This window comes from Alosa alosa, chromosome 7 (genome assembly GCF_017589495.1).
Source record: "Alosa alosa isolate M-15738 ecotype Scorff River chromosome 7, AALO_Geno_1.1, whole genome shotgun sequence".
Classification (NCBI taxonomy): Eukaryota; Metazoa; Chordata; class Actinopteri; order Clupeiformes; family Clupeidae; genus Alosa; species Alosa alosa.
Genome location: NC_063195.1, coordinates 35,014,755 through 35,153,632, shown reverse-complemented (window position 1 = coordinate 35,153,632; position 138,878 = coordinate 35,014,755). Strand labels below are relative to the sequence as shown.

General features: G+C 42.0%; 15 protein-coding genes across 28 annotated transcripts in view; 10 read left to right on the top strand and 5 right to left on the bottom strand.

Annotated features, from left to right (window-relative positions):
* The first annotated feature begins 10,717 nt into the window (after positions 1-10,717).
* On the top strand, positions 10,718-14,577 carry LOC125298441 (LITAF domain-containing protein-like). The gene is made up of 5 exons (XM_048249179.1): positions 10,718-10,947; positions 12,354-12,454; positions 12,630-12,683; positions 13,110-13,254; positions 13,356-14,577. Exons 2-5 carry the CDS (start codon positions 12,364-12,366, stop codon positions 13,459-13,461), a joined length of 396 nt encoding a protein of 131 aa, XP_048105136.1. The 5' UTR covers positions 10,718-10,947; positions 12,354-12,363; the 3' UTR covers positions 13,462-14,577.
* Positions 14,578-29,371: 14,794 nt separating this feature from the next.
* Positions 29,372-36,487, top strand: LOC125298442 (LITAF domain-containing protein-like). 2 transcript variants are annotated; one of them, XM_048249180.1, is made up of 5 exons: positions 29,372-29,478; positions 30,417-30,523; positions 31,055-31,105; positions 35,895-36,033; positions 36,184-36,487. In XM_048249180.1, exons 2-5 carry the CDS (start codon positions 30,433-30,435, stop codon positions 36,287-36,289), a joined length of 387 nt encoding a protein of 128 aa, XP_048105137.1. In that variant the 5' UTR covers positions 29,372-29,478; positions 30,417-30,432; the 3' UTR covers positions 36,290-36,487. The 2 variants fall into 2 exon arrangements, with proteins under 2 accessions (XP_048105137.1, XP_048105138.1); XM_048249181.1 differs by having other exon boundaries at positions 29,411-29,478; positions 30,423-30,523.
* A 4,998-nt stretch (positions 36,488-41,485) lies between these two features.
* Positions 41,486-46,460, top strand: gpr139 (G protein-coupled receptor 139). The gene is made up of 2 exons (XM_048248517.1): positions 41,486-41,944; positions 43,107-46,460. Exons 1-2 carry the CDS (start codon positions 41,800-41,802, stop codon positions 44,132-44,134), a joined length of 1,173 nt encoding a protein of 390 aa, XP_048104474.1. The 5' UTR covers positions 41,486-41,799; the 3' UTR covers positions 44,135-46,460.
* A 972-nt stretch (positions 46,461-47,432) lies between these two features.
* Positions 47,433-51,772, top strand: gprc5bb (G protein-coupled receptor, class C, group 5, member Bb). Of its 2 annotated transcripts, none has more exons than XM_048248477.1 (4): positions 47,433-47,717; positions 49,292-50,365; positions 50,469-50,581; positions 51,292-51,772. In XM_048248477.1, exons 2-4 carry the CDS (start codon positions 49,294-49,296, stop codon positions 51,334-51,336), a joined length of 1,230 nt encoding a protein of 409 aa, XP_048104434.1. In that variant the 5' UTR covers positions 47,433-47,717; positions 49,292-49,293; the 3' UTR covers positions 51,337-51,772. The 2 variants fall into 2 exon arrangements, with proteins under 2 accessions (XP_048104434.1, XP_048104433.1); XM_048248476.1 differs by having other exon boundaries at positions 47,433-48,353.
* Positions 51,773-53,542: 1,770 nt separating this feature from the next.
* On the top strand, positions 53,543-59,319 carry knop1 (lysine-rich nucleolar protein 1). Its single transcript, XM_048248353.1, has 5 exons — positions 53,543-53,738; positions 54,216-55,641; positions 56,281-56,343; positions 56,954-57,007; positions 58,653-59,319. Exons 2-5 carry the CDS (start codon positions 54,319-54,321, stop codon positions 58,956-58,958), a joined length of 1,746 nt encoding a protein of 581 aa, XP_048104310.1. The 5' UTR covers positions 53,543-53,738; positions 54,216-54,318; the 3' UTR covers positions 58,959-59,319.
* A 90-nt stretch (positions 59,320-59,409) lies between these two features.
* On the bottom strand, positions 59,410-62,272 carry exosc1 (exosome component 1). Its single transcript, XM_048248354.1, has 8 exons — positions 62,176-62,272; positions 61,413-61,528; positions 61,133-61,207; positions 60,907-60,995; positions 60,731-60,764; positions 60,565-60,615; positions 60,284-60,368; positions 59,410-59,969 (listed from the first exon to the last, which is right to left on the bottom strand). Exons 1-8 carry the CDS (start codon positions 62,201-62,203, stop codon positions 59,863-59,865), a joined length of 585 nt encoding a protein of 194 aa, XP_048104311.1. The 5' UTR covers positions 62,204-62,272; the 3' UTR covers positions 59,410-59,862.
* Positions 62,273-63,007: 735 nt separating this feature from the next.
* On the bottom strand, positions 63,008-65,238 carry pgam1b (phosphoglycerate mutase 1b). Its single transcript, XM_048248352.1, has 4 exons — positions 64,867-65,238; positions 64,214-64,488; positions 63,835-64,015; positions 63,008-63,589 (listed from the first exon to the last, which is right to left on the bottom strand). The coding sequence occupies exons 1-4, from the start codon at positions 65,003-65,005 to the stop codon at positions 63,420-63,422; spliced, it is 765 nt and encodes a 254-aa protein (XP_048104309.1). The 5' UTR covers positions 65,006-65,238; the 3' UTR covers positions 63,008-63,419.
* Positions 65,239-65,544: 306 nt separating this feature from the next.
* cdc25d (cell division cycle 25 homolog d) lies at positions 65,545-71,860 on the bottom strand. Of its 3 annotated transcripts, none has more exons than XM_048248554.1 (11): positions 70,394-71,860; positions 69,731-69,825; positions 68,281-68,332; positions 68,166-68,196; positions 67,887-68,036; positions 67,669-67,770; positions 67,455-67,514; positions 66,656-66,754; positions 66,169-66,374; positions 65,912-66,029; positions 65,545-65,782 (listed from the first exon to the last, which is right to left on the bottom strand). In XM_048248554.1, exons 1-11 carry the CDS (start codon positions 70,546-70,548, stop codon positions 65,672-65,674), a joined length of 1,179 nt encoding a protein of 392 aa, XP_048104511.1. In that variant the 5' UTR covers positions 70,549-71,860; the 3' UTR covers positions 65,545-65,671. The 3 variants fall into 3 exon arrangements, with proteins under 3 accessions (XP_048104511.1, XP_048104512.1, XP_048104513.1); XM_048248555.1 differs by having other exon boundaries at positions 67,887-68,033; XM_048248556.1 differs by having other exon boundaries at positions 68,281-68,317.
* Positions 71,861-71,982: 122 nt separating this feature from the next.
* Positions 71,983-78,693, top strand: pi4k2a (phosphatidylinositol 4-kinase type 2 alpha). The gene is made up of 9 exons (XM_048248462.1): positions 71,983-72,458; positions 73,798-73,998; positions 74,720-74,851; positions 76,534-76,687; positions 76,773-76,834; positions 76,971-77,070; positions 77,221-77,354; positions 77,445-77,504; positions 77,600-78,693. The coding sequence occupies exons 1-9, from the start codon at positions 72,120-72,122 to the stop codon at positions 77,759-77,761; spliced, it is 1,344 nt and encodes a 447-aa protein (XP_048104419.1). The 5' UTR covers positions 71,983-72,119; the 3' UTR covers positions 77,762-78,693.
* A 479-nt stretch (positions 78,694-79,172) lies between these two features.
* Positions 79,173-81,376, bottom strand: avpi1 (arginine vasopressin induced 1). 2 transcript variants are annotated; one of them, XM_048248463.1, is made up of 3 exons: positions 81,211-81,376; positions 79,896-80,274; positions 79,173-79,663 (listed from the first exon to the last, which is right to left on the bottom strand). In XM_048248463.1, the coding sequence occupies exons 1-3, from the start codon at positions 81,218-81,220 to the stop codon at positions 79,462-79,464; spliced, it is 591 nt and encodes a 196-aa protein (XP_048104420.1). In that variant the 5' UTR covers positions 81,221-81,376; the 3' UTR covers positions 79,173-79,461. The 2 variants fall into 2 exon arrangements, with proteins under 2 accessions (XP_048104420.1, XP_048104421.1); XM_048248464.1 differs by having other exon boundaries at positions 79,896-80,346; positions 81,211-81,373.
* Positions 81,377-83,744: 2,368 nt separating this feature from the next.
* On the top strand, positions 83,745-96,223 carry zfyve27 (zinc finger, FYVE domain containing 27). 6 transcript variants are annotated; one of them, XM_048248536.1, is made up of 14 exons: positions 83,745-83,957; positions 85,162-85,415; positions 85,565-85,635; positions 85,779-85,965; positions 86,112-86,207; positions 90,440-90,552; positions 90,640-90,764; positions 92,535-92,606; positions 92,762-92,815; positions 93,428-93,448; positions 94,372-94,513; positions 94,657-94,703; positions 94,805-94,886; positions 95,009-96,223. In XM_048248536.1, exons 2-14 carry the CDS (start codon positions 85,186-85,188, stop codon positions 95,077-95,079), a joined length of 1,311 nt encoding a protein of 436 aa, XP_048104493.1. In that variant the 5' UTR covers positions 83,745-83,957; positions 85,162-85,185; the 3' UTR covers positions 95,080-96,223. The 6 variants fall into 6 exon arrangements, with proteins under 6 accessions (XP_048104493.1, XP_048104494.1, XP_048104495.1 ...); XM_048248538.1 differs by having other exon boundaries at positions 83,747-83,957; positions 92,792-92,815; XM_048248537.1 differs by lacking the exon at positions 93,428-93,448 and having other exon boundaries at positions 83,746-83,957.
* Positions 96,224-96,493: 270 nt separating this feature from the next.
* Positions 96,494-102,949, top strand: golga7ba (golgin A7 family, member Ba). Of its 3 annotated transcripts, none has more exons than XM_048247143.1 (6): positions 96,494-96,622; positions 98,516-98,641; positions 99,306-99,458; positions 99,626-99,727; positions 100,515-100,612; positions 102,078-102,949. In XM_048247143.1, exons 1-5 carry the CDS (start codon positions 96,611-96,613, stop codon positions 100,596-100,598), a joined length of 477 nt encoding a protein of 158 aa, XP_048103100.1. In that variant the 5' UTR covers positions 96,494-96,610; the 3' UTR covers positions 100,599-100,612; positions 102,078-102,949. The 3 variants fall into 3 exon arrangements, with proteins under 3 accessions (XP_048103100.1, XP_048103101.1, XP_048103099.1); XM_048247144.1 differs by lacking the exon at positions 96,494-96,622 and adding an exon at positions 96,853-96,994; XM_048247142.1 differs by lacking the exon at positions 96,494-96,622 and adding an exon at positions 97,358-97,527.
* Positions 102,950-104,164: 1,215 nt separating this feature from the next.
* Positions 104,165-108,976, top strand: LOC125297890 (B-cell receptor CD22-like). The gene is made up of 11 exons (XM_048248442.1): positions 104,165-104,251; positions 104,399-104,456; positions 104,795-104,851; positions 104,981-105,319; positions 105,547-105,804; positions 105,892-106,164; positions 106,528-106,797; positions 107,215-107,454; positions 107,607-107,685; positions 107,772-107,826; positions 107,918-108,976. Exons 1-11 carry the CDS (start codon positions 104,225-104,227, stop codon positions 108,170-108,172), a joined length of 1,911 nt encoding a protein of 636 aa, XP_048104399.1. The 5' UTR covers positions 104,165-104,224; the 3' UTR covers positions 108,173-108,976.
* Positions 108,977-132,131: 23,155 nt separating this feature from the next.
* On the top strand, positions 132,132-137,077 carry LOC125298002 (sialoadhesin-like). 2 transcript variants are annotated; one of them, XM_048248617.1, is made up of 9 exons: positions 132,132-132,199; positions 132,301-132,376; positions 134,076-134,456; positions 134,536-134,781; positions 134,932-135,267; positions 135,377-135,631; positions 135,918-136,020; positions 136,109-136,163; positions 136,263-137,077. In XM_048248617.1, the coding sequence occupies exons 1-9, from the start codon at positions 132,134-132,136 to the stop codon at positions 136,452-136,454; spliced, it is 1,710 nt and encodes a 569-aa protein (XP_048104574.1). In that variant the 5' UTR covers positions 132,132-132,133; the 3' UTR covers positions 136,455-137,077. The 2 variants fall into 2 exon arrangements, with proteins under 2 accessions (XP_048104574.1, XP_048104576.1); XM_048248619.1 differs by lacking the exons at positions 132,132-132,199; positions 132,301-132,376; positions 134,076-134,456; positions 134,536-134,781 and having other exon boundaries at positions 134,902-135,267.
* Positions 137,078-137,474: 397 nt separating this feature from the next.
* mis12 (MIS12 kinetochore complex component) overlaps positions 137,475-138,878 on the bottom strand; it is a 2,198-nt gene continuing 794 nt past the window's right edge. The window contains exon 2 of the mRNA XM_048248543.1: positions 137,475-138,586. Coding sequence (XP_048104500.1) covers positions 137,964-138,586 — 623 coding nt within the window. The 3' untranslated portion in view covers positions 137,475-137,963. The remainder of the gene's footprint in view (positions 138,587-138,878) is intronic.

Sequence of the window (138,878 nt, the reverse complement as noted above, 5' to 3'; positions counted from 1 at the left end):
TTTAAGTCAGAAAGCTGAGTAGGGTGATTTCGGCATTAGGCTACTGCACACAGTCGCTTGTTGTTTTCACCAGAGGGAGAGGGCATGGACTAATTGCCCTGGGTCTACAGGTGAATCCAGTCTCACACTTGTATTGGAATGAAGCTAGGCTTGAGGCCTGAGGACAAGAATGCACAATAGCCTATAGGCTATGTCTCTAGGCTACAGTAGCCTAATTACAGTTACAGACAATAACAGATTAAATTATAGCAGGCATACACATTGTGTGGATTGCATTGTCGTTTTCTTTCAATGAAACCTTAAGACCTCTCAAAACTTTTCTCACAACACGTAGGCCTAGGTTATTTTATTTTAAACTAAATCCAATCCAATCTTTACTGATTAGGCTACTTCTTTCCTGGGCAACAGAATATGGGACAAATAGTAAAGTGCAAAGGTTCAAATATATCTGTGTCTTTCAAATGTACATAAATGAGAAGGTCTACCAAAATGTTGATTGCCTTTGCTGCTGAAAAGAGATACAAAACAGACCAACATTAGCTGTATTTTCTAGACTGAGCTATGTTTTTTGGGTGATTCAGTTTTTACACTTGACCAGTTCATGTTCGACCTCTTTTAGAGTATTTAGACCATGTTTATCTAAGCTGGAAAAAATCCAACCGATGACAACCTATATGTGTGATGTAGGTGAAACACAAATACACAGTAAAGCCAGAGAGAGTTGAAGTTAGTAATCAAGGATCTTTGGTAAAGCTGTTTATCTCTCTCAGGACTGGCCATAGTGTTCTGCCCTAAACCAGTTTTACTTTGCACACACTGAAACAGCATCTGTGACCAGCCACACACACAGGTGAGTAGACGTTAAAATATCTGGGGTGACTTCATAGCAGGATGATACTGACTGACGTCTTTTTGACAATTCTGAGTAAAAGAGGGAAAGGCTATAAGTGTGTGAGAAAAAAAATCTACCTTACGTGTTTTATACATTGTAGTGCCATTATTTGCCAATATTGCAACCTCATTACTGTTTTGGAATAACAAGCAACCTCATGCCTTTATTATTCATTCATAGCTGCCTGTCAGATTATGGAACTTAAACTTAACTATCCAATAGACCTCTACGGAATAAGTCCCGCCTCCGAAACATCCGGATCCACCCAACTTCCGGTTGTCGAATGTCTATGGGAAATAACATGGCGTTTCGAAAAATCGTACCTGTCAAACTCTGTAGGTGGCAAAGTAGAAAAAGCTGGTGGGCCGATTGGCCTACATACTTCTGCCATCTGGTTTCCACTGGATGTTTTGATTGTCGGTGCCGTTAAAAGCACACTATGCAGGTTTTTTAGCTTAATATACCTTAATTTAACAGCTTCAGAGTCATTGGAATGGTTATATGACTTTTTTCGGGTGGCCGTCTCGCTTCCCCCTAGCGCCTGTGAGCGGAAAAACCACCCTTGCAACTGTGGGCTGGCGGGCCGACGGCCTCAGTGTCAGGAAGTATAATGAGTGTAACGAATTGCTTTACTGCATTCAAATACACATACACACCAGGCACCGGCTAGAAAAAGGTAGCGATGGAGTTTCTCAGACATTCGTCATGACAGAGCCAGCGAAAAAGAAGCAAAAACCAAGAAAACGGTAAGGAAATTGCCAATACTGCACACTTTACCTTTATAGTAGTAAACGATTATTAATGCTAACCGGGAGCTAATTCCGATGTACGCGGACGGAGGAGGGCGTTAGATCTTGCTCACAACCCAGTCACAACCTAACATGATGGTCATTTTCACGTGTGATTCACGCGTGATTTCAGTGGTCTATAAAAGTAAATCGTTTGCAAGGTTCAGCCTCTTTTCAACACGACTTAACTTGGGTTTGACTGTGCTGAGAGTTTGTTGGCTGTTATTGAGATATTTGAAAAAGAAATAAATCGCCGACAAAGACACTAAAGACATGACGAGACGAGATTTTTTTTTTTTACGAAAAACAGATAATGATAAGCAGACTAGGAATCAGAGGCAGAATCCTATACACAATAGTTTTATTTTGCATGACCTTGATCAGAACAGTAACATTTTCAGAATGTATTAACAACCTATCAAACATGACGATTTCATGCAGGGTTAGTCATGGGCGGATTATGAACTTTCGGGCCCCTGGGCCCAGATGTATTAAGGGCCCCCCACTTATTGTCGTATATGTGGGAGGGGGGGTTGGGTTTTTTTTTATTTGTTTGATGTGATTTACTCTATTCTGGTGCATTTTGGGGATGGCCAATACTAAATTCAATCAGATTCATAGCCTACATCCTGATTTGTTGATATTGAGGCAATGATTCCATGCAAAGGCTTGGGCTTCAGGGCCCCCTGACCCCTTGGGCCCCTGGGCCCGGTGGCCCGTGCAGTAATCCATCCTTGGGGTTAGTGCCACCTCCGTAGACAGGCTCTGGTGCCACGAACTCCATTTCGGTGAAGACAAACTATGAAACATTGCCATTGCTACGCAACCTTGACTCAGGGAGTCGCGGCGTCCTCATAGGTGTCCGTGCGTTAGCTTAGTGCTTCTTACTGATATATTTCTACTTTAACGGCACCGACAATCAAAAAATCCAGTGGAAACTAGATGGTGTGTAGGCCAATCGGCCCACCATTTTTTTCTACTTCGCCACCTACAGATGTTTGACAGGTATGACATTTCGAAACGCCATGTTATTTCCCATAGACATTCGACGCCCGGAAGTTGGGTGGATCCAGATGTTTCGGAAGCGGGACTTATTCCGGAGGCCACCCACAAACCCTACTGCCCAGCCAGGTGAGCTGCTTCTCAAGGTCTCAAGGAATTATGGCCAGCGTGTCTCCTATAGGTGTCCTATGCGTTGTTAACATGAAATGAACATGGACATGGAATGAACCAGCCAGCTGAAGTGAGTCTAAAAAGTGTCAACAACCCAGTAATCTTAACTATTGATTTACTCATACATGTCAAACATATCCAGTCCAGAAAACTGCATCTGTACAGTATGACTGATATTAGCCCTTTAGTGCAAAGTCCCAATACATTTTGTCCTTAACTTAAATGATTGTCAGTTATGTCTCGTATTATGATAGGGCAAAGTACACCTCACTCTGGACAAAAGGTCTTGAATGATTCACATTGTTATTGCTATTTATCATCAAACTAGAGTGGCACTCAGTAGTTAGTGCATACCTCTGCCTCGGTTGTGGAGGTATTAATGAATACACAAGACCAAGTGGAACCTGCATTGTGTTTTGACTGCGGGGTACAGACCTGTTTTGCTAACAAGGATGCTAAAACCCCTGGATGCTTGCATTTGTTACTAGTCTCTTAACTCATTGAGTGCCAAAAACATAATATTACTTCCCGGAAAGTTTACAGGCAACACTTCATATTTCATGAAGGACGTTATATCTCCATTTCTAGAAAAAAAAACAGCGATTTTTATGAAAACTAGCCACTGTTTAGCTTGGGATTTCTCAGGAACAGAGGTGTGTAGAAATACACGGTTTGCACCCACTGAGAGCTTAAAGTCTCACCTTTTAAACAAGCCATTGTATGTGTTCATAGCTACAGTATAACACAGAATATGCTGTGGCTGTACAAAAATCATCAACAATGGTCTAGATTGCTGGCACTCTAGGACAAAGCTTCCGAAAACAGCTTGGCATTCAATGAGTTAAAGAGGAACTCTGGCTGTTTTCAACATACCTTGAACAATAGGGCCCTGTTGTTCAAGGTCAGTATTGTCAGTAGGGGTGGGGGCTGCTACAAAGCAATGGGGCATAATTTAGACTGTTTGTGCCTCTTAGCAGACTCAAAATGTCATCACAAGTGCTATTCAACATGAACAGGATCCTTACGAGACACCCCTCCATAATTGTGAAGAAAATAAGTATGAATCTAGTGTCACATAAATATGTTTCCACCCATGCATAAAATGGACACAGGCACCCCAACATGGGATGAGGTTGTCAACATAGTAAAGCCTGAATGTTTGTAAATGTAAAAGTCTGCTGAATGTTGAAGGGAAAATCTTCTTCAGCGTTGTGGCCCAAAGACTGTCTGTATTCCTGCTGAAAAATTAGTTTGTTGTCACCTCAATACAAAAGGCTGGAGTTGGTGGTTTCTCTGGATGTCTCGAACATGCAAGCATCATCTGGCACCAACTACAGTCCTCCAAGAGGGAAAAGAAGGATCTGCATGTGCTGTTCCTGGACTTAGCCAATGCCTTTGGATCAGTGCCTCATAGGACTCTGTGGACTGCCTTTGCCTTCTTTCAAGTCCCTGACAACATCACAAACCTCGTCCAGGCCTACTTCCGCGACATCCAATTCTGTGTGACAATGCATGAGAGCACTACAGCCTGGCAGCAGCTGGAACTCGGAATAATGGCAGGATGCACGATATCTCCTCTGGCATTCACCTTGGCTATGGAGTTGATCATTAGGGCTTCAGCATGGGTCGTTGGAGGGGAGCGTGTGGATGGAGGCCTACGTCTGCCCCCAATCAGGGCATACATGGACGACATGACCACCATAACATCTACGAAACCATGCAAAAGACGGCTGTTGGAAAAGCTTCAAAGTAACATATCCTGGGCAGGAATGAAGATCAAACCCTGCAAGTCAAGGAGCATCTCAGTCGTCAAAGGCCAAATCACCAATGACACTTTCACCTAGCCTAGAAATCTAGACGCGCCCCTAGTGGCAGCAAATTACATTTGCTGTCAGGGCTAGTCTAGCAACTCTCCGTTGGCTTGTGAGCTCCAGAAATCGAAACTTAATCAGGCCAATAAAATCGTGTATAGAGTCGTTAGGTGGGCTTAACATAATGATTGATGGCAGAGTTCCAACGGTTTGGCTTGAATTCCCTGCTACTTGAAAACAAATAAGATGGATGTTGCTGCTGGCGAACAGTGTGACACGAGTTAAGCTTTTATTAAGTTGGCAAACGTTTGAACTAGCCAACTAGCTCCGCTGGTGGGAAACGCATGGGACTCATAGCGCTGCCGCTGTCCTATTGCGTGCAGAGGGAATTTGAAAGACAACTGATTATCCCGCCCCTCGGACTGAGCACTGCGAACGGTGAGTGCCCAGACCCTACATTTTAATGTGGGTCTGGCTCGTCAGGCTAACTTTCACCATCAATGATGAGCCAATCCCAACAATCCTACAGAAACCAATTAAAAGTCTCGGACGCTGGTACAATGCCACTCTCAATGACACAGAGCAAATAGAACAGCTCAGACAGGACACCATCAGCGGCCTGAAACAACACTGGCCTCCCAGGGAAACTAAAGCTGTGGTGCTTTCAATTTGGATTGTTGCCCCGCCTCATGTGGCCGATCACCATCTATGAGGTCACCTCATGCTCAAGTAAGGAGGTGGCTTGGGCTGCCAAGATGCATGAGCAGTGTAGGGCTGTATGTTGATGGCCCACTCTCCTTGCCAATCTCAAGCTTGACTGAAGAGTACAAGTGTGCAAAGTCGCGACTGGAGATGACCCTGTCTGAGTCTCGGGACCCTTTGGTACGCTGTGCTGCCCCAGCCTTGAGAACTGGCAAGAAGTGAACACCAAAAGCAGCTGTAGCAGATGCAAGGGCTGCTCTCAGACATTGAGACATAGTTGGCCATGTGCAACAGGGTTGGGGGGGGTTTGGTCTTGGAGTGATGGCTCCTACCTGGGGGAAAGCTTCTCCAGTAGAGCGCCGGTGCATGGTGGTGGAGGAGATTCGAAGGCAAGAAGAAGCAGCCAGGTGTGCCAGAGCAGTCAGTCAGCCGCAGCAGGGACGGTGGATGAAATGGAATGGAATTGCCAAGAAGAAAATCTCTTGGAGCGAGTTATGGAACATGGAGTCTAACAGGCTGAGCTTCATCATAAAAGCCACTTATGACATTCTGCCTACGCCAGCAAACCTACACCTGTGGCTTGGTGAGGACCCGGCATGTTCCTTGTGCTCAGCCCCAGCAGGCCTCAAGCACATTCTTGCGTGCTGCAAGACCTCCCTTTCTCAAGGCCGATACACCTGGCGCCACAATCAAGTGCTGCGTTCTCTGGCCTCAGCCATAGAAGAGAAAAGAACTGCCACAAATGCTGCTCCACTTAATGCGCATCCAGAAGTCCAAACCTCAACAGCCTTCATCCGGGAGGGTGAAAGACAACCAACCAGAGCCCCCACACACACACACACACACACACACACAATTTCAAGCCTCATTGGTTTTGAATTCAGACCTGGTTTTGTGGTCCAACTCCTGTCGCCATGTTTACATTATCGAGCTCACAGTGCCCTGTGAAGAAAGCCATTGATGAGGCCTATGAAAGGAAAAGGTTGCGGTACTCTGACCTTGCAACCCAGGCAGAAGAGCGGGGATGGACAGTGCTGGTACGTCCAGTGGAGGTGGGCTGTAGGCGGTTTGTGGCTAACTCCACCATAAGGCTCCTGAAAGAGGTGGGCGTCAGAGGGCAAGCTCAGAGGAGAACCATCAAAGAGCTTGCCACCACAGCTGAGAGAAGTACTGGCTGTGGCTTCGAAGAAAGGAAATGGCATGGGGGACAAAGTGACCACTCAGCTCCTATGCGACACACACCCAGGTCTGATCAGCCTGTGGTGGGCCTGCCACAGAGGAGGGTGTCTTGTGTTAAATGGCCAAAACACCCAAAGATACTGGGGTACACAACTGACGATGTGTCGCGTAGAGTAACATCACTGAGTGGTCCAAACAGGGTCTCAACTGGAAACAGAACTACTGGGATTGAAACATCGAGTCCTTTTGCGTAACCCCAGTCCAAACACTGGACTTCAGTTGTTTATTAAAGGAGCATTTCACTGCAGGGAAGATAAATGTGTATTTAAATTGGGTCATTTATGTAGTAGAAATGTGGAGTCATCATTGAAGTCAGTGCCTTCTTAACCGAGAAAAAATGTTTTTGGCTCATGTGGATGAAACCCAACAATTCCCAGAATTCCCTGCCTTTCACTGCTCTTCACTGCCCTACCAAACCACTCCCCCAGGAGTAACCTACAAGGCTACGAGTACACAGAGGGATCCGTTAATGTAACATTTTGGCATTAATAAGGATTCTAAAATTAAAATGATCATTGTTTTATGTTAAAATCGCTATTTTGCGAACGTTACCAGCACATCATTAGAATACTTGTTTGCAAGGAAATCCTGCATTTTACATATTCCCATTATATGTCAGATGCCACGCGAATTGACAGCATAGGCTAGCACATCCGACATTTAACTCATGTCCAGCAGCAGGGAAATGTGCTACTAAGTAGTTAATATACAGTATGACTGAATTCAGGCAGGTATTAACATCATTGTGTGGATTTCATTGTCTTTTTCTTTCAATGTCTTTCAATTTCTTTTTCTTTCTCAAAACTTTTCTCCAAACATGTAGACTATTTTGTTTTAAACTAAATCATCACTACACATCTCTTGAGGATTATCTGCAAAAAAAATCATCACTACACATCTCTTGAGGATTATCTGCAAAAAAAACATAAAGGTCACAGGCCAGGTCTATGAGCAAGCAGATTGCACTTGCTGAGGACTTCTTTCCGTAGGCAAACAGCATATTGAACAAACAGTAGAGTGCAAAGGTTTCAAATTTACATAGATGAGGTCGGCCAAAATGTTGATTCCACTTCTGTCTCCACTTCAACTGTACTTACTAGCACTAAAGTTTCCAGATATACTCTTATATGCTGGAGGATTTTATAGAGAAGTTTGTTCATATATGATTTGTGACCTATGGAAAGTAAAGAATAGTTATGAAATATATATAACATGGCTTTTCAGGAATTACACCATTAATAACATTTCACTCAAATATGTCCTCAAAATTAAAAACAAAAAGAAGAATTTTGAACCTGTCTTTATCCAATATTAGGATTTCTGTACTTGATATTTATGGTTATGGATTTGGCAGATAATAACAATAACAATAGCATGGTAAGACTACATTATGGAGAATATCAACAACAATGTCAAATTAATTAACAGCCTAATGAAAATAAACAATACTAGGCCTATACAAACCATAACACATAAGAAGTAATTAATGAACTAAGTCCATGTTGAACAGATATGTCTTTAGACCCCTCTTAAAAGACCCAAAACTACCACAGGAAAGAAGAGCACTGGGCAACTCATTATATATGCCACCAGAAGCGTATCATAGACATAAACAGGGTGATAACACACATAAAGCTACTACCAGTCCAATACCATTCTATCACTTATAGATAGATAGATAGATACTTTATTGATCCCCAGGGGAAATTCAAGGTCTCAGTAGCATACAGACAACACACACGCATTCACTAACAGCAGAAAAAGTAATTAAAAGTATATAATATTAAAACACAACTAAGCAATAAGGACAGTAGAAGATAAAGAAGATACTAAATATACTAAAATACAAATTATACTAACTAACACTTAATCTAAATACATTCTAAAAACAGTATCCACATAGGGGTGATTAATCAAACAAGAGGCGCTTGCAATGACTGAGGCAGGGACTGAGTCACGGTGATAGTGCAATAGTGATAGTGGTCCTAGTGATCCTAGTGCAAATGAGTAAGTCCAACAGTGCAACAGTGCAAGAATAAGTCTATATATCTATATATATATACATATATATATATATATAACTATTTTAAGAAAATGTATAAGTTCGGCTGTGGCGTGGAGGGAGGTTTTATGCATGTGTGCTAATGTGCTAATATAGCACGCAAACAGTGAGGCAGAAAGACGGTGGTAAAAGTGGCTAGTGGACAGACAGTATCCAAACATGGAGGGGGTGAAGAGGCAGACAGACTATGCAGAGAAGTCTATCTCTCCTCTACCCTTAAGTGAAGCATTGACAAGTTCAATGGACCTGGGGACAAATGACTTCTGTCTGTTGTACAAGGCAGTGAGCGAAGTCTCCAGCTGATCAGGCTCTTCTGCTTAACAATAGTGCTGTGGAGTGGGTGACACTCATTGTCAAAGATGTTGATCAGTTTGTTCAGGGTCCTTTTGTCAGATATTGAAGTGATGCACTCCAGTTCAGCTCCCACTACAGAGCCAGGTTTTCTTACCAGCCTGTCAATTCGCCCCGCATCCTTCTTCTTTGTGCTTCCTCCCCAGCATACCACTGCATAGAAGAGGACGCTGGCAACAACAGACTGGTAGAACATCCTGAGGAGCTTGCTGCACACATTGAAGGACCGCAGCCTCCTCAGGAAGTACAGCCTGCTCTGCCCTTTCTTGTAGAGTGCATCAGTGTTGGGTGACCAGTCTATTTATTGTCCAGGTGAAGACCCAGATACTTGTAGGTGCTTACCACCTCCACATTGACCCCATCAATGGGGACTGTTAGCAGAGTGGGCTTAGACCTGCAGAAATCCACCACCATCTCCTTTTTCTTTGAAGTGTTGAGTTGAAGATGATTGAGTTTGCACCATTGCACAAAGTCCTCCACCAGGCTCCTGTACTCCTCCTCCTGCCCGTTCCTGATACACCCCACAATTGCAGTATCGTCAGAAAACTTCTGCATGTGGCATGACTCGGTGTTGTAGCAGAAGTCAGATGTGTACAGGGTGAACAGGACTGGAGAGAGCACAGTTCCCTGTGGCGCTCCGGTGCTGCTGATCACAGTGTCAGAGAGACAGTTCTTCAGTCTGACGAACTGTGGTCGCTCGGTCAGGTAATCTGTAATCCAGGTTATCAGGTGAGCGTCCACACCCATTTGCAAGAGCTTGTCTCCCAGTCTAAGGGGTTGGATGGTGTTAAAAGCACTTGAGAAATCAAAGAACATGATTCTCACAGAACTTTTCCCCTTGTCTAGGTAAGAATGTGTCCTGTGTAGAAGATAAGTGATGGCATCGTCCACGCCCACTTTCTCCTGGTATGCAAACTGTAACGGGTCTAGTGCATGGCGTACCTGGGGTCTGAGCATACCTAAGACCAGTCGCTCCATTGTTTTCATCACATGTGATGTAAGAGCGACAGGTCTGTAGTCATTAAGCTCACTAGGGTGTGGCTTCTTAGGGACAGGGGTGAGACATGATGTCTTCCACAGTGTTGGAACTTGTCCAAGGCGTAGGCTCAAATTGAAGATGTGCTTCAGTGGCTCCCCCAGTTCAGCAGCACAGGCCTTGAGTAGCCTTGCGCAGTTTTTTTAGTTGGGCTCTCACTTGATCTGTTGTGATGATGGGGGGTGTAAGGGGAGGGGAGGGAGAGAGGTGCATCTGGGATCTGTGTGTCTGATGGCTGTTGACTGAGGTCGTTGTCACCTCATTGTTCGTGATTGTCATGAGGGGTGCAATATCCAGTGATGGTGGGGGTATGATAGCCTGTGGTGATGGAGGTGAGTGTTGCACTGGTATTGAGGGGGTATGGGGGTGGGGGCTGGAGGATGACCACCTCCTTGATGTCCCTATCAAGGCTGCCAGAGTCGTGGATGCCTCAACAGGCACAGGCAAGGAGGCATCAGGCGGGGACAGGGCTTGAGAGACTGGGAGGTGGGGGTAGGGCAGGCACGCAAAAAAGAGCCGTGTCTGAGTCAGCTGGGGGTAGTGGACAGACCACCGCCATTGGAGCTGGAGCAGGTCAGTCAAACCTGTTGTAGAAGTGGTTCAACTGGTTCACCCTGTCCAGGTCCCCCTCCACAGAGCTGCTGTTCTTCTTCAGGCCAGTGATAATTGTATAACTTTAGGGTGGAATACCTTTCCAAAAACCACTATGAGACTTATTGACTATGTACATTTTTTACATTGAGACTATGGCTCAAGGACTATGTGTGTAATGCTGTTCATTCAGAGAGCTACACCCATCTGCAGGAGTGGCCGTAGCGTTAGGTCAGCCCTTAAACAGTCTTACTTTGCCACACACTGAAGCAGCATCTGTGACCGGCCACACACACATACAGGTGAGTAGACGTTAAAATATCTGGGGTGATTTACTCTAACAATGATCTTGTTGTAAGCAAGGCTAACTCGAGACAGCTTGCAAAGCTGGACAGAGACATTGAGAGGCTAGATAGGCTAAGCAACCAAGACACTTTATGAACTGTGGGAATAAAACAATTGTGCAGTCATTATGACTGTGTTGAAATGGGTAAAAACGATCATACTTTGCCTTATGTGCAACTATCATGAAAATCATTTTAAATGGAAATGTAGACATAGGCCTACTGTATTTAGGAAGTCAAACACCAGTAGGACTGTGTCTTTTTAAACAAAGTTATTGTACATGCAACTTTCAAATAGGACAAAATGTACATCACAGCAGTTCTAGCATATTGGGGTTTTCTTTGCCATAATTGGAAAATTAGAAAATAATAAGTACAGTAGGTAAATACTTAAAATGGCTTGTATATGTTTGAAAATAGTAACTGGCTGACGCAATGGAAACTAAGCCTTTCACAGTTGCCTTTATCTCAAAGCCACTCTTTATATAATGTCCTCCTGACAGCTGGGCAAATGATTAACTAACTTCTCTTGCTAATTAGCCAAAGTAGCATGGAGACGTAGTCATAACTGTCTAAATGAGTTGAGCAGTGTTGTGATAGTGTTGATAGTGTTGTTACTGTGTTGGTTGAGTGTGGACATGAAGCACCCTGTCCTGCTCTCCCACATTCCTATGTGTTTCTATGTGAACCTTGGACTCATATATCTCCCTATGCTACATAGAACACAGGGCTCATATATCTCCCTATGCTACATAGAACACATAACTCATATATCTCCCTATGCTACATAGAACACATAACTCATATATCTCCCTATGCTACATAGAACACAGGCTCACGTCAGAACGTGCCATGTGGTTACAGGATGCACTCAGAGAGATAGATAAGTATAAGTATAGTATAGTATATATACTCTTTTGATCTTGTGAGGGAAATTTGGTCTCTTCATTTATCCTAATCCATGAATTAGTGAAACACACTCAGCACACTCAGTGAAACACACTCAACACACAGTGAGGTGAAGCACACACTGATCCCGATGCAGTGAGCTGCCTGCTACAGCGGTGCTCGGGGAGCAGTGAGGGATTAGGTGCCATGCTCAAGGGCATTTCAGCCGTGGACTACTGGTCGGGGATCGAACCGACAACCCTCCGGTTACAAGCCCGAATAGCCAGTAGGCCACGGCTGCCCCACAAGAAGATAGACAGAACTAAAGTTCTTAAATACACTCCTGGACCAAGTACAGAAAGAGTCATAGTAAGTGCCTTCTCCTAAATGTGTTCAATGTGTGAATGTGAGTGTGTATGACTTCATTATAGTTTTGGAATAACAACTAACCTCACACCTTTATTTTTCATTTATAGCTGTCAGATTATGGAAAAGGGTCCACTTCCTCCTCCGTATCCGGGACCACCCACAAATCCTGACTATGGGGCTGTATATCCCCCATATCCTGCCCAGCCAGGTGAGCTGCTTCTCAAGGTCTCAAGCAATTATGGCCAGTGTGTCTCCATGAAGCCTCATTATGTTGTGGGATAGCCTGTATAGGCTTCCTATGTGTTATAAACATAATTTGTTGGTAGGTGGGACTATCCTCCATGAGCTTGCATACTGAGGATCTCATTACCTCTCTGCTACAGGTCCAGCCCAACCTCCACCAGCTCAATATGTAATGAACCAGCCAGCACAAGTGGGTGAGTCTCAAGAGTGTCATTATCCTGTTCAACCAGTTCCTAACAACCATGTAAATCTTACAGGTACAGTCAGGGATTTTACGCGATTTCAAGCCCATTCATTTTTTGTCACATTCAGTTAGCTGCCCATTCTGTGAGTATACACTGTAAAAAAAGAAAAAAGTAGGCAGCCCATGCTCTGAAAACTGTGATAATTCAGATGGGGTCCAGCATTTAAATAAAACTGACCAGGAGGCACTGTCCCACCATCCATCACTCCATTCATGTGTGACAAGTGTGAAAAGCTCTAGGAAAGTTCAACTTTAAATGCAAACAGAACTTTTTGAACTTGTACAACTCTTTTATACTAACTCTGTATATTTATGCTTTCTCTTTTGTACTAACTCTGTTAGTATGCATGTGTGTTTTGTGTATTTGTATGAGCAGTGACAGTGGTGGTAGCAGCACCAAATTTGACTGATGTCCCTGGTCAGATGCAGTGTCCTCATTGTAAGTCCGACATTGTGACTGAAACCAGACACACTACTGGCCTTTTGACCTGGCTCATATGTGGTGGCCTCTTCCTGTTCTTGTAAGTGCTCACTTGGGCTTTTTGGAAATCCATTTGAAATTGCAAGTTGGAATAAATATTTTGCTGTATATGCAGTATATAATTGAATATTTCTCTTGTAGTTTCTGGCCATGTGCTTTCATTCCATTCTGTGTGGACTCCTGTAAGGATGTGGAGCACATTTGCCCACAATGCCACCAGAAAGTGTACCACTACAAACGCTTGTGAAAGCCCTGCTTCCCCAACAGATCATTGCAAATGAATCAAACAAGGTTGGAAACAAAACATTCTAATCCACGGAAAATGGAGGACACACATCTAATTCTCTCTGTCCATCTGATATTCTTCAACATCTTCAACAGTGACAATTCTAGAAAAAACTGATGAGGTGGCCGGGTTGTTGTCGGGCTGTTGTTGTTTTTATGATGTATTTACTGTATATCCACTGTTTGGTGAACCTTTATGTTGTATTTATGTGTATTTATGAATGTGTTCTCTCTGCTGGCTGCATAACAAATTTGAAGACTCAAAGAGGGGTGGCACATAAATTTAATATGCGAAAAGTAAAACAATACATATTAAACTCTTAGATTCAATACTATATAAATGAATTATGCATTATTGACAACAAACTGTTTATTTTATATAAAGAAGAATTGAAAATAAACAATTTGACATGTGAACCAGCAAATAACTTGGATTTTTGTAAACGTGAAGCACATAACTTGGTAGATGCAATGCAACAAGAAAGAAAGTAGCCAGTAGTATAGCCAACTAGAAAGTTGTCCACCCTACAGGCTAGATGTGCAATGCATGAATAGAAAACTTTACAATGGAAGAAATTGTAATTAAAATTTTGTTGTACCTGTGACAATGACAATAAAGACCTATTCTAAATGTACACGTCAACATGTGCCCATTAATATAGCCTAAATCATCTGGCCAACATCAAATCATATAAAATGCTTGTTTTGGCTAAGAAAGCAAATTTTCTTGAAGATGTTTCGTGCTGACAAGCCCATTATCTGATCCCTGCTAAGGTGGCTGAATGGATTTTTGGGGTGGCCTGTGCCACCCTGTGCTCTGTGCATCTGGCTCTGGCCCTGTAATTCTTGACTGAATGGGGGTTCTCAACTGTTGTAGAAAGAAATGGCTGATCTTTAATGCAATATCTGCATTGCCCATTATCCAATATTCCAAAGACACATTCTGTTTACTAATCTGATGTCATTTTACAGTAAAAGGTTAACTGAAAAAAACATCTGAGAACCCTTTTACAATTATGTAAGTACATAATGTAATCTGAAAACTGCTGTCCTGATTAAAAAGAAACAATGCAACTGATCTCTGCTGGTATTCTATCTATAATGGAGTGGAATGGAAATTTCTAAGTGACCCCAAACGTTTGACCGGTAGTGTAGCCTATTCTATATCTGCATCTGTATCAATTATGGGGTGCTGTATATTTTTGCATTCAACATAAAAAAACAATGAAAAGTGAAGTGCATGGTTGAAAAAATATTGTTTCTTGTCTATGACAGGAATTTAAAGCTGTGATAAATCTGGTGTGATTACCTATCAAAGGCCAGGGTTGCCTTAACCTGCAGTGCTTCATATAGACCAGAAGAGGGTGTGCACAGCCACGATACTCAACATTGCCAAACTGTCTTCTGAAAGAGCACAAGTTGCTGTAACATTCATTCTCAGAGCAAAGGTAGATTCTGGTTAAGTAGAGAGTGACTGACAAGATAGAAGAACAAAGAAAGACTTGGAGCGACTGATTGAGGATTCTGAATTATCACACCTCTTAAACTCTCGCAGGACGAAGAAGTCTACACTCTCAAAAATGATGTGTTAAATAATTACACATTTTTTGTGTTATTACAATTTTAACACAATTTGTGTTATTTTGTGTTGTTACTGTGTTATATTACTGGAATATACTGCCCAACACAAAATGTGTTAAATTATTGGCCAATCCCTGGTGTCCTGGATGAGCCGTTACCCTGAGAGGTTCTTTTCTCAGCACTTCAATTTATCTTGGCACACTGGAAGAAGGTGCAAGTGGCACACAGAGTGGATGTAAATGTCTGAATAAAAGGTAAGGTAGACCCATGTCTTAGACGTATTTGTTATGTTTATTTTAAAGACGGTTGCAACTTGCAATATTGTAAAGGTTAAATGATAATAAAGTCCAGCATCTATTTTTAGCCAAGTAGCTCTAGCAGCTAGGTTATTGATTAGCAATCGTTATGCTAGTCCATGTTAAGTCAATCCTGACCTTACATTAACACACTCTGAAAAACACTGGCATACATGTAGAAACTAAAATATTCTAACGTTACGTCATCTCGTATTACTATGTGGGTAAATCCGCATTTTGGGTAGCTGCTAAAGTTTTAGCTTTGGACAGCTAACGTTAGCAAGGTTTGTGGGAACTGGTATGACCTTGTAATGCTAACAAGGTAGCTGCTATGAAATGCTAACGTTAGGGCTCAGGATGACAAAACTACAAACTTCTATCTACTTTACACATTACGATAAGTTACAACACTATCTAACTTACTATAACTACTATAAATCACGATAACCACCGTTATGGATTTAATTCACTTTTACTTGCATAGATAATGGTGACCATTTTATTCTGAACAATCGGTGGTTAACGTTAACTTTACAAGCCATAATAGACATCAAGACACAAGGTCAGGTAACGTGAGTGTAGTCGTTTTTGGCCTATGCAGTTATATCTCTTCTGCTCCACGACATAACATTAGAACATGTTCACGATTAGTCTAGCAAGTTAACGATGATGAATGAACTTAATGCATTTAGAAGCTACAACGCTGCCAAGGGAAAACACATTTGCATTCCGAACGCGACACTAACGTTAACGTGAACACGGTTTGATTAAACGATATTGCAGTTAGACCCAGTGTTGAACTAGCTTCTACGTCTATGCACAACGTTATGATTATCTTTTAAAGTTTATGAAGTGTGTAGTTTTCTTTATTGTGGTGCAGGTTAAGCAATAATGTGACGCATTAATGAAACGGTAATCAATGCTGGCATTTTGATAATAACCTAAAGTAACAATTCGTTTCTGACCAGTTCGCTAACGTTAGTCACCCAGATTGTGTGTTCTTATTTTGGAAATGCTGAATGATTTAAAAATGAAACAGTATGGAAGTTGAAATAAGTTATGTGTTCACAATATGGTGTGAAATCAAATTTATAATAATCTATTTTGTTGCAGCTACAAGGTTGTGGATTGCTGCTAGACATCCAACGTTGGAGGTTCCACGCTTTGTGGACATGCCATATATGGTGAGTGCATATTGTTTTGGGACAATGAAAATAATGAAAGTTGGATGAATTGTCTTTAATCCCTCTGATATCATTCTAATTATTCAAATGACCTATTTGTAATAAAAATAGTAAAATAAAGATGAAAATAATGAAAGTTGGATGAACTGTCTTTAATCCCTCTGATATCATTCTAATTATTCAAATGACTGTATTTTGTCCATTTATGTACTTTGATACAGAATTTGGAAAGATGTTTCCTGGAAAAGCTGTTGTTCATCCGAAAATGGGAGGGAATGTCCACAAGTGAACCTGCAGCTGCCTTGCCACCAGTTCCTGAGGATGATGGTAGGAGGAATTATCTCTATTAAGCTTTTGTGCTACAGTGAATGAATGCAATTGATTTTAACAAGAAAGTAAGAGTTTACTAAATTTGTTTGTTTTTATAGTTTCATGTTACAGAGCTCTTCATAAGCTTGTCCATCTGCTGCCCCCCACTGCATCAGGCAGGGGCAGAGGGAACACCAAATGCAGTGTGAAGTCAGCTTTGGGCTACCTTTTGGATATAAAACCGGTAGGCCCCTCCTATAGTAAATGTTTCTTTTGTGTGCTTACAGTACGGAACGCCTATATTGTATGTTTTATGGTGCAATGTTATATCTGGTATAATGTAAAATGAGTATTGTCAATTTGTAAATTGCTTGAAACCCTGCATATGTCTAATGACTTGTTTATGTTCTTGTTCTTTCTTTAAAATAACAGACTGGAACCAGCATTTCCAGTGTGCTGAACAATCATCCTGATAGATCAGTAGAACGTCGCCAGCCCCACTTGGTGTGCATTAGAGATCCCTCCGCCTCCGCCCAATACATCATTGTTCCAGAAAACGACTTGCCATTTCTCTTAAGGAAAACGGTTTGAGAAGTTATGCACATTTTACCAGAAAGTGAAAATCAAAATGTTTTTCTTAAGGATACTTGTTACAAAGTTTTTCCATAACCATTTCCATGCAATTGCTGTCCAGAGAACAGAGGACTTTAAACTAATTAGTTTAAGAGATTTAATTGATTTTAGACCAATACATTTGATATTTTTTAACAATGATATTTTTGTAAACCCTCGCTATGAACTTGTGTAATGTTTATGTGTACAATATTTGTAATAAATAATACATAATTTCACATTAGGCTGTCAGGAATTCATCTTTATTGCACACACTATTTGGTTTAAATATTTCATTATTGTTTTATTTATAAAAAAAAAATCATAATTGTCTTATCTGCTAAGATCCATAAATATACTAAAAATATGAATAAAACGACAACATGCACTTCATTATGCTGTGATTGAATTGACATTGTTGTTTATTATTGCTATTATCCTTCTAATAGTCTGACCAACATCTTAATTTGTTCCCTGTTAAATTTAAGTATTATATTGTCTTGTATTTGTATGTGGCTTTGGACAAAAGCATAACCATAACCAAATGAAAGTAACAATAACCAAATTGACACAAATTGTGTCAACTATAACACACAGGTGTGTTAAAATATAAACACAGTAACTGTGTTAACCATAACCAAATTGTGTCAACTGTAACACACAGGTGTGTTAAAATATCAACACAGTAACTGTGTTACATGGGTTTAACACAAAAAATAACACAAAATGTGTTGTCCTTACCTAAACACATTGATGTGTTAAAAATGTGTTGTTTCCAACACATCCTTTTTGAGAGTGTAAAATGCAGACGTTTTGCTCAACACACGTCTAACTGTTGGTCTTACATGTCAATGACAGTTACATTTTGGTAGGAATGAAGTTAGTAGTTCATTTGTATTCAATGCATTTAATATTTTCACAGTTTTATGGCACTATGGCACAGACATAGCAAAAATGAAGGCTGGAACTCCTCATTTTGAGAACTATGTTTGCCTTTTGTTTTCAGTGTGTAATGATTGATTAAAATCACACAGTGATTTGGTTACAAGGTGTGTTGTTTGAAGGCAACATTTGCACAAAATGCACTATACTGGTTCCTTGCTGAAATTGGCCTCATTTCATTGCTTGTGTCATTACATGCAAATGTGTTGAATTAGCTGTCAGAACTAGATGTCAAAGTCTAGCATATATAAATATATGTGACCTAAAAGACAGGAACGTCAGGATGCCTAGAAATGTACTGTGGTGTACAGCTCTGACTAAGGGGTGTTTTACTGTACATTGGTCATTTGTCATTTGCACAATGCTGTAAAAGCCTTTGCTTTCTTTATATTATCACAATGTCTGTCAGCAGGAAAAAAATTGAAACATTTCCACTGTCTTGCAATCAACCCCCTCCACACACAATAATGTGTGACTTAGTTTTGACATTGAAAATGCTGCCTTGCACATTGTTGATTAGAAAATACTTCCAGAGTAAACTGTCATATCAATTTGACCATCTTGACATAAACAATGGTGTCAGGACTTGTCATTTTGATTGCACTGACACTGACATTGTAATAAATATTTGCTTTTGAGGCATAAACAAAGAATTTTGAGCAAGATACGTGTTTTTGCAGGTAATCTACTATGCGTGCAGTTTCCTCTAATTGCTTGGAGAAATGCACTAACTGTTGTGCAAATTGATAATTCGAGAAATTACTAAAGCGACTGAGAAATACTGTAACATAGGCACCTAAGTTCCAATCCAAGTGGTAGCCGAAACTATGTCTACATTAAATCTATGGCGACAATCTGGCCATAGCCTGCAGTTACAGTAAATCATGATGCAATGATTGTTATTCTGGACTTTGGACGTGCATAACACACAGGGAGAACAGTGCAATGATTGTACAACCCCAAATCAGAAAAAGTTGGGACATTGTGTTAAATGCGAATACAAACACAAATGTAATAATATACAAATCTACAACTCATATTTAGTTGCAAAAAGGACACAGACATCTTGCCTGGCTCCACCTGTCTACATACTTCCGCTCAATTACATTTCCCTACAGTACTCCATTTGGCATAGCTTGATCCGCCCTCGTTTACTTTGGCGTCCTGGAAGCCGAACCAACCAGCCGAACCAACCACCCTACGTCCCCGCCCCCAAAGCAGACCGCTTGGAATACATCAACGTAGGGAGCGAAAAGGGCTTGTATACTTATAAAAACTTTGAGCAAATGTGAATAAAAGGCACAAAATAAGGTTTGTGTGAGTTATCTGTGTGTCCGTTGGATTTAAGGGACCATTCCATTTCTATTTTTAGCTCTTTCTAGTTTACTAACAGGAGTGTCACAAACAAAGTCACAGTCGAGCTGCCTGCCTGTGGGGTTGGCAAGTTTAACTTTACATGTTATAACGTCAGCTGAACTAATTTTCAGTGTCCCACCGGCGGGACGGTTACCCCCTCCTCCACCTCCCCCCAACATTCTAAATCAATTGTATGCACCATATTGCTATGGCATAGTAACGTTATACACCATTTCAAAGCTTTGGCTCTTGGGAATCCAAAAATGACAACTTTTTTCATCTACAATCTGTATAGTGCTTTACATTCTCAGATTAACTGTATTATGTCTCAATTAAATTTGATCCAAAATGCCCCCCTACCCCTTCTCCGCTTTTGGTGCTACCCTGACTTCTATTCAATTCAATTCAATTCAATTCAATTCAAAGCACTTAATTTGTCCCCAAGGGGCAATTTAAAAGGGCGCATTACAGTAGTTTATTCAGTGATTCAAGGAACAAGTGACACAATCAACCATGTGACCAGCACGCATACTGTACGATCAAGCAACACACATATTTCACCGGCACACTGGACAGTCAATACACACCACATGCCATCATTCATCACAAGTAATAGTTGTAAAAAATGTTAAAAGTTCTTCAAGTGCTTCCTTAGTGCTACAATTAAAAAAAAGTGCGTATAGAGGCTATTACAATCATGTCCGTCAGTTCTCATTAATAAGCTGGACAGCCCTTGGGATGAAGGTTGCCTTCCTTCTCTGTGTCTGGCAAAGCGGACAGCGGAGTCTGCGTCCTGAGGGAAGCCACTCAAACTCAGGAAATAAGATGTGAGAAGGGTCCTAAATAATACTGCGTGCTACCTTAACAGTCTGGCTGCAGTGTAGCTGCAGCACCATAAGTAGATGGTAGAATATTTCAGTAGAATTGCATACTGAAATATTCACAAGAATCCATAGAAATTGAATCGTCATGTTGTATTATCCAATATTAGTTGTACAGACTTTTTTGTAATTATTTCATAATTACAGACTTTTTTGTAATTATTTCATATTTTGTCTAGTCAGTCTATATCAGAACACCTGACATACAATCTAAATAGTCCACAAGAAACCTCAAAGTGTTAACCCTCATTTGAGACCAGGATTATGCTTCTACACAAAGGGATTCATGTGCAGTAAGCATTTGAGTGTCAGTATCAGTGGTGGAATGTAACGAAGTACAAATACTTCGTTACTGTAAGTACATTTTCCACGTATTTGTACTTTACTTAAGTAGAATTTATAGTGCATACTTTTGACTTTTACTTCGTTACATTTTACAGCAATTATCTGTACTTTTACTCCGCTACATTTCTACAACACCATCGTTCCTTTTTAAGATGCATTTTATGATCAGTTTTTTTTCTCTCTGACAAACACGTTTGTTTTACCAGGGGGCAAAGATTCTGGAGCTACGTGCCCAGCTTCTAATTCTTTGAAACATAAGCTTCTAGTCTAGACCAGGCATAAAGCGTGAGCTTGTAGCCATCTGCATTCGGTAGGCTATATTCACCAGACCCATGGCTACACTGTACATGCAACTGTGTTTCTATGCCTTTCTCTGTCATCTGCAGCGTTAGGGCCTCCTCTCCGATGAGATTGCTATCCGCCGATCAGCGAAGTTACAGGCTATGCCCATGCTTCTGTCACACATCTGATCATTTGCGGCACAAATGAATGGTAGACTATTATAGAACAGCTGGCCGAAAAAAACGTAGCATTTTCCAGATTAGGAAATATTTCTTAATTGTGTGTGATCAAATAAAGAGGCATAGCCTACAATTGGGGGTAGAAATGTGAGCGCTCATTCAATGTCTATGTGGGTCTGCGCAAGTGAAACTGAACCTAATCATAAAGACACCTTCCTCAGCAACTTTTCTGTTCAATCGGCAGAATTGGCATTACGATCCACCCGACGTTTCCCTTGTCTAGCCTACCCCGTTAAACTTCAGGCTCTCGTGTTTTGCTGAATGATATTTTACTCAGCAGATCACCCTAGTAGATGACCAAAATTACAGTCTCTAGAATTGTAGGTCAGAATGTAAACTGGGCCACAGATGGTAAGCACAATTGCATTAGCTTAAAACTATCTAGTCGAGTATAACCTAAAACTAGCTTAATTAAAATGTCACAGCCCATACTAATTTTTCTTTTAGAATATAGATATTAAGAGAATACATCATTATGCAAATACTTTTACTTTTAATACTTAAGGTACATTTAAAAGCAGGTACTTTTTACTTTTACTTAAGTAGGGTTGTCATTGTGGTAGGCCTACTTTTACTAAAGTAAATATTTCTCTGTGTATTTGTACTTTTACTTAAGTACTGAGATTCAGTACTTCCTCCACCACTGGTCAGTATGCATTTTGGATAACAAAAAGTCCTATGGGGAGTATCCATAGGCATTTTACAAAACGCATGAGCATACCTTGGCAAATAATGGTCTATAAAGCACTCATATTTTCATTCTATATTGATCTACTTTTGCACACAGCTTCACAAGACCTGGTGCTAGGGCTCAGTTGTGTTTCTAAGGGATATCAAGTGACCTAGAGGTTCAGAGATGCTTGTAATCCGGCAGAAAGAAAAAACTATATTCTAGCCTCTGTAACTCTGTGTGAGTACATCACACAGTTATTTTGACTGTTTTCTACGAAAACTACAGGTTCTCAGCTTTCTATAGAGGTCCAACATTTGATGGTAGCCCCCAAAAGAGGTGGGAACAATGCCCTTGTAAATAGGCACAGTGCAATTTCAGGCAAAAACTTTAATTTATTGAGATCAATGTTAAGTCATACCTTAATTCTGTCACTTGAAATACAAACGTATTCCCTAAGATGACATATTTGGCTATTTTCTACCAGAGAGGGTTAAAGGGGAATTTAACTCTAGACATTCTAGCCTGTTATCGCAGAGCAATCAAGGATCTTTGGCTATAAGGAAGTTCCACAGTTAACGTTTTATGTGTCCTCTACACTGGGGTATTGGAAATGAATTATGTTGGTAATGTAGCCTAGTTTGGGGATTAGTCAGTAACATATAGCCTACATATTTCTTCATAACCGTTGAGTTAGTAAAAGGTCTGAATGTCCTGTGAATTAATAACTAGATGAAACGTGTGACTGTTAGCTGTCTTTCCAATTGGAATCCATGATAAAATGTAAGCTTGCTTGCTAAGGGCGTGATGCAGAGAGACTTCTCTGTATGACGAAACGCCGGTTGTTAGTGATTGGTTCAAAGCGGTTCAAAGGAACTCCAATGATGTTCAGGGCCGCGTTTGGGCATTGGGCAAAGGGGCTGCTGCCCCGGGCCCAAGCCACTAGGGGGCCCCGGCGCGGGACATTTAAAAAAGAAAACAAGTGTCTTGTCGTCACCTGTCTTTGCCCGTATCAATGCATGCTATCACAGACAACACTGGCTTCGCATGAGACAATTAGGAAATATGAAAGCGGATCTCGAAAAAAGAGAGAGCTTCAGCCAGACGTTCTCAGTAAGGCGCGCCAAAACCATGGCCGTACGCACTGTGCGTATCAGCCAGGCTACTCAACAACGAGAGACAATTTCCCCTGTGTGCGTGTATTCACACCAAATTGGCCTAGGCTACCATAACTTCTCAACTCTGCACAGTAGCCTATTCCATTAACTGCATGCCAGTAGGCTATTTACAATTTTCTGTAAAGTAAAGTTTGTAACGTTATCAAAATCAACTTAATGCAGAACTATGCACACGCGCACCTTTTGTTTGAGCAGGAGAGATACACAGGCATGCTACAGAAGTTGTAGGCTAGCTTGTTGTTTTCTATTACTATCTATGCTGGTTATCAGCACACAATGGTATAAGCTAATTCATTAACTCGAAACTCATCATGGATATAACACGTTTTTTAAACAACGAAAACCGAAAGGACGGAGACAGCAAAGCGAGAGGAGTTATTTCAAATGGGCAAGCCGCAAGCACAAGGTAGGCAAGATTATTGCTTGCCAAAACGTTAGGCTAGCATTACCACTGTTTAAAGCCATACGTGAACGTAGCTCGCTAGAACAAAACTAGGTAACTTTAGCCTTTATAGGGCTATACAAAGTTGTCCAAATAAACAGGTCGTTGTTATAAAGATATTGCATGTGGATGTTATTAGCCCACTACAGTATGTAGGCTACTTTTTAACTGACCAATGCAGGAACCTAACCGGGACAAATATGATCAAAGCGTTGAAAGTTAGGTGGGTGTGTGCGTACCATCGCATTCATTCCTGCAGGTGTCCACTTTTTAAAAAACGAGGATCAAAATAGGGATAAGTCCACGTCTAGGCATACTACCCCTGTCCCCGACAACGTTACCGTTATCGGCTGCGACACCGTCCTTGTTCGTATTTGATGTGGTTGGGCTGTGTGTGTGCGCTAGACTGCGTGTTTCAATGTATTTGACGTCGTGGCTGGCTGGGGCTGCGTGTTACAGTGTATTACAGACAGCGTATTACAATGCATCATGATGTGGCTGTGTGCGTGCGCGCCAAACTCTAGGCTACAACAGGCGCGCGGGAACATATTTTTGACCAGGGGTGCTGAATAACAAAATAATGGATGTCCGACGATTTCTCCCCTAGCATGATATGATTCGAGTTTCGACAGCTAAATACGCCATTTCAGCGCCGTGTATGAGTAGACCTAAGAGCGAAAACAGCCACATTCCACTACAACTATGCGCAGCACTTGCCACTCCGACTAATCAATAACAACTGCGCGCACACACACCAGACCTAGAAGAGCACTTGACTTTACATCATTGAACTATTTCAGTATATTGCTTTTCTGATTGTCAAAGCCACACCAGAAATGTTTGGCTTGAAAATATAATTAGGCTGCAATAACCTACAATGGCAAAGAATTTCTGAGTAGCTTATCTTATGGCGTCTCCACTCCACAGCAAAAGTGTCTTAACCCCCAATTACAGCGGTTTCTATCTGAGCGACTCCAATAGTGAAATGATTTCAGTGTCATATTTCGGTGGCACTAGCTAGCTAAGCTGTCGTGGAACTCGAGATGACATGTCTACTGATAGGCAACAGGTCTCACCAACACGAAATTCGTGGATTTGGTGGATTTCGTGGATTTGGGCTAGATCAGCCACATTGCCTGACACTAACAGAAACTGAGCCGTAGGCCTACGTGAGGTCGTGGGCTTGCCAAAGACTAATTGCAAAAGATGCATCCTACCTCATCTGTTGTCGTTTGGTATTCGAAATTGGGCTTTTCACAATCCAACGATATATCCATCCAAAGTGCAAACTAGTTGGTGATGGTATATGGAAACTGGCAGTATGCATGCTACACGGAGTTCTAACAGGGCTGTGCATGGCCTAATAAGCAGGCAAGATATAACCCACGATCGCCATGGTTTCGTTATCAATTCGTGTTTGTGGTAATAATGACGGCAACAATAAAACCATCTTGATCTTCATCATTGTTGACAGATCAGCAGCCTGCTCTGGATGGTCATATGCATAGTTAGCCTATCTAGTTTGCATTTACATTTTAAACACTGAATCTACTGTCTTTACTGCCGGGAGAGAAAAAAATCCTGTATTCTTTTCTGTAGCCTAGGCCTAATATTCTTTTCTCGAAGTCAGCTAGCCTGGTTGCAACATCTCTCCTCAGCGAGTCACGTATCTTTCACTTCTATAGCTAGACTATAACGTTTAATCTATGGATAGCTATATTCAAAGCTATCCATAACCTTTTTTGCTATTTGCCTATTTGATACACAACACATCTAATGAAAAACTGCGAATTTGTAGGCCTATATTGACAAAAAGCAAGGGGTGCTGCAGCACCCTCAGCACCCACTTTCCCGCGCCCTTGGGCTACAATGTTTCATGAGTTCAGAGTTCGGGAGTTGCACATTTTAGTCTGACCTTGGTACCACTGGCAATTGTCAAGCCTAAGTTGAAGTAATTGATGGTAATATTTCATGGTTGATTTTTTTTGTGTGCATTGCCCCATGTTTGTAGGCTACTTGTTTTTTGTATGTTGGTACAATTGTATGTTGGTTATACGGTTCCACAACATAAAGGCAAATTTCATTTTTACATTATTGCCTCTCTCTCTCTCTCTCTCTCTCTCTCTTATGTATATTGATAATAATAATAGTAATATATATTGAAAAAAAAAAAAAATGGGGGGGGGGGCTCGGGAGGCCTCTGCCCCGGGCCCCAGATGACCTTAACCTGGCCCTGGGATGGGATTTGGCAGACGCCTTTGTACAAAGCGACACACACAAAAACAATATATTTAAAATTGAACAGGGAACAGATTAGAATGTTGGTCAAACTATACTAAGGAGAATAGCATTAACAATAATGTCAATTCAATCAATAGCCTAATAAAATAAGCAATGAAAATGAGGAAAAAAAGCAATAAGAAACAATAATGTCCATTCAATCAATAATATAAAAACAATAACATGGTAAGACTACATTAAGGAGAATATCAATAATAAACAATAATGTCAAATTAATCAACAGACTAATGGAAATAAAACAATATTATACAAACCATAACACAAGAAGCGTTTAAAGAACTAAGTGCATGTTGAACATCAACCTGTGCCCTCCCATCCGGAAATAAACGTTTGCCAATGGATCTAGGTCAGACTCTCGAAGAGAGTATGTTTTGGCTTGTAACCGTTGATTTGTTTGGAATTGGTGTCTGGTTATACTGAGGGAGGTCCTAAGGCCAACACATGCCAACTTGTGACGTCAATGTAATTGATCTGGCCGCCATATTAGATTTCATCAAAAACAGTAAAAAGTTTTCACAGGTCACAAATTTTGTCTGATCTTCACCAAAATTGGCACAAACCATGTTCAGACAACAGGCCTTTTCACACAGAGATCACGCTAAATTTGCGGGAAGAGGGGACGTCTTTTTGCCGTCTTTTTGTGTCTGAAAGCGAGGTGAAAATTTGCAGGCCTGCTGATCTGTTCATATGATGCGCCATTTTGGGGAGCCAGGAGGCAGGATCAGCTATAGTAAATTAAATTGTGACGTGCAACAGGGGGCGTGTAGGGTGATAGTCGTAGGCCTTATGTGCGTGGGCCTTTAGATACAGCAGGTGTGTGATTTCAAAAACCATGGAGGGAGAACCGACTGCACTTTGGTTAGCTTGCATTTGCTTTGCTGTTGCTGTTAGAATGTTAAATTCTTGCGACAGATGTCTTCAGACAATAAAACGTAGGCCTAATTTGGAAGGGAAATTGAAGAGAAGAGTTGCCCCTTGCCTTGGCCGTACAATGTACTGCATACAATTTATTCATGAAATCGTTCAATATTACAACAATAAAAATAGCTTGTGTACTGTCTGAAACATACTTCACGCACAAATGATAGCCTAGGGCAAAGAGAATGGACATCTCAACATAAGGATACATTAGATGATGATTAGTGTAAACTTTGTCACACGACGTGATAAGCAGTTCTGGCACTTAAAAACGCAACGTTCCATTCAGTCATAAATCATTCAAGCGTAGGCCTAGTGCTCGTCATGAAAAGAAAACAGCAGCTTAATATTTTTCAGGTGTTTAACAGTAGGCCAAGGCACACTGTTAGCAGTTATGCCGAAGGCAGTGAGATTATTAGGCATTGCATCCTGTCACTCAACATCGCAGTTCGGGTTGATAAGATTCAGTTAATGCGAGTATGGATCGTCTCAAAGTTTGGGACAACCAAACAGTGTAGGCAAAGCAAATCCTAATTGTTAGGTTACCATAACTACTTTTCTCTAGGCCTGGGCCTATCGGAAATCGCGACATAAGCACATTGGTTTCTTTTTTCTCTTCTTTCTTGTTCGCGTGTTGGGTAGTGAAGCGATAATGCATTTCCTACATCATGTGAGCCAGAGCCGATATGAGCAGAGCTGCTGCTCTGTAAAGGTATTTCTGTCCCACCCAAATTTGCTGAACTACTTGCTAAGTAGCCTATTCATCACAGACATCACATGTATCACACGAAAGAGCTTTTTCTCAGCCTTTAAACGATGTTAGTGGTTAGTTGTTGTGGTAAACGTTCGCGAGAAAAGTAACTTTAATTTAATCATATTTTTTTATGCTCGCCTCCCCTACCCATTCATCTTGGTGGAATACTTCGCGAACTTTCCCTCAACACATGACAAACCATATATCAGAATAAACAGCAGACCTTACCGAACATAAAGGTGTAAAGCATTCCCCTGCACAGTTAGCCATTACAGAGTAATCCGGTTTTAAATTTGCAGCAATGTCTTTATGCATGTCTCCAACTTTGCGGTTCCTAATGTGTTTCAATTGTTCAATAAGTCTACATGATTTTATAACAGGCCAAATACAAAATAAATGTTACAAATATCGCCTAGATAAGCATTACAATCAGAGGATATACATATAGGGCAGAGAGACGCTCATGAGTTCATGCTTTGTTTTATCGCTGGATTTTAAGATAGCCTATATTATGGCAACTGATTGCATTCCAAGCTACAGTCAACTCTAGCAGGCACTGAATGACTGGAGACTTTGTGAATTTATAAATTGACATAATGTGCTGTCTCTGCGATTGCTGCTTTTGATCAGTTAGATTTATTTGCAATCTCCTGTGGTGGGCTGGACAGCATTGAAATGCCCGCCCAGATTCCCCTTTCCGCCTTGACCCATTCACACTGGTGCCAGAACGAAAAAACTCAGCAAAATGTCTAGGGGGCTTGGTAGTAAATTTGGCGAGACACTTTGTCCCGCCGTTCCGCCTCGGTCTATGTGAAAGGGACAGTCGTTCCGCGATTCTGGTACATAAAATCGCGGCGATTTTGCCAGTGTGAAAGGGCCTCATGTCTGTCAAAATTGGTGACGAAGCTGCCAAACAGGAAGTGAGCTCATATCTTAGCAAACCTTCCAGGTATCAAAAGCATTGGTACATGGACTAAGGACCTAATCAGCAGGAGGCTCAAACAATTTAGTGACCTGCAGGGCGCTGCACTTAGCAAAAATGCATTTTGGCCTGAAACTGTTGATGTGTTTGGAATTAAAACTTAGTGGTGTCTGTTAATACTGTGGGAGGTCTTAAGGCCGACAAAGGCCAACTTGTGATGTCAATGTAATCGATCTGGCTGCCATCTTGGATTTTGCTGGAAACACAAAAACATTTTCTGGAGACATTGACAAAATCGTTTGCCCATCGCAGCCAATCAAAAACAGTGTCGAAGCTGCCAAACAGCAAGTCACCTTATATCTCAATCAATCTTGGGTGGTTTGACATGAAACTTGCTGTGACTGCTTATAGCTATATGTCTGTTGTAACATCATTGAGTTGCCATGGCAACTCCAGCTTTCCTGCCTGGCCCCCTCATTGCTGCTTGCAGCTATATTTCTAGAATATATTTCCCCTGTTTCTGTTTTTGGGTGATTAAGTTTTTACACTTTGGACTATTTACAGTATTTAGCCCATATTTGTCTAAGCTGGACGAAATCCACACAAATGATGACAGCCTATATCCTATGTGTGGTATCACTTCAGTTTACTCAGAAAGGCACACCCATGTATCTCAGGAGTGGCCGTAGCATTAGGTCAGCCAACCACCTGTGAACCAGTTTTTTGCCACACACTCGAGCAGCATTTGTGACCGGCCACACATACAGGTGAGTAGCAGGTGTGGAAAATCTGGGGTGACTCTTCATAGCACGATGATGAGAACTGGCGTCTTTTTTAAAATTCTGAAAAAGAGGGAAAAGCAGTGTATGAGAAAAACATTCTACAATGTGTTTTCTACATTGTAGGCCAATTTAACACTAGAAGCGCCATCATTTCATACTGCTAGAACTTCCGTGAGTGGTCATTATGACCCTAGATTTTAAATCTATTATTCAACCATGATGGTTATTCATTTGACACATTAATGCATTTGTTGTGTATTTACTTTGCCTTATATGCAACTATCACATGCAAATCATTTTAAATGGAAATGTACTGTTGACGTATTTAGGGAAAGTCAAACACCAGTAGGACTGTATCTTTTTAAACAAATTAATTGTACATGCAACTTTTAAATAGGTCAAAGTGTACATCACAGCAGTTCTAGTATTGAAGGAGTTTTCTTAGTACAGTAGGTAAATAATTAAGATGGCTTGTATATGGTCGCAAGTAACTGGCCGATGCAATGGAAACTAAGCCTTTCACAACTGCCTTTATTATTTCCGTGTTGTCTCAAACCCAATCTTGATATATTTGCAAATGTCCTCTTGACAGCAGGGTAAATTATTGATTAACTTCTCTTGGCTAATTAGCCAAAGTAGCATGGAGATGTAGTCATAACCGTCTAAATGAGTTGAGCAGTGTTGTGATCGTGTTGCTAGTGTTGTTACTGTGTTTGTTGGGTGTGGATACGAAGCACCCTGTCCTGCCATTCCTTTTCTATGTGAACCTTGTACTCATATATCTCCCTATGCGACATAGAACGTGCAGCTCATGTCAGAATATGCCATGTGGTTACAGAATGCACTCAGAGAGACAGCGGGACTAAAGTTCTTAAATACTCTAGGTGCTTACTGTTTAGCAACCTCACACCTTTATTATTCAGTTACAGCTGTCAGATTATGGAAAAGGATCCACTTCCTCCTCCGTATGCAGTACCACCCACAAATCCTGACTATGGGGCTGGATATCCTCCATATACTGCCCAGCCAGGTGAGCTGCTTCTCAAGGTCTCAAACAATTATAGCCACTGTGTCTCCATGAAGCCTATTTATGTTGTGGGATAGCCTGTATAGGCTTCCTATGCGTTATAAACATAATTTGTTGGTAGGTGGGACTATCCTTCCCGAGTTTGCACACTGAGGATCTCATTAGATTAGGAAAGATTTCTGCAGACCCCTCCCACCTCGGACACAGTCTTTTTGAGTCACCCCTCTCTGGCAGGAGACTGCGGTCCATCATGACCAGGACCTCACGCCACAAAAACAGTTTCTTCCTGCAATTTGTGTCCTCAACAAAACATAGCCCCCCTTTCTGCATAGTGTTTTTGTCCCTGCATCTGCACTTACAATATACAATATACAATATATAATATATATTATATTATATATTGTATTTAAATACTTCTTATGTGTCTTGCACTATTTCACCAAGTCAAATTCCTTGTTTTTTCTTTTTCGTGTGGAAAAGAAAAAAAAACTTGGCAATAAAATTATTCTGATTCTGATTACCTCTCTGCTACAGGTCCAGCCCAACCTCCAGCTCAATATGGAATGAACCAGCCAGCACAAGTGGGTGAGTCTCAAGAGTGTCATTATCCTGTGCAACCAGTTCCTAACAATCATGTAATCTGTCCAGAAAACTATATGACTGACAATAGCCCTTCAGTGTAAAGTCCAGCCAAAACATTTTGTTCTTACCGCCCCTTTAATGAGTGTGGGGCGGGCCTGTGACTAAATATTAAACTTTGTGCCTATCTTTAATAATGCCTTTCTTTTTTGACAAGGAAGATCATAGATTCAAAACAAAATGTCCGCACACAAACATAGGAGTCATAAACAGACCAACATATGAATTAAAACATCAACGGATCCTGCGGACCGAGACGGGAAATTAAACCAAAATACGCAAATATTTTGCCAGGTTGATGGGGTCAGGTGGGGTCAGGTTATTGCTTGAAAATTCCCCACCTCCAAAGTGGGGAATGACAGAAAAAGTTTGAGAACCACTACTCTATATCATATTATGATAGGGCAAAGTACAATATCTCACTCTGGAAAAAAAGGTCTTGAATGATTCATGTTGTTATTCTATTTATCATCAAACTAGAGTGGTACTCAGTAAACTGCATACCTCTGCCAGGCGCCTCGAAAATGGACAGAGGTGAAAGCATAACCTCCATCATGGAGGTAATAATAAATACACAAGAGTGCACAAATACACAAGAGTGCACAAATACACAAGAGTGTAACCTGCATTGTTTTTTGACTGTGGGGTCCAGCCCTGCATCTTCAAATCGAGGCTTGGGCCCATTAACTTGCAGTATCTCAGACTGGGAGGTCACTTTGCTAGCAAGGATATCAAAGCCCCTGGATGCTTACAAGGATACAAGGATACAAGGAAGTTTATTGTCACATGCATATAGTTACTGGATGTAAGAAATGCAGTGAAATTATGTCTGGTGTCAGCCTATTTGTGCATTTATGGGGGGGGTAGATTAAGTGGCAAGGGCTGCATAAGAAAGGTGGGGGAGGATTGGGATTGGGCGGGGGGCACCAACAAGGAGCACCCAAGAGCAACAGGGGCAAGGAAAAACTCCCTTACCAAGGAAGAAACCTTGGGCAGATCCACGGCTCAAGGGGCTAACCCAACTGCCAGGGGTCTTGGTGTGTGTGTTGGGGGGGGATGACAGGGGAGATGGGATAGTGTGCTGTGTATGTGGGGAGAGGGCAGTGTGCAATATGTGTGTTGGAGAAGCTTCCTCATGAGACAATGTGCTGTGTATGTAGGAGAGGGAGGGGGAGTGTACTGCAAGTATGGTGAAGGGACTTACAATTGCAGAGTACTGTATGTATGATGTATGTGAGTGATGACAGTGAAGATGTGTGTGTGGGCGGAAGGGGAGTGGAGCAGTGACTGTGTGTGTGTAGTGTGTGTGTGGGTAGGTGGGGGCAGTGTGCAGTAAGTATGTAGAGGATGTGTGTTGGAGAAGATCCTGAAGACAATGTGCTGTGGATGTAGGGAGGGGGGGCAGTGTGCAGCAAGTATGTAGAGGAGGCTTACTGTAGCAAGCAGTGTGCTGTATGTATGTGAGGTGATGACAGTGATGATGTAAGTGTGTGTGTTTTTTGTGTGTGTGTTGGGGATGGGGGTGGGGTGGGGGGTGGGGGCAGAAAGGCTAGGCAATCAAGGACATGGGTAGATAGATGGAGGAGAAATCAAAAATAATAAATAAAAAGTTCTATGGAGAAGTGCAAAAGTTGGAGAAAGTCAGATATGCGTGTGTGTGTGTTTTGACGTGTGATGAAATAAGAAAATAAATAAAAGGTCTGTAGCATAGGGAGAGGGATCTAAAAGTGCTAAGTCATGTAGGTGTGTGTGTGTGTGGGGGGGGGTCATGAGTGCTGAGGAGTGAATGAGTGCAAAGTCAGTATAGTGTGAGTTCAGAGTTGGGAAATGTTTGAGAGTGCTGAGGAGTGAATGTGTGCAAAGTCAGTATAGTGTGAGTTCAGAGTTCGGATGGCCTGGGGATAAAAACTTCTCCTGAGTCTCTCAGTTCTGGCTTTGTGACTACATAGGCGTCTTCTTGATTTCAGTGGTAGGAATAATCCATTGTTAGGATGAGAAGAGTCCTTCAGAATCTTTTGGGCTCTTAGGAGTACTCTTCTGGAATAGATATCTTGTAGAGCAGGGAGTTGAGTTCTTATAGTACGTTCAGCTGAACGCACTACTCTCTGCAGAGTACTACAATCTTGCTTGCATTTGTTGCTAACACCTCTCTTAAAGGGGAACTCCGGCCACTTAGGACATAGGGCCTTGCTGTTTGAGGTCACAGAATGCTGTTGGTATGGGGAAAAAATACAATTATTATAAGGACCTACTGCACTGTTACCAGCTGGCCAACTGGCACCTGCTAAAAAGTGACAAGGGGCCATATTTTGGCGATCAGAAACGGATGGTCAGATGTGCAAAGTTTATAGACATTAATGGCGTGGCCAGTCCACTAAATTCACTAATTTAATGGCATGATTTTGTGATCAAACGCTGGACGCTGAGCGCAAAAGGGTTGTTCTTATGTTTCTTAATCAGTCATGGGTGTGTTTTAGGTGTAACTTCCTTTAAACCAATGAGAATGACATCTCGAATAGAATAGAATAGAATAGAATAGAATCGTTTATTTGTCATTGCTTTACAGACAGTTGGGGGTTATGAATTTGACAGCTTGTGGATTGTTTTTTAACCTGTTTGATTTTAACTTGATGGACCTGAATCTCCTTCCAGAGGGCAGTGGTGAGAATCGAGAGTGACCAGGGTGTGTAATGTCCTTGAAGATAGAGCTGGCTTTCTTCTGCAGTCTACCATTTGCAGATGTCTGAGTGAAGGCAATGGTGCTCCAACGACGCGCTCAGCAGCCCTAACCACCCGCTGCAGGCCCTTTCTATTCTTTTCTGTGCAGCTGGAGAACCACACATTGCAGCAATAGGTTAGGATGCTCTCGATTACTGACCGGTAGAAATTGGTGGGCAGGTGGAGAGGGAGGTGAGTGAGTTTTAACTTCCTCAGGAAGTAGAGCCTCTGTTGTTCCTTTCCCACCGGGTGAGAGATGTGCGTAGTCCAGGTGAGGTCAGCCGAGATGTGCACACCAAGGAATTTAAAACTCTCCACCCATGAATGGAGAGGACAGAGTGCAGTGGGCCTTGATCTCCTAAAGTCCATTATTATTTCCTTGGTTTTGGAAGTGTTTGAGTCCAGGTTATTTTGAAGACACCAGTTTGTCAAGTGCTAAACCTCCTCTCTGTAGGCTGCCTCATTGTTGTTGGAAATCAGGCCTACTATGGTAATCTGTCATTCCCTTTAACAGCGAGCAGCGCAACTTCAAATAGCGCATCGGTATTTTGATAGTCAGCGGTGCATTTGAAGGAATCTGCTTGCATGCAAGACTGTATGGAACAGGGATTCCACTAAACCTTGCTTTACTAAAATGTGTTTAAACGTGTTTGTGACTAGCAGAGTATAGCCTACACACATCTGCACTCTTCTATTATTTGAACTCATAGGCAAAGTGAAACTAACTTCACCGTTGTGTCATAGTCAATGTCAAAATAGTTCTACGCAGTTAATTACTTTCACTATTGACTGACAAGGGGTTACCATTGAAAACATAGCTTGAAAAAAGCAACACTTACCCCAATTAAGTTTGAATGACTAAATAAAAATAAATACTAGATAAAAAAAGATATTTATCCTGCAGAGGAGTTGCTGCTTACATCTCGTGACGGTGCATCTTCAGCTGTGCTTCATATGCACCTGTCACTATAGACCAGGTTTTTCTTGGTCAGAGGTGTAATGATTATTAGAGGGTGTAAGATAGCGATTTTTGGTAATGCGCCAGACCACACCTTATGTCATTAATTGCCACACCCCTGGGCGCAAGGTTTAATGAAAGTGGAGGGCATGTTGAAAAATCATCCCTTTATTGAGTGTAAGATTATAATAAGCCTTGCGTCGCCCTTTCCGCCAAGTGTAAGTCAGGGCCCTGAATGGGTGTGTGCTATGAATAAGACCTGCGCTACGCTTAGCGCCACCTTGTGCCGGGATCACGATACGGCCCAAAATGTGACTAAACAGATGAAGCCTAAAGTTCTTCTCTTTCCCATATCAAATTCAGACATAAGGGTAATATAGCATAGTGCCACAACCCACAAGACCGCTGACAATAACAATTTCCAAATCTTTACAGATACCAGCAGGATCATATTGTAGCTTTAATGTGGTTTCATGCCATTTCTTTTTCACAGACCCTCCATTGACTGCTCTGAAAACATATCTGATATCTGCACTAGTGCGTTACACAACTATATCCTCTACCCTCAGGGGCCTGTGCACCTTTAATTTTACATCTAATAAACCTAATTATTGATTGTTCATCATAATGGTACATATCATATTGGAACCTATCATAATGGAACCAATACATTCTCCAGATATTTTCCAGACCAATTGTGTTCACTGTTCACTGTCCACAGTTCATTGTTCATTGGGCTAGGTTCATGCCAAACATTTTTTTTGCAAAAATGTACCTTGCGGTTTTGTGCTGAATTGAGCTGTATTTGGCTCAGATGGGGTCCAGCATTTGTGGAGTAAAACTGCCCAGAAGGCACTGTCCCTCCATCCCTCATCCCTCAATCACTCCCTCTATGTGTTCAAGAAAAGTGTGAAAAGGTCTAGGAGAGTTCAACTTTAAACACATACACAATTCATTTTATATTTAGATAAAAAAAGAGGAACTAATTTTGAACTTGTTCAACTCTTTTGTACTAACACTGTTAGTATGTTTTTGTGTTTTGTGTTTTTGAATGAGCAGTGACAGTGGTGGTAGCAAATTTGACTGATCTCCCTGGTCTGATGCAGTGTCCTCATTGTCAGTCCCAAATTGTGACTGAAACCAGACACACTACTGGCCTTTTGACCTGGCTCATATGTGGTGGCCTCTTCCTGTTCTTGTAAGTGCTCACGTGGGCTTTTTGGAAATAAGTTGGAATAATCTTTTTGCTGTATACTTATATATGATAACTAATTGTGCACAAACATACACAAATACATACAAAATGTTAATTAGGATACAAAGAGGTAATCTAATATTTCTCTTATAGGTGTTGGCCATGTTCTTGCATTCCATTCTGTGTGGACTCCTGTAAGGATGTGGAGCACCTTTGCCCACAATGCCACCGGACGGTGGGCCGTTACAAACGCATGTGAAAGCCCTGAATGTTTGGAATATGTTTTAGGAACATATAAGTACTGTTTTAGGAACATGTACTGTAACTTACCCCCACATATTTACAGGGGGTCCTATTTTAATGATGCAGCCTATTCAACTCAACTAGTCTTATGGGGGGACTGTATATTTTCTTCTCTGAACATTAAAAAAAAAGAAAAGTGAAGTGATTGAAAAAATCTTGTTCCCTGTCTATGACTTGAATTTAAAGCTGTGATGAATCTGGTGTGATTATGACAAGGCCAGTGTTGCATTAACCTGCAGTGCTTCATTTCGGCCTGAGGAGGGCGTGCACAGCCATGATACTCAACATCGCCAAACTGGCTGTAACATTCATTCTCAGAGCAAAGGTAGATTCTGGTTAAGTAGAGAGTGACTGACAAGGTAGAAGAACAAAGAAAGACTTGGAGCGACTGATTGAAAGAACTGGGGGCACATCAGACAGTATTTTAGAGAATAACAGTGACACCATATCACCACTAATAGTCTTCATATTCCTGTCTTTGGGACCATACAACCTCACCGCTATGTATAGCACACTGACTCTTTTAATGATACTCTAGCACAAGTCTAAACAACTATTCCTGCACACTTTTGTTGCAAGTGCAACATTATCTTTTGTGAGTTGTCCACAAACCAAGGCAATTGTAGCTTGTAACATTCTCTTGGGTGGTGTTACAAAAGGTGTTTGGTTCCTCGAGGTCTGGGTTGTTTTTTGAAGATCATCACTTTTTTGATTTGTGTACTAAATGGAGTGTCAGGGCCCAGCTCTGACTGTACTGTCCCGTCAGGTCCAAGTGTTGTTCAGTGACAGAAGGTCATCTGCAAAGAGCAGGAATTTGACTTCTATGTCCAAGAGGGGGAGCCCAGGTGTTGCCAATTGTTCCCGTAACACCGTAAATTCATTTATATAAATATTGCACAAAGTTGGGCACCAACTGTAACCCTGTCTTATCATTGAGTGAAGTATTCAGTTCAAGTTTTACTCCACACTTGTTTCCCAAATGTATTGATCTGATGGTGTCATATATTTAACCCTTTACCAAATTTCCCTCACGGGATCAAAAGAGTATATACTGTATACTTATACTTATATATACAAATATACCCCCTATTTGACGATTTTGAAGTACAGCCCTTCATGCCAAATTTAATCAAATGTTTTTTGTTTGTTTTTTTAATCGAGGAATTATGCAGATTTTCATTTTTTGGTGAACATGTTGACTTATGTAGAGTGGTTCCTCAGGTTATTGCTCAGACAGATGCATTAGCAGTTATTAGGATCAGATATTTGGAAACAACAAACCTACCCCAGACATCAGGGAAGCAACCAGCTTGAAAAACGAGATAAAATATTGTTTTGGAGAGTTCTTATGGGTGGACTGCATTTCAACTGTCCAGATGTTGTCAGGAGCACAAGGTCTTTTTGGTTTAGGTTTTTTATATTATTTAAAAGTTAATCAGAGGAGGTGCCACCAAGGGGATTTTATTTAACCCTATATGGCATCAATACGGTTTTATATGTTTTCGTTCATCTTTGAAACTTTGGTGTGTTTTCCAGGTATCTTAACTTTTTTTTCTCGATTTTGTTGTTGGGGGTTCCAACTCTCCCCAAATATATCACTTTGAGCCTTCAATTTGTTTTAGAGTTTTGTTGTATTGTTCTTATTTTTTCTTTTTAATTGTAAATTTGTAGAAATCACAAAATATTTGAAGAGGAGCGCTTCCTGGACTCAAAGCTGTATGTTTGAGATGCTCTTTGGATGGGAAACTGGTCATCCAAAACAAGGAGGAACTCTGTTTCAAAACTGTTATATAAGTGTTTATTTTCATGGCTTGGACATTTGAACCTTTTGAACCTTGTGATAACAGTCAGTCAAATTCTTTATACGTCTGATTTAATTGGATTTTGTTGGAATATTGTATAAATGTTTTGTCATACATTTGACTGTTCTTTCTTTAGGATTCACGCATTTCGTTGTTCTGATTAGTTCTCATTAGTTTAGTTCATCCAATTGCGTGCAGAGGCATTTTTTCCATTGTGTTGTTTGAAACATGGCCCATAATCACATCCCAGAGCATTACCAGACTCACATTCTGGGTAATCTTGGACTGGCTACGTCAGGCTATGGTTATCTGTCAGTGGTCTGAAAGAGGAGTGAGTAAGTGCACTTATGGAAGATGGGTCATTGTCAGTGATGGCATAGTTGACTACACCCATCCCAAGAGCGGAGCAATACATAAACCTTCCGAGAGAATACTACCTTTAAGCATGTACAGGCCTAAGGCTCGACAGAGGTTTACTAACTCTTCCATTCTTGTTTATTTATAGAGTTGTCAGGACTATTCCTTGTCATTGTGATGGGGATGAGGAGGGGCTGATAGGTTGCTGAATATTTATTTGATGATGACTAAAAAAATGTAGTTTATTTGCTACTTTGTCTATGCAGTCAAGTTCTATGGACTCTGCGCCATTCCTCTTGGAAAGGATTTGATGCCAGCCGTGGTGAGTGGTGGTAGGCTTCGCAGTGTTTCCGCCCACAGTATGTGAATGTGACATAGCATGTGACAGCCCATCATATGAATTTCTGGTCAATGATCCTCAGAGCCTCTAATAGTTGAAATGTCCTCTGTCTCTGTGTGTGTCTCTCTCATTCTCTTTCTATCTATCTCTCAGGTCATATCAGCTATCAAACTGCTCTGCTCCTCAATAGGAACCCGAGGGCTTCATCTTTGCAATTGCAAAATGTCCTCCTGTAACACTGGGGGTTACAATCTGTCTTCTAAATGTTCAGTGCTAAATTGATCTTGAAATGCAGACCAAGCACTCACAAACTTCTGTGACGTCTTCTTCAAGTTCTAGTTCTGACCAGGTTTGCCAGGGATGTGCTGGCTGACATGTTGATAGACTTGTTGGTGGCTTTTCTTCCCTGACTAAACTCTTCTTCCAGGTCCTGCATGCTAATGAGACCCACAGAGCGGCATCCTAGCATAACAACCTCAGTTACAATCAGCACAAAAGACAAACATTTTTTTTTTGTTAATCTCCTTATTCATTTTGCATTATCCTCAAATGAAATTACAACTCTCTCTCTCTCTCTTTCTCCCTCTCTCTCACTCCCTCTCACTCTCTCTCTCTCTCTCTGCTTCCCTCTCCTTCGTTCTCTCTGACACATATACTCTGTTCATTCGTCAATGTCTTAAATCTCATTTCTGTCCTAATATCCCTTGGTTGGCAGCCTTGGTGAATTATGCATGGCCTTGATAAATTTGTCTGTCACAGTGTGCAGCAAGGCACAAAAACGAGAAGATGGAGAGTAGAGGCTGGAGGAGAGAGAGAAAGAGAGAGAGGGAGAGAGAGAATTTAAAAAGAGAGAGAGAAAGTGAGAGAGGGAGAGATAGATAATAAGACAGAGAGGGAGATAGAGAGAGGAAGAGAGAGATAATGAGACAGAGAAGGAGAGAGAATGAGAGGGAGAGAGAATGAGAGAGAGAGAGAAAGAGAGAGAGAGAGAGAGAGTGAACAATGGCAAAGAGTTGGATGGGAGCAGTAATACATCAGAAAGCCTTAAAGAGGAGTTTAGACAGAAAGAGTGCCCTCGAGGTGTAAACCCTGGACCCTCACAGTGGCTTTCCATCACAACTAGCCCATCAAGGCTGGCCATGACAGCCTGCCACATGTATTTGGAGATAGAATTCTGTTTAGATAATAAAATACAAACAATTATATCTCCAGAAAGAAATCTGGTTTTAAAAGGCTGAGGCTGAAATATGGCTCGTACGATTGGCTTTATATGAGAAGTGGCATAGAGCCCACACCATATGGATCTCTGACCAGGGAGCCTCTATAGACAGCCTCTAATACTTTATATTGTCCATGCTGGAACACTGTGTTGCTCATCAGCGAGCGAAATCTTCTGAGGTTTCTTGTACCAGACCAAAACAGTATCAATATCAACATTATACTATTATTAGTAGATTATTGAGTGGGGTATGCTAAGACAGTATGTTAACAGCTGAGCCTTTTTGTTTAGAGTTTATTACTGTAATATCCCTTTTGGATATTTTGTTTAGATTTGAGAATAAGTTCTTAAATTCAGCTAAAAGAATAGCTCTAATGTTGAAGCCCCTCCGCTGTATTCTGTAATGTTTTCTGTAATGGCGATGAGAAGGATGCTCACAGCTCTGGATGTGAAAAGTGCCAGTACTTACTGAGGGTCAGCTGGAGTCCTGTGGGGGGAGGCCACTCTGCCTGACATTTGCTCACCAACGTCTGACCCCCAATCATAAATATTTGATTTGACATTTTGAAATATTAATCTAATTGGTGATCTCACTGTCTGCAGGACACACAGACAGTATATACTGTATCTATCTTTTGTGTTCTCTCTTTCTCTCTCTCTCTCTCTCTCTCTCTCCATCATGCACTGGCTCATTCTGACACATGCGCGTGCACATCATCATTTTCTCTTTTTCCCCTGGTGCTCATGCCATCCCAGCTGTGCTGTTTAATTAAAGGACGAGGAGAGAAGCATTAGGTGTGACTGAGGGGAAAGGGAAGGACATGTCTAGACATTTCTTATTTCTTCCTCTGCCTCCAACTCTCACTGATGACCTTACTGCTCATGGAGACATCAGAACATACAAAACACCTGTCTGTGTGATGAGCTCAATGACCACCTATGCTGCAGGAAGCAACAAGTAGATTTATTTCATTAAAGGATTTTTACTTGTGTGTTTGTATTTGTGTGTGTGTGTGTATTGGGGGTGGGGGTTGGGGGGTTGTGTCGGACGTAACTCGGAGAGTTCAGTGGGTTCAAAATGTATTTGTCTGAACACTCTCAGTGGGAAATGAACAAGGTGACGATAGTGTGTATGGAAACACACACACACACACATGCGTACACACACACACACACACATGTACACACACACGTACTTAGTGACTTTGTCCGCTCCCTCCTTGATGGTTGCCCTCCCTTTTTCATTTCCCTGCAGCCTCCTCTCAGGACCCCCTCCCTCCCTCCCTCTCTTCACTCTGTCTCCCCCTGCCACTCCCCCACCCCTTGTTCTCACCCTCCTCTCTCCCTCCCTCTCTCCCTCCCTCTCTCCTTCCCTCTCTCCCTCCTCCTCCCTTCTCTTTCTCTGTTGCTCATTTCTCTCTCCTCTCAGTTTTCCTCACCTCGGCTGCAAAGCTGTTCGCTTCACCTCCTCTCCCTCTTCACTGTCGCTCTCACTCCTCTCTTGTCTGTGTCATTCTGTCTTTCTCTATCTCTCCAGCTCTTTCTTCCTTCATCCCCCTCTCTTTCTCTCTCTCTCTAGCTCTTTCTTCCTCACCCCCCCCCCCTCTCTCTCTGTTCAGATTGTCTCTTGACCCATCACTATCTGCATCTGCAGCCTCCTCTCATTCCCATTCACACACGTTCACCTCCTGCAGTAGACTGAGCTGATGCAGTGAGCAGCAGGACCAGGACAGAGTGGAAGAGGAACCATGGAGCCCAGTCACATCTTCCCTGCTCTGTCTCCCAACCAGAGTGCGGAGGGAGGGGGAGACTGGAGTGTGGCGCCCCAGGCGTGCCCCCTCAGACCACTGCCCGTCATCTACTACAGCACCCTGCTCTGCCTCGGCCTGCCAGGTACAAATCTGCATCTTTGATTGTGTGTGTGTGTGTCTGCGTGTGTGTGTGTGTGTGTGAGAGAGAGAGAGAGAGAGTGTGTGTGTGTGTGTGTGTGTGTGTATGCACGCGCATGAGAGAGGGAGATGAAGAGAGAGAGAGAGTATGCATGCACGGAATTTGAATACAGAAGTTGTAACAGCACAGGTTATACAGTAATTGTATGTCAAGTTGCCACGGTCACTCTAGATGCCAATTTGTCTGTGTGGCTTGTCTGTTGTCTGAAGTGGCTGACAAGTGTCTGTTGTCTGAATGCCATTCAGTGTGATTAATATGAGTAGTGAAGCGTGTGTGTGTTCACCCTTCAAACTGAAAGAGACTGATGGATTATTAATGGTGATCTCTTAGCCCAGATGTGCTACTGTCTGTCTTACTGACACACATTCCCCAGGAGCAAATTCCTCTCCCTCTCTCTCTCTTTCTCTCTCTCTCTCACTCTCTCTCTTTCTCTCTCTCTCACACACACACACAAACACACCATGAATATAATGTTTAATTCATTGTGAGGAAAAGGTCTAAGATACTGTCTCTCAATCGTGTCTGTCTCTCTATTGTGTGTGGTCATGGAGAGGATAGATATCTCTCTAAGGATCCCTCTCCCCACTCTCTTCTCACTCTGGCTCACCTCTGAGCCACTAACCCCTTGAACATGATGCATCAGGTCATATACCATCATGAGTGCTTTAAAACACCAGCCTCTGTTTAATCTTTTAATCTGGTGTGTGATGACCCATAAATATTTAGAAGTAAGGACAAGTATTGAATAAATGTGCTAGCTGGGATCAGCCACATTCTAGGTGCTGCCACCGTTGTAATGTTATTCCTTAGTTCATTAGATGTTTTTAATGATGTTTTTATATTACATATTGATGTGATATACTCCATACTGTACATTTAATATACTGAAATAAACTAACAGTCTGTTTAAAGAAAATATACATGTTACAAGGAAGATGTTTCAGAATGGACCAAGTTTAGATCTTTGATTTTGTAAATAAAATGTAAAGATCATTTACATGGTTCACAGTGTTTCACGTAAAAGTCTGTCGCTTGAATCGCTTTTAATGCATTGATGATATGTTGACTAAACGCTTTAACGTAAACCTCTCCTGTCATCCCCCAGCTAATCTGTTGACCGTCTTGGTGCTGTCCCAGCTGATGTCGCGCCGTCAAAAGTCCTCCTACATCTACCTGCTGGCCCTGGCCGCAGCGGACATTCTGGTGCTGCTCCTGGTGGTGTTTGTGGACTTCCTGCTGGAGGACTTCCTGCTGAGGGCGCCGTTGCCCGCGGTGCTGCGGGACGTGGTGCAGGTGCTGGAGTTCTGGGCACTTCACACCTCTGTGTGGGTGGCCGTGCCGCTCACGGTGGACCGCTACGTGGCCGTGTGCCACCCTCTGCGCTACCCGTCCATCTCCTACCCTGCGCGAACGCGCCGAGTCATCGCCGCCGTTTACGTGGGCTGCCTGCTCACTGCCACCCCCTACCTGTGGTGGCCGGACCTGTGGCGCGGACTGTCCGCGGTGGGGCGGGCAGGGGGGGCGCTGGGGGCCAGGAACGCGAGCGAGCTCGTGCTGGACGGGACGCAGGCCCACAGGACGGTGGGGCAGCACGCGCTCGTGTGGACCCACTGCCTGACGGTCTACGCCGCTCCGTGCTCCGTCTTCTTCGCTCTGAACGCCGCCATCGTGAGGCGCCTGCGCAGCCGCATGCACAGCCACGGCCGCCTGCGGCTAAGAGGCCTGGCCACCGGCCGCACCACCGCCATCCTGCTGGCGGTCACCTCCATGTTCGCCATCCTGTGGGCGCCGCGCACCGCCCTCCTGCTCTACCGCCTCTACGCCCCCCAGCCCCAGAGCCCCCACTCCGCCCGCCTCCTGCACCTGCTCGCCGACGTGGCTAACATGCTAGCGCTGCTCAACACTGGGGTCAACTTCTTCCTGTACTGCTTCATCAGCAAGCGCTTCCGCGCTGTGGCCGCCAGCGCTCTGAGGGCCCTGCCCCGGTGCCGGCCGCCCCCGCCGCCCTTCTATGCAGGCCACGCCATCTCGGCCTCCAGCAGCCCCTGGATCTCCCCTGCCAACTCGCAGCGTGTCCGGATGTTCGTCTACCAGTATGACAAACACGGGCGGCCTGTGTGCATCTCCTCTTGAGCAAAAGTGTAGGATACGGGATTAGAAACAGGTCCAAGCTCTCTCACTATAAGAAGTTCACTGGTGCTGCTGACTCGTTGTCACATTACACTCTATATTCAGTGATACTGAATGGAAAGGGAAAAGAATGCTAATGTGCTAGACATGCCTTAGCATATCTTCCAAGAAATAGTCAATGATATGTCATACTGAAATGAAAGCGGCAATAATAATAAGAAATATTTTCAGTTCTTTTCCCGCTTAGAATAGAGCTGAAAGCGGTGATTCTGAACATTACAAAGGTGCTGGCTGCTGAATGCACTTATGACAGCTTTGTCTTAGCAGGTGTTTCCCTCTGAAGTGAAGACCACATTGATGTTCAGGGCTTTCATGTGTTGGCTCATCTTGCCCTCATGCATGGGAGGTTAAACATGCTCTCTCATGTAGGTGTTACGGATGCATGGGTGACCTTTTAGTCGTTCAGAGAGGCGTTCGTCCTCTGTGAAGAACAAATTTAGTCAACTTACCTCCAAGAGATCAACTGGTCCCTCAACCCTCTGTACAGCTCAATGGGACAAAAAAAAATCAATTGGCTTCAAAAGACAGCTATCCAATGGCCAAACGGTGTGTATGAAGGTCACAGAATGTCATTATCTGTCACCAACAATCCTCTTTTCACCTTTAAGTAGACATCCCCTCCTGTTTCTCTTAAAAGCATGTTGAGTCACAGTGGCCTATCAGATCGTCACTTGCCCACTGAAAAACAGTCTCCTAAGCTATCTCACCATGGCAACAAAAGAGCTCTCAGGCTGGGAATTGTCCCATGATGGATATGAAGAGGTGCGAAGGTCAGCTAATTTATTGAAGAAAAATAAAAGAGGGCTTGAAAACGGGAGATGAGATCATGTAGTCGAGGCTTTGAAGTGATGTATTACTTAAGGACCCATTTGTGTCAGTATTTATTTATTTGATTGTTTGTTTGTTGATCATTTAATTATATCTTTTTATTTATTTGTATTTATTAATTTGAGTGTAGCTTGCAAGTTTCAAAGCAACAATTTTTGTGCATTTCTGAAAGTGTTGTGAAGTAAATGCCAGTGCAGTTTGTTGTGTTTACTGATGACATTTGATGTCTTTGCAGTATGTAGGGCTATTGTAAGAGCTTATCTAATGTAGGCTACTACGTCAGCTGCTAAATATGGATTGGCTCCTTTGATTGACATTTGTTTTAAATGGCAAAGAAAACCGAGATTAACTTGTGTTGTTTCTCATATGTTCAGTATTTGTATGTGGTATTCTCATGTTGACTTGTGTTTAGATGTGTACTGGCTCAGCTCTGCCACGGTTTCCATGTCTAGCAATAAGGATAGAATAATAGAAACATACAGAAAAAGGCTGTTACAAAGGGAAACTAGCACTGATTTAAATGTACACAAAACTGTGGTGACAATTCTGATAACATTGCACAAGTTACACTAACTCCACCATCCAGGCTGCTTTACTATCTGCAATGCAGGATAAACCACAGGGTTTAATATCAAAAAGAAAAAAAACAGTCAATCTCTTAACTTTAAGCAGAAAAATGTCAAATGTGTCAGTATCAAAACTATAGCTTGCTTCAGTATAAATATATATGGTGCTGGGGTTAATAAGAAAGGAAAGACAGCAATGCTGTTACAAGTCTTTGTGTGTGGTAGGTCTTGTTTCCTACAATGGCACACGTGTGATTTTGGTATAGAACTGTTTTGATGTCACAATAAAAAGACAACAAAAACATTTCCGTGACTTCATTGCCATGTTTAAATGAAGAGCTTATGTAGCCTATTCATGGTTCTCTTTGTTCTTGGGGAAATAAGACTGGATTTAAATGAGACAAAAATTAGACAAAGATTATTTACAACATAGTTTATACAGTTTGTATAACAGTATAACAGTATTTTATTTGAGCAAAATGGAGCCCAGCCCTAGCCTTATCAAACCACTAGGTGGAGCTTGGGGTGTCATTTGCACACCATCTTGATACAGGCCTACTTTCTGGTGCAGGTAGCTATCATCATATTTCTTCATCAATTTTATATAAACATGGACAGTACATTTGATGCACAGAAAGAAGGAACACTTGACTTAACCAGTGTAAAAACGTTAAAGATGGTGAATGAAGAGTGTGCGGGTAACACATGCTTCTGCAGGTGGCTGATGGCTGAATGTTTTTTTTTTTTCAACAGTGTCTAAACCAAGACAGACAGCTAGACCAATCACCAGTCACCCTAAAACGGAACCTTAGGGTCTTCCTCCTCTCTTCTCCACGAAAGTTCTTCATGAGTTGATAGGATTGATGTGGATGAACCTCGACTCTGTCAGTTCAGTTTCTGCTTGTTGCACGGCAAGAGCAACAAGTACCATCAGCTTCAGATACGTTTCACTCTTATTTAAACAGCTAAGAAGAAGTCATTTTAACAATGAGAGGGCTTGGCCACTCACCTTATCATGTTGGGATGAGAATTTATTTGTGCTGCAAATTTTGGGTATTGATCTGTGATTAAAATTAAAATGTTTAACTTTGATTTCCTTTCTCAGTTACTGATATAGCTTGTCACCATTAATTTCATCTATACTGTAAAACAGATTATCCAAAGGATAGCTTTCATGATGTCCAAAAAGCACTCTTGTTTATAATATCAGTGGGGTCACGATGATGCCAGATGAGGTCAGTTCTAGTCCTCCCTGAGTCCCCTAGAGAGTGGAAGGACAGTTGAAGTGCGGATTATCTGCTCTGCTACTTAACCTCAGAGTATAATCACTGAAGTGAGCAACTCAGCACTTTGGTCTCGCTTCCCCCTTCACTCCTGTCTTCTATTTTGTCACTTTCAATCTCTGTCTTTTTAGGGGATGCTATATTTGTATCTAGGCTCTCACCATCACTGCTCGACATCACTGCTCATTGTGTGATAGAAGTAAAAATGTCTGACTTTTGCTACTGCAGTTTGATTTGAATTCATTGTGGACAAAAACAATAATATAAAACAATATTATTTAACATAGCATACAGTTTTGCAGTTCAGTGTTGACAAATGCATAAATGCTCTCACTTGTTAATATGCTGTTGCTAATGCAGATGGGTGAAATAAATTTACTTCTCATGAAATTATTTTCAATTTCATCTGTGACTGTGACAGAATGACTGACTGGTTGTAGGCTTCTGTGCAATTGAATACACTTTGTGTTGGAGCTGCTAAAGTTGGCATGGCTAGTAGAAGCTAATCTGATTATTAACTGACACAGGATTAGTCGAGAGGATACAGTCTTTACCCACAAAACTGGTCTGAAGTCAGCCTGAGACACTTCGTACAAGTAAAATTGAAAGGCATGAGAACACTGTCTACTTTTACAGAGTTTACAGTGATCCATAGGCGACCAAACGAAGACACGCACGAGATTAACTCCTCTTTAAAGTTGCGAGATTTCAGCTATGACATAACATCTTGAGGAAACGCGTCTCACGTTGAATTGCACCTGTAGGCCTACGCATCAGCGCAAACACCCGTCTGCAGTTAACAGGCTTGCCAGTTTATAGTGAGATGGAGCGGTGCGCTAAATAAAGAAGGTATGGTTATCTCTCCTACTTTTGGGAATCCCTGACCGCAGATTCTGATCTCGGCCTCTTTTACTCTTGGATTATAGTTAACTATTACTGCAACTGTTTCTACTTGTTGAGATTCCCAATCGACAATGGACGATTTAGCGTCTTAATGATGAGCGCCATTGCATTATTGACTTGATGCAAGTTGCAATCACGTCTGCAGCGACTCCACACTTTCACGACGCGCAGTAAAGTATAAGCTACGCTCTCTTTGCCAGTGTATGAGACAGAGCGAGAGAAGGCGGGAGTGGGGGGAAGGGGGGCACAACACCTACATCAAGCTCTCAAATCTGCGCCTAGCGGGATGAATTGAAACGGTAATCTTTACTGCAAGGAAATGTTTTGAATCAGGCCAATCATTTTTATCGAAAATCTTCGCAGTTGATGAGGTCTCGAAAGAAGTTTTCCTGCAAAGAAGTAGCCTACTGCAACGGCAGGAAGAACGGCTCACAATTATAGTCTAAAATCACACCCAAGGAATCTGGTTGTGCCTTCAGCCCACGATGGTTCATTCGAAATGAGACATCAGTTTGGGAATTAATAACTTAAAACAAAAAAAAAAACTGTTAAGCCACTGCCCATATACGACTTCAGCCTAAGGTAAGTAGACTTGTTGCTTGGGTTTTGAATCCTCTTCATCACTGAGATAAATGACTGTAGCATAACCTAGTGTGCTTCTATGTCAAGTGTCACCATAACACTTAACAGAAAAATGCCATTCGGGGTTGACTATATATGTTTTAATGCTTTCAAAAGCGAAATATGAAAAGATATTAGGTATTATCAAGTCATTTGCGATGGCTCATTAATGGCTATTCAAACCTTTACTGTATTGGTTGTCTTTGAGGTTTCTGCCCAATCAGTGGCAGAGTTCACTACTTTAACTCCACCCTCTGCATTCTTCCTACATATTTCTGCTGCTCCTCCAAGATCTGTTAGTGTGTGTTCTTGCCATATATGATAACAAAAAACTCCTACGCAGAGAAACAGAGGACAGGGAAAATACATTGAATAATGTGACAGTATGTGTGGCATGACTCCTCAGTTCATAGATAGTGTAGTGTACAATTAATTTAGACTTCTATGCTGTGATAATGTGGATAATCAGGAACTTCTTTTTAATACGCAGTCTGCATTTTGTGGATTGTGATGTGTGTTGGAGATGTTGCCCTGCTACTCAGTGATAGCAGCTTATGTAAACCTCATCTCAGCCTGCCCACGCTGTGCTGCTGGTTTCCATGGTAACTGTTCAGGGCTGGCACAGGCTTGAGGTGGCACATTGTGAGAGACTCAACAAAGGCATGACATCATGAAGTTGCTGAGCTGAAGTTAGCTGTCTCCCACAACTGAATGATGCTCTATGTGATGTGTGCAGATAAGGTGTAATATTCAGGACTGAATGATGCTCTATGTGATGTGTGCAGATAAGGTGTAATATTCAGGACTGAATGATGCTCTATGTGATGTGTGCAGATAAGGTGTAATATTCAGGACTCATTTTTGCTTTCTCTGCCTTTCCACCGTTGCTCTTCGTCCAGCCATGGCCCTCAGCCCTGCCCTCCTCTTCCTCTTGTCCGTGATCAGCTGTGGCTCGACCGAGGACTCCGACTCCCACCCTCAGCCCCCACGGGGCTGCGGCTCATCGGTGGGGGTCCCGTATCAGGTGCTGTGCGACCTGGAGTCCGTGTGGGGCGTGGTCCTGGAGGCCGTGGCGTGCGGCGGGGCGGTGACGGCCCTGGTGCTGGCCCTGGTGCTGCTGACCCGGCTGCGCTACGTGCCCGAGCCCGAGCGGCGCAGCGGCGTGGGCCCGCTCCTGCTGCTGCTCGCCGGGACGGTGGGCCTCTTCGGCCTCTCCTTCGCCTTCCTGGTGGGCCGCGGGGAGGGCCTGTGCGTGCTGCGGAGGGCCCTCTGGGGGCCGCTCTTCGCCCTCTGCTTCTCCTGCCTGCTGGCGCAGGCGCTGCGGCTGAGGAGGCTGGCGGCCGGGAAGCGCGGCCCAACGGGGGGGTCTCTGGCCGGCCTGGCGGTGGCGCTGACTCTGGTGCAGGGGGTGATCGCGGCCGAGTGGCTGCTGCTGACGGTGCTCCGTGAGGGCCACGCGGCCTGCGACTACCTGCCCGTGGACTTCACGCTGGCCTGCAGCTATGCGCTGGGGCTGCTGCTGATGGCCGCAGGCCTGTCTCTGGGCGTGGTGCTGTGCGGAGGGGGGCGGTCGGAGACGCTCCGGCGCAGGTGGAGGTGTAACGGAGTCTGGCTCTTCCTGTCCTGCCTCGCCTCGCTCATCCTCTGGGCGGCCTGGCTTGGCTTCTATCTCTACAACGACCTGGTGGCCACGTCAGTGCTGCACCATGGGCGACCCGATTGGGACGAGCCCGCACTGGCCGTCGCCCTGGTGACGGAAGGGTGGGCACTGCTGCTATTCCATGCCATCCCAGAGGCTCACCTGTGTCTGCGGCAGGAGCCTCAGTTTAGCATGGCATCGCCGGAATTCTACGACACTACCAATCAGTCGTCCTCTCAGCTCCAGGACCAAGGCTTTGAGGACGAAGTACCCCCAACACAAAGACCTCCATTTGCAGACAACCAGGCCTTCACCATAGAGGAACACAGTGCAGGTATTTGTCAGTTCCCTGGCTTCTTTTCAACCCATTGACCATCCTTATGCAATCATAACACAAATATCATTGTGCTTCATTTGAGACGTGTATCTGTTCCCAGCTCTTCGGTCCGGTGCATACCATAATGGCCTGGCAGGGGCTCGGCAGGGCCTGCCGTTCAGAAGTCATGTGTACCAGCCCACGGAAATGGCATTACTGATGAACAGTGGAACAGTAAGACCTACTTACTCTCTGACTCGTACTTGCTGCTGCGTTCCATTTGCCTCATCGATGGTAATTGGTGACTGGGAATGACGTTTCATCGGAGTTGAATGCGTTCCATTTGTTAACAAGTCGGAAGAATAAAATGCTACCGTCTGTTAGCAATTGTTATTAGCGATTGTTACCAGATACAGCAATACCAGTTTGTAACGAAGCATTACACAGTACAAACAAACAAACAAAATGTTGTAGCAGCATAGCAACAGATAGAGGTTAGACACTATTGTTTCAACAACCGATTTAATGAGATACAAATAGAACAGAACTGCTAATGAACAGTCATATCTACGACTCTTATTTAGCCTACTGTTAAAAGGCCCAGCACTGGGGGTACTCGGGTTTTGAACGGCTTCAGGGGGTGTTCCATTTACAACATCTTGCTCCTAACTGGCAAAATAAACTGAGAAAAGCAACTTACGTGTACAAGTGGAACGCACCATTTCTAACTTACCATAACCACAAGAGAGAGAAAAGTATATTTTAGAGGTTGGCATGTTTTACTAAATAAACAAAGCTGTGATGTTGACAATTCGTATTATGCCATATGCATGTAACATTACATTCACCATATAAGACAAGCCACGATGTGTGAGATAAAGTCGTTCTAATCTTCACCTAGTAATCCCTCTCTCCCCTCCCCTCCCCCCTACACACACTAACAGATTCCTACAGCACCTCCAAACTTCACTGGAAGACAGCTATGGTGAGATGAGAAGGAATCGGCTGGAGAATAAGATGCTCAGGATTCTACTTTTCAGAAGGACAATCGTTTTTCAAAAGGACATTTAAGTATTGTTACTTCAGTGATGTAATGAAATTGCTTTCTCTTTTTTATGGGAAATTTCTTGTCATATTTATTTGAATCTTAAAATATTGTACTAAGCAGCCACATTTTTCTTCTGTGATTCCACATTCAGCGAGTCCACATTCCTTACAGTTTATTGTAGATGTGTAAAAGTGTTGTTTTTTTAATGCTTTGTGATTTTAATGTATTGCACAGATTTTGAAACTTTCCTATGAGGGATGTTGTGACTTGCACTTTATGATGAGACTGAACAATCCCAATCAACTCACAGTGAATGTATGTTTAATTAATGAATGTATTTCCGCAACAGAACATGAATATATGAGATAAGATACTGATGTAAAGTGTTTATATATTTATTTATTTATTATACTATATGAATTTCCTGGAGTCTAATATGGAAGCTTTCTATGGTGCACAATGCAAAAGTTATATAGGCTACTTGTCCAACACATTCTTTCACACAAGCTAACATCACAGACCACTCAAGACTCCGTGCCATGATGTCGGAGGTGCAAACAATATTGGAGGTGTGTTGACAGCTCACCTTGGATATAGATATGCAAACTCACCTTGGATATAGATATGCACCGTTTTATTGCAGGGTTTTAGGATATATGTCATCTGGTTTGTGACCACAGCCAAGTTCTATAGCAGGCTATAAACGTAAATTGAAGCCTTTTAGACTGAAAGATTAATTATAGATTGATAGACAAGTTTTGGTTGATTTGACCATCAGTTAACTTTGAAACAGGCACCTTACTTTGGATGGACAATAGCAACATTTTAGAGGAGTGATTAACGTCAAAAAATGTTTAGTGTACTAAAGACTAAATAGTTACCAAAATGATAGCCAAGGTGGCAGAAGTAAACACATATATATGGATAGCTATAAAAACTGTGCTTTCCTTATACAAATAAACATGCCAAAATACTTTGATAACCCTTGATCCAGCTCCTTTCAATGTGAACTCAATGGTAATTTTTGTTTGCATCTCCAACAGTCTACAAATGCCTGTGTGTTTGTGTCAAAGAATAGTTGCCTACCATGTGCTAGGCTACACACTGAATAGCTTGAAAAAAAATGATTAATTCATAACTAAGTCATAACTTTCAATCAGTTATGTAAACATAATTGATGCCTATATGTTCAGATAGACCAGATCATGGTCTGAAATGTATGCAATATACCAATCAATGTCATCTTTAAGGCCTACATGCAGGGGCGCTGCTAGAAAATTTGGGCCCTACAGTATGGCAGACAATAGTTCTGGGCCCCCTGATATTATATAGTATTATCAGGTGGGCTCTCTGGGGGCCCCCTGTCAGTGCTGGGCCCTTAGAATCATCCTAACCCCCCTGCTGCTGAGGTCTTAAAAAAAACAAAAAAACAAAAAAACAACTTTCTATAGCTTCATTTGGAGTATCCATACAGGGCACAGATTAACATGCTGGCTAACGCGGTTCCCACAACATTAGCAGTAGACAAAACAGCATAATCCTGCATGCTGGTTAAAACATTTGAAATCAACTTTGACCATGCAAACCTAGTCTTTATTTTATTTAATAATGTTAGCCTGAAATAGTCTTTGTCTCAAACAAGTTTATTTATGGCTTGGTCCAAGATAACATGGGCTCCAAAAGGCTCCTATATATAGGCCTATCTGGTGGCAGTGAATTGCACCACAGATTACACATTTACATAGCCTACCCATGAATGCATCGGCCTAACTGTCATTGGTCTAGGGTAGGCTAACCCAGAGCCCTAGAGAGAGATCTAGAACTATAAGGCTCTGGGCTCATTTCACTGCCTTTTGTTTCTGTGACAAATCTCTTTAACCTAGAAGTCGCTGGTAGGCTACGGGTATGCTTGTGAATAGCCTGTTTTCCAGAAAAGCATTTAAATAAGGTTCACAAAACTCAAATCCATTGTGTCTGAATGAATGACATAATGAAGTAAATTATGTCAAACCTTGAACATCTTCGCAAGAGATCGTCTACCAGGGTACTCTTAACAGCAAAGATTCTAATCTTAGCTTAGCATTCGCGAAGCGCGTCATCTGTTGTCAAGGAACATATTACATTTTCATTTCCGGGTTACAGGGTAGTCCATGCGTGAGGAGGAGATACCGAAGACTTTTCACGTGTTACGGGTTGGCTGATGGTGTTGCTTACCAGTCCGTACTGAAGTATAAAACAAAGCTGACAGTTGGTTTGATATTTTTTGGGGTAGTTTAACTACTAACGGGTTGCAGATTCTTATAGGAGAGTCGTCAGTTGGGATCTCTGTAAATTAACGTAACGGTAAGTAACGTTAGCCCATTCATTTGAGCACAGTTTTGTGACCGTTTGGCTGCTTGGACATTAAAAAGTAGGCTAGTTGAACTAACATTTGGTATAATTGCATTTCTTTCTTGTAAATGCATGTGAAGTTAAAGCACAGTTCTGTGTTTCCAGTTAAATACTTTGTTTGAGTTACCCAGTGGAGACCTTCCAGATTTTTAAATCACTCATGGAAGTGTTCATGGCACACTCAGTGCTTTGTTTTGTTTCTTTTCATTTATATTAGAAAAGTAAAAATAAGTGTCAATACAAAAAGTAAAATAATGCAAAAAGATGCATACATTTTGTTTACATGGCAGTCTATCAAGGGAGATCACACATTTCACTCTACATTCTGAAAACGAATGATATTTATTTATTGTTTTACTGTAGAAAGAAATGAATGATTTGAACCGACATAACATATCTTTTGTATTGTATTTTGGTCTGAAATTTCAGATGGCAAAAGATAAAGCTGCAGTCAAAGACAAAAAAACGAGATAAAGAAAAGAAGCAAAGCCTTGAAGAGGTGACCAAGGTGGTGGCCACGGATGAGGAGGTCATGAATAAGGAAGGGGAGCCCATTTCCACCAAGAAAAAGAAAAGAAAAGAAAAAGAGGTGGTCGAAGACGATAATGAGCAAAGTGACATCATTGAGAGTGAAGCGATAATGGAAAAAGGAGAAAAGAAGAAAAAGAAGAAAAGCTCCTGTGACCACCACATAGCCACAGAAAACAGAGAGTCAAACATGGAAACGGACATCATTGTAATAGAGGAGGACCCTGCAGGTACTGAGGTGAAGAAGAAGAAGAAGAAGAAGAAGAAAAGCTCCTGTGACATCAGTGCCCTTGATGCCGGTGACCAAGTCATAGCCACAAAAAACAGAGTGTCAAACATGGAAATGGACATCATTGTAATAGAGGATGACCCTGCAGGTACTGAGGTGAAGAAGAAGAAGAAGAAGAAGAAGAAGAATGAATTGCAAAGTAAACAGGGCATCAATTCTGAAGAGGATGTACTACCAGACTGTGAAGGTGGAGAGAAGAAAAAGAATGGGGAGGCATTAACAACTGTAAATGATTGTGACATTTCTGGCTTTGACTCTGCAGAGAAAGACTCGGTGGAAACACTAAAAAAGACAAAGAAAAAGAAAAAAAGAAAAGCTGACGAGAATAACGGTGACATTGAAAAGAATGGGTCTGAGAACACTAACGGACAGAAGGCAGACATTGAGGGAAGCGTCACTGTTGAAGACAGAAAGAAAGAAAAGAAGAAGAGAAGAAAACATGATGGCCTAGAAGAAGATGCATGCTTAACAAGTACCATTAAACAAACGGAACACAAGAAAGAGAAAAAGAATAGGAAAGATAGCAGTCATGTGGAGGATATGACAAACACTGCCACAGGATCCCAACTAGAAATACTAGAAGAGAAACCAATGGATGGCAAGACAAAAAAGGGGGAAAAGAAAACAGATATTTCTGAAGCACATGAGCTGGAGAACAACCACATGCAAGGGGGAAAGAAAAAACAGAAAAAGAAAAAGGCTAATGAAGTGGAACCAACTCAACAGCTTGTTGACAACGAGAAGCATGAGGGAGAAGCCACTGGAACTGAAGCTGTAAACAGGAAGAAGAGAAAAAAGAACAAAAATGATCCTGCAAAGACAGAAGTAGAGACACCAACACCAAAGACACGTGTAGAGACACCAACACCAAAGACACGTGTAGAGACACCAACACCAAAGACACGTGTAGAGACACCAACACCAAAGACACGTGTAGAGGTAGAGACACCAACACCGAAGAAGAAACAGAAAATATCTGAAGAGAGCACTCCAGCAAAGACAGTCAAAAAGGAAGAGTCTGTAGAGGAACATCAAGAGGTAAGTATGACCTGACAGATTTCTGCAACTGTGATAGTGTATGTGACAGTAGATCTTGGATATGCTGAGGAGAAATGGTGATGTATGATATGCAGGCTAATCTTATAATATAATGTATATTCAAAGTTAACACTGTCATTATTTTAGTTGTATTCAATTAAAAAAAATCAAATTGCACTCACAGCCCTGCAAAAACACAGCTATGCTGTCAATATTGTCATATGAAAAATGGCTATGATACACAAGAATGATCACAATATATAGGATGCGATGCAATATCATGATATACAATATGCAATACGATTGCAATAGGGCACAGCCCTACTCCCCGCCATCCATATTATTGTTCAGTTAGAATGGGCTACAGGACTGACCTGAGGAAGTGCTTTCCCCGAAATGTCAATCAAATATTGCTCGGGAGCTACTGGTGTGCACTCTTTTGTAGTTACTACAGGACTGGTGAAGTCACTGCTGTAACATGACGCTGAATACTGATCTGGAAGTTCATGTCTGTGTTGCACTTTTTGCATAAAACAACATACTCATGTAATCACTAAGAAAATAGCAAAAACTGAGATTGATGTATAAATGGCACTTATACTGGGACTCAAATTTAAATATTTGCCACTGTGTTTACAGGTGACTGAGGTGGTCTTTTTGTCAGAGAAGCCTGGTAACCAGGATGAAATTTTGATTAACCAGGTATCTGCTGACGGCCGAAAGGTGTTAGCCTAGCCATTTGTATCCATTTTGACTTGAACTTGCAGTGTTCGTCATTGTGCAGTATTCCTACATCTTGAAGGTGCAGTCAGCGATTGCGCAGGAAGTCGCATTTGTTTTGTGTTTAAAACAAATGTGTTAAATATAAATGTATTATTAGACACTTTTGTCCAAAACAACGTTCATTATATTTGATCGAAAGAGCAAACTAAACACACCAGAGGTAGTCCACCCCTACCTTCAGTATTCCTAGAGAAACTCCATGCAAGGTTTCGTTTTTGTTAGGGGGACAGGCTGTCGTCACTTTGTTTCCAGTTTGACGCATGAGCTGCCTACAGAGACCGTTTTTTCTTTTCTTTGTACTCTCGGAATGGGCAGCGAGTGGTTGTGATATGATTGCTGAATATAATGGGATTAAAATGGTGTAAAATTGCTGACTGTACCTTTAATTTCTCTCAACATCAAGTGAATGGATTTAACCACTCCTAATCAATGTAGGATAGAAGCACAGACAAGTAATTATATGTGGGGATATACTTGTATTCCATTTAACATTTCATAGCATAATGGGGTAAACTGTGTCTCATTTCAGGAAAGACGGTTGGCCCTGCAAAGAGAAATTGACGAGGAATCACAGCCAAAATCTGTAAGTCCTTCACAGGGTTCCCACTCTGAGTGAAATGTAAAATTCCATGACTTTTCCCTGACAAAAAAACCTGAATTTCCATGACCTACTTTACAATGAAGGGTACAATATACCAACCAAAGCTTTCAGAACAGTCACGTAGCGTCCAAGAATCTTTTACTTTTTTTAGAGCAGGAGATGAATAAATGGGTATTGAATGAACAAAGTTGGGCTAACCACAACTACTCAAGCAAGCAGTAAAGCTAACTAGAAATGCAATTCCAAGGAATTACCAGTGCATGAAAATGCTAAAGTTGTGATGTAAAATATCATACAGAATAAAAACAAACTATATTGGTTGCTTGGTAGATGAGGTTTAATATAGTTGGAATGACTGAACAGTTAAATAGATAGGTAGATAGTATAAGGTTAAATTATTTAGGTAGATAGTTGATGATAACTGACAGTTGGAATGGCTCTAATGTTTTCTAGCAGTTATGCTAACTATGTTAACAAAGATAATAATGCTAACCAAGTTACTTAACTTACTTATGTGACTTAGTTAACTTAGCTAATAATTTATAACAGTTATGCTAAAATATAAAGAATGTTAACATGCTAACCATGTGACTTAGCTATTCATGTTTAGCAGTTATACTAACAATGTTAACTATGCTAACCATATTACTTAGCTAACTTAGCTAATGTTTTCTAATAGTTTAGTCAAAAATGATAACAATGCTAACTAGCATGTTAACTATGCTAACCATGTTACTTAGCTAATCATTTTTAACAGTTTTGTTAAAAATGTTAACAATGCTAACTAGCTACAGTGGGTAGGAGTCATAGTTGATGACAAGTAACAGTTACAATGGTTGAACAGTTGAAAAGTTCAGTAGTTTAAAGGGTTAAATTGTTTAACAGTGAAATATTGTAGTGAGGACTTTTATTTTGAAACAGTTTTTGGCAGAGGAAGCAGTTGAACAGGATGTGTAGTCTTAATAGGGCCAGTTTGTATGCTTAAAGCCTGAGACTGGCAGTTGATCCAGGTGGCCTGAACACCTGCCATAGGATTCTAATTGCTTAACTTGACGTGTTGTGATGTCACAATCAGCAATGTTAAGTCTATGGGGATTTTTAAAAAGTTTTTCTTTAATAGTTTAAAAAGTATAAAAGTTTCAAAGTTGAAAAGACATAGCAGCTTGGTCCGTTTGAATACCTATGTTACAAAGTTTGAATGAAGTTTCTGTTCAAGAGAAATTGCGTACGGAAAAAGTGGTAAGCGGAATAATAAGTTGTTGTTGTTGCCTTGGAAGAACAGTACAGTGCATTTTCATGCACTGTAATAAGAAGTTGTTGTTGTTGCCTAGGAAGAACAGTACAGTGCATTTTCATGCACTGTAATAACCAGATATACACCAATTCTGAGTGGAAATATCTGTAATAATGTATTTTGGCAAGAAAATGTTAAACTGCTACAACAAAATTCATGACTTTGCCCCCAAAATGATAAAATTCCCTGACTTTCCATGTCTGGAATAGACTTCCCAAAATTCCATGACCCGTGGGAACCCTGCCTTCAGTTATGCTATGTAAACTATATAACTGTGACACATTTTGATCTACTGAATGTCTTTGAAAATACTCAATTTTCCCTTTTTGTTAGACTTTTGGACAGTGGAGCACTGCCACCTTTGACAGTTCAGACCAACAGCAGAAGTTCTTGCGACTGATGGGTGGCTTCAAGAAAGGCAATCAGCCAGCTGCGTCAGGTGTTGGACGGCCAAACATGGCTCTGGGGAAGGAGGAACAACAGAGCCTGCAGCAGAAACTCCTGGGACAGTTTGAGCGTGCGCAAAATCGTAGAATGGATTTTACAAGCAAAGGAGCAGGACTTGGATTCACTGCGCCAAGCAATAAGAAGTTCTCGATCGATGTGAATGCCAGCCGCTCAGTTAAATTTGATGACTGACTATGCACACATGTCCCTTCATTCAGTTTGATGGGACTGAAATGTAACTCTGGGTTAAGATGACCTGATGTTTTCCTGGCTGACTGAAAACAAGTAATCGTTCTACTGAATAGTAGATCTTTGTACTGCACGTCAACTAATGGGGTCTCGTCAGTCCAGGCTGTTGGCACGGTTGTGAAGCAGGCCTTTGCAGGCGTCTCAGGAATCCTTTTCAGCTACGTGAGCCTAGTTCCCATGGACTATCCTGCTACATCAAAAGGACATTCTTTTGAGTGCAGTGGCAACATGTTGTATGACTGAATTTTATGTTTCTGTAATGAATATTTGTAAACTACAGTGCTATAAAAATCAGTCAAATCATGAGGTTGAGAGATTTACATATTTTCAACTACAAATTCTTTCACACACCATTTCATTTAGTGTATTTCCACCAAGCACCACAACATCATCCTTGGGATTGAACTTTGCCATGTTGGGACATCAATTTATTTGTTACCAAAGAGTACATGCACTCTTAGGATATACATAGAAAAGAATAGCTCTGAAATAGTAAAAAAAGAATGAAAAGGAAAAGTTAAGAAATAAAATGATGGAAAGAAGTGTTCCCAATCTCTAGATCGTGCTCGAGGTTAAAACAAGAAAACTTTGCCGCCATGTTGACCGGTCACTTGAAAACGTCTTTTCCTCGAACTTCTGGTTGCTGTTCTGCAGCTGGAAGTCTTCATGTTTGTTCTTTTATCATACCAAAAGAACACTGTACTCGTTTTGTTTGAAAGCACCAGGTCTGATGCGTGGAACCCTTCAAACTTGTGGCTCATGGTTGGTGCTGTTGCTGCGTTGCATTTCTGCTGTTGATGAGGGAAGCTGTGTGTTCCTGGGGAGCAGGAGGGCGCGTCGGCTCTGCTTACGCCTGGAGGTACTCCGGCTGCACCCGCGCCACCTTGCGGAACTCCTTTGCATGGGTGCGCGGACACTGCATCTCACACCAGCTGACAGGCACCATCTGAGCACCTGAGGAGAGGAGCGCTGTTGTGAAAAGCTTTGCCTTGAGAAAACTATTTTGTTAAGAGTTTGTGGCAGGACACCAAAAGCCTTGTATAGTTAGTATTATTTTCAAATGGGTGCTGGGGTGTTATGGAAGCTAAAATGTTGGGTGGGCACAATACAAATGTATGTGTGTGTTGTACTTTAAAACTTAATTTGAGTCACATGCACACCTAGCTGATTTATATGATTTTTTAAACGTAGATTGTGAAAAATCAACACGTCTATACCGGTTTTCCAGTTCTTCTAATTTGTGACAAATAATTTCTCTGTGTTCTCACCTGCTTCACTGTGGGCCACCACAACACCAAGCTCATTTTCTGCTGTTGTCAAGAGATAATTGGACTGCACATCACCAAGGGAGATCTAATACTGAGGTCAAGGTTTAGAACTGGTATAATAATCCTACAATGGACAAATGTAACAAATCTTCATCTGTACAGAGAAAACTGACCTGGTCCTCGTGGCACTCAGATCCCACTTTAGAGAAGAAAGGCTGCACACTCACTTTATACTAAACTCCATGTTATATACGGAACACTGACATTTATTGGAAGGATACCACTTTTGCAAGGACGATATCACCAGGTCGAAAGCATTTATAGGTTTCAACCTGAAGCAGAATGAAGATGTTATTAAATAAGATTGTCTTGAATAATACAACAGGTCAAATATGCCAGGCATCAAAAGGAATTCATGTAGAAATTGTGCTCATGTCTGTGTCTCACCTTGTCTTTTTCTGTTGCTCTTACATCTTCTTTCCTTTTAAGAAAAAAAGAAAAGTAGTGTTTAAGTCAGAAAGACAAAAGCCAACAATTAACTAAATTATGAGAACCAGACATTTTATTACAGACAAAAACAAATACAATGAAATTGCCTATCTATCAATGTGTGTTCAAGATACCTTATGGTCCCTCTGAACCTGTCCTTCAGTGGGGTGGAACCAACGTAGAGGATGTGAACCTTAGCAAACCTGGGATTAATACTGGTCACCTATACAGAGAGCAGGAGTGCAGTGTAAACAATATGATGCGCGAATAGTCTTAAAATATAGCTTTTGCAATACAGTTTGTGTTTGTTGTGTGAGGACCTGGATGTGTGATAGCCTGTGCAAATGACATCATTCTCACCTTGCAGGTTACTATAGCGCCAACATCGGGTAATAACTGCGTCTCTGTCTCCTTTACAACAGAGATTACGGGTAGCTGAAAAGATCACATCAAGTTAATCAAATGTTTTGCAAAACTCTCATACCTCGCAGGTCACAATCGTGCCGCGGCCTGGAAACAATGCAATCGTACTACATTGCGCGAGAGAAAACATAATCCCTGACCTTTCAGGAGAACCACTAATCCCTGCAGTTGCGCAATATTTTACACTTTCATTTTTTAAGTTCACACACACACCCACCTCCTCTCCTTCGTTTTTTCTCAGCACGTAGCCCGCAAGAGAGGCGAAGATATATCCATGTCTAAGGTACGTGCCCGTTCCAGGTATGCAATCTTCCGTGCTGCAAAGCCTCTCACCTGAAATATTAAATCAGCAACATAGGCTACTTCGATCGGCATGTTCTAAATCAAAGCACGTCAGGCAGAAAAAAAGATAACATCTGCTAGTTTACAAAAAGTAGCCATGTAATACAAATATGTTCACGCTGAGTCAGCTGATCCACAATGCCCAATATAATAGGCTATAACTACGAATTCGCTGGTTTCCCAGTTGACACTGATATTCGCCTGGAGACATTAGCTGAATTATATGCCAAGGTGCATCAAAACGTTTCATGAAGGAATGTTTGGAACTGTGTTCACGCCCAAGGCAGTGGGCAGGGCTCAACAAACTAGCTCTTTCGATAACAAGTAGTAAACGAGAATGAGTAAACCACTATTTTCCTTAACTATCTGTCAAACTAATACAGCCGAACACTCCATGCATACGCCACAGGAAAACGTGCCAAATTTGTGTCATCACAGCCTACTCGTGTGCTGCTACTGAAGCATGCTCAATCCACGTTGTGACTCCAGGCAAGTCCAGTTTAGGATACACAGAAACTCATTAAACAACACTATTTATTTCTCAGACAAAAGTTAGATCGCTCATTGAAACTTGCTTGCGTTAGTTCTGTCAAAATAACGCAAATTGGTTCAAGTTTGAGTATTTTAAGCGCACTTACCTGGAACACACAGCTTCATCGGCGACATGTTTTCAAGCAGACACGAGTCATCGTCAATTGGCTGAATACAGGAGGCCTTGGTTTCCTGTAATTGGTTACTCAATCTATGACGTTTTAGCAGTCCCCATACGCCATATTTGTTGAGGCATGCTACGTGCAAAGGCTACCTCAAGCCTACACACTAGGCCCTACTTACAAATGTAAACAAGGTATTAAGAATGCTTAATCCGCTATAAATATGATGGCTACATCGAAAATATGTTTCAAACAAATCTTCGAAGAAGAGTAAACATTTGCTGAAACACTGCTGCATCAGTGAAATGTTGAAAGTACACAGTTCATTAGGACAAAATGAGGATATTTTTTTATAATCAAGATTTTACTTTTATTTTAATTGTACAGCATTATGTCTTCTCATTAATGACAAACATATCATGACACAAGTTAAAGAAGGTGTTCTAAACAGTGGAATGCAGCATAGACAGGATTAAGCTTCCAACGCACTTCTTTTCACATTATCTTTTCAATTCAGTCATATACTTGGGGCTGGAAAGTGAAAGCACATGTTTGCTTTTTTTTTTTTAAACAGCAATGTCCTTGCCTGGTAGAGTATTGCCTGCTTATTGTCACAAAGACATACGAGCATCACATATTTGGAAGCTAGCCTGGGTGTTCCCATGCTGCCTTGCGCGCGATTTGATTCACGCTGCTAAGGCAGCCTGTAGACCATGGAGCAAATTTTCGCCTGAGATAGGGAACCAATCACAGAACAGGTGGGAAAGCAAGACGATGACGAGCTATGCACAGACGCATTTGATAGACATCCGTGGCACCCAATAAACGGATCTGGGCATTTTTTTCAAATACGAGAAAATGAACGTTTGGTTCCCAGACCACGTCTCTTTGAGAAGTGGTGGCGCTAGCCAGGCTATTTGGAAGCATCAATTTAATTTAATTCTGAATCTTTACAAACATACATTTGAAGTACTGTCATTTGTGATAGTTGTCTGGCTTACATTCACAATATAGGCCTATTGTTTGAAATCACTAGACATAATACCATGCACCTCTTATTTAAAATGTAGCCTAGGCTATGGCTTGTGTGGTCAATAAGTGACAGGCTACGAGTTAGGAGGTGAATTAGCAGTGTGTAGACTATGTTTGGATTATCTTGCATGAATGTTTCCAGAGGGATTGTTGTTTCACCATAACACTAACATTTTTCTATCTTTTTTCTTTCCCCTCTATTTCTTGGCCTTGCCTTGTGCTGCCACAGCCGCCATGGCTTTTTGCACTGTCTCTTCGTCTCCCAGGAACTGCATGGGCTTGACAGGCTTCAGGTTCTTGTCCAGCTCATACAGGATGGGGATCCCAGTGGGTAAGTTCAGCTCCATGATGTCTTCATCTGACATCCCTATAAAAAAGGCAGAATACAGATGCAAATTCACAGTCATACATACAGACTGTAATTAGTGTGATAAATCATGTTACGTGTTACTCTTTTTAGTGTCTAGTTTTCACTGATATCGAATAAAAATAAGTGTTCAGTAACTTAATCCTATTCAGATGGGGTGAGAAAACCTGATTGTCCATGTAGGCCTAATTTTAGATTACAACTATACCAGTTGGTGCAATGACAAACTTGTTCAGGATACTTACCCTCCAAGTGTTTGACAATGCCCCTCAGACTGTTGCCATGAGCAGCAATCAGCACCCTTTTGCCCTCTTTGATTTGTGGGACAATTTCTTCATTCCAGAATGGCAGGGCCCTCGCAATTGTGTCCTTCAGGCTCTCACAGGAAGGTAGCTGGTCATCTGTTAGGTCAGCGTAACGACGGTCCTACAAAAACAGAGTTCATGAACATTCTGTATTAAGGTAAATAACAGGGTCCCAAGACAGATTTCATTTAAACATCTTCAACACAAAATGTGTTGTAACATATGTTGTAACATAATTATGAGGCTTGCATGAAACCAATTCATATAGATGGAATAACTTTAGCAGTAGAGTTGTAATGCCCTCTTCCATGTGGTTCACCTTGCTGATGTTGGTGTAGAAGTCATGATTCGCATCCATGGGTGGAGGGGGAATGTCAAATGAACGTCTCCAGATCTTCACTTGGGCCTCACCATGCTTAGCAGCTGTCTCAGCTTTGTTTAACCCAGTTAGACCACCATAGTGTCGTTCATTCAGGCGCCAGGTCCGGTGCACTGGTAGCCACATCTGGTCAATCTGTTCCAGAACCAACCACAGGGTTCTAATTGCCCGCTTCAGAACTGAAGTGTAGCATATGTCAAATTCATAGCCGGACTCTATGGACATAGAGGATGAAAGGAATTTCAGAGGTTACAAATCAACCTGCAGAACTAGGCCTATGATGCCCTCATATTAATGACAGACTATGGGTGTGTCACTAGGAATGTTGAAGACAGATCTGCTCTTGCCAAGTAATCTAACAAATCTTAAGCCTATCTTCGCAAAACAGTGTGTTTCTTATGCCTACGTTGCAACAACACATTTTACATAAACATTTTCTCATCATGACATAATTGAACCGCTTAAGAGGCATACCGCAGTCGTTGTAGCCTACACAGCTACCTGGTTCTTGCGTAACTACATTCTCATCCAGGCTGAGGTGTGCTTAATCCAAAGCCAAATGGATCATGGATGCAATTTTTAGGGACCATCACCTTTCAAGGCGAGACCACCTCGCTGGGCCTCCTGGACTCCCGTGTCACTTAAGTCGGCATCAAACCAGCCGCAGAAGCGGTTTTCCTGGTTCCAGCAGCTCTCACCATGACGAATTAACACCAGCTTGTAAGCGGCCATCCTTGAAGGTTTTCTTGCTTCGCAGTATTTCCGGCAACTGAAGAACACGGCGTTCCTCTTGAAATGTGTCGAAAATATGCGCGACAGCTCAGTGCGACACAGTCTGGCCACCCGTGGATCAGGTTATGATGCTGACGGGTTTGGTATCCACAGGGATGTCCGACCGCACGGTCGCAGATGTGCCCGTTCGCAATGTCTGTTATGTCGCGAGACAGCGCTTCCTGACCATCTAAACCAATCAGGATTCTAACACATGAACCAGCCAATGCTTATTTCCGCACATCAGCAGGGCGATCGCCATATGACCTTCGGTGACAAGGTGGATTGTCACCCAATGGCCAACATTGTGTATTCAAATATTTGTATCTTTCGATTTATGCACTTTTTTCTGTGAATGGGCCTAGGCCACTGCGTTTTTTGTTGCCCTATTATATTTGTGCTCTGCACACTATGAGTAGAGCACACGCGCGGCACGCGCACACACGTAGGCACACACAGACAAACACTAGAGCAGTAACAACAGTTTTATTAAGAGGTTAGAAAATTTGCAGACTAAGACTCTTTAAATCCTTAATTTTTAACCCATAGTCTCTGTTTACAGCCAACAACTGTTCAGCCAGACATAAGTTGTTTCATCAGTTCTTGTTTTGGGTGTTGTAGGTAAGATTAAATGTTTTGACGTCGTCTAGCTGTTTTCTTCTTCTGTCTAAATCCTTTGAGTTGCTCTCTGAAGTCCCGATGACGCATTGGCACATACCCCTTCGGCTCACAAAAGTCCTATTGAATACAAAACAACCGGTCACACTGCGGGTGCAGGTCAAACCATGTTGGGAAAATGAAATGACACAAAATTGATGAAAGACAAAACAAGTCAATTAAGTTGTGTGGTTATTCATGCTGTCATACCGGAAAGCATGAGAAGAACTGTTTGTAGCCTCCACGTAAGAGATACACCTCAGGATGGTAGAGATGAGGATATACACATGAGTGTAGATTCCGGTCCAGTTTTCTCAAGTATTTACATCTAAGGCACAAGACACTTGTGTATTACTATGACAGTTTTCCCATAGCCATGTTTTCAAATATACATCTGAAATCTCTAAAACCATTGAAGACATCTCTGAGGCACTGCATGCAGTAATAAGAGAAAATGATGTTCTCACAGCCGTGGTCCCCTCTCTGAAGACAATTCACAGTGAAATATCAAAAGCTTCCTTGGTGACTTGCTCTGCAAAGGTGATAGAGGTCCTGGGCCTGTCTCTGGAGAGCTGGAGTTCTGTTCCTCTGCCGGACAGCAGAACTGACCAAGGGTGAGGCCATGATGAAAAGCCTTCTGGACCTGAGCTTCTGTGTGGAGGTTCACCGCACCCTACCAAACAGCCATGGGGATTTGGGATATACATGAAAAAATAAGCCAACATAGAGTTACTCTTTGTAATGACTCAAAATGCAATGGAAATGCATAATTGTTGCCACTATTTTAAACTGTTAACACTCAGCAGATCCTTATAAGACACACTTTCATACTCTCTATGTACCATATGGCACTACTGAACAACATATATGGTCTCTACATGTTATAGCTTAAATGACTTAACAAAATATGTACCTGTCTCTCAATGTCTTTCAAGTGCAATACAGTAATTCTACCTTAATGTGACCTCCTAGATATTCATAAGGGTAGCGGCAATCAATGATGAGGAAATCCTCCACTGTTGACTCGAACTCCCCATTCAATAGTGAAGCCACCTAGTGGACAGGAAGATGAGATGGGTTGCAAAAATAAATACTGCACTAAATCATTGCATTTTAGAAAGAATTTACTTGTACTATTTAAAATGATATATATTTGTATTTCTTTTTAGGTGACTAGTGTAATCCTCTTTTTAAAGTTTCCATAGTGTCTGTCTAAATGAATAATCAAGACATTCTGAAGGAATAGTCAAGATATTTTGAGCAAATCCTTCTTTTTCAGAGTTCAGTATCTGTACTGATGAATCAAGTGCAATTTCATCTTAAATATCCCAATGGAGAAAAACAAATAGCTTTATTAATGATGTTTTTATGTGATTAAAAAAATTGAGGTAGGCTATGAATTCTAAAGCCGAAACACTTATTTTTTGCAAGAGCTAATGCGTGAGAGTGTGGTTTTCAACTTTGTTTTCACAGGCTATGAATTAAAGCATGTTTTTGTGCTCACCAAAATGCTAGCTTGTAAACCTTGATTATTACACATTGTATTATATTACCCATAGCACTATGTAACTATTCTGTAAAAACATTGTAGCCAAACACACTGTATAACCAAAAGTTACAACAGCGACTTGGTTTGGGCTTAGAGGAAGCATAAGGCACAGGGTTATGGGTATATGTATAATGTTACACTGCACTTCGTAGTGTTTTTACCATTCAAATGATAATCTACACTGTATAGGAGATCAATTCTTACTGTATTGGCTGATACACAATGAAGATCTTGATCCACTTCTTCAATGGGAAGAACATGCATCTGAGAAAAGACATACAGACAGTATATACACACAATCATAGTTTTTACTGAATCTTTGTCAGGAAACAGATTATATCACATTTCCTGAATACCAATAAACTACTTGACATGAATCCAATACAAGACCATTTGGAACTTGACCCACTTGACCTACCTTGCTAAAGTCTCCTATAAGGTGGTTTCCTATCAGTGATTCTAGAATCTGACTCCGGTTGGGATGGTGTTTGGACCTGACTCGGCCCAAGGAGAGCAATGCCTGCAGAGTTCAAATGAAATGTTATCACAACCCGGGGCTCATGGACAGAGAGAACAGAGTAACTTGGCCCATAAGGAGCACCTTTAACTTCAGCTAATCAGTTAAAGTAATGTTACCATGTCATTCGCTGGCTCCGCTGTGCCTTCCTCCTCTTGGGAGAGTGTGACCTCTGCTGGTGAAGTTTCGTGCTGCTCCTTGGCCAAAGTACTGACCTCTTGATTCACTGTTTTTGGAAAACGTGATGACAGCTTCACACGCACTCTCTTCTATTTGGATTGTGCAAAGGGATTCATTCATTAGTTGTGACACATTTGTTGTCTTTGATGCCATCGACTTTGGTCAATGTGAAAAGTTTAAGGTTGTTTATTATAGAATTTTAAGTCACTTATGCTTACCAGTTTCGGAGCTGAGTATTCAGGTGAAAACCTACAAGAGAGAAAGCAATGTATACTAAAACATTGTGGTCATGCTGTGGAATGCCCTTTGATTTTCACTAACTCATGTTCTTACCTCTCTCTGCTTTCAATATCTTTGGTGGAGTTCCTCACTGGAAATAAGAAGGCTTTTAGAAATTCACTGATTAATTACAAGATAAGATAAGCAACTGTGTTTGAAAAGGGCACAGAGGATATTTTAATAACATCTAGCATTGTGTCATATAGCGATACATTCAAATTAATTCTTAGTATGAACTGTCAGTGACTGTGTTAACATGGACGTAGGTATCCCGGTTATGAGGTGTTTCCCAGTTTTGCTCATATTTGGAATATGCCGTTACATGAAGAGAAACCTGTTTATTAATATCAATAGTATGCCAACAATTAAGTCCTATGCATATAGGTAGCCAGCCACTGTCCGGAATAAGGTGAAGCCTATAGGCCTACACGGCACAGAAACCCGGTTTATTTTGGCATACTCCAGCTAGCATAAACCAGATTTATCAATACCAGGCTCAATAAGGGCTTATCTGGGGTTCTGAAATTGGGGGTTAACACAAAACTAGGATACTTCAAAATCCTAGGATACTGACGTGCATGTAAACGCAGTCAGTGAAAGCAATGGGCGGATTGTGTTGCTTTAATTTTTGGATTTGCCAGATTTATCTCACTATAACCTTGTTGACAAGGAAATGCACCCTTTTGCAACACAGTGTCAGATAAAAAACATGCATGGATATTTTTGCTTCTTCACAGCAAGTTTGCTCTTGGTTGTGCTCTCTTGGTTTTGCTTCTGCACAGCAAGTTTGCTCTTGGTTGTGCTCTCTTGGTTTTGGTTCAATATGTAATCTCCTTTGTTGTCATGTTACCAGTGCTACCCTGACAATATCACTGCAAATCTGACTGATACTGAGTTTGATGCTGATTTTTTTTTTTTTTTTTTTTTAAGTATATTTTTTGGGGGCTTTTTATGCCTTTAATGTGATAGGACATTTGAGAATGACAGGAAGTGAGTGGGAGAGAGAGTTGGGGTGGTATCCGGAAAGGACCACGGGGCGGGAATTGAACCCGGGTCGCCAGTGTACACTGTAGGTGCCCCAGCCAGTTGCGCCACGGCTGGGGCCAGTTTGATGCTGATTACAACATGATGGTTGAACTCCCAGTCAAAATGATGGTAATTTTCATTCAAACACTGGACCACTTTCCTTGTTTTCTTTTGAACCTCCACAGAATATTTATGATCAGAAAAAAATAAAAGAGATGAGATGAACAACATGAATGCAAAGCATGTAGAGCATCGCTTTCCTTTCTGTCCTACATTGAGAAGTAAATAATGTTTGTAAGTCTCAATGTTGTTTTTGACAACAAAAATATCTGGATCCGAAGCTTTGAATGTTTTTTTTACAATATATAAAAATATTTCTGTCAAACCCTAGCCACCCCTTTTTTTGCTGCACTTGTGATGTTTTGAGCTGGGTGCATTATATGCAAAAATGTGGTTTAATCCTAAAACATGCCCAAACCTGTTGGCGTCTCTAACTGAAGCAGTCTTTTGTACGGGGCTCCAGGGGGGGAATGCGAGTCTGGCGTCTGCTGAAGATGTCTCCATGGAATATTCCTGGAAATGACAAATATGACATTTCAGGCTTTAGGTTTGCTAGCCTGTAGTATTTTGGCTATAAATGTCTATCTCTGATTATATAGCTTGGGTCCAAAGTCTAGGCTATAAAATGGCTTTAACAACAATAATGACATAGGTCTATGAAATATAAATTCAAATTATGTATTTGTATTAAATTAATGTATTTGTATGCTAGCAATTAATGCCCTTGTTATACAGTTTTCTGAAGCATATTTTCCTCTTGTCATCATAGCCTCTAATTACATTAGGATGTACAAGCCTAACTTGCAGTCAAAATATGAATCAACTTTTGGTTACAATATTAACAATAAAGTGTAAATTATATGACAACTGGGCAGTTCAACTTACAATAAGGGGGTTTATTTCAAATACTTTACCATGTAGCCTACTGCATTAACAAATTAATTAAATTAAAATGGGCCCATGTCCCTGAATCACATTTTAGTAAGAATTGGCTTGCAATTGAGACTTTTATCAATTATTAGCCTGCAGATCCAAATATACATGTGAATAAGAGGCTTACACCCGCATTGCACAAACTCACGTATCCTGGCAGTGAAGACTGTAGAAAAGTAGAGTCAGATCAGAAACAGGTGAAGAAGAGTATCTCGCAGGTGAAAGGCTTTGGGGAGACATTTCATCATTCCAAGTCTTATATAAGGGGGTGACGTCCATCTGGGAGATGTTTTCTGTTTTCATCAGTCTACAATGTGTGAAGAGTTCACCTCTGTGATCTGATGGAAATCCCTGCTCAAGTCAGAATGTATGCTCTCATGTTGCTACAACAAACATGTGCTTGCCCTCCTCCCACTCCCCTGAGGCGATGTCGACCCGCCTCAAAGACGACTCTAGCCGCGCTGTCAATTTGAATTTCCCAAGAGTGCGTGCCGCACAACTTTAACCACCAGCAATAGTTTCCATTAATCCTGAAAATGCGCAAATTCTAAATGCAAAAAGAAAGACGAGTAATATGTTCTTGTTCTTAGAGTTGGTTCAAGGTGAGGACAGTCTATAGGCTAAGCAATAACAAATGCATGCATTTATAATGTTAAATGTGGGCTATGTCCTCCTAGAATTAGGCTATATTTTGGGCAATACATCACTTAGGCCTAATACAAGCACTGACCTTTCGCATTATTTTGTACTTTGTCGAATTCCGGCAAATGATCGATTTTATTTTAATTTATTTTTAACGTTGTAATGGAAACTAGGCTAATGACGTTACTCATGTCTAAAGTCTAAGTCATCACATCAGCGTAGTATTTTGGGACAAAATATTATATTAATCTCATAGGAATATAGTAGCTTGGGACATAGGCCTAAGTAGTGCGTATAGCCTACTAGTTATTTTTCGGAAGTAGCCAATGCGGGGTTTAGGCTAGCCTTTGCAGATATAGCCATGTCTTTTCATTATTTGACAAACGCCGATATCCAATAGTCCAAACATGGGATAAAAGTGAGAAAAAAAACATTATGCCTATGCAATGCATGCTGAATATAGGGCAATGATTATGCTAATGATACTAATGTAGGCTAATAATAACAATAATAATGTTATCCTTGCATATCATAGGGGGAAACATAATATAGCCTATAGGCCCTATAGGGATTGTCGAGGAGGAACATCAAATTGAGATAAGTGTAGGCCAGTTAGGCTGGCCTACAGGCTTTGAGAGCCAGCTGCATTTGTCACCTCAGACTAGCCTCCTTGATGAAGCGTTTCACCGATTTCGTGCCAGTTCTTGACTCAAGACCAAGGCGCTGTTGGCTTGAGTTGAGCTTTAACAAGCCCAATTTTAGGTGCTTTTGAGCTACAACCAATCAACCACAAACACTGAAACGACAAAGCAGAGTGATCAATAACCAGAGTGATCAATACCCTTGAATTCTGACTTCAGAGACGTGGCATTGTCAACATCTCAAATAATAGCTCGGCAGGATTTGCAAACTATCAAAAATTAATCCAATCCCTGTTTCAGGGGGAAACGATGAACGATGGCACAGAAGTGTTGTGCTGTATCACGTATATGGAGTGGGCGTTACGAGAACAGCCAATCAAAACATATATATTGGACGCTTATTCGGGTAACAAAGCTGATTGGTCTAATCAGTAGGCAATCATTTCAAGTTTCCGGAAGCTGACTGTCAGGTGACTTGTTTGGGGAAGATTTGTGCTCTTATACATAAAGAAGCATCATTGTGGTGTTACAGAAATCGCTGGACTGCTTTCCCCTTTTCCCTGCCATTCTATTTTTCTTCCCTGCGCTGGAATGGACGAGACTAGCCCACTGGTGTCCCCTTTACGGGATTCAACTGATTTTAGCTATTGTCCCACTGAGCCTACGAGTCCCCGAGGCGGATTTGGAGGAACACCGGGCTCCGTCGTGCGCATTCCGGCAGGGAGTCCTGGAAGAAGCCGTGAACGGCAGCCACTTTTGGATCGAGACCGAGGAGGGTCTCCACGGGATCCACACAGAAATGAATTCCCCGAAGATCCAGAATTTCGGGAGATTATTAGGAAAGCAGAGCGTGCTATTGAGGAGGGAATCTACCCGGAGCGCATCTATCAAGGATCCAGTGGGAGTTACTTCGTAAAAGATTCGCATGGGGTAAGACATTTCAGAGAAAGAAACACTTTCGTTATTATAATCCTGATGTTTCGTATGGCTTGATAGTCCAGTTATCGCTGATGTCCGTGGCGCAACACCGTGTTTGTCAACCAGCTGCCTATGCTGCTAACAAGAGGACGTTAGCTAGGGAAGTTTTAAGCAAGTCACATGAAGTTAGCCTTTTTTTTGTGCTCACCATAACTGGATCAATACTCAACCAGAACAGTATGTAAACATCCAAATTAACGTTTTGTTTCGAAATATTATTATATTGTTGTAATTTGTCTATCCCCGCTTTAAATGCAGTAAGCTAGCAGATGTGTCATCGCAGGAAAAAAGTCAAATTTTAACGTTAGCGGCATCAATTACTGAACGAACGTTGGCCATCCTTCAAATTGCTTTTAATATGTAACTGGCAGGTCAAATGATTTCAACTAATGCGAGTGTAGGCAGGTTAGATAACGTTACAGAAATGAAACCTTGGGTGGTTTGTTTCTTAGGGACTCAACGACCCAGAGATTTTTTTGTATTGTCATGTTAAGATAAACACTGATGCTATGTAGCCCACTTTTCCTGTGAAACATCACGGAAGGAGCGGCAGCAGGTCGTCTGTGATAGATCAAGTGACGGTAACGCCTTTTCATTCCGACATGTGTGTGTTTTGGTGCAGTATCTCTGACCCAGAGTTTGACCTTTGCCATGAGTTGGCTGAAATTCACTGGCTATGGTGGATGAACAGTCAATGTGTCTAGGACGCGCTTGTGTGAACCGCAAGGTGAAATGACTAGTTAATGTAGGGCTACAGTTTTAAAAGCTGTCCCATGATAGTAAAGTTGGTATGAGTAACTGAACATGAGTGTGTCTGTGTGCGTCTTAATTAAGCAACAGCATACTGCCACACTCAGGATAGTCACCCACACAGTAATATGACATGGTCATGTGTCCACTCAGTGTTGTAATGGCAGCTTTAAGAAGTGGCTGAACTATGAAACCAGGCCAGAGCTGCTAAACTTGGGTAGAATATAAAATGTGCTGCATCAAGTGGCTGTGTAGTTCGTAGAATGTTTCATTTACAGCCCCCCCAACATAACAGATGCACACAGTTCTTCTGTAAACAGATTTGCCCCTTGCCCATATGTTTTTGAAATGTGCATCCACTGTTTTTATGCAAGATTGCGTCAACAGTTGTAATCATGGTCACATCTTTAAAATGCTTTTCGTATATATTTACATTCTTCCATTATGCTGAAGGATTTGGCAATATGTCCTACTTAGACTCTTAAAAGCTGTCATCTTCAAAAAAAGCTCTACCTTATCCACCCCCCTCCACCCCATGCAGAAAATCATTGGAGTGTTCAAGCCTAAGAATGAGGAACCGTATGGCCAGCTGAACCCCAAATGGACCAAATGGCTGCAGAAGCTCTGCTGTCCTTGCTGCTTTGGCCGAGACTGTCTGGTGCTCAACCAGGGCTACCTCTCAGAGGCAGGAGCCAGTCTGGTGGACCAGAAACTGGAGCTCAACATCGTGCCACGGACCAAAGTAAGTTGTGCAGGGATGTGAGAGGGTAACATGAGCATCAAAGGTTTAGATGTGGTAAACTCAGCTCATTCAAAGGTAGCTATTTGTGGACCGCAGGATGGGTGCTTTGATGGAATGTGATTTATTTTGACAAATAAGGATTAAATACCTGCTCAGGGCAGCGGGTTCTGCCCAAAAATCATCCAGCTAAAATTTAATTATGAAGCTGGCAGGCAAGCTTGTTTGTCAGGGTAGCGTACTGTTTATGATTCAATTAAGCTGCCTTGTGTTTGCGTTTGTAAATGCTTTGGCTTGTTGTTTGTATGCAATATCAATAAATGCGGTGTGAAGGGACATCTTTTGCATATTTATTTTATCGGCTGGTCGGGGATCTCCCTCACTTGTTTCTTGCAACCTCTGGAGCACAAGTGGAGCTCTCAAATATAAACAGTTTATTGCATCAAAGCAAAGGTCACACTGCACACTGTAAGATCAACATGCATTCACTGGCAGACAGTCAGTCATTAGATTAGAATCTCTGTCCTGTAGTGTGTAGTGTTGTATGGATGCTTAAACCACATGACTTCAATTAACATGCATTTACAACAGTTCAATTAGTTTCAGGCTGCATGGTTGCTAGCCCCCTGGATTCATGATTTTCCTGAACCAACAGATTACTTCGGTTACTTTACAGAAAGACCTCAAATCTAAAATGGTCAGTATCACTTTTCTTCTCCTCTAGGTTGTCTACTTGGCGAGTGAAACGTTCAATTATAATGCCATAGACAGAGTGAAGTCTCGAGGAAAGCGCCTGGCTCTTGAGAAAGTTCCCAAAGTGGGACAACGCTTCCACCGCATTGGCTTGCCTCCAAAGGTAGGCACCATTGGATTGAGATTAACCACATGTCATGTTGCCTTTATTGTCAGCTGATGTTTGAATGACTGTGGGGAACCACTTCATGGCACCCAAGACTTAGTTTCTTTAGTCCTTTACTTTAGCTTGTTATTATACACTACACTGTACACAAATGCATGGAGAAAAGTTTGAAATTGAGCTATGTGTATATATTTCTTATGTGTATATATTTCTGTGATTTATATTTACACAGTACATCAGAAATTAATTCTGCACCTCGGGAAAGTTTGACAGCATTTTTCCTTTAAAAAAAGTCGATATGGCCATACTGTAGAATTGTGGTTTTAGAAGTGAAACCTTGTCTGTAAAAAAACAGAACTAATTCCACAGAGGGATATCAGATGGTCAGAATGAGCAGCCAGTTAATGGAGATTAGAGAGGCACGAATGCCCTTCATGGTTTCATTTTTGATTTGCATAACATGTGAAGGGAAAAGAATCAACATTGGAATTTTGCATTGACAAAGCATTGAGGGAGATTACTTTAGTAAGTATCATTTGCTCACAGTCACATGGTGTATGATGGACTTCCTCAGAGCTCATCTTTGACTGTAGTTCAAGCTCCAACAATGCTCCTTTTGAAAGTGTATTTTAGGGCTTTTTGCCTTTATTCAGATAGCACAGTGAAGAGTGACTGGGAGCGAGTGGGATGGGAAATGATCGTGGGTCGGATTTGAGCCCAGGTCCCCTTTGGCACGTGCACCCTAATGGTACGTTCAGACTAGGCGTATTTTTCTCAGCTGGCATCCATTTTACATTGTTATCCTATGGAGTAGCAGCCTGGAAATACCCAATCTCATTCACAAAGTGAGTAGAGTCGAGGAACTCTCGATTGGGAAATGTTTGCAACACTTGCATCACAACGGGCACTAACTTTGGTAAGGCTGGACCAATTATTTCAATCACATTGATCAGAGAGTCCTAACGTTACTTCTTACTTCACCTAAACTTACACAATAAACAGCACCAACAGTCAGGAAACAATGTATGTGGGTCTACCTTTGCTGTAAATAAATTTCTGCATTTTTCCAACTGCATTTTTTGATGTTTGCAGGTGTTGCTGCTTCTGTTTATCACAATAAGTTTTGGTTTTGTCTTCCCCTTTCGTCGATAATGGGCCTGACCTTTTTTGTTGTCTGAGGGAAACGGTTATGAACTATGGTGTTCCAGACTAGATCTCCCTGAAAGAAGATCTAGGTGGGCTGGGCCAGGCTAATGGAGTAGACGTTGTTTTAAAAAAAAGTCCTCGGCTTCTTTTAAAACGCGATCGTGGGCGTCTTTTTCTGCAACTCAGAGCTGTTTTTAAAGTTGAGAAATGTTCAACTTCTAGCGGATAAACGCCCTAAGTCAAGCTGTTTTTTGACAGCTGACCAATCACAAGTGAATAACAGAGACCTGTGGTTAAGGCGCTTCCGGCTGCTTTTTGGAACAAAAACGATGGAAAGATTGTTTTAAAACTGAAAAAGCGGTCTGCACAACGTCTCTTGTCCGAAAAACATGCCAAGTCTGAACGTACCCTAATGTGGTACGGATGGTACAAGCATGTGCGTCACAGTTCCTCCCAGCAAAGAACTAGATAACAGTGTGTGGGCCTCTGGTATGAAATGAAGACTGTGTCTTCACCTTGTCCCTCTTGTGCAGGTTGGCTCTTTCCAGCTCTTCGTGGATGGATATAAGGATGCCGATTTTTGGTTGCGGCGCTTTGAGGCCGAGCCTCTGCCAGAGAACACCAACCGTCAACTGCAGCTCCAGTTTGAGCGACTGGTGGTTCTCGATTACATCATCAGAAACACGGGTAATTAAGGCAATAATGTGGACATTAGTGTAGATTTGAGAATGGGGATTTGCTCTCTTGATTCAGCTGCTGTGTTTTTTAACAGATAGAGGAAATGACAACTGGCTGATAAAATATGATTGTCCCATGGACACCTCAGGCAACCGGGTAAGACTAACACTTTAATGCTGTTTCTTTTTCTCTTATTTCAGTAGTGGGGACTCTTACTTCCGTCTTGCGTGTGTTTCCGTTCTTGTATTTCACAAAGGTTCTCCTAATATTTTAACCTCTTATATTGTTACAGGAAACTGATTGGGTCGTAGTGAAGGATCCAATTATTAAGTTGGCAGCCATAGACAATGGCCTTGCTTTCCCTTTGAAACATCCGGACTCCTGGAGAGCTTGTAAGCTAAACACTGTATTTCAGCCCTTATTCACCAGTGTACTATGTCAACATAGCATTTCTCCTCACATATTAAAGCATTTATCTTTTACTAATACAAGTGAACTGGGACTTACACTGGTGTTAATTTTTATTTTTATTTTAACCACAGATCCATTTTACTGGGCATGGTTGGCTCAGGCTAAAGTGCCTTTCTCTCAAGAAATTAGAGACCTCGTTCTGCCTAAACTGTCTGACCCAAACTTCATCAAGGACCTGGAAGAGGATCTATACGAGCTATTTAAGGTGAACGTTGAAATGAAATATCAATCCAACATTTAAGTATGTATTCAAATGTGTTTTTATTTAATAATATTTTTTGTTTTGCCTCTTCAGAAAGATCCCGGTTTTGACCGAGGACAGTTCCATAAGCAAGTATCTGTTATGAGAGGCCAGGTGAGTGTAAAAAGCAGAGCCAGACTTTGAATGTACATCAGCATCTGCCATCCATGTGGACTAGTCTGACCATTGCTACTCTTGGATTGGTGCAGATTCTCAACCTGACCCAAGCTCTGAAGGATGCGAAGACTCCTCTGCAGCTGGTCCAGATGCCTCCGGTGATCGTGGAGACGGCCCGAGCCCCGCAGCGTGCAAACAGTGAGTCCTACACGCAGAGTTTCCAGAGCAGGCGGCCGTTCTTCACCTGGTGGTGAAGGCCGTGTGGTGAGTGTGGGCAAGGACGTGCGCCAACGCCATATACCTCTGCTAGCACCTTCTCTTGCCACGCCAGGGAAGACTGGACAGATTGGACAGCGGAGTGATGAAGCGAGGTGGTGGAGAGGGGGAGGAAGAGTGAGAGAATGGAGTGAGAGAAAGGTGGCCTGTTTTCTGTCTCTCGCTTTTGTTCTGTTTCTTCCTTTGTTTTTGTCTGGCCATCCTGCTGTAAGGAAGTTTTGCCTTGGAAAAAAAAAAAGAGATTAATTTAACAGTCAGACTGTCGGTCATCTTTGGACTAATCCATACTAAACCTCTCGAGACTGGCATCTGGAGAAACGCAACAGCGAAGGACGTTGATTCTTGTTGTACTCAGACAAGGTGAAATGGACCCGCATGATTCCTGTGACTTGTTAGTGCTTTATTGATCACTGTATATGTGGAGGTTGATCTGCTGCATTTATTTCCACGCCATCTGTCTGAATAGATGCATGCTCATCAAGATGGGTCTCCGTAGTTACCTTGGCCTGGTTGTCAAAGATGGGTCTCCTTAGTTACCATGGCCTGGTTGTCAAATGGAAAACGGGGTTCTTGGGATACTGCTGATGTGCACACTCGCTCTGTCTTCATGTTCTCTCTTTTCTACTCACATTACACATCTGATTAGGAAGGAACAGACTTATGGTAAAGACTGCTGACTGCAGGAGGAAATACAGACTTGCCCCAAATGGTTTTCTATTGTAGGGTACTTATCTATTTCAAAGGAGATGATGTACTGTTATGGAAGGGCCTTCTGGTAGATTGGTTGTCCCCTTATTTTTTTAATACAAACTGTATTTGCCGTCACCTGAAACTGACCCACATTGTGACAACACACTGTATAATTTGTATGTAATGTATTTAATGTAAAATTATATGACTATAACAAACAGTACTTGATCACTGGCTTTTTTCCCCCCATATAATCACTTGCATTAGTAGTATTTCATGAGGTCCAGTACCTAATCATTTATGTATTTTTGCATGCATTACATATTGCTTAGTGTGAGGGGCTAAAAAGACATCACACCTTAATTTATTTGGTGGGCAAAGTGCAAAGTCTCAGCAAGTTGTTGTGCATGAAATAAAGTGGTCATGTGGCATATGGGAGCATTGAGCTGACTGTGTTTGTCTTGCCCATGATAATAACTAGGCAAAATGCATGTGTGGTAGTTTAAAATAGCTTTAGTTAGACTTTGCACTTTGCCCATCATTGAAATTATGGCCCCCAGTCATGTGGGTGATGTGATCCTATGGACACTGCACATTCATACGTCTTCAGAGCACAGAGCTCCTCACCCACTCACCATACTGAGAAACTCTCAACTGACACACCAGCAAGAGTTTCACAAAACTTAAACAAGTCGTGTGTGTATGTGTGTTTCAAGTTTAATAGATCAGTTTCAGTATTGAATTGAAGTAAAACTTAGCTAGGCCACATTGGCACCCAAAAATGTAAGTTATATGGTGAGGAATGAGGCGAAGTAGTGTGTCTCAGTTCAAGTAAACAGAAAGTCTATCCTGTTCCTCCAGTCGCCAGTGCCTACATTACTATCATTAATATTAGCTTGGCTATTGTAAGGGTACAGTAGTGTGGGTTGAGGCTGATGGAGAATGGGCTACACGGATTGTCCCAGTTTGTAGTGTATCCAATCCCATCTCAGTGTCGGATCCTGTGAAGGTGCCGCTGGGGATCCTTCTCTCTTGCGCCAAAACGGTTGGAGATCTCGACCATCTCCGTGTCCCTCAGTGCAATGGCCGGCCCCTCAGTGCTGCTTGCCGGCTCTAATACTCCACCGAATCCCACCTCAGCGTCTACATCTAGAACATCCTCAGGCTGTCTCTTTGATGCATCCCCGCTCCTGGAAGCAAATTAATAAAAAGGAACCAAAGTGACCATGGATAAACATGATCTTTTAATACATCAAATAATAGTTTATAGACTAGTCATGTGAGGTGAGGTGAAACTGTTCTGAACAGAGATGCCTTTCATAGCTCAAATGACCAGGAGAAACAATTGAGAAAACTGAACAGTGTTACTTTTACAATACATTTTATAAAAAGGTCAAGTAACAGGCAGAACATCTCTCTAACCTGTGTTGTATTGATGAAGGTCTAGTCCTTCTGTTTCCATCCCGGTGACCCTCTGCTCTTATGCCACTTTTGGTGCGTGCACGGACCCTGAGCCCGACCAGGGCCTGAGCTAAACCAATTTCCACCTCTGCCCGCACATCCTCCTCTTCCATGTCTCCTGTGTCCGTTCCGCGGTCTCCTCGCCACACCATCCTGGCCCGCTGCTCAGCGTCCTGTTCTCCTGCAGCCTGAAACAGGCGACGCAGCTGCCGCAGGTTCACTCCATGGAAGATGTCGTGCGTGCCCGTTTTCCGGATCTGACGCCCCGTGGGATTCCAGCATGGGACATGAGATGGTCCTGGTAGGACAGAGGGAGAAGCCAGGTCCTCCATAATGCCCGCTGCTCACACAGTCAAAGGTTATTGTGGTAGTGTAAGCAACGGCGGTGGATCAGACTGCAAGAAAGGCTTCACTGGGTAAAAAATAAATGACAGAAGCCTTGACTGGTGAGATGGCATTATCACTGAACAAAACAGTTATAATTACAGATACATTGTGTATTTTGGTTTAAAAAGGTGGAAAAAACAGACCTACGCATTCTACTATATATATATATATATATATATATTCACTCATCTATTGTTTTATGTTTGTTTGGAAAATATCCTGTTAGATATCTCATAACACATTTTCAAGTAATTAAATTTATGGACTTCTTTAGTTGCTATAAAGTCTCAATATTAAAACGAATAAATGCTAAAAATGCAAATTTTCTAAACGCCATTTTACACTATAACAGGGTGGGCGTAGTGAAATGTTTCGCAAGAGAACTTAACCTACCAAAAAAGGAGAGACAGGCAGCCCAATTAATTAAACGGTTTGTTTGTTTTACATTTTACTCAGACATCTCATGAGAATGGCATGCTATTTCGTAGACAATCAAGGACGTTTTTGTAGAACTGACAATGACACACTGACACATCTTTAGATAGATTAGGGTTAATCTACTTGGCCTAATGCACAGTAGAGCAGGCCTGTATCAGACTCTCAGAGCCATAGCGCATACAATGACGCAGGCAAACTACGTCACTGTTTTTTTTCGGTGCGCTTTTTTTGTTGTTGCTCTTTTGCGACATAGGCTACAGAGAAACATTGTTTCAGTTTAGTGGTTTAGGACTAGAACAAAGTAAATGCTATCGTACTGCGGTGTAGCCTTGTACAAACGCAGGCTATTAAGTCTACGATCGCTTTTTCGAATGTAGCCTACAAAGCTAGGCTAGCCTGCAGAAACAGCTCAGTGCTAAGAGAACGGAACGTAAAGTAACAGGCTACTCACGTATTGCCATTCCATGAATCTAGCATCAAGTTTTGTATTAATACGTCGGTGACCAATTTTATCCACCATTGCAACATCGCCTGCTATCTATTCGGACAACCACAAGTACACATTCTACTAAAAATGTTAGTGACACATTCAGCAAACGGGATAGGCTTTATAGCACCAATGGGTGCTCCGCCCACTATAACGAGTGAACAGTTTGGGCCAATTACAGTGTGCGAAAGGCAACGTCCTTGCAACACAACCATGGGGTGAAGTTTGCTTAGTGGCCCAAGGTGTAATCTTGAATTGACGTCAATGAGATGACATGGGGCTATTCTTCATCCAGAAGAACATGCAAATTCTGGACATAGATAGATAGATACTTTATTCATTCCAAAGGAAATTGTAGGCATCCAACAGTTTATACAACCATAGCACAACAAATACACTATGGCTACATAAAAATCACTCAAAGAAATGCCAAATTTAATAAGCATGTGCAGTAATTAATGGTCTTGTCTGACCAAGTGATAGGGTTCTCAAGTTTTGAGCTCAGCTTGGAGTGAGATTTGGGGGGGACTCACTCCCTAAAATGTTTCGCTTGCACTCCCTAAAATGTTTCGCTTGTGTGTAGAATTGAATAAAGTAAGTGCATTACTAAGATGAGTGCACCATTTACTAAAATAAGTGCGTAAAACTTGCGCACTATGTAGCAAAAGCAAAAGGTGCGCACACATGGGCGGATTATCAGATGTGAAGTGAGCCCCAAGGCACAGCTGTGCACAGATGTGAAATGGGCCCCCACTTCAAAAGGTTGGTAACTCAGCTTAGTTAGGTCTGAGTCTGGGGGCATGCTCCCCTAGAAGATTGGTTTTTTTTTTTAAATAACCCCTTAAATAACAACTTCTGGTGAATTTGCATTGTACACATCCTATATCTTGTTTTTGTTTATTTTCCATGACAGTCTGGATTTGTACCCATCTAGCATAGCTTATGTCTCTTATGTCAGCCTTTATATCAAGGGGGAACCATTTGTGTTTTTATGTCACCAGGAAGCATGTCAGTAGAAATAACTTTTGATATTTAGGTGGGATAGATTGGAATTTTCAAATATAATAATCTTGACGGTGGGATATTCTATGGCTCACCAATATACGAGATATACGTACTGAGTGAGACAAATATTTTATTTATTAGGCTAATTGCTTTTTTCACTTGAGTAGCCTATTGCCACTGAACCAGTGGATCAAGAATGGGCATGCCGAGACCAACTTTTTATTTTTTTTATAAGGACAGCAAGTTAATTGTTTTGGGTTGCTATTACATTATGGTGGTTGGCAGCTCATTGTCTGCAGCAGTCCTGTATCTTTAGAAAAAATATGTGTAGTATACTCGCTCAAATTGAACACTCATTGATAATAAGCTAATTTCATTCATTGTTAACATGGTCCATGGAGGCTCAGACGGGTGTCCCGGGACCTGATGTACACGCCGCTAAAAAGCACAACGAGTGCGAAAGTTGCAGCCGTGACGACAGGGAAAATGCAGGCAGCCACAAGAGTGATAGGTCGTAGCCTATAAAATGAACGTTGCTGATGTCTTGGTTACACAAAGCTACAACGACACTTCATTATGTTTTCTTAATATCCGACAGTTTAGTTTAGTTTATAAATAAGAAAATAATTTTGCCATAAAGTAAGCTAGGCCTACAGCGTTACAAGTGTTCGTAGAAAGGCCTGATTTACACACACTGTTAAAGTGCCATAAGTAGGCTGGTTTACCAAAATAACAGTTGAATTTCTGAAAAAAATAATTTTGGTGCAGTTTTGACATCTTAAACGTGTAACCCCACATAAGCGCACAAACATAACGTGGTTGCAGGGAGGGGATGTCCTATTTTGGAATTTTACCCGGATAAAACGAACACTATTTTTGATGGATGGTGGCTATTTATGGTTTTGATTTTGCTGGTGAGTGGTGTGCTAGTTCTGAACCCTGCGAGATATCCTGTCGTATGCCTGCGCGTCCTCTAATATGCAGATACCTTGACATCCCTAGTAATATTTCTGCGTGAGAAATGCAAGGTGTGGCGTGTGAGCGTGTGAACGTGTTTAATTGCGTGTGTCTCACGCCCATTGCGTGAGACTTGAGAACCCTGCAGCTTACCCTTTGCTTTGGGGTTGTTGGCGATTTGACAGGCATATTTTTCATGCCACTTAAAGACATGTTAATCTCTCAAAGTATGAAAGTCATTCAAAGAAGGAAATCAGTAGAAAATATGTCCTTGCTTTTATTGAAAGGCTGTTTAGATCCTCAGCACGGATCCTATCCTTATCTCATAATTACGAGATGATTATCCATTCCTCCATTCATTCTGCACTCGTGGACGAGCGCCCTCATGTGGAACCACAGACGGAACTGCAACCAGTTCAGAAACCGGAAGTTTACCGAGAGTGGCAGTTCTCCCCTTATTAGACATTCTCTGGTATAACTCGTTACATTTTGACAACACGATCAATGCTGCATTTGTCCAGCAGGAGGCTAGCAGAAACAGCCTGCTTGAATCGTCTCTTTCGGCAATCTGTTGCTGTCCTGTTCTCATCACACGCTCTGAGATATACACGTTGGCCTGAAACATACCCGGAAGGAATCTCAATTGAGGAAGATAGACTTTAGCAGGAAGATATATCGCTATAGCTGAAAATCAGACGGCCAAGTGCCATTTTTGTTACAAGAAGGCTGCTTTACAGTAATACAACTTGGTGAGTAAATCTGCACCATGCACACAGCGTTAATGTACGTTAGAGGTGTTGTTTTTAATCGGTGTGTGTGTGTGTGTGTGTGTGTGTGTGTGTGTGTGTGGCCAACTGTCTGCCTGACGTTTCAATAACAAAACACAACAACAATCAGCAGACGTCAGCTATTTCACTTGAAAAGCCCACATCCAAGACCGATTAAATGGTAATGTGTTTTGTGGTAACGTGAATTGGCAAAATGTTGTTCAGAGCCTAACAGCTTGCTTATTGTAAGAGTAGAGCTAGCCTAGAAACGTGTTATACGTATGATGTTAATATAGGCTAGTGACAAATGGTCAGAAGGGTTTTAGTTTTTGAGATACCCCCTACCTACCGGAGGTAGAACTAAACCCAACAATTTTTTTCCTCATCTCTAAGGTCTCCTATATATGAAATGGATTCTTGGCGAAAAATATTTTACTGCTAAGATTGTTAAATTAACAGATATTGTTATACACCCCAAAACCAAAAAAGGACTAAAATATAGCCTGCCCGTATTGGAGTTAAGGCATATCAATTAGTGCAGATCAATCACACAAGCTCTGAGAACTTTGAAACTTGGCATGTTCATAGTCAAGAAGTTGCTTCACCTACTAGAAAAGACTGGATGTGAATATCTTGATGTATGGAATGAATAGAGACATGTAAACATACACCTAAAATAAGCGGACATGCAAAAAACGAATATCTATGCAGAATGTTTTCATTTACTTTGTAACTGCTGGGATTATCATAGAAACACATATGATGGCTTATGTGAAAGGTGGGGTTGTTCTGAATCCAACAATACCAAATATGTACATATAGTATGACGAATCAGGGTGTTTTGTCACTCAATGTATAAGGTGTCCAAAACGAAAGAAAACGGAACACTGGCAAAACAGTCTCAAGTCTCAGATCACATTATCAGTGGTGAGAAGAATTAGTCCTTTTTTGTTTTTGGGGTGTATAACAATATCTGTTAATTTAACAATCTTAGCAGTAAAATATGTTTAGCCAAGAATCCATTTCATATATGGGAGACCTTAGAGATGAGGAAAAACATTGTTGCGTTTAGTTCTACCTCCGGTAGGGGTATCTCAAAAATGTGGGGCCAGTATATACTTATATAGAAGTGGATTGACATGAAGCCTGTATGGTGCTGTGTTACACATGTCCCTCTCTTTTGCAGTGTGTCCTTCAGTCCTAGGAAAGGATGCAGCCTATCATGGCAGGTGGGCTTCAGGAGTCCCCGCAGGGCCAGGGGGAGAGAGGTGAGCTCTCCCAGCTCTCCTCAAGAGAAGCAACCACTGCAGAGACCTCTGAGCTTGGATGTCCGCGGCCAGTCACCTTTGACCTGCTCAATATGGTGGTCTCCTACAAGAGGATTGCAATCTACCTGGAGCCCATCAAAGACGGTGTGGAGGTGGTGCGTTATGTACTTGGGTGAGGAGTGGTTTTGTGAGTTTTGGATATATGTTCCCAGTTTGGAACATTAAGTGTCTACCTGGCGATGACCCATTATGAAATGCATTATGGTGCAAAAAATCTCTCCAAGTGCTACTTGTGAATCTGTGTGTGTGAATCTCCTGCAGATGGAAGATGCCTCTCTTCTCCTTGCTCTGCTGTGTCATACTCAACATCCTCTTCATCGCTCTCAGTGAAGGTGAGGGCCAGACTTTTCTCCAGACACACTGTGTCTAGTTCAGGTTGCGTGTACAACATGATTACTTATGGGTGGTAGAATGGCAAGTCATATCTAGAGGAGGAAGACATATGTGTTGAGTGTTTTCCGTTTTCTCTTGTTAGTGGCCTGGTTCTCTCTCTGCCTCATGGGTGTGTCCACCCCAGCTGCGCTGGGCTACATTGGGGAGAGATGCCAGGGCATCACCAGTGACACGGACCTACAGAGGAAAAGGCAGCATGCTGTCCAGCGCAGAGACCTGCAGACTGTCCACCTCACCAAGCAGGAAGCCATGCTAGAGGTCAAGGGCCTGTGAGTACCGGTAGTCAATGTGTAGGAGGATGGAATGAATGACTAGAGGCAGACGGATGCAAACTAGTTCTAATCCCAAAGTAGCAGTATTGATTTTCCTTCCAATACGGTGTCTAATATACATGCTCTGTTTTTCTTTGATAAAGGTTGAAGAATCTAGATGACCTTTTGACCCAGGCCTGTGTGTCTGCTGAGTCTGTGTACAAAGTGCTGTACTGGGAGAGCCATTCAGTCTCCTCCATGTGAGTAGAGAATGAGCACCACACTGAAACACACACTGATATGGCCGGGTCAGTTTTTACTGGCAGTGTTGGACACTTACTCATGAGTCATGGTTGATGGACCAATGGTATTTTTTTTATGAAAACAGTACTTAGGCCATCCTTAAAAATATTTTCGTTTGCCGTAACCCGACCGACCCTGTCAATTTAGAACCGACCCAAATATTTATTTTTTTCCCCTTTTAGTCCGACCGACTTGCCGGTTGTAAACTTGCGTTAATACCGACCGATTGTTTTTTTTACTCTAAACAACCAATACAAATGCAATAAAAGAATATTTCTTTTAGTAGGCCCAAGTATTGTGAATATAAATTGCCTACATGCAAACGTGGCTCACTTAAAAAAAAAAACCTGTGGCGTCATCTCTACACCATTGGTTTTACGCATGTCACACTATGGCCTACGCTTCGTTTCATTCACACAAACTGATAACGCTTTTACTTGGCACGAAGTTCTGGAAGAACTGTGGCCAGATCTTTTCTCATCCCTTCTCCCCCTAGTCTAACGGTGACCGTGTCGGAGTATTGAAATTGGTTGTGGTCTATTCAGCATTTCTCAAAATATGGGTCCGCAACATGGAGACTGCTGGTCCGCTGGAGTCGTGGAGTGAAATTAGGCCCGGTGCTTCATCTGATAATTTGCTGCGCCAGTTGATCAAGAAACCGCTGGATCGACGAAAAAAAAGAAAACAAACGTTTCTGCTATCGATGTCATTAAACATGGAGCCCTACAATTAAGTGGTGGTATGAGCATTCATTCAATGCGCCGCTCGTCTCGAGAAACTGAAACTAATCGATAACGTTGGTATCAAAGCTCCGCTTCAACCTGTTGGAAGGCTATTTATTTATTTAACGAAACTTAATAGAACGACGTTGTTTTTTGGAACTTCCTTAGAAACAGAGCAGAGACTGTATAATACACTGTATAGCATTGAGTATTGTATAGTCAAATTTCAATATAACGTGGCCAAGAGCTATTGTAGCCTTCTTTCTGGGTACATGTAGATGAGCCTGATGACCCAAAAGTCTGCCATGACCGGGCCTCAGGTCAAAGAAGTTTGAGAAAGGCTGGTCTATATAACCTGCATCAGAATGAGGTTTGCAATCGTGCGCCTGAAGGCACGGGTTGAAGACCATAGACATAATATACATAGACGCCGCATCGACCGCTACTCCTTACTAGCGCTGACGGGATTTGGAGCCGCCATCTTGGACCGGTCATCCACTCCACTCAGTGTAATCTGTTTGGCCGGTGAGATGAGCTGTCAGCGCACTTAATTAATCATATCTCACTGAATACCGAACAGATTCTCACGCGGTTTTTTTTGCTGCAAAGGTCATACATGTAGCTATGATACAGGACACATGATTTAGCGTATTTTAATATTCATAGTGGGTTTAACAGTAATAGAATATTCTGATATATGATATAAAGTGACCTGACGTCCGATATCAAAACTGGGAACATAATCCATGTTTGACAGCATAGACAAAACTAGTTTGATACAAGTTTAATGAGTTAAATATAGTTCACAGTTGACAGAAAAGTTCCATCAACAGCATTATTCACAGTCCACAGAAAGGTTCCATAAACATTTAAAGTGAGATCAGTGCCATTCAGACTTCTGAGGGGTATTCCAAGTAGGCCTATGTGGTTTAGTGACAAACTTGGGTAAATTGACTCAGAATAAGTTGTAAACCTCCCAGTAGAAAAGCTGTATGATACAGGAAACATGGTTGTGTGTATTTTAATATTCATAGTGGGCTTAACAGTAATAGAATATTCTGATATATGATATATTATAAAGTGATGACGTCCCAATATAAAAACTGGGAACATAACTAATCCACGCTTGACAGCATAGACAAAAACTGGTTTGATACAAGTTTTAATGAGTTAAATTTACAGAAAAAAATCCATTAACATTTTCAGTTCAGTGCCATCAAAAATAAAGTGATGAACAGACATTGGTGTGGCATAAAGGAAATGGAGTAACTGGGTTCAATATCAACAGCATTTGTTAGACAAGTTCCATAAATATTGTAAAGTGCAAGTTTGTAGGTTTGTTTCTGATCCTTAAAAAACAGACATTGGTTTGGCATAGTAAGTGTAACAGTTCATCAATTCAAGACAAAAAGGTGACTTGTCACTTGTACAGTGTCAATGGGTTCATCAACAGCATCTGTTATTTACAGTTCACAGAAAGGTTCCAGCCCCAATGAAGAGATTAAATAAAAAGGAATTAAGAAACATTTTAGAAACTGCTAAGATCAACCCGTTCATTGCAATCAGTAAAGAATCAGGGAGTGTCTTCACAGGCTCAGTAAGACAGAGTTACCGTCATGCAGTTGGTTCTATGATTTTGACAACTGGTGCATGTCATTTTGTATGTTCCCACCTTGCTAAAATTGCTTAGGTACACTTTGTCTGAGAACATAAGTGCTTCAGACAGCAGGTGGGCAAATAAGATGGCATAGTAAACTGGGTAAACTCCATAAAAGAGGACTGAGTCAACCAGACGATGGGAAAATAGGACACAGAGTGGCGAATGCAGGTGATGAAGGTGGAGCTCATAAATCAAACATTCAGTCACAGTGTAGCAGATGCCCTGCAGTACTGCAATGAAGAGCACCTTCCTCAGTTCCAGGGGTGTGAGGAGACCGTTCAGTTCATTCAGTCTTCTTGAATAAGGCAGTTGTTCTGGAGAGATACAAAATAATAAATAAATGAATGAAAAGGAATTTGAGAGGCATCTTATTCTTGTTAGGGTAAATGACATGTGAATAATACAGTGTTGGGCAAGCTACTTCAAAATTTTAGTGAGCTAAACTATTAGTTACTCTGCCATGAATAAAACACTACACAAAACTACAACCCAGTCAAATGTATTAGTAGCCTAACACAAACACAGCAGTAGGCTAGTTCACTACATAGGAAGCTACTTTAAATTGTGCTAATTTCACATGACAAGAAAAGTGTAGCTTGTCTGGCTAAGCTACTTGATAAATAAAGAAGTTGAGCTATTGAAAAGTTACTTTATTCAGGAAATAGTGAGGCTACACACTACACACCAGGCTACACACCTACACACTTAGGCTACAAGTAGCAGCTAGCGATTGCCCAATAGGCTAGTCTATGCCACTTGTGTAAAATTCGCCGGCCAAATCTAGTATGATTTATTTCTACAATAGCCTTCTTGTGTCAGTTGTAATCTAAGTCAGTGTTATGGAATATGACTTATCAAGTCTCAGTTCATAGCCGGGTGAACACCGAGTAAACATAGCCTAGCTAGATGGCTACGATCTTCATACAGTAATATCACAGATTGCTCCTTCTCAGCTCTCTGGTAATATTCTATTCACAAAATACAACCAATAGTACAGTTATGTTAAATCTTACTTGTGAAAAGTAAATCCCCTGAGTATGGTCCGCCGATTTGAGAAGGAACATGCTGCACAGTGCTGTCATCTTGTGTCTTCTGCTGCAACGCAACGAGGAGTATGACCGGTCCAAGATGGCGGCCGCATTTCTTGTTTCCAGCAGCCAATGCGGCGTCTATGTATATTATGTCTATGTTGAAGACCCAGTCAGTTACGTCACGATATGCACATTTGTGTAAATTCATTCCTACGTAATCACCATGTCCAAAATTGTACTTTTTTTTTTACTTTGAATCTTGAAAAAAAAAAAATATTGACCTACCTACCGACCCATTTTTATTTTTTTTTGGCTGTTACTGCAAACAAAAATATTTTTAAGGATGGCCTTAACAAGGACATTGTGTGGATACAGCCATCGTGGAGAGTTCATATTGATGAGTCATTCTGAGCTTTCAAATATTTGAGCAAACTGTCGTTTTTTGGAAGTAATTAATCATTGACTTCATTCTCTGATATTGCATGTTAATCATAATGCTCACTTGGGTGGAGTTAAGGGCAGCTCTACTATATCATATATCTTACTACAAATGAGGAGGTAGCAAGTATGGAAATTCAAATTGAATAGCACATCTGACTTATATTGTATCCAATTTTGTAAAATATAAAATGAACACCACAGCAGAATACCCATGGGCAACCCATGACTAAACACGGGTCCATTAGCAGATCAGCTGGTGGAAGAATGTGAAACATGTGGTTGTTTGTTTAAAATACAGTGTCTATAGCATTTCTCCCTTCCCACCCTGTGTTGAGGTTCTACGGTGGTCTCCTGGTGACTGTCTGTCTACTGTACATCATGCCAGTGGGCTGGGTCCTGGCTTTGGTCAACAGCGCCCTCTTCCTGTGGAACAGGGAATTCTGCAGAGGTACAAACCTCCTTCAGACACTTCAGTCTCACCATAGACTCACCACTGTGTTTTTTTTTTACGCTGAACATTGTCGCACCTCTGCAGTCCTGCTGAATGTGAAGTCCCTGCTGAACCCAGGCCAAAGCCAGTCAGAAGAGAAGGAGGCTGAGGTCAGAGATGCTGAGCCCACTTCCTTACCAGAGCAAACCCCAACTCCCACCAGCCTGGAGGTAGGGCAGAACTGTTGTTGTGTTCCCTCTGTTCTGTGTGAAGGAACATGGAATGTTCTTTTTCGAATCATGGAGTGAGGAACTATTTTTTCAGGTATCTCTCATTTGTAGGTAGGTACCTTATTGTCCCCGTAGGGAAACTGTTTCTCAGTGAGTACAACATACAACATAGCGTCAATTAGGGTTGCAAAGGGGCGGACAATTTCCGGTAAATTTCCGTAAACTTACCGGAAACTTTCCATGGGAAGTTAAGCTGGGGAATTTTGGAAATATTCCAAATTAGAAACTTTCATGGAATTAAAGGAAATTATGGGAATTAATGGGAATTTACGGGAATTAACTGGGAATTTTTGGTAACTCCTACTGTTTCATATACAGACATTAACATTTTGTTTCGTAATAAGCAATATGATTTGTTTGTTCGTATTTTCACTTAGCATACAAAGATAGCTAACATGCTAGCAGGAATCCCATTCTCTGCCTATGGTTTACTAGCGTGCTAAGCTAGCAACACTGAAACCACTAAACTGCCCAAGATACACCACGCCACTCACTCAACAACAAAATCCAATTGGTTGGAACATTGACTGACAATCAGTTTGTGCAGGGTAGAAATTTGACTGAAATTGCATTAGACTAATTGTTAGACTAACTTGCCATATTAAAAATTCCCAGTTTATTCCCATTAATTCCCGTTTATTCCTGTTAATTTCTGTATATTCCCGTTAATTCCCATGGAAAGTTTCCAACTTTGAAAATTCCCGAAATTTTGCAACCCTAGCGTCTGCCCCTGCCCCAGTAATAGGGAGGTGGTATGTTCTCCGGGCACATTTGCGCGCGTCGAAGACGTGCGGTCACAACTGTTGGGAGGCACACGACACCCCCCGAATTCCGCATTGATGATACTCGTCACACGCACTCGTGACACAGACGCAGGACTAGAGCAGGCTTAATACACATCTTTTTTCTGCTATTGAGGATGAAATGGGAAGCTCTGTAATGTTGTGTGTGTCCCATTAAAACTTCAATAGATCAAACTCTTTTATCACAACAACAATCAATTAAGACTAACTCAGAAAACATTTTCAGAACCACACAGATTTTCCAAAATTTGGCTTAACCTTTTGACTGTTTGTTCTGCTTTGTGGATCAGTTATTTCTTTCTTTCTGGGAGAGTGTGAAATCTGTCACTTTTTTCTGTTAAGGGCCGTTCACACCAAGAAAAATTACTATAACAATAACGGCAAAAAAGTATTATTCGAGCTAATATGAATGAAGATGTTCACACATGAACTAAAATGACAACAAAGTGAAGAATGATATCATTGGGGATCACATTCAGAGCGATTTTGACAATGATAAAAAGCTGACAGCCATCAAATTTTAGCCATCACATTCAGCAACATGAGGAGACTTTCCTTATTGGAGACTTATTGTGTTACATGCTTCAAATGTAAAGCACTTTGAGCTGCATTCTGTGTATGAAAGGTGCTATACAAATAAATCTTATTATTATTATTATTATTATTATTATTATTGTTATTGTTGCTCAGTGTAGATTTTAGCTTTTTGTAGCTTTTAGCGTTACAGTTGTAGTTCCTGGTGTGAATGGCCCCTTTACTCCCACTGCTTAAGGATGCATCACCTCTGCTGTTAGGATGGCCATCACTAAAAGAATGATTATATTCAGACAGAAAACACCTCAGTCTTCTCTGGAAGGTGGATAAAAACATAAAAAGGCTAATCAAACTTTCAAAACGTGCTGTTTAGGATCTTTCTCCTGCCAGCATTGAGGAGGCGGAAGAGGCAGAGCCTGATGATGAGTTTAAAGATGCCATTGAGGTATGGCAATCCCCCTTCAGCTGTCTTCAGTATATCTTGTATTTTTCCTGTCTTTCCACTCACCACTGGTACACATACAGCGAGTGACACCTTCTAACTGACAGGCAGACGGACTCTGCTACTCTGTAACCTGGCTTTCCTCCTGTCTGATTTAGTCCTCTCTCTTTACCATCTCACTGCTTAAGGAGCACCAAACGTCCCTGCTGCCGGTGAGTAGCTCCCCTTAGTGGACTAGAGTGATCCTACACCATACCAGGGACATCGCTTCTTTCTATAGAACCAGCTGCCTTTGCCTCCACAAGCTCCATGATGCTCTGCTGTTGTTTCCAAGTATTTGAGGGTCAGGCTGACACGTAGTGCGTAGAGCAGCCTATGGGGGGCGCTCTAGTGGGGAACTGCAGGGCCATGTAGTGTATGTGGAGCTGCTGGAGGCAGAGTGGCTGGCTCTGCACAGCACAGGAGTCTGCGCCGCCAGCCCACTGAGGACCACGCAGGGATAAGGTCACTGTGCTGGACCTCAGCAGGCAGGCAGTCAGGCAGGCAGTCCTCCTGAGCTGTGTGTGGTTGTCACTCTCTCACTACAGCAGGCCTTTAATTAGGCCCTGTTTCCTCAAATAGTAGTTACCATAGTTACCATACTAATATGCAAACATTAGTAAGTGTCTGTGTCTGTCGATGTTTGTGGTTCTGTGTGTTTGCTCTCCATGGTTACTGGTGGGCCAGCTATTAGCATTTGAACTGGTAGAGTATAGAAAAGCAATGAGACAAACACCAGCCTTTCATTGTGTGTGTCATTCCCTCTTATCCTCACGCACACCCAGGAGACCCCCCTGGCTCTAGTGGTAAGTGAGGGCATCCTCTGTCCCCTCAGAGTTTCTGCTTGTATGAACCAGTGAATGATTCAGAATGATTCAGATTCTGAAGTCAGAGCTAAACCTTGAAGGTTTTTTTAAAAACTTGATAAACAAAGTTGGACAAAAGGTTTCATATATAGTATGTTTATGAACAGTATAACTCTCTAAAAGAAAACAACACATTTAAAGTGTAACTCTCGCCAAAATGCAACATGTGGACATTCACTGTGGACATTAGCAAAAAGACCCTATGTTGAATTTTGGCGATAGTTACGCTTTAACATTGTACACTTCAGCTGTACACGAAATACTATTTTGGGAATGCTGCACTGTATCTTGAATAGCCATGCATACTTGTTATTCCCCCAAGTATGCATGAATGACATTTGAATAATTGTTTGCATGCAATAACATTTATTCGTAGGTAGATCTGTTCAAATTGTGCAGTAGTAGTACAGTATTGATGTGTATTGGCATGTTAGTGCATGTATGTTTGTTGCAGTGGCATGATAGATGTCTAGTAAATAAGCAGTCCCCAGTAATTCAAACCGTTATACAAGACTGTTTCTATTTTTTAATATAAAAATGCTTTGTAGTTTGTGGTAAACTACAAGGTGTTAACAGGACATGAAAGTTGAAGTTGTGACACGTAGGTGAATTGTTGCAAGTACTAATGTGTTCCATTGGTGGTCCAATGGGCTGGCTGCCCACAGAGCTGAATGGGTGGTGTGATGAGTCTCATGATGGATTAATTTCAGCCATCACTTGTCTTTTCTGATGATCTTTCTTTTAATGCCATGCACTGCCAATGAAAGGATCAGGTCATCTTGTAGATCGGCATTTTGGTTGTTAGTATTCTTATTTCTCTCTCTCTCTCTCCCTCCCTCTCTCTCTCTCTCTCTCTCAACCAGGATGATGATGAGGTGGCAATAGGCACTACTGACTACGACACCTTCTCAGATAATGGACTGTTGAGCAAACACGAGCCCATCCGCAGCAAAGTGTCCAAACTGACAGAGAAACTGCGAAAGCGTTATCCAACCAACCCTGCAGGTCCGAGCCTTTTGCTCTCTTATTCTTATTCTGAGACACTCTCCTGTGTCTGTCTCCCATGATTAGGACATTTGGAAAATGGCTTTGACAAGACAAGTGAATTTTCTCTCTTTCTCACACCTACTTTTTGCTGACATCTCTAGGTAATTGCTCATATTGCAGTGCAGTGTTTTCGGTTTTAAAAAAGCGGGTAAGGTTTGCTACTTTTAACAAGTGATTTGTTTGACCTAAATTGTAACGTTATAGTTTGTTATGTGTTGTAAAATTGCCCAATGTTTTTCCATGCTCCAGAAAAACTGCAGTAACTGTGGAAATAGCTTCTGTTCACGATGTTGCTCCTACAAGGTGCTCAAATCCAGCATGGGTGCCACAGGTAAGCGTTGAAACCAAGTTACAACGCTACACAAACAACTACTTCCGACTTGCAATCATTCAGTTCTCTTTGTCTGACTAACCCCTTTCTTTTCTTTTGCTTTTATTTTCCATTTGTTCCAGCACCCGAAGCCCAGAGAGAGACAGTGTTTGTTTGTGCTGCATGTAATATGTACCTGAGCAAGAAGGAATGAAAGACAGGACCTCTTTTCTGACCACCTATTCATCCCACCATTTACCTCCTTGCGGAAGCATGGCTTTGGCCTCCCAACTTTTGGATGAGCCTGAGGATCCGTGGCTCTCACAGAAGACCTCCCCGAGAACTTCCTCCTCCACGCTGCCGAGGCCAGTGGGAAGGGGGGGTAAAGACTCCCATCTCGTACTGTATCGTGCTCACACTGTTAATTGGACTATTGGCTCCATTTCTGCTGCAGCCTCTGTCACTCATATCTGTGCTCAAGCAGAGCTCGTACCATCAAAATAATGGTGAGCAGCACTGCTATGACATCTGTCAGCTGGCTTTAGCTCTGAGAGTTGGCCCACGCCTGACCCAGGTGGTGATACATATCACTCTGGGGGATGGTTCCATGTTTCCCTCATAATGGAGAAGGACAAGTTTGCTTGTGTGCTATAGCTAATATACTGTCTGAAATATTGAAGGATTTGAATGAAAGGGTCAGCTTGTGGTACTGTACTCCAATACCCTATGACTGCTTCTCCAGAGGATCTCCTCCCAAATATGTTCTGAAGTTCCGTTGGCTAACCTCACAGACTACACAATCACTAAAGTGTTCCTTTCATTGTGTATAGTTTATTGTTGGGTATGCTGTAAAGGGATGGGCCATTTGAAATTACATTCATCATAGCATTAAATTGCTGACCCTTCTTCTTGATTCAGGTGTATGGCCTTTTTTTCAGTTTCACCTGCCAAGCCTGTCTGGGTGCATTAGGCAGCTTTTGGCACAGTTACAAGAAGTGAATTCACATTCTTTTTAAAATTACACTGATTTTAGTTATTGGTTGAAACAGGAAAACATTTGAAATAGTCTGGACAGCTTTCCTAAACAATCTCCTCCTCCCATTTGTTCAGCAGAGATGTTCCCAATCTGCTAGATGGATTTGAGGGAATCTTCAACGTGATGCATTGCTAACAAATCCATGAATGTGCGAATGTATTTAACTTTGTGTACCTCTGTGGCCCTAGCCTACAATCAAGTCTGTTGTGTTATTTTGCTGTATTTGTCTTATTTTATGAAGGTTTTAGAAATATATCATATATAGCAGTGCGGTTTATCTTATGCTGTGACATTCCACCAATAAATATACTGTACTCAGTTACAAGTTTTCTTTTGCTTTTTTCCGTTCTTGTAAGGATGCCTATGAGTCCGCATGTCTGCGAGTTGTAGCAGCGGACCTGTCCCTGACAGGTGCTCGTGCTCTTTCATTGGTAATAAGATGTCAGATTTGGACAGGTCACTTCACTGAACCAAGGTGGTGATGGACTAAAAGGAAATGTGCATGTGGAATTACATTAGTCATGTGTCATGAGTCTTGACATAAAATCCCACCCTGCACTAGCCTTCGCTCAGATTGCCTATCCACCCCCACGCCAGCCGTCATCTCCACCCAACGATCCTACCCCTCCCTCACCCGAGCTATGCGTGTCCCACTAAAGGGATTTTAGCACCGGGAGATCCTTCGCCGCGGCCGCGCACGGATGGCAACATGGCAACAGAGGTAGGTGCTAATTGCGTGTATGTTAATATATTGGTTGAGGACTGCTCGATGAACTGTAGCCTACTTCCAAGGCATATCCTAGGCTCCTGTGGTAAAGGTGGGAGCAGTTGTGACTGGGACATGACAAGGCGAACCATGTGTGTGTTCGACGGCATCGCAGAAACAAAAGAAGTAAACCTTAACGTTAGCTGTTAAATTCAGGACGGCATTTGTTAAATGGGGCTACACGTTTAAAAATATACCTGTACTTATATTCTCAAGAATAGCCGATATAGGCTACACGTCGTCTCTTAATCTACAAGTGTAATTGATTGTTCGAACAAACGGACAACCCATATTTAACGCAGTAATTATAAAGATATGAATTTGCAGGTAGGCTAATCCTAATTTGTGTAAAATGTATTGCACGGGCGTGTTCATATTCTGATTCTAACGGGTTTTTATCATGGATCACAACATCACATCAGGCTACGCTACGTGAAGACTCAAAAGATGAAGCGTACAGCGATAGCGTCAGCCTACAATACTGGGCTCATTTTCAGGAACAAGCCTACACCTTTTTGTTTTTATTATCAGTAAAATTATTGCTTATATTAGCCTGTTTTATTATCGTACATTACCTGCTCACGTGTAGCGGTAGCCTACACTACAGGCTACTACATTGGCCCGCTTGTCTGCCATGTCGCACGGGCGGTGACGTAGCAGTGTACACAAGTGGGACATCAGAGAGGATAAAGAGGCAATCCTCGCGCCACTAAGCCCTTTGGTGAAAGCAGTTACCGGCGTATTGTGATTGCCATCAATCTGGCCGGTAATCCACCAACAACGCCGTACGGAGGTCAGGGATGCTTTCAGGACCGCGGACAGCAGCTGACAGATCAAAACTCCCATTCTGTCACGAGTCTGTAAGCATTTGCTTGCGATTTAGCTTTTACAGGCATATCAACAGCTTTCTTTCCTCTTGTAGCTGGGTGAATATGGTGACTTCTGTGGACACATTCATGCATGTACACTTATTAGCCAGTATAACAAATGTCCCATTTTTATTTAATTTTATTTGACAGCTTAGAAAGTGGTTTGCCATTCACTGTTGTCACATTCTCCTTTAACGCTTTAATCTTTACGCTAGTGTGTGTGTGCGCGCACGCCTGTTTGGTGTATCGTCTTTGCGCTATCGATCGGTTGTGCTTTGAGGACATTCACCCACGGCAGCATTGTATCAGGATATCCAAAGGGACTTGTCTCTTCTCCACTTCCACAACGGCATTCATTTTTAATGAGGCGATTAGCATCAACAACTCGATTTATTCAGTCACGCTTTGAAACAGGAATCAGTTTGAAACCCATATCATCAGTAGAGGTCAACATAAGCCTTTGTTGGCAAAGACAAGAAGGGACTGCTTTGCCCCTGCATTCTCGGCTGGGGGTTGGGGTGTTGCGTGGTGGTTTAATCATCAAATAGAGACGAGAGACAAGCCATGAACAGCATCAGAAAGAATGTGATAAAGAGGGCCTGATGGATAGGTTAAGGCTTACCCTATAAGGACTAGGACCCAATGTTGCGGGTAAAGCTGTGCATCGAGACGTTTGGCAGACATTATTGTTTCTCTTTGTGTTGACTGTGAGACAGATGGCCAGATGTCCCTCTACTTGCAGGACATACACCAGGATTAGAGCACTGGAGTCTCACTACGCCAGCTGTGTACACACATCTGGAGCGTGTACACAAAGCTGAAATAACCTCCCATGTTCTACTGGAGACTGAGGAAACTATTCTGGACTATGCAAAGCAATGTGCTCACTATTGTGATTTCCTGAATGTTTGACATAGTCTTATTTTCTCTCTCTCTCTCTCTCTTTTCCTGTGCCCCCATGTTTCTTCTGTCCTTGCAGTTTCATAATCTGCAGGAGCTGAGACATAGCGCCTCACTGGCCAACAAGGTGTTCATCCAGAGAGACTACACTGAAGGTACCATATGCAAGTTCCAGACCAAGTTCCCATCTGAGCTGGAGAGCAGGGTGAGTGTGTGTGTGTGTGTGTGTGTGTCTGTGTGTGTGTGTGTGTCTGTGTCTGTGTGCGTGTATGTGTGTGTCTGTGTCTGTGTGTGTGTGTGTGTGTTTGTGTGTGTGCGTGTGTGCGTGCGTGCGTATGTGTGTGTGTGTGTGTGTGTGTGTGTGTGTGTGTGTGTGTGTGCGTGCGTATGTGTGTGTGTGTGTGTGTGTGTGTGTGGGGGTATGTGTGTGTGTGTGTGGGGGGTATGTGTGTGCGTGCGTGTGTGCGTGCGTGCGTGCGTGCGTGCGTCTGTGTGTCTGTGTGTCTGTGTGTGTGTGTGTGTGTGTGTGTGAGGACAGAAGGACAGAAGTGCCAACCTTCTTTCTTAGGGGTTGTATAGTGGATTGTATAGTCATCTGTGGGGTGGACACACTGCAAGCAATGAAATGAAAGGGATTATACAATATTGATCAAATTAGTGCATACAGTGTGTGTGTGTGTGTGTGTGTGTGTGTGTGTGTGTGTGTGTGTGTGTGTGTGTGTGTGTGTGTGTGTGTGTGTGTGTGTTGGGTAAGAAGATGCGTTTGAAGACTGCTGTATATTCTAATTTAAGATACTGGAGTCAGCAAACCTACATGTTGCAAATCTAGTGTTGATTATTGTGTTTTCTCTTTTGGTGTGGATGGCCAGATCGAGAGAACTCTGTTTGAAGATACTGTGAAGACGCTGAATAACTACTATGCGGAAGCAGAGAAGATCGGAGGGCAGTCATACCTGGAAGGCTGCTTGGCTTGCACCACTGCCTACCTCATCTTTCTGTGCATGGAGACAAGATACGAGAAAGTGAGAGGATAGAAAGGATCATACAAATGCATCATAAATGGCTAAATGAAAATTTCGAAAATACATTGAAGTTATCACTCTTACGTAAATAAACATGTATTTGCAGTGTGAATAAGCAGGTGACATGATAACATTGCCATTGGTTTTGTAATAACTTGCCTGTGAAGGTTCTGAAGAAGATCTCCCGCTACATCCAGGAGCAGAACGAGAAGATCTATGCCCCTCGAGGCCTCCTTATCACAGACCCCATTGAGAGGGGCATGAGAGTTGTATCCTTTGTGTGTTTGTGTCTGTGTGTTTTTGGTGCAAGTCAAGTTAAAACAAACAAATAAACATAAAATTCAAATAATAATCACAATCTAAACTCTAACAAGAACTCTAAAAATCTAACAAGATTTACAGCTCTATTTTTGTATGGACATTGAACATATTTGGATGTGCTTTATGTGTACTATCAATTATTACTATTTATGTGTGCTATTTGTTTACACACTGCTCTGATTCAGTATGTTCAGCTCTGGTGTGCTGTTTCCTTCAGATGGTATTTGCCCTGTGCATTATTGGATGTGTGGGAGGTGATAAGGTGTGGCCAAAGCCTGAATTAGTGTGAATACATCCCCCATGGAATACATACAAGGCCTTAATTGCCAGGGAGTGTTCTCCTGCCCACTGCACAATTCACTGGTGGGCAGAGAACTGCCTCTGTACTTCCCCTGGGTTCATTGCGAGGTAAAGAAACAAGTAGCATCAGTGGCAACTGAATTATGCATCTGAACCTATTGTTACATGTGTGTGAATCACAGCTTTACGGCAATATGACATTCCAGAAAAGAGAGTGCAGATCACTACACCAAACCATGGCCAAAACTGGCTGTAAGATGTCAGAAAGTAAATGAACTTAGATTTACTGTAGATTGCTTTTATTGTGAAACCAAGCATTTGATCCATAATCCATAATTCTGAATGCTACCTAAAATAATTTGGTGAGGATTATTGTGCGAGTATGGCTGTAATTAGCATGTGGAGCCCCTGATGCTCTTTAACGGCGCGTGCCAGATTGAGATTTCCATCTATGAGGACCGCGGCTCCAGCGGCTCCAGCTCTGGCAGCAGCTCCACCACCTGCAGCAGTGGCCGATGACCGCTGCCTCCGAGGTAGGACAGCTGGCGTCCAGTGCATCTGTGACTACTCTATATCCCTCTCCTTTATTGCGCCTCAAATGGACATGAGCAGAAAGTAATGCCAGCTGTATTTAGTTCCTCATTTCAGTTGAATGATGCAAGCCACAGAACATAAATACACATGTCATTTATTAATTTAATGAATTCTTCACCTCTTGTCTCTGATGTTGAAACATTTGTGGGCGGAGGTTCACTTTATAAAAAACTATGAACCAATGTAAGCAGTGAAGGGTCAAGTTATGTTGTTGGTTGTTGGTTATCGGATCGGATGATCGGATCATAAACGGCCACAGCAACGAGGAGAAATGAGTGAAGAATTTGTTGGTTATGTTGTTGGTTATGTTGCTGATTGGATCGTAAACAGACAAACTAACAAACAGGAAAGACCAAAGAATTTGCTGGTACTTGTTGATGCCCTCAACAAGGGTTTGCGGTTTGTTTGGATATGTCGCTGATCGGACCATAAACAGCTACAGCAACAAATAGCATTGACCAAAGAATTTGTTGGTAGTTGTTGGTGCCTACTAGCCTGGAATTTGAGGTTGGGAAATTCGGTCTAGACTGGTTCCATTGAGAAGCAACTATGCCCGAACCGGAGCAGTTTGAACCGAATGCACCAATCAAATTGTCTGGGCGGGCCTTTATACAATGATGGACAGATGAGCAACGGTGCCTAGTCCATCACGTCACCTGAGCACACACAACAAAAAACCTGTTGCTAGAAAAGATAGACATTTAGATTTCGCTATCGTGTCTGTTGTACAACATATTGACAGCGTAATACTGTACCTTCAAAAATGATCATGAAACAGCGTTAAGGCATTGGTCGAGAAGAAGGATGTTTTGGCTGTTCTCCCACTGTTGAGCCTTCTGGAAGTGTCGTGACACTGATAAAGGAAGAGACCTGCTTGATAAGCCCAGTGAAATCTACCTGATTGCTGCTCTGTTGATGCTTCTTGCCCACAAAAGTTGCTTTAGTGATGATTTCGAAATCTCCTATAGAACGAGGAATTAATCACCTCTCCTGTGTATATCTGAAAATGACCATTAATGTAGATATTGATGTTATTATTGATGCAAATGGCATAGACACAGGCAATTTCAGTTGATTATAAATGTGATTTGTAGACAACTGAACTAACTATTTAAATGGTCTATGACTATGGTCTAAGTTTCCTCACTTAAGTCTGAGAAGAAATGCATCTTTAAAGTGTCACCACCCACCTCTGGTGCTATGAAATATGCAGGTTTGATACTGAGATTGAGAATTGTTCTGTGATTTTGGTATTATTTTAGCATCATCCTGCAATATACAAGCAGTACTGCAAAATGAGATGTTGAAAGACACTTGTGTGGTTCATGACATACTGTAATAATTATACCACTGAAGAACTCAGTTAATGTCAAATAGAAATGTTTGTGTTTTTTTTTTTTACAGAGCTACTTCATGGGCCCCACCTAAAACACTACTCCTCACCTGCTTACTTTTATTTTACTTAGACACACACACACACACACACACACACACACACATACACACATACACGTACGCACAATGCACACACATGCAGCATACACAAGTACACCCACATACTCTCTCATTGGGCCTGCAACCTTTTGTGCCAGACACCACCATATATCATCGATGTGAATGGATGTCAGATCCTGAGATGGATCTCACCGCACTGCACCACACCACAGCCAAACCAGAAGAGGCTCATTCAGCCAGGCCTTTAACCTGAACAACCATCCTGAGATGACCAAACTGGACCTTTGATTACACCTAAACTGCCTGAAAATAGAAGTGTAGGGTAGCAAAGCCACCCATGTCCACAGAACATCACAAACTATGGGAGCATTAATGACAGGGCGTAGCTTCAGTTTGTGCCACAGAACAGTGCAACCTCTCTGAAGTTGCTCACTAGTGAAATGAGCCGCTAGACTTCGCACTATGGACCAAGTTTACATAGACCTCTATTGTTCTTTTATGCAAAATAACACATGGCATTGATGTAGCAACGGTTGGAAACTAGAGGAATTGAAGTAAGTCTTCCACAGGACAATAGATGGTTCCCAATGTTATTTTCCGCTCTGTTCAACTTCTGTTTGTACTCAGTGCTCATCAGATTTCCAAAGAACCATTCATAACTGCCATGAACCCAGCCTCCTTGGTAGACAGTGTTTTTTAAGCCTTTTTTCATATTATGCAAATGTGTGAATTGTATTTCTTTAAAGTGCTATCACTGAAATAGCGTTTTGCTGCATTGATGATCTAGTAAAGATGACACAAACAGTCACTTGCCTAGCTGACTCCTACATTAGTCGTCTTCCTTTCTTCCATTCTTTCTTTCCAATTTAGACATCCTCATATAGACTATTTTTCACTTGACCTAGAAAAGAGATCTAGATGGAAGATAGAAAATGTGCTTTTCATAACGGGTGTCTGTGTGGTAGTGGTGGGCAGTCAATGAAATGTGGATGGAGAAGCCTGTTTCAGTTCATGGACAGGTACAAAATAGCTATGAGCTGTGTTGAGATGTGTTTTTTATCAAAGAGGTTTTATAGGACATGACAGGGAGAAGTAAAAGATAATAAAATAAACATAAGTGGAGCAGGGTTATTAAAGTAATTGCCACTCAAAGCCAAAACTACACTATACTTATCTGTGAGTTCTGACTTCTAGTGTAACTGTAAGGATAACCTGTAAGGGGCCTTTGTTGTTTTCACCAAGACAAATGAAAAAAGTTGCCATCTGTGTCTTGGGTGAATGATTTCACTCTTCATTGAACTTCTGGTGAATATTTAAATCACCTGGGTACATCTGGAAGCTTCTTCCTGTTCTGTAAAGTATTGCATTTCCAAATCAGAATCTATGAAGTAAATGAGATAGGGCAAGTACAGTGCAAACAGGAACAGGTTTCAGATTGATTGATTATCAATCATGTTTTTTGCAGTAATTGATGCAACAGGATGTGAATAACTATCACACCAGCAAAACATTAAAAATGAACTTCTAGTCAGTAGTCATTAACTGTCATGCATACAACTGTAAGATTACACAGTTTACCCTGTCTAAAGAACATCATATGCTACTTTATGTCCCACAAGGTGATCTTATGAATACAACACTCAAAGGTCCATGCTATGGCCTCACTTGGGGCCAGGAAGGAACCGAGGTGTGAGAACACTAACATTTGGAGAAACGGTATGGGGGAAGGCATCTGATAACCATCCCATTCAAGGTGTTATCTAAGTCATTAACATTTAGAGTGTAGAAGGACTTTTGAAACAGAATATATGCCAAGGGTTTGAAATACTCAAGTTAGTTTTTTACTGTTCAAGACTCATCAAGGGTCACTACAATATCGGTGCCCAGAAGTACGTCACATGTACTTCTGTCTTTTTATCGGAATAAACATTGAAGCTGCATTAACTGAAGAAACATCCTTTTTTCCTATGAACATCTGGTGTTTTTCATACACAACACTTACCGGTACTCAAAGAGGAAGGAAGTCTGTTCTGCACCATTACCGGTGCAGTGTCCTGCTGCTGCAACTCTGTCTGCTTCCACCACAAATCAAGGACATGAACAGCAGGAGCCTTGCCCACAGTGTAAGTCATCTACATCTGTCCCTCTTTGTCTTACTCGGACTTTTAGAGGACTTATCACAGGATTTAGAACTCTGTAGCTATGTCACCATGTTTCAAGGGTACAAAGCCATATTATTGGTTAATGTGTATGTCTTTGTGTATTTGCAGGGCACTATGGTCCTCCAAGAGGAAATGATTGTGGGAGCATTATTTTTCTCTCTGTTTGGTATGACATTTCTCTACTGTTGTTTTTGTAAAGACTAGAGGTACAATTAAGGGTAATTACTGCCATAGGAATGTATATAGCAATGAATCAGGGTAATTTCATTTGTTTTTTTAAATATAAAATGGTGATGGCTGAAACTTAGTGTCAGGGATATTACTTTATAATTTACTGACCTGCATTATGAAATGTCTGGTATAGGTGTCAAGTTTACAGAAATAACTTGAATAGCTGATATATCATTCATATAAAATCATTTGAAACAAGACTGTATGAATGAATTGATGAATGTATCAGCAAGTTTATTTGTTGCATGACTTGTGACTGCTTGTAACTTTCAGGTGCTTCGGTTCAGAGAAATGACAATGGAGCAATGCAATCTTCTGCAATGAGCTGTGGTATAAAGACTGAATTCACATTTAAGTTTGAGTTGGTTAGATAAATTGAAACATATGAATTTGTAACTCATATGAAAATATGAGTTTGTATACTGACTAAACATTGTATGGTTTTTGACTGTGTTGTAGATTGGCAATGGAATTGTTGGCGTGTGCTCTACCGCCCTCCCTTTATCTGCGCCCTAATAGGCTCATCCGTGGACCTCCTCAGCACATATACATACCCCTCCTCTGAAACACTCCACGGCGTAGTGTGGCATGTCGGAAGGCAGGCAAAGGAAGAGCCAGTTAATATTACTAATGAGCCATTTTACAGAAACCGAACGGAATACCTTACACATTCACTGACATCTTCCACTTTGAGAATAAGAGATTTGAGAGAGGGGGACTCGAGAGAGTACCGTTTCCGGTTCTTTACCCATAAGAATAGGTTTACTGGTGTTCCTGGAATCCACCTGTCTGTCACAGGTAATTGGACACACAGCAAGGAACAAAATCCACAAACATAATTTACTCCAGAGACAGCTGTACAACTCACTATGTAGAAAGAATGCATTGTGCCATTACTTTACCTTGATCTCCACATACCACAAATGAACTATGATTGTATGTCTATTGTATTAATATATGTATACATTTATTCATATTTTAAGATTAGCTGATACTTATACATGTTTATGGTGTTTTTCATCAAGGTCTAGAGGTGAAAGTATCAACTGACATGGTGACTGAGGGTCAGCATGTGACACTGACCTGTAGCACCACCTGCACGCTGAGTCCGAGCCCTCCTTATGTCTGGTACAGAAATGGACAGCCTGTAACTCACAGACACCACGGCAGAGACAAAGACTTCCATCTCAGTTCAGTCAGCACAGAAGATTCTGGACATTATTCCTGCGCTGTGCAAGGACATGAGCAGCTGACCAGCCCTTCAGTAGGCATAGATGTCCGATGTATGCACACAATTTCACCACAATTTACAGTAAGTCGAGCGAATAAGACAAAACAGACGCACATTTTTTATTTGATTTTTTTTACAGATTCTCCAAAGAACACATCAGCATACATATGTCCTCCTGGTGAAATATCAGAGGGCAGTTCAGTGACCCTGGTGTGCAGCAGCTCTGCTAACCCACCGGTGAACACGTACACCTGGTTTAGGAGCACTGGAGCTGGAAGCACGCGGGTAGGTTCAGGAGGACAGAACCACAGCATCCCAAACGTCAGCTCTGCTCACAGTGGGGAGTACCACTGCAGCGCCGTAAACAGTGTTAATGAAGCTAGTTCTGCTTCCTTAACGCTAAATGTGAAATGTGAGTCTAAATGTGAAATGTGAGTCTTGACATGTTATGAAGTACTGTACTGTAACATGTTTATATTAAAGGAACCGTATGTAAGAAATGTATTTCAATTAATCATAAAATAGCCCTGATATGTCACTAGACATTAAGAAATCATGTTCATTTCAAATACTTATATCACTGACAACAGTAGTCTGGCCAGAATATTGTCATTTAAAAAGTGAAGTTGCAGCCCTCAACTGATGTTGATGTTGTGTTTTGTCATGTCATGTTGTGTTGTGTTTTGGCCTAATGCAACAGCCAACATTTTACAATGCGACAGTGACTAGGCACATGTTAATCAGTGTCTGAAAGCGAGTGTCTTCACTTTTTCAGATCCTCCAAGGAGCCCTAAAACTGTCACGAGTCCCTCTGGTGAGGTAGTGGAGGGTAATAGCGTGACCTTGACCTGCAGCAGCGAGGCCAACCCACCAGTGCATACATACACCTGGTACCAGAGGAGAGGAGCTCTCAGCTCAGAGATCGGAGTAGGACAGAATTATAGCATATCAAACATGACATACGGAGACAGTGGGGCATACTACTGCCAGGCGGAAAATGTCAAAGGATCAAGGAATTCCACACCCATCTTTGTAGATGTTTTATGTAAATAACATATTATTTATGATATTTGTGGGCACATATCATTTTGTGTTTATTTTGTGCAGGTGTCCAGTAAGATTTAATACATTTCCACAAGGCCTAAATGATTGTGTACAAATTTGTGTTAAGCAGAGGACAAGACACTGAGTGAAGAAGTGAAGCATGGCCCAAAAGACTGCTCGCTGCACTCTTAAAACGAATGTGTTGAAAACAACACAATTGCGATGTTTTTAACACATCTGTGTCTAGATAGGGACAACACATTTGTTTAAAGAGTGTGTGTAGCACGGCCCAAAAGACTGCTCGCTGTGTAGTGCTGTGTAGCACGGCCCAAAAGACTGCTCGCTGTGTAGTGCTGTGTAGCGTGGCCCAAAAGACTGCTCGCTAGAACTTTGTTTATCTCATTATTGTCTCCCACAGATGCCCCCAGGAACCTCTCTGTGTCTGTCAGCTCCTTTGATGGTGCCATCACTCTGATCTGCAGCTGTGATGCCAACCCGCCAGTGAAACATTACACCTGGCACAAGAGGACTGGAACAGGCACCTCTCAGAGAGCCACTGGGAGAAATCTAACACTGGAATCTGCAGAGAGTGGTTTGTACTACTGTGAGGCCAAGAATGAGGTTGGAGCTGCCGAGTCCAACTCACTCCCCATATCAGGTGACTGTTTTTATTTTTAGTAGCTGAAAGATCAACACTTAAAACATGCAACCAACCCCTTGAACCATGTCCATTATGTTTTTCACTGTGAAATGATATGGACGTATATTGACAAAATTCTCAATAAAATTATTGTTTTTATCTGTGTTCAGAAAAAAATACTGCTGGGATCTATGCAGTAGTTGTAATTGTAGTAATCGCAGGACTTGTTATTCCCAGTATTTTATTGAGGTGAGTATATGGAAATAACTTACAAGAACAGTTATGACACTGATCTTGACACAATGATCATAATGATCAACTTCCCTATACAACAGAAAGAAAAGAAATAGCGTAACTGAAGTCAGGGAGGGCACTACTGACAGTGAACAGGTGAGCAGATGTCCAGCAGATATTTCCTAACATACCGTATCTGACCCATGTCCTGATGGAGATCTCACCATCATCTTCTTTAATATGCTAGGATTGCTCAAGTCCAGTGTATGTCAATGTTTCAAGAGTGGCCATGACCTTTGACCGCAAAAAGGAGAGTGAGGACGCAGAGAATGACATCCATTACACCAGTGTGTATTTCAAGCACTGTGACAAACAGGACATGTCTTTAAACTCCACACTTCAGAAGTCAATGCCCCCTCTACAGGAAGAGGAAGTACTGTACAGCACAGCGAAACCTCATCACGCGTCACACGAGGAAGTACTGTACAGCACAGTGAAATGAAATCTCACCACGCGTCACATGACTTGTAGAACATGACCAAGACAGTCGATGTGATTTAAGCTTCCATGAGAAATGTGAGTCTATTGTTTGAACGGAGGTGTAGTATAAAGTCCCCCTTCACCAACACTCCAAATCATTTATCCAAATCATGTTGCTGTCAAGACTGTCAAAATGAAGACTAAATCCTCATTACAGGGTGGCAAGAATATGTTTACAGTTACTTTTAACATCAGTGGGGAATACATGGGCATTAAGTGGGTATATACATGTATCAAAAACATTGTAAGTACTCCCTCTAGTTGTGGTCAGGTATCTAGTTGTGGTATGCGCTATAAGCAATGTGGGGAAAAAAACGATCTTGGAATGTAACGATAGACTCAACTCATGATACAATGTACAATTTTCAGTTCACGATTCTTTTAACAGAATATGGTGCATACAAATTATGAGTGAAAAATATTCCTTCATTTATATAAACTGAGAGAAACACAAGGTCTTAAGTCGTTGCCACCTAAGTGTCCCAGGTAATGTGTAGGCAATTCAGTCTATTCTGGCGCCTTAGTGAGGTTGTTTAAAATCACAATAATCTTTTGACCAATCTGACTTTACTATTATTACCTGCCAAGCTGTAGCAGCAGATGAACAGGCATTATTCACATAGACGTTTAAAAGCCTGTATTTAATTTTCTGTTGACTCCATTGCCGAATCTTTTAATACATGTTGTCATATGTGTTCCATTAAATCATTTAGTAGATATTGTACTGGGGTTATGAAGTTTTTCTTTATTTTCTGTGCCGAATCTTTTGCTATATGTTGTCTTATGTTTTATTTTCTATTAAATCATTTTATACATAATGCCCATTTATTCACCTTGAATCATTGCTGTCGCATATCTGGATTAATTGGAGTTGCTTGATTGTTTTCTTGGGAAGGCCTGTGAGGAGACTATTACAGTAGTCCAGTCTGCTTGATACAAGGCTCTCAAGTGTCACGCATTGAGCGTGACAGTCACTCATTTCAGTCTTTTGTCACGCTCTCCCGCCACACATTGTATTTCTCACGCAGAAAAACTATTTATATATTTAGTATGCTGCCTCAGCCCAAAATGTCTCTGGCAGCTGCTCTCACCCGGCAGGAATCAAGCGTCTCCCTGGAGTTGAGCCTGTCACTTATCAGCCAATCAAAAATAACGAGAGGGGCTACACAATAGCCAATCAGAAAATAGCACTATTGTATCTGGGTAAGATTTAACGCAACAACCAATGAAAAAACGCGTATCCTGGAATTGTTGAACATGAATTATTGAAGGCGAACCTGTTTCGTTCACCTTGAAGCTTCGAGCATCAGTTCATGGTTTCAGCACAGAGTAAGTCATCTTTTAATGTTACAACAAATCCACAACTTGTTTGACACAAATAATGACAACGTGACTGCTGCTAGAGAATGTTTCCCAGACAATTAGCATCAGTTGTTCATGACTGTCTGTAACTTAGCCAACAGTTTCACAGCCTGTTCATTGACAACACTTGCTCAGAACAAGTAGCCTATGCCTAGTCATAGCCTACTTTCGTTCACACGATGACGGACATATTGCCACATTCTAAACATCTCTCACTCCAAATAGGCTAATATATCATTTTATTAGCACTAAACAAATTAAAGTGTATTGCATAGCCTATTGTTATAGGTCACTTTTAAAATAATCATATAATTATATCCTGGCCATGGATGCATTAATCATTGCATCTGTATTCAAAAATGTCAGGTAAAAAGCAATTCACCCTGAGAGGAAAGCCCCCTAAAAGGTCCAGGTTAGTGGATGCTCAGAGGTGGTGAAAAAGCCCATTATTGAATTGTCAGTGCCATGTGTCAAATCTTTTCTTTTGCAAATCTGAGCAATTATAAATTATACTTTTGCCCCATTTTGACTTAGGAGGGCATTGCTCCTACATACTGTAGCCAATAATCAAATGCCTGCTCTCTTTTGGAAAACAAGTAGAATAACTGTGTGATGTAGCCTACTGGCACAAAGTTACAAAGGCTAGATTATTATTTTCTTTTTCTACTGGATAACAAGCATCTTTGAACTGACCACATTTCAGCCCTCTAGGTCTTGACTTGATATGACTTGAGTCTTAGCATTAGGTCTTGTCATGCTGTGTGCAAAAGTAGATCAATATAGAATGACAACATAAGTACTTTAGACCAGCGGTCCCCAACCACCGGGCCGCAGGACATTTCTAACCGGGCCGTAGCCTACGACATGAGTTTAAAAAAATGCATGCAAACTAAACTAAATTTAATTCACAATAATGTCACATTTTTACATGGCTTAGGCCTATATGCAGTTGTTTGATTGCACGATGTTTGCATTTTGCAAGGTCTATTTTCTTCACGCCTGTCTGTCCCGCCTTCAACAACACTTTTACATATTGCCTTCAGCGCTGGCAAGCCTCAGGTCAGCTCACTTCACTTGATCAGTTCTTGGCGAACAGTAGTGTCACACGAAGTTAGCTAAACTGCTAGAATGAGCAACAAAAAACAAGCATCTTTAGCAGGTCACTGGCCAGAGTGTTTGAGTTGCGAGAGCCGCTGCAGAGATTTCTTCCAGAAAAAAAAGTCACCGTTAGCTGCACATTTTATGATGAGGACTGGGTGTCAAAACTCGCTTACCTGTGTGACATATTCGGGTTGCTTAATGACCTCAACCTGTCACTCCAGGGGAGAATGACGACTGTCTTTAAACTGGCAGATAAAGTCGCTGCATTTAAAGCCAAGCTTGATTTGTGGGGACGACAAGTGGTGTATTTGATATGTTCCAAACAGTAGTGGGGGTTTTGGGAGAGACTGAGGCAGGGCCCTTTCTCTCTTGCTGGTGCGTGATCACCTTGTTGCGCTTTCAAATGAGTTTGAGCGTTACTTCCCATCCTCCAAACAAAGATCCACTGCAAACCAATGAGTGGGTCCGCAACCCATTAGTCCTAACTTGTCAGCGCAGGAGAAAGAGCAGTTGATCGAAATTGCAAATGACGGTGGTCTTAAGAGTGTGTATAGGAAACCTCTCTGGCGGGTTTTGGATCAAAACAAAGCAGAATATCCCGAGATAGCCGTGCGCTTGAAAAACGTTTCCCACCAATGTATCTATGCGAGGCGGGTTTTCGGCAATGACTGCAACTAAGACCAAATTAACATTCGACTGGACATTTCAAACACACTGAGGGTGTCACTGTCTTCCATCACCCCCCAGATGGAAGCTTCTTGTTGCAGGGAAACAAGCAGGGCTCCCACTGATTATATTCAGAATGCACGTTTAGTTCCCATGTTTTGTTCCCATATTTTGTTAAGCATGTTCACACTTATAGATGTAGCTTCAAGTTGTTCAATATTCATATTGTTCATTTTTCACTTCTTCATGTTCACGTTTTTCACAAGAGATCGTTACCTTCACTGTTCATACATAACTGGAGCTAGTTCTTTTCAAGTAATGCATGCACAACACATATGGAACATGGAACCCCCGAACCCCCCCCGCCGCCGGTCCGTGAAAAAAAAAATAGGAATCAAACCGGTCCATGGTACATAAAAGGTTGGGGACCCCTGCTTTAGACCATTATTTGCCAAGATATGCTCATGCATTTTGTAAAATGCCCTATGAAAGTCCTATGGGGAGTTTTGGGTTATCCAAAATGCATACAGTAGGCTACTGGCAATCAAATGCCTACTGCATATGAACCCCTTATAAGCATAATCTTGGCCGCACCCTGGTGAAAGGCTGAAATGGCCGAGGCATAAACCTTCACAGTACTGACCGCCTTGCCTTGATCCAAATAGGACTGCAAGAAGCGCAAAACTTGTGGCACAGGGCAAACCGCTGGCTCAAGACCCAAGCTGGCACACCAATCCGAAAAGATCCTCCACCTGAGTGCATAGCAAGCTCTAGTAGAAGGAGCCCTGGTGTTGTTCAGAGTCTCCTGCACAGACTCAGCTAGCTGTTCAATGACGGACTCTGCAGGGGCCAAACCCACAGGCGCAGGGCACCTGGGTTCGGATGCCAGATCTGCCCGTCTGCTTGTGACAGAAGATCCGCCCGGCAGGGTAACCGTCATGGCTGACCCTGCAGGAGCCGGAGAAGGTCTGGGAACCAAGGCCTCGCCGGCCACCGTGGAGCAACCAGCAGAACTGTGTGTTGGCCCTCCCTGATCCTCCGCAGGACCTGAGGTACAAGAGGGGATGGAGGAAAATCATACAACAAGCCTATCGGCCAGTCTTGTGACAGAGCATCCAGGCCCAAACTGCCTCCCTGTCTCACGAGAGAGTACCAATCTGGGCAGTGAGCCGTTTCCGCCGACGCAAACAGGTCCACTTGTGCAGTACCATACTGAGCCCAGATCTGGCTGACCACCTCTGGGTTCAATCTCCCGGGAGTGGCCCGGTCCTGGAGAGAATGTCGGCCGCCCTGTTCTCCACGCTTGGAACGTGCACTGCCCTCACTGAAGCCAGACCCATGACAGCAACTCCTCCGCCACCTGGAGGCACCGCCAGGACCTCGTGCCGCCTTGGTGATTGACATGATACACCGCTGAGGTGCTGTCTGACCTCACCAGAACATGTTGGCCGCCCAACCCTGGCAGGAACCTCTGCAGGGCGAGATGGATGGCCTTCAGCTCGAGGGGCGTTGATGTGCTCTGACGCCCAGGAGGGAGGCCACACGCCCCTCGCTGACAGCCCTTCCCAGACAGCTCCCCAGCCTGTCAGAGAAGCGTCTGTCGAGATGACTTGCCTCTTGTGAGGAAGGCTCCCCAGTGGAACACCCTGGAGTAAGAACCTCCTGTCCCTCCAAGGGCCTTGGGGCTCGGATGCAAGCAGGAGACACCCGCCTTCACATGCCTGTCGTCTCTCGGGTGGAGCTGAAAGGCATTGAACCAACACTGAAGGGGGCGTGCCTTCAGCAGGCCCAATGGCAGTACCGCAGCTGCTGCGGCCATTAAGCCCAACAGCCTCTGGACTTTGTGGGCGGTGACCAGTCTGCCCAGCCGAAAGCCTGTCAGAGCCTCGGTCAAGCTGTCTGCCCTCCGTGGAGTGAGAGACGCCGTCATGCTCGAGTCGAGGAGGACACCAAGGAAATCCACCTGCTGGCGGGGCTGCAAGTTGCTCTTTTTCCAGTTGACCGTGAAACCCAGGGCCTGGATATGGGTCAGAACCATGTCGGTGTCGTGCACCACCTGCACCTGAGATGGGGCACAAATTAGCCAGTCGTCCAGGTACGGTAGGATCTTTAGGCCCTGGACCTGGAGGGGGGCTAGCACGGCTGCCACCACGCGAGTAAAAATTCTGGGGGCCAGTGAAAGGCCAAATGGGAGGACCTGAAACTGGAACACCCTGCCTTAGAAAGCGAAGCGGAGAAAGGACCTGTGTGCTGGGCAGATAGGGACGTGGAAGTACGCGTCTTTTAGATCCAGAGACGTAAACCACTCCCCTTCCTGGATGGAACGAATCACTATTCCAACATGGACCATTTTGAATGGCAGCACCTTGAGGTACTGGTTCAAGGGCCTGAGGTCGAGGACCGGCCGGTAACCTCCGTCTTTTTTGGGCACAATAAAATATTTGGAATAAAACCCAGTGTGCCGTGCGTGCAGCGGTACTTCTGAGATGGCCCCTTTCAGAAGCAACTCCTGGACCTCCTTGACAAGCACGGAATTTAAAAGGGGGTCTTTCACAGACATCATCTTGACCCCTGAAAACGTAGGGGGCCGCCGTCTAAAACTGTAGGCGGTAACCGTGAGTCACCGTAGCCACAACCCAAAAGTCTGGCACAATCCCTTCCCAGGAGGTCCTGGACAGCTGGGAAGGGCAATCGACGGGCAGCCCCGGATCCCTAGGCAGGACCGCCACCGCGGCCTGCACCTCTGCCTGCCCGTCCGAGGTCTTCGTCCTCTGGGCCAGGGAGTTGGGGCTGAGCTCTGGTCTGGTGCACGCCCCGGCCCGGTCCCGGGGCAGCATAGTTGATACTTACCTGTGGTGTTCGGGCGGGCTGCCACCACCCATACTTACCTGATGCTGCCCTGTGGGGAACCGGAGCCCGCCTGTGGCACACACGCTGACCAGTTTCTCTAGAAGTGCCAGCCTGTTCCACTCTGTCCAGCACCCCCTGGGAGTCTGGATGGAACATGCCCAGGCACCACGGGGAGACCTAACAGGTCTGTCCTGATGGCATCAGGGAGAGAGGTTTGGGCAAGCCACACCTGTCTACGGCACAGCACCGCAGAGGCCATAGCACTCCCCACATCACGCGTCAGCTGGGAGTGGGCTGACAGTGCGGCATCCACCAGGGCCCTTGCATCATGGTCCTCCGGGCTCATCGTTTTTTGCAGAGCCCAGGGCTTAAAATTCATTTTTCAAAATGGGGGGGAATTCCCCCCTTAGGTTATTCATGTAGGGGGGATTTACACAATTTGGGGGGGGGGGTCGATTCTGATACCAAGTCAAGAATTGCGATTTCAATACTTTGATACTTTTTTTAAAAAAGTGTTTGATTTTGGGGCCCCCACCACCCTGACGTCATCAGTAATATATACTGTAGTGGGATCATTCACAACAGTGGACATCCTAGATTCTGCTTGACTCTCTCCACACACACAAACACACACTGAAAATGATAGCTTATGTGATATGTTTCTATCATATATTTTTGAATTCATATAGAGTGTATTTATTTAATAATGCATTTTTTAAAGTATAGCATTTTACTAGTAATTACTAGTAGCTAAACATATTTAGTAATTTGAATGCCTCATATTGACGTTTAACCTATAACACTTAGGCATATCTTTAATGTGGTGTGTAGGTCCAATTGAGTGCACATTGCTGATGAGTAGGTGTAATTGAGTGCCTGTCACTTTAAGAAAATAATGAGAGTAATTCTATGGAGTAATTAGCCCCCCTTCAACCTGACGGTTTTAGGCTATAGTCGCTAGTGAATAAAAGTTGTGCATAGTGCGGTATGTGTATGCAAATCATTATGTTTTCTATGTCATTAGATACAATAAATGTTCAAAAAACTAACATGTCAAGACAATCTTTCTGGGATCAAGTGTTGACGGACCTGAGCTAGCAGGATAGTTACCAAGGAGCTCTTTCCAGATGTAAAAGTTTGCCATGGTAAGCGTAGCCTATTTTATAAAGCAAAGTGGTTCTCTCTCTCTCTCTCTCGTCCCCGTGTGTGTGTGCGTCTGCATGAGGCTATGTTCAATTCAACTCGGTAGTTGATCAGTCCGGTCAATAGCACCGCATTCACGCCACTTAATGATTAGGCTATATTAACGTCATCAGACAGGCTGTAAAAGTGTATGCGGGAATTTCTCGCATTATGATGGCTAGAGTTGCGGGACTTGAACAAATTATGCGCAATACCCGCAATCCCGCAGTGAAATTTAAGCCCTGGAGCCGCCAGAGTGATAGCCAGGGCGTTGGCCATACTGGCTGCCCGTGCTGATGCGTCAAAGCAGTGACTGATGAGACGGTCCGTCTTGGCACACTCCTTACGCGGGCAGCGTGGATTGGGAGATGCATTGGCAGGCCCCAGGGAAGTCCAGGCGGCGATAGACTGCTCGACCGGTGGCATATCCCCTAGCCCTGAGTCGGCCGGATAGGCAGCCTTTGCCAGCTGACGGCAACCTGGATTGAATTGGGGGCGCTGTAGCGACTTACCCCATGCCGTACGCAGCACCTTCGTGTAATCCTCTGCCACGGGTGTACAGGGTGGCGGGCTGCTGTGCGAGACGCCTTCCCAGACGCCCCCAAGGGAAGCCATGTCTGGCATAGGGGCCTGAAGACCCAGGATCTTGGAGGCACTCAACACCCGTGACATCAAGGAGCCGACGGGGACCTCCCCTGGCACCGTGGATTTATCAGTTGACTCCACCATGTCTGAATGTAGCTCATCCAGGAGGCCGTCCCCGCTTATGTCATCGATCGTAGAACGAGGGGCATGGAGCGACAGCACATCCACATCACCCAGATCAACATCCGCACCATGGCTCTCAGGCCTGGATGGGGAGAGACCTTCCTGGCCAGGGGCAGAGAAGGGGATGACGTGCCCTGGAGACCCTCCAGCCTGTCCATCCTCCTAGCCAGTGCCTGGAGAGCTGAGAGAATCTGAAGCCACTCCGTGCCAATACCCTCGGTCACGGCAGTTGGAGCCGAGCGCTTAGCAGGTCCAGGGACCTCCACCTGATCATGCCTGGAAGGGGACTCATGTTGCCGTTTATGCTTGTGCGTATGCTTACGGCCATGCCTATGAGAGTGGGATGGTCGGTCGGGTGAGCGCCGCCTGTCCTGTCCACGCACGTGGCCACATGCCTGGTCAGCCCGGCGGAGCCGTTCCTCCCTATGAAGGTCACAGGCTGCGCTGCAGGGGCGGTCGACATCCTCCAGGAGGTGGGCGGCCCCAAGGCAAGCGGGACACTCTCTATGCCCATCATTGGGAGCCATCGTGGCCCTACAGACTCTGCAGTAGTGTGCCGCCATAGCCTACCACAGAAAAACACAATGCAATACAACACAATACAATACAATAAGGCACTTACCTTGGCCGTACAACGCACTGGGTCTGCAAGCAGCAGCTCGTAAAGAGATACAGCAGTGGTGTAATACAGTACACGGGTGGCCTGAAGCAGTGTGCGGACACGCTGGCCCAGCTAGCTGCGGACAGCAGCGACGGGGTACACAACAGATACACAAAGAAGGCGGCCACCAGTGCGCGAACACACGCGCCGACGTACACCAGTGGACAACTGGAGAAAAGACACACAGCAGCCCGCACCTCGTGCAAGACTGCACCTAGCAGACACAAACAGCTAAACTTACCTTTTGCAAGTAGCCTAGCACACAACAACAAAGCTAACAAGAAGCACACAGTAACATTAGCGCCTAAGCGGCCGAGCACATACAGTGGGTCCCAGTTAAAAATTGACACTTCATTCACGATCATGGTGAATTGTAAGTACAACTGCAGCCGCTTGGGGCAGCATAGTCCGCTGTGGAGTTCTAATGGTCGAACCAGGCGGCGATTCGACAGCAAGGGCTGTGATTGGCCGAAGTTTTTCAGTGCGTTTCTCTGTGTTTTTAGCAGCCCCTGCAACATGCTAGTCCACTGTAGCCTAAGCCTTGTACATAATGTTAAAACATAGTTTTGGATTCAGCGGCAAGATTTCTTGATTGTACAGTGTCTGTCTCTCAGTTTTAAAATGAGAGCTTCGTCAGCTGGCAGTAGGCTACTTTGTCGGTATTCATGAGAAGTTCGCTTGCTAACAGAACATAAATATGCTGCCCGGAAACCTTGTGAATAGTTCTGATTTTTTTTACTACACTAACGAGGTGGAAATATAGACGTTGCCTACAGCAGCTCCTTAACAGTAATGTTAACAAAATGACAGCATTCATATGACACAGCAATGTAGGCTACAGTCCTACCCAATAGGCCTACTCGAAGCAGATAGCGTTGTCTGACGGTCGAGTGGGTTAATGCACGTATTTCCAGAACAGGTCTGCAACTTTCAGGTAGTTCTGAGTTCGAATCTAGGCAGGAGCAGAGCCATATAAAGGCCTAGGCCTATTGTTATCATTTTTTGCAAGGTGTTGCTCCTGGCAATACTTGTTTATAAGACGTTTGGTGATTAATTGATAGCTGTTTTTGGGACACGTTAAACGTTCTTTATAATGAGCGCATCCGGGGAGTAAAACGACTGTTAAATGCTGTTACAACTGTAGGCTACAATGATTGCAATACAAAAATATGCGCGTGTTAGTTTAGTTAGTTTTGTGATGTTTTGCACTTTTGCCTCATGTGTTTTCAGGTTTGAGGGCTTTTTTGGCAAGATTGACCTTGGTTAGACTCTGTATATGTTATTTCTCCGTATGGAAAATAAAGTAAATTTGACACACGTCTGTTATTAGTTCAACAACAAGTGTTGCTTGTTAAAACATGTGACTAGTGAAACTCAAATGATTTTAGAAATATTTAGCCAAAGCCAAAAGTGTTAGAGAGAGGAGAGATGCTGGTGCAGCTCAGATGTCTTCTTAATTTTCTTTATTCTTTAGTAAAAGGTGCAGAACATGATTAAACTTTGACTAACGTTTCATGTTAAGTTAGTCAAAACAGACACATCGAAATGTTAGTCAAAGTTTAATAATGTTCTGCACCTTTTACTGAAAAATAAAGAAAATTAAGACATCTGAGCTGCACCGCGTCTCCTCTAAAAATATCTGTCCTGGCCTGGTTGCAACGGATTGTGGCCAAACGACAGAAGCGCGGAGAACCCTCCTTTGTCTTCCAAAAAGTGTTACTTTGTGCCCCGCGCTCCCCCACTGCTTGTGAAAGAAGGGGATGGGGGAGGGAGCTTAAAGGTCACATTCACTGAGAAACCGTTTAATACTTGTTACTTTCGAAACACTATAGCTCTCTCCAAGTTGCATATGCATGCTGCACGTGAAAATGATCTTCTACCCCCATTGCCCGCATTAGCCAATGAAAGAAAATACACGGAAAAACAAGCGACTCAGAAAGAGCCCTTCCCAATGACGCCGAAGGGAAACTGGTTATTCATGAACTCGCCCACCTTGGCTTGTGACCGCCTACAGGAAGACTGGAAGATTTTGCGGCTAGGGGATTGTCTCTCTGCAGCTAGTAGGAGCTAACAGCAAGTTGCCAACATGGCAGAAAAAAAAAAATCGCCTGTTTTATTTCTGGCAATAACACATCAATGTTGCATGTCTTGCCTTAGAAACATGAGTTGAGGAAGAAATGGTTTGGATTTATCGTTGGAACACCACCACCGAAGTAGTGCAACATTAGTTCTGTGTTCCAATCATTTCGACAACACTCACTGCCTTAGAAAGTGGTTTTGCATCGATGTTCTGAAAACCTGGTTCTGTACCGTCATGACGATCAACCACCAGCTCACAGGCTGTAAGTACAAACAAACTTTTCCACCTAACGTCTGTTACAAAATAGCATGTTCATATTCTTCACGTTAACATGCATGAAAAGGGTACAAGCTAGGCTTAGGCTAGCCTATATTACAGGAAGCTACACCAGGCACGTAACTGAAGTGTTCTGTTCGCGACGTGTAAAATCAGAGAATGCCTAATAGGAAGGGCTCTGGTAAAATCCATTAGAGGAATGGTCTATTTTCCCGAACGTAGCCTTCAGGCCACTAACACGCCAGGTGTAGCTACTTCCATTGATTAGGCCTATTGGAAGCTAATTGTTGCAGTACATAACGCGAACGGAATGCTTCAGTTACGTGCCTGGTGTAGCTACACTCATAAGAAACTGACCACACTACCCAGAGATTTAGCTTGTTGAACCTATAATCTTCTAACCTAAGCGTTAAACCACAAATAATAATATTAGCAACAATATTTTATGCTCAACTAAGTACGGGTATTGTTCTAGTCTAAACAGGGAAAATCAAAAACACAATACCCCTGCACTATTAGGCTAAGTTGCTATCACTAGAGCTCAGGTATTTACACTTCAGTCTAATTTATGTCTTCTTGCCATTATTACATTGACATACAATGATGTTTTTTTTGATTACTTGCTGTTTACTTAGTGTTTTGTATGTCTTCCAGAGCACATCCTCATGTCAGGCTACACAGCTTTCTAGCCTACATTAGGTCATCAATGTTAGAAGCAAAGGTTTGTGATCTAACTTTTATTGTTGTGCTAGTTGGTTTCTAGAAGTCTTTTTTCTAGTAGGCTAATACAGGTTCTTATGTGCTCGTCAATGTTTTGGAAAGTCAATTCATGGGTTTCTTCAGGTCACTTTCCACAGGTGTATAAAATCAAGCACCTCGATTATGAATGCAGACTGCATGATGCTTGATTAATACACCTGTGTAAATGGACCTGATGAAACCCATGAATTGCATAACAGATAGAATTGATATTACCGAATGTCTTCTTGTGGGTATGCTACTTAGTACATCATACACCTTACCACAGTCACTAAAATATTTTTGTTTCCATTGTGCCAGTAAAGTTTTGTGAGATAGTGAATGTCCTGTGTACTATTAGTATCTTGTAACTTGACAGTAATACACATTTATTTACTTTAGGTACCCAAACAGAATACTTCATGAAAAGTATGAGTATTGATACAAGCACTTCGGATACACCATGGGCATGGGGGCCTGCTACCTCTACTGCCATCAAGCCTGTTCATCCAAGGCCAGCTAGAAGACCTCGGGTTGATCAAGAGGAGGAGGAGGATGAAAGCGACATCTCCACAATAACACCTGATGGCTCCACCTATGGCCCAGCGCAATTAAAGAGCAATGTAATAAAATCATCACAGCCAACGAATGTGTTTTGTGTGTTGTCCCTTCGGATCCCCAGGACAATACAAGCCGAAACAACAACTCAGACCAACTTTTCCCTAAATAATCCCAGCACCATCTTACAAAGGATCTGTAGGCCAGATGTCTGCATCGTCTGGCAAAAAGAGGACATTGTTAATTCTGTGCATAGTTTGGATGTTCTTGTTTTGTGTTTGCATTATTTAACAGACTGCAATATTACTATTTGTCAGTGTTTCACGGACCACCTAGCAAAAAAAAAAAACAGTAGACCTACTTCAACAGTATATTACACAATAGGCCTTCTTACTGAACCACCTTGCTTATTGTCTTTGCACCTTGCTTATGGTGTCAGAGGATTCATATCATTTAAACTGGCATAGGTTACATCAGTGTTGCAGAACTGTTTGGATTTACATACAAGTTGGTTCAATATTGCAAACCACTCGTCTATTATATTTTACCACATCTACTTGTGGAACACTTGAGATAGCTTGTGGACCACACTTTGAGTACCACTGCTGTATGTAAATATAATACAGTTGTTTATAGAAAATTGACCTGTTTTGTATATTTGTTTTAGAAGTTTCATCAGTTTTTGTCCCTTTTAAGCTAAAGGTTTATCTTACCTTTCATATCTTCTGTCTCACAGAGGGCCATAGTCGTCATAGTCGAATGTTTAGTGCATTTTGAAGGGAGTACATTATGCTAAGGCAGACTGGTTCTAATCCTGGGTACAGGGTCATACAGACAACAGGGGTACTGGTGTTGCCCATTTTTCTAACCACATGAGCAATCCCCTTACGAAAAAGTAGTATAGGAATCTTATAGTATTTGGGGCAAAATATTATAGTAATCTTATAGGAATAATTGGGACATACTGTAGTAGTACTACTAATAACTATAATATCCTGTAACCGCTATAGTTTTTCTATAGTAGTCTTATAGTACCTATAGTATGTCCAAATACTATAGTATTCTTATAAGATTACTGTAATATTTAGTCCCAAAATACTATAAGATTCCTATAGTAGGCTACTTTTTCTGTCATACGTGACAGAAAACAACTTGAGTAGGCTAACCTCTGCCAATGTCAGGCTATCATAGTTCTCATTACCGGAGAAGTCTTGCAGCACACATTCTCTGCTTCTGTAGGCATTCTGGTACAATTCCAGCAAAATATAGCTAGGTAGGCGTGTTTGCATTTAGATCTATATATATATATATATATATATATATATATATATATATATATATTGGGCTATGACCAAGTGGTCTTTCAATGATAGTATCATGGAATTCAAACCATAACTATCTAGCTATTCTGATAGCATTAGCAGGCTAGGTCAGTGGCTGAACTGCATTTAGGGTGCTTACCTGTGTTGTGAAGTAAAATATCTACTAGGAAGATTGCAAAGACTTTTGACTGTGTAAAGAAATAGGTCTTTATTTTATAACGTTTCCAACTGTTTATTACTTGAAAGCAAGATGACGATTGTCACAAACATTTACCTCTTTTAGGAGAAATTTTAAGCCGACAGGCAATTGTTACCATTCTATTAAACCAACGTTCACCGTCAAACGATCAGGAAGCGGTTCTTCTTCCTACTCGAACACTAGGATCAAACACATGAAGTTGTATATCCGAAGACATTTTGTGCAACAGTTTTGACTCGAGTTTTAGCCAGGTTTTAGCACTGTAAAGTTGAATATGGAGCATAGCACAGGCAGAATCGGATGAGGACGCACTGGAGGAAGCGTCACAGTACTGTTAGCCAATCAGAGGTGAATTCATTAGCATGTCATTAATATTCATGACTAGAGGCGAAATCAGTCGTTCCTCCTCCCACCTTCCCCACCAAACTAGAACAGCATGAAACAGACGCAGGGACAGCATTTTTTCACCAAAACCGGCTCACAGGGCATTCATCAATACTACAGACCACTGCAAAATTAATGAAAAAACGATGAGATGAGACCTTTAACGTGAAAAAGCTTAATGTCACAAAACGGCAACGAGTCGTTTTAGGCTACAGGCCTTCATAATGGTAGGCTACAGGAAGTGGGGGAGGGTATGGGATGACCAGAGCCGTCATCTATCGTCTTTCCAGGCACACAGCTCATTATATAGCCTATCGACTGCCTTAACAGATAGGCTTTGCTCTTGGGTTTGGCCTTACAGCGAACTCAATGCTCTTGTTGCTTGCAGTTTGTTAAATAAAGCGATGCAGATTACATTATTTATTTCTGATTAATTGCGTCTTTTGATGCATTTTGCAACATTTGCTTGTTAGGCTGGGCTACTGTCAATGTCCTGTACAGGTCAATGTTCAATAATTGCTGGTGTAGGCCTAGGCTATTAATCAATTAGGGACTGTTCGTTATTTATTTAATTAAGGGGCTACCGAAGGAGTTTTGGGAGCGTTAGTCAAAAAAGACGTGACACTCCCTCGCCAGCAAGAATTTTTTCTATGACCCTCCAAAGTGATTGAGAAAAAACGCATGACACCCCCCCCTCCAGTCCCAACAATTTATTGATGCCTTAGGCTACTGGGTCAATTTGGGAGCTTGCATGCTACGACTCCTTCCTTGAAATGCCTTGAAAAGGCTGTCGTTTGCACAATTTCACAAATCATCACCGGGACGAAACAAACCTGTCAACTTTTCGGGGGTTTATCGCGTATTTTAACTTTTTTTCCTCGCTGTCTTAGGAGGAGCTGCAGGGCCGTCGCCGGGGATCACGAGGCCCTGTCTGCGAACTTGACAGCAAGGCCCTTTTCACTTACGTGCATGAAATCATGCGATAGCTTACTTTACACATAGCCAAGGCTACCGTCGGTGTATTTTAATAGTAGCCTAGTCTAATAAGCTACACCAGCTTGCCTTTTAAGAGGGGAAATTCAATTGTATAGCCTATAACATTAGCTGAGTCACATCTTTGGCCATATGGTGTTTATCATAGGCTACATCACGAAACCAAATAGTGTAACAAAGGCGAACACTTTAACAGGGGGAATTAATTGGGCATGAATCATTGTGCTGAACGGTATTTGTCAATGAGCAGAAACACACACGACATTCAAACTATTGATAAGATGTACTGGTCTGTATCTATCATTTTCTTGCTTTGCCGCAAACTCAGCAATGAAATCATAGGCCAGTTTGCAGGTAGCCTAACGTCTTTTTCATAGAAGGGAGAGCCCAGTCTCTCCTGTGACATGGAGGTGCGCAAATAGTTTCTAATAGCCTGTTCAACTTCGAAAAGCTTCGTTCACCCGATGTCAGTCACTGATAGCAATTTCAAAGTTCGGAAAGCTTCATCTTTTTAAGTTTTAAGTGCAGTGGCCCCTATCTGCCCCCTTTGGAATTATAGGCTATCTAGAGCCTATTATAAGGTCCAGTGCGTTATGTCCTGGGATTCGGATGTGCTCAAAAAGAAAAGAAAAAACACTTTTTTTTATAGATGGTTATGAGGAGCAATGTGAGAGAAATTTGATGATCATTGATCGTTGTTTTGGGACGTTAAGCCTTTTCCATAGGCGTCAGTGAAGGAGATTGAAGAATGGCCATTTTTTTATACGAAAATATTTCTTAACTACAAAAACTCAGTGTCATTCAGACTCTACCCTCTTGTTGTTTTATTATCTTTTTCGTTGTCGCTTTGAACGTTGGCAAGCAGGCATGTTATGCTTGCAATTTAAGTGAAATTTCTACAGTAGGCCTACAACATGCTGTTAGGCTGGATGGGCTACGGTCAATGTACTTTGTACAGGTAAATGTTCAACAATTGCTGGTGTACAGGTTATATAATCAATTAGCTAAATCATTTGTCCAGCTGTTTAAAAAAATGTTCGTGCTACATTCAAACGCAAAAGGTGCTTTGATATATTTTTCGTTTGAACGTCGGCAAGCAGGCATGCTTTGGTTGCAATGAATGAGGATAATTGTTTTTTTTTTTACATTATTTTGAATATGACTAGCTCCAGTCTCAACAGCACGTATTTTTTCCACACGCTAAGTTCTAACACATAGTCCTATCCCCTCTCGCTTTCTCTCTCTCCATCCCTGCACACGGTGCTTTCTTAAATGAGCTGCACCATTTTACAACAATTGCATCTACATTTTCATATTAGAATGTTTTGTCAAGTGTAAGCTTAAACTACCGTGATCAATTTAAGTTCCCGTGCCCCCGCTGCGTCATGGAAGCAGTAAGTCAGTCGCAACAAAAATAGTAGTGGCACCCAAGTGACACCTTGTGGTTGTTTGTGTCAACTGCAGTTTGTGCCATTTCTGCTGAGAAAATGGGGTGCGTGATTCATGAAGGAACCCGTCCAAACTTAACGGGGACCCACTGTACGCGCTGATCAGGCCCACACAGGTTCCGGCTGCCAGAGCAGTAAACAGAAATAATAACGGTGGCCCACGCCGGTGCGCGAACGCACCCAGCAGGCTCACACCAAGCCCAACTAGCCGCGAACAGCCAGATAAGGTACACAGTAGTTAACAAACAACAACCCGGAAACCTGGCACACACAAAAGGAAAATAACACTGAAAACGGGCGGCCCGCAGCAGTGCGCCGAACGCAGGCAGCAGGCTCACACTAGCCCCTCCGCCCGTGCGGTATGGGGTGAACTCAGGAAAGGCGCCAACAAGTTAAACAAAGTTAAACAAAGTTAAACGAAGTTTCCTGAAAAAAACACAGGTTACTGCCACATGCAGACTAACAAACACAGTCAAGCAAGAACGCGGTGAAAGAAAAAGTACTCACGTATCACAGGTCTCAGATGAGGCGATCAAGGTGAGAGACTGAACCGGGAGCAATCTCCGCTATTTACAAGCTCGAGTCGTTCTGCTTCCGGAGGTCATGGGCATGACTTTGTTGACATATGGTCTCGGTGATAGGCAGAACGAAGGTGATCATTCCTTTTTGAGACCGTAGTGACGGTCAGAGTGAGGTCGAAACAGATCTGAATCTAGTCCCAACTTCAGCGTTGTGGTTTCACGTTTGCATGCAGGCTAAACAGGGGGAAACAGCGTTTTTGCTTTGTGATGTTGTTTCCTCGTTTGTTTGAAATATCTGATTTGCCAGCTGTTTGCTCGAAGGGTTTGCGACACCTTTCCTCAGCTGTTTTAGCATTGGTGTGAACGGAATTACTTTTAAGGAGGGGAAAATATCAGTTTTTCAGAATACTAAGTATTACTGTAACATGGTCTAATAGCCTTAAGCCTTGTCTTGGAAAGTCATTGCTTGTTCACCAGTTATTTCAGTTATCTGATAAATTAATATCAAATAGGGCCTACTTATAATACTGTAACACAGAGAAATGTCAGTGGGTACACATACAGTATGTTTTTACATCTATGAAAAACGCATAGGCCCACATTGATGAACAAGCATATGTTTTGTTACCAAACTCATAAAAAAATTATTAATTATGGCCTGCTTGCCATAATGGTAATGTTATTTATACTTTCAAAGCCAGGTAATTTGTTGGTAATCAATAATAATAGAATACAGAGGCAATTGTACAATAATATACTAGGATACTAAACCACCAACTTGGAATACACCCCTGCACAGTGATTTTGGAATGCACTTGGAATACACCCCTGGACAGTGTTTTGGAATACACTTGGAATACACCCCTGGACAGTGTTTTGGAATACACTTGAAATTACACCCCTGCTGATAATGCTGATGAGGCCCGGGATGAAAATGAGTTTGCATTAGACTATTGATTGATTGAATTGACATTGTTGTTTATTATTGCTATTATTCTTATTATAATCTGACCAACATCTTAATTTGTTCCCTGTTAAATGTTAAGTATTATATAATTTTGTATTTGTATGTCGCTTTATGCAAAAGCGTAACCATTACCATAACCATAACCATGATGGCTTGGAACACCTGTGAAGGGTGCTCGGAGGTAAACCACCACAATGTTGTTTGATTTCCAATGATCTCCTTCCGATATTTCTCCCGATGCACTCCCTCATGGAGGGGCACTCCATTCAGCCTTAGCACATTTACCTGTTGCAGTCCTTTTCCACTATAAATACATTTGATTTCATATGTTGAGGAGTGAATTCTTTTTCCCTGGCTCCTTCTAGAATTCTACACAAACATTCTTTAGTTTCAGTGTTCTTTATACAGTCTGTGGGGGAAATCTCTGAGGGTAATTGTCGCATCATCGTGTCCTGGAAAAGATTATTAATTTTTCGGGACAATGACTCAAAAAAGAGAAAAATCCAGGGAAAACCAGTATGTGTGGCAAACCTACATAGAGGCCTATACTGACTGCAATACTACTTTGGTGTACCATACAGCTTTATGGTTAACTTTGTTTAGTGTTGATTTGAACTATTGTAATGTTCATATTCTGTAAGTCGCTTTGGACAAGTGTGAGCTAGCTAAATACCATAACCATAACCCTAAACATAACTTATATGAACATGAACATTTGAATGATATGCGATTGCACACTATTTATTAATCAGGATTTGCAACAAGACACAGCTCTACATCTAGATCTTTGATTGAGAGTTGTGCTTTGTATATGTTTGGTTAGTTATTATTCTGTTACATTTAGTTTAGCCTGTGATATTGGTATTTTTATTTAGGCTATACACTGTAAAAAATAACACTACATCTTACTGCAGTAACACAAGTATACTTTACTTACTATAGGCTGACCTAGTGTTCTTACTAGAGTAACATTAGTAATGTGCCGAACTTGCAACAATGGGGTCTACAACTTGAGATACACGAGTAAGCTTCACAACTCAGACCTGAGTAAACTGGACTCACGCAGTGCACACGCGCACAGTTGCAGAGGGAGCATTCTGGATTCCACAGCCAACGGTCGGCAGTGTTACGGTGTGGCTGACTTTTGGGATGGGAGTGTAACAGCTTCACCAGTGACTTGCTCTGTCCGGTAAGTTTACAGTATGTATTAATGTGTCAGATGTTTACAGTATAGGTTGAACTAACAGCATTTGTGCAAAACTGTACATTCGGTTTCATTAACAACTGGGGTAATGTTAAGTTCAACTTGCTAAGTGGCAGATATATGCTTAGCTGCTAACAGTTTGCAGCTAACTGATAGCAGCTATGCGAAGTTAACACCAAAGATCTTTGTTAACACTGCCTCAGACCATGCTGAGCAGAAAACAAATATTCTAGGTATTCAAGCCCTTTGATATTTTTGTTATCGAAGTTATGAGGAAGTGGTGGCCTGGGGTCTAAAACTAGGCTGTATAAATTTGCCAATAGCAGTTGTCTTCATGAGCTCTCTTAATGAAGTTTAGTTCTAATGTTAGCCATTTCTCATGAGAAATGCTTGCTAGCATGCTAAGTTGATTCAAAACGTGTAAAGATTAAACTGTGTATGGTTTACGCCGATATTCCTACTGTATTGATAAAACAATTAGGATAATTGGACTCATAACCTTACTGACTGAGAAAGCCATGGTCTTTTATCTAAAATCTTCGTTGTGATTTAGCAAGAGGACTTAGGTTGCAGTGTGTGGAATTTGAACGAATGTGCCATTATTGAGGTGCAAAATGGCATCATATAATTCCAACGATATGATTGACATTTTAAATTCTATTGTGATAAATGTACTAGGCCTGAAGCAATAGAGAAAATTAAGTTGCCAAATCATAATATTTTTAGCTTAACAGTATTAATTAGGTCTCTGGAGAAATAATTTAAATTAACATTTAATGTGATAAACTTAATCAGCTGTTTTAGTTAAACATGGCCAATAGATGCATATTGATAATAATTTTGCCCTCTTTTTTCTTTTGCAGTTGGAAAACTGAAAATGCAGAGCAATGAACTGGACATGTAAGTTGTGCTTGTTTGGATGTGAAGTCAGAGGTCAGTTGCTCAAACACTACTGATTGAAACATGGAGGTTACACCAGAATACGACCCGAAAAAAAAAACCAGAGGGTGGTTAAAACTGGCCAACGCATCACTGGTTCCTCACTCCCCACCATCAAGGCCATCCAGGGCAAGTGATGCTTATGCGTGAAGGCGCCAGCATCATCAAAGACTGTTCTCACCTCAACCACAGACTGTTCACCCCACTCCCCTCTGGGAGGCGTTACAGGTCTCTCTGCACCCAAACCAGCAGGTTCAGAGGAAGCTCCTTCCCTGCGGCTGTCACCCTACTGAACTCTAGCTGTGCATCCCGGTGACAACCAACCAACTAAGCCCCGCCCGATGCCCCTTGCCTGTGCCTGTTGAGGTGTCCACCATGACCACGGAAACCTTGACGGGGACACCCACCCCGTGGACAATTGCACTACCCTATCCCACCCATAGTGTTCTATTTATTTACAAATGTACATACTGTAATTACACATATAGCCATTCCATTTTCTACTGCTCTTCATACTATTCATCCTGCACATACACATATTCTTACTACTGTTATAATGTTACTGTTTCTGCACTACAGTACTGTTACCACACTGCACATAGCTGTATACTGTACATATATGTCTATATGGTTCATACCAAATATATCCATATTTATTCTGCTAATACACTGCACATATTTATACCTAATTTATATTACTCTAAACCACCTTCTGTAAACCAACTGTATACTACTGTTTACACCGCATATTTCCTATCCTGTCTATGCACCACCTGTCTTTGTATATCACATTGCATTTTTCTGCTTTTTTTGCACTTCTAGTTAGATGCAAACTGCATTTTGTGGTCTTTGTACTTGAACTCTGCAAAATGACAATAAAGTTATCTAATCTAATAGTGCCAACTATTTGTGTATATTCTGCAAGTAAACTTTACTAAACCAACATAAAGTACCCTTTACAACTCAAAGTAAGGGTAACTCATTTTAACAGTAGTAAATACAACTTTGTTTCAAGTAAGCTTTTACTTGAGGGGCATGAAGTAAACTTTACTAGTTGGAAGTAAGTAACCAGAACTTTAAAGTCTTAAGTAAGGATAACTTCTTCTAAGTAAGCATTACTTGTAGACATCAAGTAAACATAACTTGAAAGAGAAAAGTTTTGTTTACTTAACTTATTTAAGGCAACGAGTTTCCACCCTTTTTTCAAGTAACCATTACTTATTATTTTTTACAGTGTATGAGTACTTTAAACTGTTACTTTTAATGTAAATAACATTTATAGATGTCATTGAAGTTGCCTTGAACACAAAAATCTGCTAAGAACCATAACATAGACACATAAACATATATTTACATTGCAAATAAGTTTAATATTGTAGCGTCAGTGCATTGTGGGTTGGGGTGTCAGGAGAACTTTGGGGGGTTATTGTATGTGTCTTTATCTTACAGATTGGTAAGGTGAAGCTTATCTGGTTCTGGTGAGCATAAAGCACCCTGTTGGTCACATGTACATGAACATTTGAATGATATGTTATTGCACACTAACAGTTATTCATCAGGGTTTGCATCAAGACACAGCTCTAGATCTAGATCTTTGATTGAGAGTTGTGCTTTGTATATGTTTGGTTAGTTATTATTCTGTTACATTTAGTTTAGCCTCTGAGATTGGTATTTTTATTTAGGCTATATGACTATTTTAAACTGTTACTTTTAATGTTAATAATGTTTATAGATGTCATTGAAGTTGCTTTGAACACAAGAATCTGCTAAGAACCATAACATAGACACATAAACATATATTTACATTGCAAATAAGTTTAATGATAAGTATAGCCATAGCAATGATGAATGGTGTGGACATTTACACTCAATACTATTCTACTCTGTATTGTTTGATCTTTATTATGTGGCTGACAGCCTATAGGAAATCAGGATTTGCAACAGCAACAAAAAAACTATCTGATCTGTCAACAGAAATTACATTCTGGTTAGTTTGTCAGAGTGACTAAAAATGTCTGCCATATCTCATATGGGCGTATGTGCAAGTCTGTGTACAGAAATAAAGTGCATCTCTCTAGGTCATGGCAAGCAAGGAGTTATTTTCACACCATCTAAAAGTCACTTCCTTTGTACATTTACCCAGTTGTCACTGTACTTTGACTGTAGTTCACTGATGAACTTTCTATCTGTTTAGATTGCTACTGTGAAAAAGCTGCTGTTTATGTTACTAAGAAAGTGTATGAGACAGTTTCGTACATGCGAATATAATTTCCAAAAGCAGAAAATGAATCTGTACAGGCCCAAATTTCCTGGCAACATGCCAAACAGCACTTAAGCCTCAGAACTTCTAAGTCATTTGGTGTTATTAGACGAAAAATGAACTTTATGACCACAACGCTAAATGCTATGTTTGGAGAAGCATCGATAGTTAGTAACAAATGATGGCAAGATGAATGCAGGCATGTATGTGATGAATGCATGTAGCCTGGCCATGCCCAACTAGAACCATGTTATCAGAAAATGTTGGAGGAAAATTTGCTCTCATGAGCTAAAAAGCTGTGCATGGGGCGCATTTGGATTCTCTGACATGAAAATGACCCTTCAGTGGATGAACAGAAATAAGTGAAGGTTCTGGAGTGGCTATCACAGTCTCTTGACCCCAATATCATTGAGCCTGTTTGGGGAGATCTCAAATGTGCAGTTGATGCAAGACAACCCAAGAGATTACGGGATTTGGAGGCTTTTCGTCAAGTAGAATGGGCATCTCTACCATCTGCGAACATAAAGATACTCATCCATCCACAACCATCACAAAAGACAGCAAGCTGTCATTGATGCTAAAGGGGGCAATACATAGAATTAAGAACTAACGGTATGTAAACTTTTGAACATGGATATTCTCATTATATTCTTTCTCAAAACAACAGCCAGGCCAACGCACACATGCTGAATGACTGAAGCTAAGCACGTGTGGGCTTGGTTAGTACTTAGAATGGAGACCTCCAGGGAACACTAAGTTGCTGCTGAAAGTGGTGTTGGTGGATGGCAAGTAAGTGGCACTCTTCCCTATGGCCAAGAAATTGATCCCTGACTCAGTGCAGTGACAGTAGATGCCATTCTTCAGATGAGAGATTAAAAACTGAGGTCTTGACTCACTGTGGTCATTAAAGATCCCATGGCACTTATCACAAAGAGTAGTGGGTTTCCTGGTGCCGGGTGCCCTGTATTCTCTGTATGAACGATGCTATACAAATAAAGCTTATTATTATTATTATTATTATTATTATTATCATTATGCTTTGCCTAATCACTCATCTTTTCACAAAGGAATGATACACATTTTACTGATTCTGCTGTAAACTTATGAGCAACAGCTATATGTAGGCATATGTCATGGCAGATTGTTTTAGTTGCACATGAAAAAACAAAACCTTATAAGGTATTTTTTTTGACGGTAAGATGCATTTATTACATTTGAAAGTAATGAATGCATTTGATTTCAATTCAATAATGCTTCAACAACATCCAAACAGATTGTGCTACGACTGTCTATGTTCTACAACAGGATGAGGGGTTAGAAATGGAAACTTGAACAGTTTGTCAGGGTCACTTGTTTTAACACCCTCTCTTCTTGATGATGTTGAAACAGATAAAAAAGGGAAGGAAATCCTCTGCAGAAAACTTTCTGTCCTTCACATTTTAGCATGAGCAACAGTTGGACACAAACTAGTGTTTCTCCTTGTGTAGATTATTCAAGACCTCTTTACTCAGTAAGTACACTCTGCATCTTCTTTAATGTTTTGAAAATGTGTTTACAGTATTGTGAGCACCCAGAAGAATACTCTAAACTTGTGATGGGTTTCTCTTCAAGTTGTCTCCTTGTGCTGTAAAAATGTCCCCTAAAATCCTTTGGATACTATTTGGAGGACTGATGGTTACAATTCCAGGTATGATGGCATTACATAACTGCTCAAATGTGCGCATATACTCAGAGGCGGACAGAGTACACAGCTTCATTACTTGAGTAAAAGTACAGATACCCCTTGCTAAATTTGACTCAAGTACAAGTAAAAGTACAACAGACAGATGTCTACTTAAGTAAAAGTACTTGAGTATCATGAGTACATTTTCTAAATATTGCATTACTACTGCCACAGTGCTTACATTTATGTACAGAAATGTCCTACATGGAGCTATGAAAAATTTTAATGTTAATACCTTGGAGAATGTAAAAGGAATTAAAAGTAAAATCAAGTAATTTCCATCTTTTTACCATGTTTCCAGGGATGGGCAGTATTTCTAATAAATGTATTTAAAATACGTATTTCAAATACAAAATACTATTTTGTTATTGAAACACTTGAAGCGAAAACTATCATTGTAACTTGATGGTGAGGTGGGGCCACGGGTTGGCACAACCTGCTGCGTCTTCATCCATTGTTTCGTCCATGGTTTCGTCTCTTATCTAAATCTGACCATGGAGTTGACTTTGGCGGAAAGCTGAAGGTGATTGCTGATAGGCTGTCCCAATCAGTGGCACCTGCACAATCCAATCACGTTTGAGAGGGAAACAACAAATTGAGGGTTTCCTACAGTTCTCTTTTTTTAAGAAGTAAAGGGTACTCACGGTTAAAGGAATTATCCGGAGTAAAATGCACTTTAGGTCGATTTACGGATGATTAGGGGTACATACGTTGAGTTGACATCAAAATCATGTCATTCGGATGTGTTTTTAGAAAGTTCGATTGTACCGTTTTCAGTCAAAACTCGTAGCCTGGAAGTGAGCAGGGCATATCAATTTAGCTACAAAACGCTATTTTTATACCTCTTCTACAGTTCCAAACAATATAACACTTACGTGGTAGTGAGTAGAGGGTCCCTAAAGCCAAACCGAAGTATCCCGAGGTCTTTATGTGGTCACATAGAGAGTCCAGAATGAATTAAAAAAAAAAAAAACGAAATTGTGAATTTCCAGAGCGTGTTACAACACACTCAGCAATCGACTCCTACGGACTTTCCCCTGAAGATGGCAGCAAAGATGGCAACATTTCCGGAAAGGTACTGGCTTGATGAAATTCATTCTGGACTCTCTATCCGAACACATAAAGACCTCGGGATACTTCGGGATACTTCGGTTAGGGACCCTCTACTCACTATCACGTAAGTGTTATATTGTTTGGAACTGTAGAAGAGGTATAAAAATAGTGTTTTGTAGCGGCGAAATTGATATGCCCTGCTCACTTCCAGGCTACGAGTTTTGACTGAAAACGGTACAATCGAACTTTCTCAAAACACATCCGAATGACATGATTTTGATGTCAACTCAACGTATGTACCCCCAATCATCCGTAAATCGATCTAAAGTGCATTTTACTCCGGATAATTCCTTTAAGGATAGAAATGTAGTGGAGTAAAGAGTACAATATTTGCCTCTCAAATGTACTTGAGTAAAGTCATGAGTACTCCCCAAAAATGATACTCGAGTAAAGTACTCAAGTAAATGTACTCTGTTACTGTCCGGCTCTGCATATACTATTTAAGTTTGCTTCATTTCTTCCTCATACAACTTTTTAAATTCACTCTGAAATGTGAAATGAAATGATTTTGAATCTGTACAATGTTACATTTAATGAATCATCTCTGTAGGTTATTCTGTAAGTGATGGTCTTCAGGTCGCACGGCCACTGACTGGTGAGGTGACTTATTCCAGCCAAAGTCTGTGTGTGCTGCAGGGAGCCTCTGTGGTGCTGACCTGTTCCTACACAGCACCCAGGAAGCAGCCAGTCTGGTCCACATTCTGGTTCAGTCCCAAACTAAGTGGTAAATGGTGGAGTGAGGAGCAGCCTGAGGACCTGCTCTTAGACCCAGAGTTTGCAGGCCGTGTGGCGTACAGCAGGACAGAAGACAGAAGCTCCACTCTCACCATCACTGACATGAGACTGAGTGATTCAGGACTGTATCGCTGCCTGTTCATATCTGACCAAGGGACACATTCTGACTTAACCGGAGTCAGTGTTACAGTCACAGGTAATTTGTCCAAATGAAAAGCCCATGTTATGCTTTTTATGAAATATTATTGAATTAAAGCCATTTAATTTCTCTACAGATCTGAAGATTAAAATGGTGGGCTCTACATCAGTGGACCTTTCTTGTTCTACATTGTGTAGTTTGACGTTTAAAATGTTGAATGTTCCCTCAGAAGTAAAATATTTATACTTCAACATATATGAAAATGGACAATTTAAAAAACACATTTACCCCAGCACACCAACATTACCTCTGAGTAGTGGTGACGGGGGAAGTTACTCTTGTACTGTTGGAGGCCTTGATCAACTCCGTTCACAAGCAGTATGTAAGTTAGCTCACTTTTATGCCTTCATTAAAACACACAAGAGATTTTTATGTGATTTATACGATTATGTGTTTGTTTTTAAACGTTAGCTTAAAGATACTGTATGCTGCCTTTTCCTATTTAAACACACTTATTTTCAATGTATTCCAGGTGTGCGGGGTAATACATGCTGGGGTGTGTCCTATTCAGACAGGAGGGTCTGTGCTTTAAGAGGCTCCTCTGTCCAGCTGTTCAGCTCTTACACGTATCCCAGAGGTCTCACAGTCAAATCTGCATTCTGGTTTAACAAATGGGAAAAAAGAAACCTAATAGATTTGCGTAGTATGGAGCTTTTTAAAGATCGCGTAACCTACCTTGGAAATTTGCAGGATCATTCCAACCTGACAATTCGAGATGTGAGAGAGAGAGATTCTGGAGAATATTGTTTTAGGTTTACAGCAAACGACAGCTATATTGGTAAACCAGGAGTCATCCTCAATGTGACAGGTATTACTACAAATTTGACACTACTTATTTTGAGTTATGTTGACATTATGCTCCATACTTGTAGTCCACCATCATGGTTGCATCCTGTTTTCTGTTTGTTTGGTTCCAGGCCTGCAGGTGCGGATGAGTGCTGACCACGTCAGCGAGGGTCAGAAAGTGACCCTGACCTGCAGCACAACCTGCACTCTGAGCAACAACCCTACTTACCTCTGGTACAAGAACGGCAACCCCGTACCTCACAGACACACAACCAGGAGCAACAGGCTGTACCTGATGTCCGTCAGCAGTGAGGATGGAGGTGATTACACCTGTGCTGTTAAAGGACATGATCACCTCACCTCTTCTGCAGTCACTCTCAGCATCGGTAAGTTCTTTTCATTACTGGAGCTTCTTTCTGAAACCAACAAAAAGGGTCATGCTCCTACCTGCAAAAACTACGTAGTGCAATACCAGGTGTTCAAAGTGCGCATCTGCAAAGTCAGAGACCCCATTCTAAGTATGTTTTAATCTTTTCATTTGTTTGTGTCTATTTACCTCTTTATAAAAGCAATTTTGATATTCAATCAATCTTTTGAATCATTCGATCAATTTGATCATTCAGGTATATTACAGTTTCATTGTAACATAAAAATGTTCTTTTGATGTTTAAGCCCACAGTGGATCAGAGAATCACTCAGGTGTTTATGCCTCAGTTGGAATCCTCCTCCTCCTCCTCCTGGCTGTGTCACTGGTCTGTGGTGCTCTGTGGATGAGGTGAGAAATGTGTATTTTACCAGCAGCACACACAACAGGAGGCTTTTGACTTTGTTATAACCAGCGTGTCCCATGTGTTTGTACAAAGGAGGAGGAGAAGTAGCTCATCACAGGAAACAGAAAACACTGGAGGAAATGGCCAGGTAATCCTTTAAAATGTGAACCCAGGGTGTCCATCTGAGACTTTCCTATATTGTGGTGAAACCTGTAATCTTCATCCATCTTTTCTCTCTCCCACCCAGACACACCCTAGTACTGCATGCAACAGTGATCCAACAAAAGTAGAAGATTTGGAGGACGAGAACGATATTCAGTACTCCAGCATTCAGTTCCGTTCACCTAACAACGGAAACAACAACCTCCAGCCAGCTCAGAGAGAAGACGCAGGGGTGCTATATGCCTCTGTGAAAGTCCCTTCAACTGAACTGGTCTGAACTGGTTACAGTGCAACTGCTTTTTGCTATTCTTACATTTCACAACAAACCACTTTTTTTCCTTCAAAGTTGTGGAGCCTGGGCTTTGGTATTATGTCATGACTCTATTACAAGACTCATTTATCCAGTTAGTTTTATATATGTAAATATAATTTTTTGGAATGTCACAATCTGCATTACTGTAATTGAGGATGATAAATGAATGACAACAAGCAATAGTGAATAGTACTGTTTTACATCCAGACATGATTATTTTCTATTCTCTATATTCACTGTCTTCCTATGTGACAGTCTAGAAAAAATCAAGACTTGACCAATCAAGACCAATTAATCTTTGAAAGAATAAACCCTAGAAAGTCAATGTTTTAAATGCTGTATTTCCTATTTCCATTTGAAAATAAAGCAAAAAAAAAATTGCAAGATGGAGTGAATAATCTGTTCTGTCTACGTACAGTTTTTCTCCGTTGCAAGTTGCGTTGCACTTGTAAACTACACAGTGGATAACCTGCAAAAGCACACAATTTGCTGAAAATGCTTAGTTTGTCTCAAATGAAAATATTTATACCAATAAACATGTCAGTGACACCAGAATTACCGTGGTTTCAGCATGATTCACAACTCTGTGAGAGTTAACTAGAAGGTAGAGTTGTATACAGTATGTGTGTATATGTTTATGGTTATAGTGATTGGTAAAAATATATAATTACATTTTATAACCACATTTAAACAGCTATTTTTAATGTCAATGTAATGTTTATTGATGTAATTGTAAGTTGTCTGTGACAAAACGTTTGCTAAGAACCCATAAACATATATTTCCATTGCAAACTTATTATATGACAGAACAGTTTGACCAGTTTTCAGCTGGGAAGGTTAAGTTTGCACTTAAAATATACACTGAGCACTCTTTTTGTGCATTCATTGTTTTGTTTCATACAAGGAACATCGCATTCTTGGTTACTGTAATTTTGAATAATATGGTTATAGCATTGATGAATGATTTTGACATTTACACGATAATGTTTGTACAGTTTACTTTTATTTTTTAATGTTATGTAACAGAAAGGCTACAGAAAACCAGGACTGATGTTAGCTGTTCTGTCCACTGCTAATGATGCTAACTGGTAGATTTGTCACTGTGAGTAAAAGCATCTGCAATATGTGCTGCTCTGCATACAAAACCATCTCTGCACCATCTCTCTCCAGGTCTTGGCAAACGAGGAATTATTGATATCATACCACCTAAAAGTCACATCCTACATATTTCCCCAGCTTAGTACTGCAAAGTACTGCATGTACATTTGACTGACGAGTTCAGTGATGAACTTTATTTCTGGTCACTGATCCTGAGACGCTGCCCGTTTTTTTTAAAGTGCTAAAATCAGCCATGTCAGCCAAGCTGCATTTAGACTATAGTTCCATTGCCAAATCAAAATCCAACAAGACAGGCTTTGTACACAGTTTTCTGGGAATATTTACATAAAATACACATCTTCACTGAAAACAGCATCAGAGTTCGTCCAGATCTCTACTCTTCATCAGGATCTTGGCCTTGACATCTTGCAGGTGCCTCACCGTTTCCACCAGCGGGGCGAAGTTGTCCTGGACAAGACCCTCTTGTCTGCCGCAGGTGCGCAACTCTCCAACCCAGCTCAGGATGCCGCCCAGGTGCTCCTGCACCTCCTTCTGTTCTCCCAGCTCTGCCAGTAAGGCCTGCTTGGCACACACCTCTGCCTGATAGGCCTGGTGGAGCTCCGCCAGCGACCGCTCCATCCTCATCAGCTCCTCCGACCCCTGTGGGTACTTCCTGTGGGACTCGTCCTCTGGCAACAGGACGTTGGGGGGCACAGAGAGGATGTTGTCCACCAGGAGCGTCTCCATGCGACTGGACAGCAGCTCAAAGCGCTCCTGTAGGAACTGGAGCAGCTTTTGGCTGCATTGCTGCATCTTGACACACAGCTCCTCTGGTGGCTCCTGCCCCGCAGGGCTGAGCTTGCGCTTGAACACAGACTCCACCACCAGCATGAGCTCGTACAGGCTGTCGTGGAAGGCACTGTAGATCCTCAGCATGCACGTCTGAGGAGTGAAGCCAAAGAACTGCGCCTCATACAGCTTCAGAGAATCTGGTGCCACTGCAACAGAAGACACAGAGTACACAATAATTACAACTACAGCATGGTCAATGAGAGGTTAAATTGCAAGCACAGTGAATATTATTTTACTCTACATGAATTATATATCTGTATATATTGTCCTGTGCATGCACCACCTGTCTATACTTCACGTCACATTGCACTTTTCTGCTTTTTTGCACTTCTGGTTAGACGCAAACTGCATTTGTTGTCTTTGTACTTGTAATGACAAAGTTGAATCTAATCTAATCTTATCTAATTATATGACACAGCTGAGCTGTTAGATGACTGA

Coding starts and splice junctions, on each gene's coding strand:
- zfyve27 (XM_048248536.1), top strand. CDS start 85,186: ATGCAGCCTATCATGGCAGGTGGGCTTCAGGAGTCCCCGCAGGGCCAG. Junction 90,765..92,534: donor CAACTCCCACCAGCCTGGAG/GTAGGGCAGAAC, acceptor CGTGCTGTTTAG/GATCTTTCTCCTGCCAGCAT. Junction 92,607..92,761: donor AGTTTAAAGATGCCATTGAG/GTATGGCAATCC, acceptor TGTCTGATTTAG/TCCTCTCTCTTTACCATCTC.
- avpi1 (XM_048248463.1), bottom strand. Junction 79,664..79,895: donor CCTTCATCAATACAACACAG/GTTAGAGAGATG, acceptor ATTTGCTTCCAG/GAGCGGGGATGCATCAAAGA.
- gprc5bb (XM_048248477.1), top strand. CDS start 49,294: ATGGCCCTCAGCCCTGCCCTCCTCTTCCTCTTGTCCGTGATCAGCTGT. Junction 50,366..50,468: donor CATAGAGGAACACAGTGCAG/GTATTTGTCAGT, acceptor ATCTGTTCCCAG/CTCTTCGGTCCGGTGCATAC. Junction 50,582..51,291: donor TACTGATGAACAGTGGAACA/GTAAGACCTACT, acceptor ACACACTAACAG/ATTCCTACAGCACCTCCAAA.
- pgam1b (XM_048248352.1), bottom strand. CDS start 65,005: ATGGCCGCTTACAAGCTGGTGTTAATTCGTCATGGTGAGAGCTGCTGG. Junction 64,489..64,866: donor AGGTGGTCTCGCCTTGAAAG/GTGATGGTCCCT, acceptor CTATGTCCATAG/AGTCCGGCTATGAATTTGAC. Junction 63,590..63,834: donor CATTGTCAAACACTTGGAGG/GTAAGTATCCTG, acceptor CCTTTTTTATAG/GGATGTCAGATGAAGACATC.
- LOC125297890 (XM_048248442.1), top strand. CDS start 104,225: ATGAACAGCAGGAGCCTTGCCCACAGT. Junction 104,457..104,794: donor ATTATTTTTCTCTCTGTTTG/GTATGACATTTC, acceptor TGTAACTTTCAG/GTGCTTCGGTTCAGAGAAAT. Junction 107,686..107,771: donor ATTCCCAGTATTTTATTGAG/GTGAGTATATGG, acceptor CCTATACAACAG/AAAGAAAAGAAATAGCGTAA.
- golga7ba (XM_048247142.1), top strand. CDS start 97,468: ATGCTTTCAGGACCGCGGACAGCAGCTGACAGATCAAAACTCCCATTC. Junction 98,642..99,305: donor CATCTGAGCTGGAGAGCAGG/GTGAGTGTGTGT, acceptor GTGGATGGCCAG/ATCGAGAGAACTCTGTTTGA. Junction 99,728..100,514: donor TTGAGAGGGGCATGAGAGTT/GTATCCTTTGTG, acceptor GGCGCGTGCCAG/ATTGAGATTTCCATCTATGA.
- exosc1 (XM_048248354.1), bottom strand. CDS start 62,203: ATGTCGCCGATGAAGCTGTGTGTTCCAG. Junction 60,996..61,132: donor GCGCTATAGTAACCTGCAAG/GTGAGAATGATG, acceptor CTCTCTGTATAG/GTGACCAGTATTAATCCCAG. Junction 60,616..60,730: donor GAGCAACAGAAAAAGACAAG/GTGAGACACAGA, acceptor ATTCTGCTTCAG/GTTGAAACCTATAAATGCTT.
- cdc25d (XM_048248554.1), bottom strand. CDS start 70,548: ATGAAAACAGAAAACATCTCCCAGATGGACGTCACCCCCTTATATAAG. Junction 68,037..68,165: donor AATACTCAGCTCCGAAACTG/GTAAGCATAAGT, acceptor CAATCCAAATAG/AAGAGAGTGCGTGTGAAGCT. Junction 65,783..65,911: donor AGTTCTTCTCATGCTTTCCG/GTATGACAGCAT, acceptor TGTATTCAATAG/GACTTTTGTGAGCCGAAGGG.
- pi4k2a (XM_048248462.1), top strand. CDS start 72,120: ATGGACGAGACTAGCCCACTGGTGTCCCCTTTACGGGATTCAACTGAT. Junction 76,688..76,772: donor TTACATCATCAGAAACACGG/GTAATTAAGGCA, acceptor GTTTTTTAACAG/ATAGAGGAAATGACAACTGG. Junction 77,071..77,220: donor TCCGGACTCCTGGAGAGCTT/GTAAGCTAAACA, acceptor TTTTAACCACAG/ATCCATTTTACTGGGCATGG.
- LOC125298002 (XM_048248617.1), top strand. CDS start 132,134: ATGAGCAACAGTTGGACACAAACTAGTGTTTCTCCTTGTGTAGATTAT. Junction 132,377..134,075: donor ACTGATGGTTACAATTCCAG/GTATGATGGCAT, acceptor TCATCTCTGTAG/GTTATTCTGTAAGTGATGGT. Junction 135,632..135,917: donor TGCAGTCACTCTCAGCATCG/GTAAGTTCTTTT, acceptor TTGATGTTTAAG/CCCACAGTGGATCAGAGAAT.
- LOC125298442 (XM_048249180.1), top strand. CDS start 30,433: ATGGAAAAGGATCCACTTCCTCCTCCGTATGCAGTACCACCCACAAAT. Junction 30,524..31,054: donor TCCATATACTGCCCAGCCAG/GTGAGCTGCTTC, acceptor TCTCTGCTACAG/GTCCAGCCCAACCTCCAGCT. Junction 36,034..36,183: donor GGTGGCCTCTTCCTGTTCTT/GTAAGTGCTCAC, acceptor TTTCTCTTATAG/GTGTTGGCCATGTTCTTGCA.
- knop1 (XM_048248353.1), top strand. CDS start 54,319: ATGAATAAGGAAGGGGAGCCCATTTCCACCAAGAAAAAGAAAAGAAAA. Junction 55,642..56,280: donor CTGTAGAGGAACATCAAGAG/GTAAGTATGACC, acceptor CTGTGTTTACAG/GTGACTGAGGTGGTCTTTTT. Junction 56,344..56,953: donor ATGAAATTTTGATTAACCAG/GTATCTGCTGAC, acceptor GTCTCATTTCAG/GAAAGACGGTTGGCCCTGCA.
- gpr139 (XM_048248517.1), top strand. CDS start 41,800: ATGGAGCCCAGTCACATCTTCCCTGCTCTGTCTCCCAACCAGAGTGCG. Junction 41,945..43,106: donor GCTCTGCCTCGGCCTGCCAG/GTACAAATCTGC, acceptor GTCATCCCCCAG/CTAATCTGTTGACCGTCTTG.
- LOC125298441 (XM_048249179.1), top strand. CDS start 12,364: ATGGAAAAGGGTCCACTTCCTCCTCCGTATCCGGGACCACCCACAAAT. Junction 12,684..13,109: donor GAACCAGCCAGCACAAGTGG/GTGAGTCTCAAG, acceptor TTGTATGAGCAG/TGACAGTGGTGGTAGCAGCA. Junction 13,255..13,355: donor GGTGGCCTCTTCCTGTTCTT/GTAAGTGCTCAC, acceptor TTTCTCTTGTAG/TTTCTGGCCATGTGCTTTCA.